Here is a 144,179-nt window from a genome sequence, read left to right as displayed (position 1 = left end):
TCACGGGCTGCTCAGTTTTCAAGCTTTGTGCGAAGGAGGTCAGACATCCACGCATAGCTCCACTGTTTTTAGTCAGCAGCAGCTGCTGACTATGTCGGTTGGAAGAAAAGTGGGCCCATATGGGGCCCCCAGCATGCTCCCTTCTCACCCCACTTTTGTCGGGTGTTTGTTAAGGTTGAGGTACCCATTGCGGGTACGGAGGCTGGAGCCCACATGCTGTTTTCCTTCCCCATCCCCCTGAGGGCTCTGAGGGAAGTGGGATCTTACCGGTCTCCAGGCACTGAGACCGGGCTCCATCCACAGACCCAGAGAACCTGCTGGATATGGAGCTGAGTATCGTCAGGGACAGGGCCCTGCTACATTAAGGTACTCTGTGTCCCCGGGCGAGCGCGCACACACACCAACATTGCTGGGAGTGTTTGTGCGCCGGGGGCAACAGCGCGGAGCGCTCGTGCTATTATTCACTGCAGCTTTGCTGAGTGAATTTATGTGTTGGGAACTGCCGCGCCGGCCGCTGCTGAGTGTTTTTTACACTGTGGCGCGGCTGGGACTTGTGGTGCGCCGGGGACTTCCGCGCTGGCCGTGCACAAGTACGGCCGCGCTTATTACTCGAGTCCCCGGCTTTGCGGCCTAGTTTTCGTTTCGTTCCCGCCCCCAGCCCTGCCAGTCAGGGGAGAGGCGGGACGCTGTACAGACAGTCAGCGCCGAGGGCTGGAGTCTGCTTTGCATTCTCCAGCCCCCTCACTGGACACAGTGGGAAGCCAGTTTCCCGCTCTTGTCTGGGGCACGCCCACGGCCCGCCCCTCTTCACAGGACGCCGGCAGCCATTCCTGCACGCAGTCCGAGCTGGGGAACGGAGACAAGCTCTGGGCAACCAGTCACAGGGCTCTGGCGACCACACACCCGCGTTATAGGCGGGCGGTAAGCAGCACCTGAAGTGCTGACCCCACTAAATACCGAAGTGTCCATTTGTATTTTATGCCTGTATGCTATACACTGCACTGTAGGTCGCTATTTTTGGCTAGATGCCCCTCCTAGATGGCGAGATAACAGCAGCAAAAAAGCAAGGGTGCTAAGGCACAGGCTTTCTAGGCTGCTTGTACTGCATGTGCTGAAGTGTTCATTTGTACTTATGCTTGTATGCTATACATTGCACTGTACGGTCGCTATTCTTGGCTATATACTATCCTAGATGGCTGGACAACAGCAGCAAAAAAGCAAGGGTGCCAAGGCACAGGCTTTCTATGCTGCTTGTATTGCATGTGCTGAAGTGTTCATTTGTACTTATGCTTGTATGCTATACATTGCACTATACGGTCGCTACTCTTGGCTATATTCTCCTGGATGGCTGGACAACAGCAGCAAAAAAGCAAGGGTGCCAAGGCGCAGGCTTTCTATGCTGCTTGTATTGCATGTGCTGAAGTGTTCATTTGTACTTATGCTTGTATGCTATACATTGCACTGTACGGTCGCTATTCTTGGCTATAGTCTCCTAGATGGCTAGAATACAGCAGCAAAAATGCAACACAGGCGTTCTATGCTGTTTTTACTGCACGTGATACTGTTCCACCGGCAGGTTACACTGACCCCCATTGTGGGCAATGCTACCCTGTAGCACTGGGTCAGCCGGGGTCTCTACTAGAGGTGGCCAAAGGAACCACCTGTGAACCCTGTCCAGGGACAGGGACGGAGTTGCAGTTTCGGCTGATAGGTTGTCCTGGGATAGAGACTTTGCAGTCCAGACAGGCCATGGGCAATCTTGATTAATGCTCCCGGGCCACCCTCATTTGGAACATAATCAGTGCTCCGGGGGGGGTCTCAGGCATTCCAGGGTGAAGGCTCTGACACGGACACAGTCCCAGACAGCCTAAGCTGGCTCGCTGGGTGCGGCACTTGGCTTCATCACTGGAGGGCTCTCTGTATGATGAGGCAGACGTAGCTGATCAGGGTTTTGATCCTGACACCGCTCTCAATCCGGATACACCGGATGGTGACGCCATAGTGAATGATCTTATAGCGTCCATCAATGGAATGTTGGATATTTCTCCCTCAGCTCCCCCAGTGGAGGAGTCAGCTTCACAGCAGGAGAAATCCCTTTTCAGTATCTCATGCGTATATTGAGTACTTTTCTGGCCACGCTGACTTCAGAGAAGCAGTTCAGAAACACCACGCTTACCAGATAAGCGTTTCTCCAAACGTATTAAGGATACACGTTATCCCTTTCCCCCTGACGGGGTCAAGCGCTAGACCCAGGGTCCAAAGGTGGATCCCCCAACCTCCAGGCTTGCGGCTAGATCCATAGTTGCAGTGGAGATGGGACTTCACTTAAAGATGCCATTGACAGACAGATGGACCTCTGGTTGAAATCTGTCTGTGAAGCTATCAGCGGGTCGGTTGCTCCGGCATTCGCAGCCGTATGGGCACTCTAAGCTTTTCAGCTGGTCTTGCGCAGCTGGTCTTGAGCACATGTACATCTGTGCCGCAGGTGGTGTCCTTAACCTCGCAATGTCTGCATTGCGACTTACCCTATTAATGCTGTCCTGGAGGGACAGTCGAGGTTTCGGTCCTTCCCAGGCTCGGGCAGGTCCCAATTGTCCTCGTCCAAAAGGGCTCAAAAGGCTCAGAGGGGCTCAGATTCCGGTCGGGCTCAATCACGCCCAAGGAAGGCAGCCGGAGGAACCGCTACCGAGGCGGTCTCCTCATGACTTTCAACTCTCTCTCTCCGCATCCGCGGTTGGTGGCAGACTCTCCCGCTTGGCGACATTTAGCTGCCACAGGTCACAGACCGGTGGGTGAGAGACATTGTGTCTCCAGTGTACAGGATGGAGTTCTGTTCTCGTCCTCCGGCTCGATTCTTCAGAACTTTCCCACCCCCCCCCCCCCCCCCGAGAAGGAGTGGTAATCCCTGTTCCTCTTCAGGAACAAGACACGGTTTTTCCTCCAATCTGATTGGGGTGCCAAAAAAGGATGGCTCTTTCCGTTCCGTTCTGGACCTAAAACTGCTCACCAAGCACGTGAAGGCCAGACGGTTCCGGGTGAAACCCTCCGCTCCGTCATTGCCTCAATATCTCAAGGAGATTTCCTAGCATCAATAGACATCTGGATGCTTATCCCCACGTGCCGATTGCTCCAGAGCACCAGCGTTTGCCACGTTTCGTTATTGAAGACGAGTATCTTCAGTTCGTAGCCCTGCCCTTTGGTCTGGCGACAGCCCTACGGGTTTTCACCAAGTTCAAGGCAGCAGTGGGAGCAGTCCGGCACTCTCAGGGTCACTCTGTGATCCTTACTGGGACGATCCACTTGTCAAGGCACCCTCTCAAGAGGCATGCCAACACAGCCTGAACGTGGCGCTGGAGACTCTCCAGAGTTTCGGGTGGATCATCAACTTTTCAAGGTTAAATCGGGCACCGACCCAATCGCGGACATATCGGGGCAGGGAGTTTCACACTCCCTCAGCGAAGTGAAGCTTCCGCTGGACAAGCAGCGTTCACTACAGACGGGGGTGCAGTCTCTCCTTCAAGGCCAGTCACACCCCTTAGGACGCCTCATGCAGAGGCAGTCACTTTCGCGCAGTTTTCATCTGCGTCCACTTCAATAGGACATGCTTTGCCAATGGGTTGGGGAGTCGACGTCCCTAGACAGGAACGTCTCCCTTCTCAGACGGTCAAGGACTCTCTTCAGAGGAGTCCATCCTTCAGATCAATGTTCTGGAAATCTGGGCAGTGTATCTTGCCCTGCAAGCCGTCCAGCAGTGGCTGGAAGGAAAACAGATCCGAATTCAGTCGGACAATTCCACAGCGGTGGCATACATCACCCACCAAGGCGGAACACGCATCGCCAAGCCTACCAGGCGATCCGGCGGATTCTGATGGGGGTGGAAGACAGAGCATCCACCATATCCGCAGTTCACATCCCGGGCGTAGAAAATTGGGAAGCAGACTTCCTCAGTCGCCATGGCATTGACGCAGGGGAATGGCCTCTGCACCCAGAAGGGTGTCAGGAAAGCTGTAGCCGCTGGGGGATGCCGGGCGTCGACCTAATGGCGTCTCGGCACAACAACAAGGTCCCGATTTTCATGGCGCGGTCTCACGAGCAAAGAGCTCTGGCGGCAGGCGCCTTAGATCAGGATTGGTCGCAGTTACAGCTACCCTATGTGTTTCCACCTCTGGCACTGTTGCCCAGAGTGCTACGCAAGCTCCGCTCCGATTGCCGCCGCGCCATCCTCGTCGTCCCAGACTGGCCGAGGAGGTCGTGGTTCCCGGATCTGTGGCGTCTCACGGTCGGCCGACCGTGGGCACTACCAGACCGACCAGACTTACTGTCCCAAGGGCCGTTTTTCCATCGGAATTCTGCGGCCCTGAACCTGACTGTGTGGCCATGGAGTCCTGGATCCTAGCGTCTTCAGGATTATCCCAAGGGGTCGTGGCCACCATGAGACAGGCTAGGAAGTCCACTTCTGCTAAGATCTACCACAGAACGTGGAAGATTTCTTTTTTATCCTGGTGCTCTGCACAAGGAGTATCACCCTGGCCATTCGCGTTCCCTGTCTTTCTTTCCTTCCTGCAATCTGGGTTGGAAAAGGGCTTGTCGCTCGGCTCCCTTAAAGGGCACGTCTCGGCACTATCCGTGTTTTTTTCAGAAGCGTCTAGCACGACTTTCTCAGGTGCGCACGTTCCTGCAGGGGGTTTGTCATATCGTCCCTCCGTAAAAGCGGCCGTTAGATCCGGGGGATCTAAACAAGGTCCTTGTTGCTCTCCAGAAGCCGCCCTTCGAGCCTCTGAGGGATGTTTCACTTTCTCGACTCTCACAGAAAGTGGCCTTTCTGGTAGCGGTCACGTCTCTTCGGAGAGTGTCTGAACTAGCAGCGCTGTCATCCAAGGCTCCCTTCCTGGTGTTCCACCAGGACAAGGTAGTGCTCCGCCCCATTCAGGAGTTTCTCACTAAGGTGGTATCCTCTTTTCATCTTAATCAGGATATCTCCTTGCCTTCCTTTTATCCGCATCCAGTTCATCGGTATGAAAAGGATTTACATTTGTTAGATCTGGTGAGAGCACTCAGAATCTACATTTCCCGCACGGCGCCCCTACGCCGCTCGGATGCACTCTTTGTCCTTGTCGCTGGTAAGCGCAAAGGGTCGCAGGCTTCCAAAGCCACCCTGGCTCGATGGATCAAAGAACCAATTCTTGAAGCCTACCGTGTTGCTGGGCTTCCGGTTCTATCAGGGCTGAAGGCCCACTCAACCAGAGCCGTGGGTGCGTCCTGGGCATTACGACACCAGGCTACGGCTCAACAGGTGTGCCAGGCAGCTACCTGGTCGAGTCTGCACACTTTCACCAAACATTTTCAGGTGCATACCTATGCTTCGGCGGACGCCAGCCTAGGTAGAAGAGTCCTGCAGGCGGCAGTTGCCTCCCCGTAGGGGAGGGCTGTCTTTGCAGCTCTAACATGAGGTATTTCTTTACCCACCCAGGGACAGCTTTTGGACGTCCCAATCGTCTGGGTCTCCCAATGGAGCGACGAAGAAGAAGGGAATTTTGTTACTTACCGTAAATTCCTTTTCTTCTAGCTCCTATTGGGAGACCCAGCACCCGCCCTGTTGTCCTTCGGGATTTTTGGTTGTTTTCGGGTACACATGTTGTTCATGTTGAATGGTTTTCAGTTCTCCGATGTTACTTCGGAGTGAATTTGTTTAAACCAGTTATTGGCTTTCCTCCTTCTTGCTTTAGCACTAAAACTGAGCAGCCCGTGATCCCACGGGGGGTGTATACCCAGAAGGGGAGGGGCCTTACACTTTTTAGTGTAATGCTTTGTGTGGCCTCCGGAGGCAGTGCTATACACCCAATCGTCTGGGTCTCCCAATAGGAGCTAGAAGAAAAGGAATTTACGGTAAGTAACAAAATTCCCTTCTTTTTTTTTTTGCAGTCAGGTTGCAAAAGGGGTTGGCCCTCAGCTCCCTTAAGGGGCAGGTTTTATCTCTCTCAATATTCTATCAATACCGCCTAGCTTGCAATCAAGTCAAGACTTTCCTCAAGGGTGTTTCCCATCTAGTTTCCCTGTATAAACGGTCGCTGGACCCATGGGACCTCAATCTCGTTTTGGACGGTATCCAGAGGTCCCCTTTTGAACCTCTTAAGGAATCTACTCTTGCTCTTCTCTCCTGGAAGGTAACATTCTTAGTGGCGATTACGTCCATCAGACAAGTTTCGGAACTGGCAGCACTCTCTTGACGCGAACCCTTTCTGATCTTTCATCAGGGCAAGGTGGTTCTACGCCCCCTTCCGGATTTTCTTCTGAAGGTTACTTCCCCGTTTCATATGAACGAGGACATTTGTTCTGCCTTCCTTTTGTCCACACCCAGTCCATAGGGTGGAAAGGGCTCTATATTCGCTAGACCTTGCGAGCTCTCTCAGATATTACGTACCCAGGACAGCCCCTTTAGGAACATAGACTCCTTGTTCGTCATTCTTGAAAGGCCTAAGAAAGGAGAGGAAGCTTCATAGGCAACACTGGCTCGCTGGATTCGCTCTGCGATCCAGGAGGTCTACCGCTTGCAACTCAAGCCCATTCCTAGTGGGCTGCGGACTCATTCCACCCGAGCAGTTGGCGCCTCTTGGGCCATTAGGCATCAGGCTTCAGTGGAACAGAGGTGTATATCTGCGACCTGGTCTTGCCTACATGCTGTTTCAAAGCATTACTGAGTCCATACCCAGGCTTCGGCTGAGGCGAACCTAGGTAGGAAAATTCTGCAAACGATAGTGGAGTACCTAGCCAGGAGCGCCTACTGAGATATCTGGGACTGGTTCCTAGTCCTTGGGTTGCTTTGTTTGTTTACCCACCCATGGACTGCTTTAGGACGTCCCATGGTCCTGTGTCCCCCAATGAGGCGTCAGAGAAAAACGGATTTTTGTGTACTCATCGTAAAATGGTTTTCTCTTAGCCATCATTGGGGGACACAGCACCCTCCCTTTTGCCCTGTTGGGCCTTAGCTTTTTTTCTGTCTCAGTACTTTTTTGTTATGAGTATTCACTCATGTTTTTTTGTTACTTCTCCTACTGCTTGTGTACTAAAACTGAAGTAGCCTGGCTGGGCCAGGGGGTGTATACTGCAGGGGAGGAGCTAACATCTTTGCATCTACTTAGTGTCCTCCTATGGATAAGCAGCATAACACCCATGGTCCTGTGTCCCCCATGGTCCTGTGTCCCCTAATGATGGCTAAGAGAAAACTATTTTACGGTACACAAATCTGGTTTTTTTTTAATTTTTTTTTTTTGTGTGCCACAGGATGCGGCCATATAGCAGGATGGGGGTATATAGCAGGATGGAGGTATATAGCAGGATGAGGTCATGTACCAGGATGGGGGTATATACCAGGATGGGGGTATATAGCAGGATGGCAGTATATAGCAGGATGAGGGCATATACCAGGATGGCAGTATATGGCAGGATGGGGGTATATAGCAGGATGAGGGCATACACTAGGATGGCACTATGTAGCAGGATGAGGGCATACACTAGGATGGCACTATGTAGCAGGATGAGGGCTATACCAGGATGACACTATGTAGCAGGATGGGGGCTATACCAGGATGGCACTATGTAGCAGGATGGGGGCTATACCAGGATGAGGGCTATATCAGGATGGCACTGTGTAGCATGATGAGGGCTATACCAGGATGGCACTATGTAGCAGGATGGGGGCTATACCAGGATGAGGGCTATACCAGGCTGGCACTATGTAGCAGGATGAGGGCTATACCAGGATGAGAGATATATACTATATATATATTGTATATATTATATACAAGGCAGGAGGATCATTACCAAGATGGGGTACCTTAGTAGAGCATTTGGGGAGATTACCCCCATAACAGTGTCAGCAGCAAATCCTCGCCCCACAACCATAACCAAGTCATGACCACATTTTTTGCTTAAAATTTTATTTTCCTCCTCTATAAAACCAGGGTGCGTCTTATAGTCCGAAAAATACGGTAGTTATTATTACCAATATTAGTTTTTCCATGTTGTGCAAACCGTGGGTAGCATGAATCGTAAACTGGACACATGAGTGCAGTCAGGTGTATTCTCTAAACCACCCCGGTGTTTCAGAGAAAATGTTTTTAAAGATTTGGCTGGGGCCATAGCTGGAAACCAGACTAGACCAGCGCAGCCCTCAGCCGATTTCTCAGAGCACCGCTGTAGTGGATGGGTCTCTCCCTATATACTTGCTGGGAGGCACCGAATAGCCGATTAGGGACAGAGCATTAGTAATCTTGTCTCCTGCTGGATCCTCAAACTTTGGCTGCAATGTAGGGTAGCATGAATCGCCTGACAAATTACCATTACCTGCAGGTTTTTGCCCTATAAACTAAAGGCAGTGTCATAATGGCCCCAGGAAGCTGATTAAAATGATCCCTCTGGTTGACAAATCTGAGGCTTGATTGCAGAATAATCCTTGTTCAAACCTTCAGAAATTATGTAATTTGTGCACAGTTTTGAGCATCGGGGCAGGACTTTGTGGGTTGGGTCCTGTGTTGATTCCTATTCCTGCCTTGCCTCCTTTTCTTCATTTACATTTCGTGCTACAGCCGCCATTACCACTGTTGGCGGCATGTGTGCATTGCTATTGTGACGTTGTGTTCCATAAAATGGTGCCAGAATCTGCAAGCGCCGCCGCTCATATTCATCTCCACAGTGCCTTCAATAAAATGACGCCGGAGATCACGGTACACATGTGCGCTGAAATTGGTGCCATTTTATTGAAGACCACGTCACAATAGCAGTGTGTGTGCGCTGCCAACAGCGGTAATGGCGGCGGTGCAAATTTTAAATGAAAAGAAGATAAGGCAGAAGGAGGAATCCTCAAAGAGGACCCAACCTACAAAGTTCTGCGCTGATGCTCAAGCCCGTGCACAAATTACGTCATTTCTGAAGGCTTGAACAAGGATTATTCTGCATTAAAGTCGAAGATTTCTCAACTAAAGGTATCATTTTAATCAGCACTCTAGCGCCATTATGGATCTGTCTCTAGGTTATAGGGCAAAAACCTGCTGGGTCTTTCCCTTTAAACCCTTCCTGACTAGGTGATATTCACTCCTCTGCCATCTTTCAGGAGCCATAACGTTTTGGGTTTTTTTTCTTCAGTTTTCCAGTGATGGCCGTAGGAGGGGTGTTTTTTTTTTTTTTTTTTTGTTTTTTGTTTTTTTTTGGCGGGTCAAGTGACCCAATATATTTGATCATGTAAGAAAAAAAAAAGTGTGGTGAAACTGGAAAAAAAAAGCACAATTTTGCAATAGTTTTTATTTTTGCCTTTCCAACGTTCATCAAATGGTAAAAATGACCTGTCAATATGGTAGTTCAGGTCTGTACAATTATTATTTTTTGTGTGCCATGAGACAGTTTTTTTTTGGGGGTAGATATTATTATTATTTATTTTTATTATTATTATGAAATATTATTTTTATTTTTTTGAGCTGTGAAACAATTTATGGGGTAGAAGTTATTTTATTGCTTGTGTGTGTGGCGTGAAATCATTTTTGGGGGTAGATAATAATAATAGTTACCGTATTTTTCGGACCATAAGACGCACTTTTTTTCCCCCAAATGTTGGGGGTGCGTCTTATGGTCTGACTATAGGGCTGCGGCTGGGAATGAGGGTGCTGCGAGTCATCGGGGGCACGAGCAGGCAGCAGCAGCGCCTGCCGTGACCACGTGGGCCCGCTCATTACATATGCACGCTCATCCTCCCGCCCATCTCTCAGCGCTGAAGCCGGCACTGACAGGTGGGCAGGAGGACGAGCGGGGACGCGCGCATAGCAAAGAGCCAGTCCACATGATCACCCCTGGCAATTACAGCCTGGAGTGATCATGTGCGGCTGTATTCACTGCCCCCCGCGCGTCATTACCAGCGCGGGGTGCAGTGAATCAGTACACTCACCCATCCCCGTGAGTGGAGCAGTGGGCAGCACGCGATGTCTTCCTGTCTGTGCCGGTCAGCTGATCTGTGCTGAGCTGGTCAGCTGATCGGCACAGACAGGAAGACATCGCGATGCAGCAGGGGAACGGCTCCACACACGCAGGTCAGTGGTGCAGAGAGGAAGATATGATCGGTGCTGCAGGGAGTGAGGAACAGGTGAGTATAAACGTTTATTTTTTTCTCTGTGCTATAGGATACAGGCCATATACCAGGATGGTATATGAGCACGATGGGGGCATATAGCAGGATGGGAGTATTATGAGCAGGCAGGATGGGGGTATGTGAACAGGATGGGGGGTATATGAACAGGATGGGGGGTATATGAACAGGATGGGGGGTATATGAACAGGATGGGGGGTTATATGAACAGGATGGGGGGTTATATGAACAGGATGGGGGTTATATGAACAGGATGGGGGTTATATGAACAGGATGGGGGTTATACGAACAGGATGGGGGGTATACGAACAGGATGGGGGGTATATGAACAGGATGGGGGGTATATGAACAGGATGGGGGGTATATGAACAGGATGGGGGGTATATGAACAGGATGGGGGGTATATGAACAGGATGGGGGGTATATGAACAGGATGGGGGTATATGAACAGGCAGGATGGGGGTATATGAACAGGATGGGAGTATATGAACAGGATGGGAGTATATGAGCAGGCAGGATGGGGTATATGAACAGGATGGGAGTATATGAACAGGATGGATGGGGGAATATGAGCAGGATGGATGGGGGGGTATATCAATAGGATCGGGGTATATGAACAGGATTGGGGTATATGAACAGGATGGGAGTATATGAGCAGGATGGGGGGAATATGAGCAGGATGCTGGTATAGGAGCAGGATGGGTGTTTATAGCAGGATCATATACAAGGCAGGAGGATCATTACCAGGATGGGGTACCTCAGTAGAGAATTTGGGGACATTACCCCCATAACAGTGTCAGCAGCAGATCCTCGCCCCATAACAGTGTGTCATGACCACATTTTTTGCTTAAAGTTTTATTTTCCCATTTTCCTCCTCTAAAACCAGGGTGCGTCTTATAGTCCGGTGCGTCTTATAGTCCGAAAAATACGGTATATTATTTTTTTTGTGCGCCGTGAGACAATGCTTGGGGGTAATTTTATTTATATATATATATATATATATATATATATATATATATATATATATATATATATATATATATGTATATATATATATATTGCTGTTTTGAATTGTGCAGTTGCCTGTGTTTTGTAGCATTTCTTAACTACTAAAAAAACAATGAAGAAACATGAGGACAAGAAGCAGTTGGGGGATTTCTTTGGCATGTGGAACAGTTATGCTGAATGTTACCCTGCAACGTAAGTGCTACCTGGTTCTATTTGCTTTTTGGAGCCTGCACTCCTCAGTATTGAAATTGCAACACCAAGAGGGAAATGTGAAGAAATTACAGAAGTCACAGGATGGACAGACATGGTAATGATACGAAAAGGAAGATTTTGGGTGTTCACCATAAACTCAGAGCCTTCCTTTGGGGAGATAAATAACTATGGGTGTCTGCTGCTCAGCTCCTCCTCAGCAGGTTATACCCACCAACTGGAATAAAGCTAATTATCTAGTGAGAAAGCAGCAGGAGAATTGGAACAGTTAGAAAACAAGAATCGCAACGATTTCAACCATGTCTTATCTTTTCACTTTCTAATACTGTTCAGGTTAGCTATAAATAGTATGTAATAACTATTTGTTCTGTCTCTGCAGTATGGATGACATGGCCGTTGACAGTGATGAAGAAGTGGATTACAGTAAAATGGACCAGGTAAGTGTCAGTCCACTTCTTAATTAGGATCTTTATTACAGACTAGCTGTACTACCCGGGTTAATAACTGTTGTTAATAAAATAGAATGTATTAACAAAAATGTATTCTGCACACAAAAAACACAAAACAAATAGATAGAAATTGTAATTATTAAAAGGCAAAAACTAAGCTAATAGAAGCATTTCACAACATATATTTCAACACCACAGATATTCCACACAGATTTAACTAAATTGGCCAAGTAATGTGCTCCGTCTGTCTCTTTCCCCGTCTGTCTCTTTCCCCGTCTGTCTCTTTCCCCGTCTGTCTCTTTCCCCGTCTGTCTCTTTCCCCGTCTGTCTCTTTCCCCGTCTGTCTCTTTCCCCGTCTGTCTCTTTCCCCGTCTGTCTCTTTCCCCGTCTGTCTCTTTCCCCGTCTGTCTCTTTCCCCGTCTGTCTCTTTCCCCGTCTGTCTCTTTCCCCGTCTGTCTCTTTCCCCGTCTGTCTCTTTCCCCGTCTGTCTCTTTCCCCGTCTGTCTCTTTCCCCGTCTGTCTCTTTCCCCGTCTGTCTCTTTCCCCGTCTGTCTCTTTCCCCGTCTGTCTCTTTCCCCGTCTGTCTCTTTCCCCGTCTGTCTCTTTCCCCGTCTGTCTCTTTCCCCGTCTGTCTCTTTCCCCGTCTGTCTCTTTCCCCGTCTGTCTCTTTCCCCGTCTGTCTCTTTCCCCGTCTGTCTCTTTCCCCGTCTGTCTCTTTCCCCGTCTGTCTCTTTCCCCGTCTGTCTCTCTCTATCCGTCTCCCCACCGACATCTTATTACCTCACATATAAGCTTCTTATACTATGAATGTCTTTTGTTCCTATAGCAACCAATCACAGCTCCTACTAATAACCTGTAGTTCCAGGCTCCATTTACTTTAATGGAGGCATGTTTTTTGGAGCGTAACTGTAAAGCACGGGGTTAAATTTTCCTGTCAAAACAGTCTACGACGTTCCCTGGGTCACATGAGGTGTCTGCAAAATTTCGTGTTTGTAAATGCGATGGTGCGGATACACTTTTCGTTTCACTTTTTCCCCATTATGTAGATAGGGGCAAAATTGATTGGTAAATTGGAACGCGCGGGGTTAAATTTTCTCCTCACAACATAGCCTATGACACACTCTGGGTCCAGACGTGTGAGTGTGCAAAATTTTGTGGCTGTAGCTGCGACGGTGCAGATGCCCATTCCAGACAGACAGACAGACATTCAGCTTTATATATTAGATTCATGTACAATTATCTTCTAAGTGACTTACAAGGATGCTGCCTGGTTTTATATAAAAATATATACATTGTAGCTTTCTATTATACTTTGTTTCTATTTTTTACCAGTTTACGAATGTGCTGTCAGGGAATAAAAATTTGTGTTAAGTTTTGGATAAATGGAGGATAAGTGAATAAGTCCTTATATACATCGACAGGTGCTAAACTCTGCAGATTGCTTCAGAGTATCAGTCTGGAGTTCAGGCTGTTCGCTTACAAGTAATTTTTGAGAGTGGATATAATTGCATCCACATCTCGAAGCAGAAGTCGGTATGCACAGGGTCGCTATTTATCATTTACTGACAAGAAAACTATTTTTCTATTTCTTAAAAATTTAGACTGGAAGCAAGTTATGTTGGAAAATTGCATAACTTTTTGTGATTAAAGGGACCATCCGAAATTGCAGAATTGATGGCCCATTCTTAAGACCTTTATACATGTTACTCTAACGTTGGTGAGCACAGTCGTACGTCAATTCTCACCCGAAAACTGATGCATGTTAAGATGAGGATCTGGCATGTCTGATTTTGAATTGCCGGTCATTTTGTTCTTGTGAGATAAGACATTGCCAGTGGAGTATGACAGCAGTGCTCTTAGAGAACGCAGGAGCACTTGGCAGAGCGAGCACTTCTTTGTACAAAGGAATTGCGAGAGAGATGATTGGCCTAACCATGGTGCGAGTGACAGTCATCCATTGTGTATGGCAACCTTTTGACCCCTATACATATTAGGTGGCTGTTGGCCAAACTATTTATCGACAGACTCCTGCAAATGAACTTCTGTTCTGCTGAGCACTACTGGGTTCTCTAGGTATGAGAGAGTTGCTGCCATACATCTCTGGCAGTGGCTTATTTTTCAGGAACAAACTGATCAACAGTCCAAAATCAGACATGCTCGATCATTACCTCTGCAGAAAACCATTTGTCCAGGGCACCCATACACGTTAGACTATCAGGTGAACCCGTTGAAATCTGCAGGTTTCGCCGATGTTGGACTATGCATGGAGGCTTTAGGCAATCCATATTGAATTGCTGCAGTACTAGGCACAGTCAATACCAAAACTACAGAGTTGTGCCTGGTAAATAAAGGGCCACAGTGCTAGCACTGTGGCCCTTTATTTACCAGGCACAACTCTGTAGTTTTGGTATTGACTGTGCCTAGTACTGCAGCAATTCATGTTCCCTCAATCCACTTATTCGAAGTGTTGGTGGAACGCCCACACCTGTTTGATTATTATGACCCCTGCCTTCCAGACTTTTTTATGACTACAGTATTTTCCGGCGTATAAGACTTTTTAACCCCTGAAAATCTTCTCAAAAGTCGGGGGTCGTCTTATACGGCGGCGTACGGTGCTGCTGTCTGCCGTCATGGCTTTGCTGCAGTTGAATGCTTTACGGCAGCGGCGGTGGCGCAAAGCATTCAACTGCAGGAAAGCCATGATGGCAGCCTGCAGCAGCGTCTCCGTGCACCGGACAAGATCACCGAGGGAGTCTATGTGCCTGCGGACTGCAAAAAGCAGCTGAGGACACCGCGGGAACTGAGGAGAGGTGAGACTATTTTTTATTGTGTGTAAACAATGGCATATTAGGGGACAAGAAGGGGACCAGTAGGAGGACATTACTAAAGGATGAGCACATTACTGCAGGGGACATTTCTAAGCAATGGGCTCGTTACTAGAGGACACTTTACTAAACAATGGGGACATTGCTGCAGGTGACATTACTAAACAATGGGCACATTACTCGGGTTGGGTTATACTTGAGTATATATGGTATATCCTAAACTATTTTTCTTTGTCGCTCCATTGGGAGACCCAGACAATTGGGTGTATAGCTACTGCCTCCGGAGGACACACAAAGTATTACACTTAAAAGTGTAAAGCCCCTCCCCTCTGCTATACACCCTCCCGTGCATCACGGGCTCCTCAGTTTTTATGCTTTGTGCGAAGGAGGCACACATCCACGCAAGCTCCACAATTTGGTCAGCAGCAGCTGCTGACTAGATCGGATGGAAGAAAAGAGGGCCCATAACAGGGCCCCCAGCATGCTCCCTTCTCACCCCACTGAGTCGGCGGTGTTGTTAAGGTTGAGGTACCCATTGCGGGTACACAGGCAGGAGCCACATGCTGTTTTCCTTCCCCATCCCTTATGGGCTCTGGGCGAAGTGGGATCCTATCCGGTCATCCAGGCACTGGGACCGGCCTCCATCCGCAGCCCCTGTGGGATTCTGCCGGACGGAGACGGAGTATCATCAGGGACAGGGCCCTGCATCTACAGGTACTCTGTGTCCCCTTGGGGACGGTGCATAGAGCACCTTGGCCTCAGACGCTGCAGCGCCCGAGGTGATTCGTATGACGCCGGGACTACCGCGCCTGCCTGCCGGCCGCGGTTTATAACTTTAGTCCCCGGCTTTTGCGGCCTAGTGCCTTTTCACTCCCGCCCACGGCCCTGCCAGTCAGGGGGAAGGGCGGGACGGTCGGTCTAACGCCGACAGTGAGAGCTGGAGCACACTTCGCTGTCCTCCATCACCCTCACTATGCACTCTGCGGCGCAGAGGTACTCAGTGTCCCCGTGGGGACGGTGCATGGAGCACCTTGGCAGATTGGGCAGTGACTGCTGGGTTGGTACGGTACTACCGCGCCGACCGCGCCTGCCGGCCGGCCGCGGTGTTTAACTTTAGCACCCGGCTTTCGCGGCCTAGTGCCTTAAACTCCCGCCCCCGGACCTGCCAGTCAGGGGGAAGGGCGGGACAGTCGGGCTGACGCCGACAGTGAGGGCCGGAGCACACTTCGCTGTCCTCCATCACCCTCACTAAGCACTCTGCGGCGCAGAGGTACTCAGTGTCCCCTTGGGGACGGTGCATGGTGCACCTTGGCAGATTGGGCAGTGACTGCTGGATGATACGGTACTACCGCGCCGACCGCGCCTGCCGGCCGGCCGCGGTGTTTAACTTTAGCTCCCGGCTTTTGCGGCCTAGCGCCTTAAACTCCCGCCCCTGGCCCTGCCAGTCAGGGGGAAGGGCGGGACGGTCAGTCGGAGGCTAACAGTGAGGGCTGGAGCACACTTGGCTGTCCTCCGCCCCCCTCACGTTTTCACTCAGGGCACCAGATTCCCGCACTTTTGGGGTTACGCCCACGGCTCCCCCCTCCACTGTATACGCCGACAGCCATGTTTTAAGCAGCACATACTGCTTCAGGGTCGGTACGCCAGGGGGCTTCTTCTTGATGCTGGGCCCCCTAGAGTGATGAAATGTATATATGGATATATATGTTTGTATGCAGTTTCACAGTTCGGCTGTACATATGTATCCTCAGTGATCGCTGTGAACATTGCTCGGGCCATGTGGCACTCGCTCAGCCGGAGCCGGGGGCACTGGTTGAACTCCGCCGGCGTTACCTGTCCAGGCGGCAGGGACAGAGTTGCAGCTTTTGCTGAGAAACTCTGAGTCATTTTCACTATCCATGTCTCAGGCTATGGACAAATGGTCGGCTAAGAGACTGGGAGTTTGCAGTCCAGACCGGTCCCTTACACAGGCCCCGGGCACTGCGGGATCGCCCCAGGCCTCTATCGGCCTGCGACGAAGCGTGTTCCTGGGGTGGCCTCTAGTTATGACGTGGGGTACTCCAGCACGAACCGCAGTCCCAGTCCGGCTAAGCAGCCTTGCTTGGAATCTTCCCCGACTTCTTCAAGGGTCTCAGCTTGAGGACCCTCTAGAGGATAGGGCGGAGGTCGCAACCCAGGACTCTGTCCGGACGTGGCTCTAAAGGCTTCACAGATACTGTACAGAAGCACACCTTCCCGGACAAGCGTTTTACTGAACGCCTTATAACACACGTTGTCCCTTCCCCTCTGACGTTGTTAAGGTTTGGGCTCAGGGTCATAAGGTGCCCTCCAGTCTCTTGACTGGCGGCTAGAGCCACGGACAGACAGATAGAACTCCTAATGAGATCCATCTATGAACCCATAGGCGCGTCCGTTGCCCCAGCCTGTGCAGGGGCGGGCACTCCAGGCTATCTCAGCTGCTCTGTCTCAGATTAATGCGGTCTGCTCCGCATTTAGCGTCTTTGACGTCTCAGGCGGTGGTGTTTTCATCCTCCGCCGTGCACAGAGAACCTTTCCTGTATGGAGGTCCAGGTCAGGGGAGTGGTCCCCACGTGTCCAAGACCGATGTAGGAGACATTCTGTCTTACGGTCACAGGATAGAGCTCAGTTCTCGTCCTCCGACTCGTTGCTTCAGAGCATCTCCGTCCCCCGAGCGAGCCGATGCATTTCCAGGCGGTGAACACCAGATAGGACGGATCACTCCACCCCGTTCTGGACTTCACACTGCTCAACGGACAGAGAACCTGACGGTTCCGGATGGAATCTCTCCGCTTTGCCATCGCCTTTGATGACCCAAGGAGGCTTCCTAGCATCAATCGACATCAGGGATGCTTATCTCCACGTGCCGATTGTACCAGGATTTCAGCGCTTCCTGCGCTTCGCCATAGGGGACGAACACCTTCAGTTCGTGGCACTAACTCTCGGCCTGTCGACAGCCCCACGGGCCTTCACCAAAGTCATGACAACGGTGGTAGCGGTCCTACACTCTCAGGGACACTCGGTGATCCTTTACTTAGACTATCTGCTGGTCAAGGCTCCCTCTCGGGGGGGCATGCCAACACAGCCCGAACATTGCTCTAGAGACTCTCCAGAGATTCGGGTGGATCATCAATTTCCCAAAGTCAAGATTGACACCGGCCCAATCACTGACATATCTCAGCATGGAGTTTCATACTCTCTCAGCGATAGTGAAGCTTCCGCTGGACATACAGCGTTCACTACAGACAGGGGTGCAATCGCTCCTTCGAGCCCAGTCACACCCTTTGAGGCGCCTCATACACTTCCTAGAGAAGTTGGTGGCAGCAATGGAGGCAGCTCAGTTTGCGCAGATTCATCTGCGCCCACTTCAATGGGACTTTCTCCGCAAATGGGACAGCAAATTGACGTCCCTCGACAGGAACGTTGCTCCTTCTCGGGCAGCCAAGGCATCCCTTCACTGGTGGCTTTTTCTCACTTCTTATCGAAGGAAAAATCCTTCCTGCCCCCATCCTGGGCTGTGGTCACGGCTGACGCGAGTCTGTCAGGGAGTCTTCCCCCGCCACAGGGCTCAGGGTACATGGACTCAACAGAGTCCTCCCTCCAGATCAATGTTCCGGAGGTGAGGGCAGTGTATCTAGCCCTAAAAGCGTTCCAGCCATGGCTGGAATGCAGGCAGATCCGATTTCAGTTGGACATCGCCACGGCGGTGGCATACATCAACCACCAAGGCGGCACAAGCAGTCGGCAAGCCTTCCAGGAAGTCCGGCGGATTCTGCTGTGGGTGGAAGCCACAGCCTCCACCATCTCCGCAGTTCACATCCCGGGCGTAGAAAACTGGGAATCAGTCTTTCTCAGTCGCCGGGCATGGACGCAGGGGAATGGTCTCTTCACCCGGACGTGTTTCAAGAGATTTGTTGCCGCTGGGTGAAGCCGAAGGTCGACCTATTGGCGTCCTGGCACAACAACAAGGTCCCGGCATTCATGGCACGTTCTCAAGACCAGATTGGTCGCAGTTTCCACTGCCTTACGTATTCCTCCTCTGGCGATGCTGCCCAGAGTGTTACGCAAGATCAGATCCGACTGCCGCCGCGCCATCCTCGTCGCTCCAGACTGGCCGAGGAGGTCGTGGTACCCGGATCTGTGGCATCTCACGGTAGGCCAACCGTGGACACTACCAGGCCGGCCAGACTTGCTATCTCAAGGGCCGTTTTTCCATCTGAATTCTGCGGCCCTCAACCTGACTGCGTAGCCTTTGAGTCCTGGATCCTAGCGTCTTCAGGGTTATCTCAAGAGGTCATTACCACTATGAGACAGGCCAGGAAACCAACGTCCGCCAAGATCTACCACAGGACGTGGAAGATCTTCTTATCCTGGTGCTCTGATCAGGGTTTTACTCTGGCCATTCGCCTTGCCCACTTTTCTGTCCTTCCTTCAATCCGGAATGGAAAAGGGGTGGTCTCTCGATTCCCTTAAGGGACAAATTTCAGCGCTTTCTGTGTTTTTTCAAAAGCGTCTAGCCAGGCTTCCTCAGGCACGCACGTTCCTGCAGGGAGTTTGCCACGTAGTCCCTCCTTCCAAGCGTCGGCTAGAACCCTGGGATCGGAACAGGGTGATACCGGCTCTTCAGGAACCACCCTTCGAGCCAATGAGGGATATTTCTCTTTCACGCTTTTCACAGAAGGTGGTCTTCCTAGTGGCAGTCACGTCACTCCGCAGAGTGTCTGACATAACAGCACTGTCATGCAAAGCCCCCCTTCCTGGTGTTTCACCAGGACAAGGTGGTTCTGCGTCCGGTTCCGGAATTTCTCCCGAAGGTGGTATCCTCTTTTCATCTCAATCAGGATATCTTCTTACCTTCTTTTTTGTCCTCATCCAGTTCACCGATGTGAAAAGGATTTGCACTTGTTAGGTCTGGTGAGAGCACTCAGACTCTACATTTCTCGTACGGCGCCCCCGCGCCGCTCGGATGCGCTCTTTGTCCTTGTCGCTGGCCAGCGTAAAGGGTCGCAGGCTTCCAAGTCAACTTGGCTCAGTGGATCAAGGAACCAATTCTTGAAGCCTACCGTTCTGCTGGGCTTCCGGTCCCTTCAGGGCTGGAGGCCCATTCTGCCAGAGCCGTGGGTGCGTCCTGGGCATTGCTGCACCAGGCTACGGCTCAGCAGGTGTGTCAGGCGACTACCTGGTTGAGTCTGCACACTGTCACGAAGCACTATCCAGTGCATACCTACGCTTCGGCAGATGCCAGCTTAGGTAGGCGAGTCCTTCAGGCGGCGGTTGTCCACCTGCAGGAAGGAGCCGTTTTACGGCTCTTTTACCGAGGTATTCTTTTACCCACCCAGTGACTGCTTTTGGACGTCCCAATTGTCTGGGTCTCCCAATGGAGCGACAAAGAAGAAGGGAATTTTGTTTACTTACCGTAAATTCCTTTTCTTCTAGCTCCAATTGGGAGACCCAGCACCCGCCCCTGTTCCCTTCGGGCTGTTGTTCTTGGTTATGGTTTCAGTTCTCCGAACATCCTTCGGATTGAATTTACCTTAGACCAATTTATAAGTTTCCTCCTTCCTGCTTTTGCACCAAAACTGAGGAGCCCGTGATGCACGGGAGGGTGTATAGCAGAGGGGAGGGGCTTTACACTTTTAAGTGTAATACTTTGTGTGTCCTCCGGAGGCAGTAGCTATACACCCAATTGTCTGGGTCTCCCAATTGGAGCTAGAAGAAAAGGAATTTACGGTAAGTAAACAAAATTCCCTTCTTTAACTGGAAAAGTTGGGGGTCTTCTTATATGCCCAGTCGTCTTATACAGCGGAAAGTATGGTACCCTTTCAAGCATTATTTATAGAACGGATTTGGTATTACAGTTATACATAACATTTTGGCATTTACCATCTTTTAGATGTGATATCAGTAGTTATTTATCAACATATTTAACGTCTCTTCTCCTTTTCAGGGCAATAAGAAGGGACCTTTAGGACGATGGGACTTTGATACTCAAGAAGAATACAGTGAATATATGAACAATAAAGAGGCTCTGCCTAAGTGAGTGTGTGTGTCCTTGTCACTTGGTAGACTCGTCACCACCATTCCGAGAACGGATTCTCCACACTGGTTGCCCTTCATATCGTTTTCAATGATGCTATAATATTTATCGTCTGTTGCTTCTTTTCATGTCCTGGCCTCTTTAGTGGCCCATTTATGATACAAATTTTGTTATATTTTAAGTATCCTGCATACATTTTTGTATTTTGTTCCCTAGGGCTGCATTTCAGTATGGTATTAAAATGTCAGAGGGACGTAAAACTAGACGCTTCAAGGAGACAAATGAAAAAGCAGAACTGGACAGGCAGTGGAAAAAGATCAGTGCGGTGAGGTTCTGTTTTTATTTGTTGTGGCCTCCTCAACTTTCACCATAGCTTACAAAGATTAAAGGGTATTTTTCTGTACATTTGAGAGGAAATAATCTTGTGCAAAGGAAATCTGGCTCAACCCATGAAGTTACAACTTTCATATATCCAGGGCAAAATTGCAAATAAAAGTAGAAAAACAATAATGTTTTGGAAACCACCTCAGTTTTCCCTTACAAAGTTTCTGTTCAATTTTGTTGTATACTATGGTGGAAAATGAGAATTTTTGTACTTTCCTTTAAAAATCCTCTCGTAGCCTATATTTGGAGACACAGGACACCATGGGTATACGCTGCTGCCGCCAGAAGGCTGAAACTAAGAAAACAGTTGTCTCCTCCTCAGCCGGCAGAGCAGGTCCCAGTTGGAATTTTTGCTTATAGGATATGCAAGCGAAGTAAGCAAACAGCAAAGGCTGGGAACTCTAGCGTGTACGTCTTTCTATGGGGCCACACATCATTAAAAGGAAAGAAAAATGATAATCATAGACAGTAGGTGGTTGATGGTTGGCAGGAAAGTTAGAGAAACTAGCTTGGGGGCCATTGTGTGGGGTCGCAGAGTAGGCAGCCTACCAGTGCTGGAGACTTGTCTTGTAGGGCAGAGAGGCACTGGATGAGATGTTCTAGTTGCAAGAAGTGAGAGGACTCGCATGAAACACTGCTGGAGGTATATAAAAACACTGCAGGAGGGAAAATGGAGTTGCCCTGGAAGGAGTAGGAAGTGGAGACACTGCTGGGCTGGAGAATCACCTGTACAAGCTTGTGGCCAAGGATCAAGACATGGCCTCCCTGCTCAACCAGGTTACATCTGAAGCCAGGAACTAAATTTGAGGCCCAAATCCCAGGAAAAGCGCCAAGTGCACGCACCTGCACTGGAGAGTGAGGCAGGCAGGAGAATAAAAGCAAAGGACCATCCAGATCATAGACATCCCTACATAACACCCGACTGCTTTAGTAGAAAAAAATTGGTCCCGCCATTTCGGACGAGAGCGGATACAGACTGACCGATTTGCAGACTGTGCTCTCTGTTCGGGGAATTTGAGTGGACCATTCTGCTCTGCTGCCCTTTCTGTAGGAATAAGAGAAGAATGTTAATCAGATTTAAAACCAAAGAATAAAAATGTATACATTTTAGTCACAAACTGGTATTGAATTCCAGATTTGGGTTTTCCTCCTAGTGACACTAAGCTGAACATCCTTGTTGACAGTAGGTGGGTGTAGCCGGCTGGGAAGGAGACTACTTTACTTTCATAGTTAGTGTCAGCCTGCTGGAGTCAGCTTCAGAGTACATCCAAGGTCTACTGTGTTCCCCAAAGAAGTGACCAAGAAAATAAAACTACATACATTAGGTCTCTTAGTGTACACAACCTACTAATCTACTGGCTAACCTCGTCTGGTTTTATGTCTTTTGATTTTAATACCTGTATAATTTTCCTAGATCATTGAGAAACGTAAGAAGCTGGAGGCTGATGGGTAAGTGTTTGCATCTGAGGTATTGTTGTATACCTTTTATATAGGATTGTATAAACTGTAGTGTTACGGGGCGACTGGCAGATCAGGATAAGGTGGTAAATATCCCAATCGCCAGTCGGGGCCCACTGTGCCCCAGATGACAAAGGAGCTGCTAGAAACCCGAAGGTTAGGCGGAGAATACAGAGCTGGGTGCCTCTGAGATAACCCAGTAGACCTGGGAACCGGTCATGTGTGTAGGGACACATCAGACCGGACGACAACCTACTTAGCACTTCGGTGTGCCTGTGGCGCTACACAGACCACGTGTGCAGGGAACACATCAGGTCGGGTGGTGACCAGGTAGCGTTGACTAGTAGACCACCACGAAAGCGCCCTGTCGGCCACGTATAAATGACACGTCAGACTGAGCGCAGTGCCCCGATTAGCGTTTCTGGCCACCAAGGCTCAACTGACCACGTGTGTACAGGACATGTCAGGCCAGGTGGTCACACCGGTAGCGTTGACTGAGAAGCCGATACGAAGGGAACAGGGTCCACACACCCAGCCCAGGAACTTTAACGCCACAGGGATCCTGGGGTATGCTGTCCGTGTGCGTAGGGGGCACAACCGGACAGGTGGCGCCGCAGCCAAGTTAACTCCACTGGACTGCACTAGCAGGACTGGGACGGTAGGAGGTGGAAGCCCGGCGCCTGACCCTAACTTGCTGAGCCACGGGTGTCTTGGCGTGACAAGCACCGGACACCTAACCCTACCTACCGCTTCCAAACAAAGGCTTATGCCGCAATGGGCTCTATACATGGAGGTGTGCTCTATCTGAGCAAGTGTGAAGACTGCGCACCTCCATGTTGTCTCCAGCCCCTTTTATAACTTGGGTCCGTCCCAAACCCAGGGTGGACCACAATGGCACCTCTAGGAGCCAATAGCAGAGTGTATGTCATCAGTGACATCACCAGTGGCCTATCCGGTACCGCCACATCACGGATGACCTTATGGCAGCCATGCTTCAAACACCTCACCAGTCATCGTCTGACGACCAATGGTGAGGTGCCAGGTCATAGGGGCCGGCCTCCGCGAGCCAGTCCAGAGTGGCCACATCGGGACACCTGATGTATGCCAGCCTATCAGAGCCTGCCACCTCACGGGCATGCCCAGTGAGGTCCTTACCGGACATAGCCTCTGATGCACTAAGTGCCTGAGCATGCTCAGTAGCCTGAACAACAGTCTCAGAAATCAGACTATCTGCCTGAGCATGCTCAGTAGGCACAACACAGGACTTAGACACGGCACGATATCCAAGTACCTCTGCAAAGAGGCTTTTCGTACTAAGTGTAGGAGCATGCTCAGTAGCCTGAACCGAGGACTTAGCCTGAACTTTCATCATTCCCAGCAGACATTGCCTGTGTTATTCAGGCAGCACCTGCCTCCTAACAGCAGCTGCTAATGCTGAACTCCACCCACTGCTATTAGCCTCTGAAAAACTCAGACCACCAGTATTGTGTCTTTGTTGCCACTTTTGGACAAAACATATTTTTTTTTTTTGACTATTTTCAGTTTTTTTTCACCACTCTGAAAAAATAAAAAAAAAAATAAAATATATATATATATATATATATATACATACATACATACATATATATACATATATATATATATATATATATATATATATATATATATATATATATATATATATATATATATAAAATTAAAAACCTGGAGAATTGTTGGCAGGTAATTTTTTTTTTTTTATGTCCCTGACACAAAGCACAAAAATAATTGAAATGCACGATTTCACTGAATTTGAATGTTTTTCCTTGTTTTCCAGTTAATTGAATAGTAAATAAATTGTCATTCAAAACTACAACTCATGCCACGAAAATACCCAAGCTATTTTCTGGCCATGTGGATGTAAAAATAACTATTTCTTTATCGTTCCTTTGGGAGACCCAGACCCAGACCATGGGTGTTTTAGCTTCTGCCTCCGGAGGACACACAAAGTACTACACTTAAAAGTGTAGCTCCTCCCTCTGAGCTTATACACCCCCTGGTAGCCAGTCCTAGCCAGTTTATTGCTTTGTGTCAGGAGGCATACATCCACACATGCATTCTCATCTGATTTGTTTGACTTTTGGAAAGAGTTTGAAGAAAAGCGGGTCCATGTCTGGACTCCCGGCATGTCCCTTCTCACCCCACTGTGTCGGCGGTGTTGTTAAGGTTGATTTACAAGGCTGCAGCCTTACATGCCTTTCACCATCCCTTCTGGGCTCTGGCTTGAAGTGGGAGCCAGCACGGTCTCCATGCCTGGCAGGAGTCCGGTCTCCATCCACAGCCCCTTGAGGATTCTGCTGGACCGGAGCACTCATCCCCAGGGACATGGCCCTGCGTCTCAGCAGCTAAGTACCTGAGACGTTTATGTTGGGGGTCCCGGTTCTTTATTGTAAGGGGAGAGTATGCTATATGTGATTGTTTTAACTTTTCCGGCGGATTCTCTAGCTTTTGCCTGAGAACCGCGCCGATGGTGCCTGCTTGTCGGCCTCGCCGCTTAAATTTAGGCCCCGGCTTCGCCGGAGGCCTAGTTTCATTTTCCTGCCCTCGCATGTTACTCATGCAGAGGGACAGGTTCGGCTCGGCCGTTCTACACAGGGGAGGGACACTCCCCACTGCTGGGGCGTCCCTCCTTCCCTGCAGGTCTCTATAGCCCTCCAGTTCCCGCTCTTTTATAGGAACGCCCCCTAGTCATTTCTCAGGCAGAGTTCACTCTGCTCTGGGACATTCTGCATCTCTGCTGAGGTGCTGCGACTGGGGGACCGGGCTTCGGGATCTGGAGGGCACACAACACCGCGCTCAGCGGTCTGGTAAGCCACAGCCGGTCTCCGGTTGTGGACCTCTGTATACCAGCAGCATGTCTCACACAAGGTGCAAGGCCCAGTGGTCTCTCAGGCTGCTGCTGCACCTGTGATTGAACCCCCGGCCTGGGTAGAGTCCTTTTCTAGGTCCATATCCCAGTCATTTGCTGAGTCCATGGGACTTTTGTCCAGGACTTTGATGAATATGCATCAGCCCCCCTCACAGGGTGCCTCTAATACTCTTGACAGAGGACTCCTATCCTCTGACCTCTGTCCATCAGAGCTCACGGAGGATTCATCATCTGATCCCAGACCCCGTCCTTCTAAAAGAAGGCGCAGGGTTCCTCCTCCTCCCCATCCCATGGCTCTGTCTCAAGAGCTGACTCTCAAGATGAGGAGGATACCCTCACTGGGGGCTCGGAGGCTATGTATCCCATCGATTTCTCTGAGGGTGACTCAGATCTTAGTGATTTGATTGCTTCTATTAATTCTGTGCTGGATCTCAATCCGCCAGTGTCAGAGGAGCAACTCTCTTTGGCAGAAAAACATCAGTTTACCTTGCCTAAGAGAGTGAAGAGTGTGTTCTTTAACCACTCCAGTTTTCAGACCGCTGTGACCAAACCCAGGGCCTGCCCTGACAAATGCTTTCCAAAGCGTGGTTCTGATGACCGGTTTCCATTTCCACCTGAGGTGGTCAAGGAGTGGTCTCACTCCCCAAAGGTAGACCCTCCGGTGTCTAGGCTATCAGCCCGGACCGTTGTGTCGGTGGCTGACGGCACCTCACTTAAGGATTCCACTGACCGTCAGATTGACCTTCTGGCCAAATCTGTGTATGAAGCTGCGGGGGCCGCGTTTTCCCCGTTTTTTGCAGCAGTGTGGGCTCTCAAAGCCATCTCTGCTTCTTTAGAGGAGATGCATTCCCTCACCAAGGAATCTATGCCTGAGATGGTTACCTTAACTGCTCAGGCTTCAGCTTTTTCATCTTATGCCATGTCTGCCATGCTAGAGGCTGCTCACCGCACTGCGGTGGCTTCAGCTAATTCTCTTGTTATCCGCAGGATTTTGTGGCTTCGAGAGTGGAAGGCAGATGCTTCTTCCAAGAAGTTTCTTGCTGGGCTCCCTTTTGCTGGTTCACGGCTGTTTGGTGAACAGCTGGATGAAATCATTAAAGAAGCTACTGGCGGGAAGAGTACTTCCATGCCACAAACCAAGACCAGGAAACCCACCCAGGGTAGGAATCAATCGAGGTTTCGTTCCTTTCGTTCCTCCAACTGGTCATCCTCTAAGCTTTCCGCCTCGTCTGCTAACTCAGCCAAGGATCAGAAATCCAACTGGCGCCCAAAAGCGCGTCCGCAGAAGACCGCAGGAGGTTCTGCCACTAAGACAGCTTCCTCATGACTTTCGGCCCGCTCCAGCCACGTCCTTAGTCGGTGGCAGGCTCTCCCACTTTGGCGACGCTTGGTTAAAGCAAGTCTCCGATCAGTGGGTGAGAGACATCATATCTCACGGCTACAGGATAGAATTCTCTTCCAGCCCTCCAAACAGATTTTTTCTCTCAACTCCCCCCTGCTCCAAGGCCGCCGCCTTCTCGCAGGCCGTGGCGTCCTTGCAGGCAAACGGAGTGATTGTCCCAGTTCCCGCTCAGGAACGGTTCAGAGGTTTTTACTCAAATCTCTTCCTAGTTCCAAAAAAGGACCGGTACCTTCCGGCCCATCCTGGATCTCAAGCTTCTCAACAAGCATGTCCGGGTGCGGCATTTTCGCATGGAGTCTCTGCGATCAGTCATTGCCTGTATGACCCAAGGGGAGTTCCTGGCGTCCATCGACATCAGAGATGCCTATCTACATGTGCCAATCGCAATGTCACATCAGCATTGGTTACGTTTTGCGATAGGAGAGGATCATTTCCAATTCGTGGCTCTCCCCTTCGGGTTAGCCACGGCCCCTCGGGTATTCACCAAGGCCATGGCGGCAGTGATTGCGGTCCTGCACCTCCAGGGGTTAGCAGTGCTTCCTTATCTGGACGACCTTCTGGTCAAGGGTACATCCAGCGCAGACTGTCAGCGGAGTGTTTCGCTCACTCTCGCCACCCTAGCCCAATTCGGGTGGATTGTCAATCTGCCCAAATCCACTCTGACTCCGACCCAGAGTCTCACGTACCTAGGGATGCAGTTCGAGACTTTGCCGGCACTTGTGAAGTTGCCCTTAATCAAACAGCAGTCTCTCCGGCTAGTGGTGCGCTCTCTCCTGAGGCCCCGCCGTTATTCCCTCAGGCGCCTGATACAGGTGCTGGGTCAAATAGTGGCCTCCATGGAGGCGGTTCCCTTTGCCCAGTTCCATCTGCGTCCTCTGCAGCTGGACATTCTCCGCTGTTGGTACAAGCGGCCTTCCTCCTTACAGAGGTTAGTGGCTCTGTCGCCACGAACCAGGAGCTCTCTTCAGTGGTGGCTTCGACCCCTCTCCCTGTCCCAAGGGCGCTCCTTCCTGACTCCGTCCTGGGTGATTCTCACCACGGATGCCAGCCTTTCCGGCTGGGGAGCGGTACATCTCCACCACAGAGCACAGGGCACTTGGACTCCGTCCGAGTCAGGGACTCCAAGTCCACCATATCCGCAGTCCACATCCCTGGCGTAGAAAACTGGGAGGCAGATTATCTCAGCCGTCAATCCGTGGACAGTGGCGAGTGGTCCCTGCACCCGGCAGTGTTTCAGTCAATCTGCCGCAAGTGGGGCACTCCGGACGTGGACCTAATGGCATCCCGTCACAACAACAAGGTTCCGGTTTACGTGGCTCGCTCCCACGCTCCTCAGGCCTTCGCCGCGGACGCTCTGGTTCAAGACTGGTCCCAGTTTCGTCTGTCCTACGTGTTTCCCCCTCTAGCTCTCTTGCCCAGAGTCCTGCGCAAGATCAGAATGGAGGGCCGTCGAGTCATCCTCATTGCACCGAAATGGCCCAGGCGAGCTTGGTATCCGGACCTGCTCCAACTGTCCGTGGAGATGCCGTGGCATCTTCCGGACCGTCCAGACCTGCTCTCGCAAGGTCCGTTTTTCCGCCCGAATTCTGCAGCACTCAAATTGACGGCGTGGCTCTTGAGTCCTGGATTTTGACGGCTTCTGGTATTCCTCCTGAAGTCATCTCCACTATGACTCGGGCCCGTAAGTCTTCCTCCGCTAAGATCTATCACAGGACTTGGAAAATGTTCCTGTCCTGGTGTCGCTCTTCCGGCCATTCTCCTTGGCCATTCTCGTTGCCGACCCTTCTGTCTTTTTTACAGTTCGATCTGCAGCTAGGACTGTCCCTCAACTCTCTCAAGGGACAAGTCTCAGCTCTATCAGTGCTATTCCAGCGGCGTCTCGCCCGGCTGGCTCAGGTCCGCACCTTCATGCAAGCTGTGTCTCACATCATTCCGCCTTATCGGCGGCCCTTAGATCCCTGGGACCTTAACTTGGTCCTCACGGTATTGCAGAAACCCCCTTTCGAGCCCCTTAGGGAGGTTTCTTTGTATCGTCTTTCTCAAAAGGTGGCCTTTCTAGTTGCCATAACTTCTCTCAGGAGAGTCTCTGATTTGGCTGCGCTCTCCTCGGAGTCACCTTTTTTGGTTTTTCACCAAGACAAGGTAGTTCTCCGTCCGACCCCGGACTTTCTTCCTAAAGTGGTCTCTCCCTTCCACCTTAACCAGGATATTTCCTTGCCTTCCTTCTGTCCGGCCCCTGTTCATCGCTTTGAGAAAGCGCTGCATACTCTAGATCTGGTGCGTGCTCTCCGGATCTATGTGTCTCGCACCGCTGCGCTTAGGCGGTGCACCTCTCTTTTTGTGCTAACCACAGGGCGGCGCAAGGGTCTCTCTGCTTCTAAGCCGACCTTGGCCCGTTGGATTAGATCGACCATTTCGGACGCCTACCAGTGTACTCAGGTGCCTCCCCCGCCGGGGATCAAAGCACACTCGACCAGAGCTGTCGGTGCCTCTTGGGCTTTTAGGCACCAGGGTACGGCTCAACAAGTCTGTCAGGCTGCCACTTGGACTAGCCTGCATACCTTTTCGAAGCACTACCAAGTGCATGCTCATGCTTCGGCAGATGCGAGCTTGGGCAGACACATCCTTCATACGAATGTCGCCCACTTGTGAAGTTAGGCTCCGCCTACTTCTTAGTTTTTCTGTTTATTCCCACCCAGGGACAGCTTTGGAACGTCCCATGGTCTGGGTCTCCCAAAGGAACGATAAAGAAAAAGAGAATTTTGTTACTTACCGTAAATTCTTTTTCTTATAGTTCCGTATTGGGAGACCCAGCTCCCTCCCTGTTGCCTGTTGGCAATTTTCTTGTTCCGTGTGTTATCACCGGCTGTTGTCGTGGACAGAGTCTCCGGTTGTTCCGGTTCTTACTCGGTTCTACTTGTGGGTGGCTATTCTCCTTCAGCTTTTGCACTAAACTGGCTAGGACTGGCTACCAGGGGGTGTATAAGCTCAGAGGGAGGAGCTACACTTTTAAGTGTAGTACTTTGTGTGTCCTCCGGAGGCAGAAGCTAAACACCCATGGTCTGGGTCTGGGTCTCCCAATACGGAACTATAAGAAAAAGAATTTACGGTAAGTAACAAAATTCTCTTTTTTATTTTTATGTGAAGACTTGGATGTTAAAAACAAAAGCAGAAAAATGGAAAATCGCTATGTCGAGAAGGGGTTAATGGAAAAGCTCCTGACACAGAAGACTGTGACAGATGCTATACAGCACTTTGTTACCCATAGACTTTATGGGATCCCTGTTCGCTGGTACAACATGTAACAGGTCATGATGATCTTGTTCCTTTTAGGGCTCACTCAGATGACCGGTCCGTTTGTCCTGGTCAGTTCCTGTTTTTTTTGCGGACCTACTGACAGGACCATCTTTTCAATGTCTTTTGTGTAGGATCAGATTGGACACGGAAGCACTTCCGTGTTCATCCGATCCTACAAAAAACCCCACATTAGATGCCGTATGTCCGTTCAGTTATTATGGAACATGTCCTATTTTGTTCCGTAATAACGGACTGTGACTCAATACAAGTCAATGGGTCCGCAATATCCCCAGAAGCCACACGGAAGTACTTCCTTGTGACTTCCATCGGGTGCTTGTACAGTCTGTATCCCGCTTTCGCACCAGCACCACGGCTGCTCGCACTGCAGTGTGTCAGCATCTGCCTGCAGTGCGGAGTGTCAACAGCTGCCATGATGATGAGCGTTGTCAGGAGGTTAGTAAAGTTCATTACCTGCGGTGATGAAGTCCTGCACTCCTGACGTCAGTGCTGGTCACTGACTTCTATGCCTGCCATATTCTCATATCGCCTCTTGCAGGCGGTCCGAGACTGTGACTAGCGGTGACGTCATGGGCTGCTTGTGACACTACTAAATGCAGCGGTAATTGAACTCCGTGACGAGCGCTGACGTCAGGAGTGCAGCAGACTTCATCAGCCAGGTAATCTACCTAGCTAACCTCCTGAAGTCAGGGCTGGTCATGCCCTGCAGCGATCTTGGCTGACCTCATAATGTTAGCTCAGGTCACTGCGCTGCTATCCCAGCCAATGGGGAATGTTCTGTTCTTCATTTACTGGGACAGTGAGTATGGATTGTTGTGGGACCCCCTTATTGGATTACGCCGGACCCGGATTTTTTTTTCTTTCCAATAAATTGGTGAAAGAGGGAATGTGTTGGGGAGTGTTTTTTCAATTTTTTTTATTATTTATTACTGACTGGGTTAGTGATGTCGGGTATCTGATAGATGCTGTGACATCACAACCTCTGGGCTTGATGCCAGGTGACTTTACACAGCTGGTATCAACCCCATATATTACCCCGTTTGCCATCGCACCAATGCAACGGGATGAGCTGGGTAAAGTGCCGGGACTATCGCATCGAATGGATGCGGCAATGTCGGCTGGCTGATATTTTTAGGCTGGGGGGCTCCCATTGACGTGGGTCTCCCCAGCCTGTGAATACCAGCCCCCAGCTGTGAGGCTTTATGTTGGCTGGTATCAAAATTGGGGGGGGACTGCACGCGCTTTTTATTTTTAATTATTTATTAATGTATTGTACTGTACGATATATAACCGCCCACCGGCGGCTGTGATTGCCATCAGACAGCTGTCACTGAGCGTGTGGACGCGTCTGACTGTAACCAATCACAGACTGGGGAGGGGTGAATATGTGTGAGTGTATGAGCCTAATGAGCGGCCAGCTCGGGAAGATCAAAGAGCTGCCGCAGGAGCCGTGTGACAGCCGTGCCGGTGATCGGTGAGTATGTGGCTCTTGATCCTACCCCTTTGCCCCAGATTCTGTTCCCCATAGACTTTATATGGGGACCAGCATCTGGCCAGATAGCCTGGACTGCATGTAACTCTTCTTCTGTTTTTTTTTGCGGATGACACACGGACCGTATACGGAACGGGACGAATGCGATTGTCACACGGATGCATCCACGAAAAAACAGGACCGTTTTTTTGTGGACCGTAAAAATGGAACAGTCGTTAGAATGAGCCCTTATAGTGTCTGATGACAATGTTGGGGATCTGCTTAATCTCCAAATACATATATTGTGGCTAATAAAGGGAACTATAGTCCCAATTTATATATAGAGAATTCTGAAGACATAGGTCCAGAATACTGTGGAATACATGACCCCTGAATAAGAGTATATGGCAAAAAAATGTGTAAACAAAAAAAAATAATTGCTTTGGATGTTTTCTCTGATTTAAGGGACCTGATTGATTTGTGCATACATGGGATCCTTCTTTGTTCTGCATTATTTTACCTCTTTCAGCTAAATGACACTTTATCCTTTCTTTTCAGGGTTGAAGTGAAAAGACCTAAATACTGAACTGCTGTATGTATCGCATATTGGATATCGGATCTGGCATTTTTAATTATCGCTTATATTAAAGTTGATGTCTTGTGCACAATGGAAGCAGTCGTTTTCTGGGAAGAAGCAGATCATCTAACTACAGACTTAGATTGGTTTCTTGCACAAAATACCTTCCTCCTATGTGGAATGCTTTCCCAGAAAATGTACAATATGTCAGGTTCTACATATAGAATAAGCATTGACGAGAATTATATTTCTTTTTCCCCAGTGACATTGTATGTTTCTGGTGGCTGGGATTATCAACACCCAGTATTGTGTAAGTCTATTAACTATTTTCATGTCTTATCTGCCTTGTTGTTTGTTTTTTTTATTTTTATTTTTATTCAAGTAAAGTTTAAATAAAGAAACGCATGGTGGCTGTGTGATTAGTACAATTTTTTTTTTTTGGTAGCGCTGGCATCTTGGGTGTAATTTTTACTGCCGCAATATGAATGGATGATGTTTGCATTCCTTCCATGCTTGAACAATTGCCTTAAGCCAGCGTCACACGCGCCGATATGTCGTGCGATCGCATGAGCGATCGCACCCGCCCCCATCGTTTTGTGCGTCACGGGCAATTTGTTGCCCGTGGCGCACAGTCATTTACCCCCATCACACATACTTGCCTTCCAAACAACCTCGCTGTGAGCGGCGAACATACACTTCCTGAAGGGGGAGGGACGTTCGGCGTTACACAGCGGCCACCCAATAGAAGCAGAGGGGCGGAGATGAGCGGGACATAACATCCCGCCTACCTCCTTCCTTCCGCATTACTGGCAGCCACAGGTAAGCTGTGTTCGTCGTTCCCGGAGTGACGTGTGCTGCCTCGGGAATGATTAATAACAGTCGCGCTGAAGGAGGAACGAGTTTTTGAAAATGAGCGACGTGTCAACGAGCAACGATAAGGTGAGTATTTTTGCTAGTTAACAGTCTCTCGTAGCTGTCACACTACGATATATCTAACCGGATGTGCGTCACTACCGACGTGACCCCGACGACATATTGTTAGATATATGGTACCGTGTGACGGGGCCTTTATTCTCCAACACTATAGCCTCTTATGACTCATGTGCAGGCAATTGGTGGTTTTGATACCTGTAGTGCTATCAACACACAGTATAAGGTCCAGAGTAGGCTTTAAAGGGGGATCCTGTTATGTCAGGAAATAATATTTACTTGCATATAACATTTAAAAAAAAGAGAATTTTGTTACTTACCGTAAATTCTTTTTCTTATAGTTCCGTATTGGGAGACCCAGACCATGGGTGTTTAGCTTCTGCCTCCGGAGGACACACAAAGTACTACACTAAAAAGTGTAGCTCCTCCCTCTGAGCTTATACACCCCCTGGTAGCCAGTCCTAGCCAGTTTAGTGCAAAAGCTGAAGGAGAATAGCAACCCACAAGTAGAACCGAGTAAGAACCGGAACAACCGGAGACTCTGTCTACGACAACAGCCGGTGATAACACACGGAACAAGAAAATTGCCAACAGGCAACAGGGAGGGAGCTGGGTCTCCCAATACGGAACTATAAGAAAAAGAATTTACGGTAAGTAACAAAATTCTCTTTTTCTTTATCGTTCCTTTGGGAGACCCAGACCATGGGATGTTCCAAAGCTGTCCCTGGGTGGGAATAAACAGAAAAAACTAAGAAGTAGGCGGAGCCTAACTTCACAAGTGGGCGACAGCCGCCTGAAGGATGCGTCTGCCCAAGCTCGTATCTGCCGAAGCATGAGCATGCACTTGGTAGTGCTTCGAAAAGGTATGCAGGCTAGTCCAAGTGGCAGCCTGACAGACCTGTTGAGCCGTAGCCTGGTGCCTAAAAGCCCAAGAGGCACCGACAGCTCTGGTCGAGTGTGCTTTGATCCCCGGCGGGGGAGGCACCTGAGTACTCTGGTAGGCGTCCGAAATGGTCGATCTAATCCAACGGGCCAAGGTCGGCTTAGAAGCAGAGAGACCCTTGCGCCGCCCTGTGGTTAGCACAAAAAGAGAGGTGCACCGCCTAAGCGCAGCGGTGCGAGACACATAGATCCGGAGAGCACGCACCAGATCTAGAGTATGCAGCGCTTTCTCAAAGCGATGAACAGGGGCCGGACAGAAGGAAGGCAAGGAAATATCCTGGTTAAGGTGGAAGGGAGAGACCACCTTAGGAAGAAAGTCCGGGGTCGGACTGAGAACTACCTTGTCTTGGTGAAAAAACAAAAAAGGTGACTCCGAGGAGAGCGCAGCCAAATCAGAGACTCTCCGTTTGCCTGCAAGGACACCACGGCCTGCGAGAAGGCGGCGGCCTTGGAGCAGGGGGGAGTTGAGAGAAAAAAATCTGTTTGGAGGGCTGGAAGAGAATTCTATCCTGTAGCCGTGAGATATGTCTCTCACCCACTGATCGGAGACTTGCTTTAACCAAGCGTCGCCAAAGTGGGAGAGCCTGCCACCGACTAAGGACGTGGCTGGAGCGGGCCGAAAGTCATGAGGAAGCTGCCTTAGTGGCAGAACCTCCTGCGGTCTTCTGCGGACGCGCTTTTGGGCGCCAGTTGGATTTCTGATCCTTGGCTGAGTTAGCGGACGAGGCGGAAGGCTTAGAGGATGACCAGTTGGAGGAACGAAAGGAACGAAACCTCGATTGATTCCTACCCTGGGCGGGTTTCCTGGTCTTGGTTTGTGGCATGGAAGTACTCTTCCCGCCAGTAGCTTCTTTAATGATTTCATCCAGCTGTTCACCAAACAGCCGTGAACCAGCAAAAGGGAGCCCAGCAAGAAACTTCTTGGAAGAAGCATCTGCCTTCCACTCTCGAAGCCACAAAATCCTGCGGATAACAAGAGAATTAGCTGAAGCCACCGCAGTGCGGTGAGCAGCCTCTAGCATGGCAGACATGGCACAAGATGAAAAAGCTGAAGCCTGAGCAGTTAAGGTAACCATCTCAGGCATAGATTCCTTGGTGAGGGAATGCATCTCCTCTAAAGAAGCAGAGATGGCTTTGAGAGCCCACACTGCTGCAAAAGTCGGGGAAAACGCGGCCCCCGCAGCTTCATACACAGATTTGGCCAGAAGGTCAATCTGACGGTCAGTGGAATCCTTAAGTGAGGTGCCGTCAGCCACCGACACAACGGTCCGGGCTGATGTCCTAGACACCGGGGGGTCTACCTTTGGGGAGTGAGACCACTCCTTGACCACCTCAGGTGGAAATGGAAACCGGTCATCAGAACCACGCTTTGGAAAGCGTTTGTCAGGGCAGGCCCTGGGTTTGGTCACAGCGGTCTGAAAACTGGAGTGGTTAAAGAACACACTCTTCACTCTCTTAGGCGAGGTAAACTGATGTTTTTCTGCCAAAGAGAGTTGCTCCTCTGACACTGGCGGATTGAGGTCCAGCACAGAATTAATAGAAGCAATCAAACCACTAAGATCTGAGTCACCCTCAGAGAAATCGATGGGATACATAGCCTCCGAGCCCCCAGTGAGGGCATCCTCCTCATCTTGAGAGTCAGCTCTTGAGACAGAGCCGTGGGATGGGGAGGGGGAGGAAACCCTGCGCCTTCTCTTAGAAGGACGGGGTCTGGGATCAGATGATGAATCCTCCGTGAGCTCCGATGGACGGAGGTCAGAGGATAGGAGTCCTCTGTCAAGAGAATTAGAGGCACCCTGTGAGGGGGGCTGATGCATATTCATCAAAGTCCTGAACAAAAGTCCCATGGACTCAGCAAATGACTGGGATATGGACCTAGAAAAGGACTCTACCCAGGCCGGGGGTTCAATCACAGGTGCAGCAGCAGCCTGAGAGACCACTGGGGGTGAGACTCCAGGCTGTGGCACCGCCAAGTTAGAGCAGACATCACAATGTGGATAGGTGCTCGGCTCAGGCAGCAGGAGCTTACATGCAGTGCATGCAGAATAAAGCTTTGGAGCCTTGCTCCTTGTGTGAGACATGCTGCTGGAGTGGGGGCTTTGCAGAGAATGAACCCCAGGGAGAATATACAGAGGTCCACAACCGGAGACCGGCTGTGGCTTACCAGACCGCTGAGCGCGGTGTTGTGTGCCCTCCAGATCCCGAAGCCCGGTCCCCCAGTGCTCAGCACCTCAGCAGAGATGCAGAAAGGATGTCCCAGAGCAGAGTGAACTCTGCCTGAGAAATGGGAGGGGGCGGGACTAGGGGGCGTTCCTATAAAAGAGCGGGAACTGGAGGGCTATAGAGACCTGCAGGGAAGGAGGGACGCCCCAGCAGTGGGGAGTGTCCCTCCCCTGTGTAGAACGGCCGCCGGGAGGAGCCGAACCTGTCCCTCTGCATGAGTGACATGCGAGGGCAGGAAAATGAAACTAGGCCTCCGGCGAAGCCGGGGCCTAAATTTAAGCGGCGAGGCCGACAAGCAGGCACCATCGGCGCGGTTCTCAGGCAAAAGCTAGAGAAGCCGCCGGAAAAGTTAAAACAATCACATACAGCATACTCTCCCCTTACAATAAAGAACCGGGACCCCCAACATAAACGTCTCAGGTACTTAGCTGCTGAGATGAGGGGCCATGTCCCTGGGGATGAGTGCTCCGGTCCAACAGAATCCTCAAGGGGCTGTGGATGGAGACCGGACTCCTGCCAGGCATGGAGACCGTGCTGGCTCCCACTTCAAGCCAGAGCCCAGAAGGGATGGTGAAGGAGCGCGGCATGTAAGGCTGCAGCCTTGTAAATCAACCTTAACAACACCGCCGACACAGTGGGGTGAGAAGGGACATGCCGGGAGTCCAGACATGGACCCGCTTTTCTTCAAACTCTTTCCAAAAGTCAAACAAATCAGATGAGAATGCATGTGTGGATGTATGCCTCCTGACACAAAGCAATAAACTGGGTAGGACTGGCTACCAGGGGGTGTATAAGCTCAGAGGGAGGAGCTACACTTTTAAGTGTAGTACTTTGTGTGTCCTCCGGAGGCAGAAGCTAAACACCCATGGTCTGGGTCTCCCAAAGGAACGATAAAGAAATGGTGTATACATCATCCCTGTCTGCTGTGCTGAAACAGTGGCTACAAATAAGGATGAATAGATCGGAACTGTAAAGTTCAGGGTCCATACTAAACACCTTGTGGTCGATGCTGAACACCGAACACAAACTTTTTACAGTATGCCTGGTTCCCGATCAGTAAGCTTTTAGGCTGTGGGTACTTCCGGAGCCATTGCAACCATGTCAAGTATTAGCATGGCTGTGATTGGCCAGAGAAATCACTGTAAAAATGTTTTTTAAAAATGATGTGAACTACATAAAGAGCAGGATGGTTAACTTTAGTGTTTCCCGGAGGATCACCCTGCAGTCAGGCTCTCTTTTGGCCTACTATTTAAGGTTCATGAATATTCACAGAATCTCCCGCCCATCCTCTGGCGGAAAAATTATAATCATGCGCACATGTGCCGCAATAGGCGGTGTCTAAGGAACGGAGTGCACAGCACATGATTAATCCAGCGGACATAAAATCTCCCCGTATTAAGAGGTGCAACAGGAACGCCTTCCCCCTGATGAAGCGATTACACAACACATGTAAAACATACATCTGGATTTGTCTCCAACCTTGGTGCATACGTGCCCGGTCCCGGACTGGATGCATCTTCTAAACACGTGAGCTGCGGCTTTGCTGGAACTTATTTATATTTACCTATTCGTACAGACTCTTTTGTGCTACCGGTTCTTATGCTCATGTCATAAGTTGTCTTTTGTGTACATTATTCCAATTATATATCAGGGCACTTTATTATTATTGATTATGCCAATATACTCTGGCCTCTGAGATTCGTCAAAATCTTTCCTATCTAATATATAAAGCTGTGTGTATGTATGTATGTTCGGGATTAGCATCTGCATCGTCGCAGCTACAGCCACAAAATTTTACACACACACACACACACACACACACACACACACTTCTGGACCCCGAGAGCGTCATATACTATGTTGTGTGGCAAAATTTTAACCCCGCGCGTTCCAATTTACCAATCAATTTTGCCCCTATCTACATATTGGGGAAAAAGTGAAACGAAAAGTGTATCCACACCATCGCGTTTACAATCACGAAATTTTGCAGACACCTCATGTGACCCAGGGAACGTCGTAGACTATGTTTTGACAGGAAAATTTAACCCCGCGCTTTACAGTTACTCTCCAAAAAACATGCCTCCATGAAAGTAAATGGAGCCTGGAACTACAGGTTATTAGTAGGAGCTGTGATTGGTTGATATAGGAACAAAAGACATTCATAGTATAAGAAGCTTATATGTGAGGTAATAAGATGTCGGTGAGGAGACGGATAGAGAGACACAGACGGGGAAAGACACAGACCTTGATAGAGACAGAGGGGGAAAGAGACAGATGGGGAAAGAAATAGAGGCAGGCAGGCAGGGAAAGAGACAGACGGAGCACATTACTTGGCCAATTTAGTTAAATCTGTGTGGAATATCTGTGGTGTTCAAATATATGTTGTGAAATGCTTCTATTAGCTTAGTTTTTGCCTTTTAATAATTACATTCCTATCTATTTGCTTTGTGGTTTTGTGTGCAGAATACATTTTTGTTAATACATTCTATTTTGTTAACAACAGTTATTAACCCGGGCAAAGCCGGGTAGTACAGCTAGTCTAATATATAAAGCTGTGTGTGTGTGTCCCCGGGATTGGCATCTGCACCGTCGCAGCTACAGCCACAAAATTTTGCACACTCTCACACGTCTGGACCCCGAGAGCGTCATAGGCTATGTTGTGAGGCGAAATTTTAACCCCGCACGTTCCAATTTACCAATCAATTTTGCCCCTATCTACATAAGGGGGAGGGTAACTGTGGAAAGAGAAGGCACAAAAATAGGGTCTTACCCGGTATGACACGTGGAGGCAAGTGTGGGTTAGAACACTCACCTGATGGGGTTGTGCAAGTCACAACCCCTATGAAGACACGTAGTAAATGTGTAAGGCAGCGGTCCCGCAGTGTAGATATATTCCAAGAGGTAGAGCAGAAAGCAGGTTTAAAATCCGCGCCAAGCCACAGAGAATCCAGATGCTTGTTAGTGAATTCCTTTATTTATTTTTTTACACAGGTATATGCGTTTCGAGGACACATCCGTCCTCATCATCAGGACAATGTACAAAGAAAGACTATACAAATATATATATATATATATACTAGAAGGTGGCCCGATTCTACGCATCGGGTATTCTAGAATTTACGTATTGTGTAGTTCATGTATGATTTTTGTTATATATATATATATATATATATATATATAGATGTTGTTGTGTGTAGTTACCAAGTGTTTGTGTAGGGCGCTGTACATGTTCTGGGTGTTGTCTGGGTGTGACGGGGGGTGAGAGCGGTGTTGTATGTGTGTTGCGTGTGTTGCGTTGTTTGTGGAGCGCTGTGTGTCTGTAGCGTTGTGTGTGTGTTTCGCGGTTTGTGTGTGTGTGGTGTGTTTTGGGGGGAGGTATGTTTTGTGCAATGTGTGTGTTGTGCGGTATGTGCGTATATTTGTGTGTGCCGCGGTGTTTGTGTGTTGGGTGTTGTGTGTGTGCAGCGTTTTCTGTGTGTGTGGGTGTCTGTGTAGGGCAGTTGTTTGTGGTTCCCAGTGTGTGTGTGTGTGGTGTGTTGTGCAGTGCGCGCGCGTGTGTGTGTGTGTGTGCATCAGCCTCTCTTCTCTCAGCCTACCTCTCCCAGCCTCCCTCCTCCCAGCCTCCCTCAGCATCAGCTTCCCTCTCCCAGCCTCCCTAAGCATCAGCCTCCACCAGCATCAGCCTCTCTCCTTCCAGCCTCCCCCAGCATCAGCCTCCGCCAGCATCAGCCTCTCTCCTTCTAGCCTCCTCCAGCATCAGCCTCCCTCTCCCAGCCTTCCCCAGGATCAGCGTCTCTCCTCCCAGCCTCCATCCTCCCAGCCTTCCCCAGCATCAGCTTTCCCCTCCCAGCCTCCCTCAGCATCAGCCTTCCCCAGCATCAGCCTCTCTCCTCCCAGCCTCAGCCTCTCTCCTTCCAGCCTCCCTCAGCATCAGCCTCCTCTTCCCAGCCTTCCTCAGGATCAGCCTCTCTCCTCCCAGCCTCCTTCTTCCCAGCCTCATCCTCCCAGCCTCCCTCAGCATCAGCCTTCCGCTCCCAGTCTCCCCCAGCATCAGCCTCCCCAAGCATCAGCCTCCACCAGCATCAGCCTCTCTCCTTCCAGCCTCCCCCAGCATCAGCCTCTCTCCTTCCAGCCTCCCTCAGCATCAGCCTCCCGTTCCCAGCCTTCCCCAGGATCAGCCTCTCCTCCCAGCCTCCTTCCTCCCAGCCTCCCTCAGCATCAGCCTTCCGCTCCCAGTCTCCCCCAGCATCAGCCTCCCCAAGCATCAGCCTCCACCAGCATTAGCCTCTCTCCTTCCAGCCTCCTTCTTCCCAGCCTCATCCTCCCAGCCTCCCTCAGCATCAGCCTTCCGCTCCCAGTCTCCCCCAGCATCAGCCTCCCCAAGCATCAGCCTCTACCAGCATCAGCCTCTCTCCTTCCAGCCTCCCCCAGCATCAGCCTCTCTCCTTCCAGCCTCCCTCAGCATCAGCCTCCCGTTCCCAGCCTTCCCCAGGATCAGCCTCTCTCCTCCCAGCCTCCTTCCTCCCAGCCTCCCTCAGCATCAGCCTTCCCCTCCCAGTCTCCCCCAGCATCAGCCTCCCCAAGCATCAGCCTCCACCAGCATTAGCCTCTCTCCTTCCAGCCTCCCCCAGCATCAGCCTCCCCAAGCATCAGCCTCCACCAGCATCAGCCTCCCTCGTCCCAGCCTCCCCCTCCCAGCCTCCCCCAGCATCAGCCTCTCTCCTCCCAGCCTTCCCCATGATCAGCCTCTCTGCTCCCAGCCTCCTCCAGCACGCCGTGCTCCTCTGCCGACACTCACACACCCGATCGCATCCACTCACACACACCCGATCGCATCCACTCACACACACCCGATCGCATCCACTCACACACACCCGATCGCATCCACTCACACACACCCGATCGCATCCACTCACACACACCCGATCGCATCCACTCACACACACCCGATCGCATCCACTCACACACACAGACACTGACGATATCGCACATACGCGCTTATACTCACAACATCCGGGGATATCACATGCTTCTGGCCATGTGATCCTCCGGCAGGTCCTGGAAGATCACAACAGCACAGTATCGAGGCCGAGAAGCAAGCGATATCCCAGGATGTTGTGAGTATGTGGATGCGATGTGATGTGTGTGTGTGAGTGAGTGTGATCTGATTTGTGTGTGTGTATGTGTGTGCTGTTATGTGTGTGTGCTGTTATGTGTGTGCTGTTATGTGTGTCTGTATTTTCCGCCGCTGCAGGACCTTGATGTGTGGATGCGATGTGATGTGTGTGTGAGGTGTGTGTGAGAGTGAGTGTGAGCCGGTGTACACTGGTAACTATGATACACATCGGGTAACTAAGGGAAAGGGACCTTAGTTACCCGATGTGTATAATGGTTACCAGCTTTCACGGCCTCCGTGAAGATCCCAGCATCGCAAGGTTATGTCTGGCGCTGCTGGGATCCTGACGGAGCCGGTGTAGAAGCAAGCGATATCCCAGCATGTTGTGATGTGTGAGGTGTGTGTGAGGTGTGTGTGAGAGTGAGTGTGATCTGATGCGTGTGTGTGTACTCACCTGGGAATCGGGGCTCCGTGTCAGTTGGGCCAGAGCGAGCGTGGATTGCGTGAGGGGGGCGGGGCCTGCAGAGAGCCGGGGCGAGAGGCCAATCCGTGTGGGGGGGCGGGGCCATGGCGAGCCCAGCGGCCAATCAGCTTTGTGTCACCGTAAGGACATGTCACGGTGACACAATTTTGGAGCATGACAGACAGACAGACAGAATAAGGCAATTATATATATAGATATATATATATATATATATAAATTTTTTTATATGGTTATATTTTTTATGGTTTTTGGGTGCAGAATCATTTTTTGCTAATACATTCTATTTTGTTAACAGCAGTTAACCCGGGCGAAGCCGGGCAGTACAGCTAGTTACTTATATAAGCAGTCACGCTGCCCCATTTATGGTTTTTTATTATTGTATCATAGCTGTATACCACCAAAGTGATTGTCTAATAAATGATCTATTGTTGGCACAAATACTGCTTTTCTCTTGCATTTAAAGAAAATAACAGTATCTAACAGTCAAATATGTGGAGCATTTATGTGCCCAGTGTAAGAAAGTTGGGTTTGCATCCTAAGTTATAGGGCTTTCTGCAGGTCAATGACCCCAACATACTTCAAGAAGCCCCCCAGAAATGGATGGAAATAAAGAGTTGGAAAGTTCTGAAGTGGCAGCAATGAGTTTGGATCTAAATAACAATAAACATCTGTGGAGAGATCTTAAAATTGCTGTTGGAAGAAGTATATATCAATATATCTAAAGATACATAATGTATGAAAATACAGTATATATAGTGCTAAAGTGTGTCTCAAAATTCCAGTTGAGAGGTGTAAGAAGCTTGTTGATGGTTATAGGAAGCAATTGATCAGTTATTTATTCCAAAAGTGTGTGCAACCAAATATTAAGTTGAGGGTGCCAACAATTTTGTCTGGCTCATTTTTGGAGTTTTATGTGAAATTATGAAACAAATTCTGTTTTTCTTTTTGTTGTGTTGCTCCAATAGAAAGGAAATAAAAAGGGTATAAGAAAGGTTGTAATTGCAATAATTTTCTAGAAGAAATACTTTAATTTTCTGGAACAATTTCCCGGGTGCCAACACTTTCAGCCATGACTGGAATATAATAGAGCTGAATCGTAGTAGTCAAAATTACATTTTCCTATGAAGCCCGGCTGTAGGCTAAGCTTTGCAGGAAGATAAGGTGGCGGCTGTCACATGCCTAACCAAACCGAGTGGAATATATGTACTGGTGGACTCAGAAGATGGCCCTCTTGCAAGGACAGTATAAGGGCTCTTTGCGGCCCAAAAGCTCATCAAAATACATACTTCAATCTTTTGGAGGTAGAAATTGGCCCCTTTAATTCTTGGGCCCCTGTGCGGCCGCACAAGTTGCACCGATGATCTGTCCGTCCCTGGATATATGCATTACGGTGTCAAGATATACACCAGACATGGGTAAATTGCAGCCAGGGTGCCACATCTGCTCATTTGGCTATCCTTGCCCACAGGTTAGACGGGAACAGCTAACAAAAAAATCAAATGTGTTGCAGCAGTGTTACTTCCAACCTAGGCCGCCGCCTTCTCTCAGGCCGTGGCATCCTTGCAGGCCAACGGATTAATTGTACCGGTTCCCGCCCGGGAACGGTTCAGAGGTTTCTACTCAAATCTCTTCCTAGTTCCCAAAAAGGACGGTTCCTTCCGGCCCATCCTGGATCTCAAGCTTCTCAACAAGCATGTTCAGGTGCGGCATTTTCGCATGGAGTCTCTGCGGTCAGTCATTGCCTCAATGACCCAAGGGGATTTCCTGGCATCCATCGACATCAGAGATGCCTATCTGCATGTGCCAATTGCAGTTTCACACCAGCGTTGGCTACGTTTTGCAATCGGAGAGGAACATTTCCAATTCGTGGCTCTCCCCTTCGGGTTAGCCACGGCCCCTCGGGTATTCACCAAGGTCATGGCAGCAGTGGTTGCGGTTCTGCACCTCCAGGGGTTGGCAGTGATTCCTTAACCTGGACGACCTTCTAGTCAAGGCTTCATCCAGCGCAGACTGTCAGCGGAGTGTCTCGCTCACTCTCGCCACTCTAGCCCAATTCGGGTGGCTTGTCAATCTGCCCAAATCCACTCTGACTCCGACCCAAAGGCTCACGTACCTAGGGATGCAGTTCGAGACTCTGCCGGCACTTGTGAAGCTGCCCTTAATCAAACAGCAGTCCCTCCAACTGGCGGTGCGCTCTCTGCTGAGGCCCCACTGTTTTTCCATCAGGCACCTGATGCAGGTGCTGGGTCAGATGGTGGCATCAATGGAGGCTGTTCCCTTTGCCCAGTTCCATCTGCGTCCACTGCAGCTGGACATTTTCCGCTGTTGGGACAAGCGGCCTTCCTCCTTGCACAGGTGAGTGGCTCTGTCGCCACAGACCAGGAGCTCTCTTCAGTGGTGGCTTCGGCCCCTCTCTCTGTCTCAGGGGCGCTCCTTCCTGGCCCCGTCCTGGGTGATCCTCACCACGGATGCCAGTCTATCCGGCTGGGGAGCGGTATGTCTCCACCACCGAGCGCAGGGCACTTGGACTCCGTCCGAGTCAGCCCTCTCGATCAATGTGCTGGAAACCAGAGCCGTGCTTCTGGCTCTCCTAGCTTTTCACCACCTATTGGCGGGCAAGCACATCCGAGTCTAGTCAGACAACGCGACAGCGGTTGCCTACATCAATCACCAAGGCGGGACACGCAGCCGCCTGGCAATGTTGGAGGTACAACGCATCCTTCAATGGACGGAGGACTCCAAGTCCACCATATCCGCAGTCCACATCCCAGGCGTGGAAAACTGGGAAGCAGATTATCTCAGCCGTCAAACCGTGGACAGTGGCGAGTGGTCCCTGCATCCGGCAGTGTGTCAGTCAATCTGCCGCAAGTGGGGCACTCCGGAAGTGGACCTAATGGCATCCCGTCACAACAACAAGGTTCCGGTTTACGTGGCTCACTCCCACAATCCTCAGGCCTTCGCCGCGGACGCTCTGGTTCAAGACTGGTCCCAGTTTCGTCTGTCCTACGTGTTTCCCCCTCTAGCTCTCTTGCCCAGAGTTCTGCGCAAGATCAGAATGGAGGGCCGTCGAGTCATCCTCATTGCTCCGGACTGGCCCAGGCGAGCTTGGTACCCAGACCTGCTCCATCTGTCCGTAGAGGTGCCGTGGCATCTTCCGGACCGTCCAGACCTTCTCTCACAAGGTCCGTTTTTCCGCCAGAATTCTGCGGCTCTCCGATTGACGGCGTGGCTCTTGAGTCCTGGATCTTGACGGCTTCTGGTATCCCCCCTGAAGGTCATCTCCACTATGACTCGGGCCCGTAAGTCTTCCTCTGCCAAGATCTATCACAGGACTTGGAAAATTTTCCTGTCGCTCTTCCGGCCATTCTCCTTGGCCTTTTTCCTTGCCGACCCTTCTGTCTTTTCTACAGTCCGGTCTGCAGCTGGGACTGTCCCTCAACTCTCTCAAGGGAAAAGTCTCGGCTCTGTCAGTGCTGTTCCAGCGGCGTATCGCCCGGCTGGCTCAGGTCCTCACCTTCATGCAAGGTGCGTCTCACATCATTCCACCTTACCGGCGGCCCTTGGATCCCTGGGACTTCAATTTGGTTCTCACGGTTTTGCAGAAACCCCCCTTTGAGCCTCTTAGGGAGGTTTCTTTGTTTCGTCTTTCACAGAAAGTGGCCTTTCTGGTGGCCATAACTTCCCTCAGGAGAGTCTCTGATCTGGCTGCGCTCTCTTCGGAGTCACCTTTTTTGGTTTTTCATCAAGACAAGGTGGTTTTCCGTCCGACTCCGGACTTTCTCCCTAAGGTGGTTTCTCCTTTCCACCTTAACCAGGACATTACCCTACCTTCCTTTTGTCCGGCTCCTGTTCATCGCTTTGAAAAAGCGTTGCATACTCTGGATCTGGTGCAGGCGCTCCGGATCAATGTGTCTCGCACCGCTGCTCTTAGGCGGTGCACCTCTCTTTTTGTGCTAACCACAGGTCGGCGTAAGGGCCTCTCTGCTTCTAAGCCGACCTTAGCCCGTTGGATTAGGTCGACCATTTCGGATGCCTACCAGTGTTCTCAGGTGCCTCTCACGCCGGGGATCAAGGCACACTCGACCAGAGCTGTCGGTGACTCTTGGGCTTTCAGGCACCAGGCTACGGCTCAGCAAGTCTGTCAGGCTGCCACTTGGACTAGCCTGCATACCTTTTCAAAGCACTACCAAGTGCATGCTCATGCTTCGGCAGATGCGAGCTTGGGCAGACGCATCCTTCAGGCGGCTGTCGCCCACTTGTGAAGTTAGGCTCCGCCTACTTCAGTTTTTCTGTTTATTCCCACCCAGGGACTGCTTTGAGACATCCCAATGTCTGGGTCTCCCATAGGAACGATAAAGAAAAAGAGAATTTTGTTTACTTACCATAAATTCTTTTTCTTATAGTTCCGTAGTGGGAGACCCAGCACCCTCCCTGTTGCCTGTTGGCAGTTTCTTGTTCCGCGTGTTATCACCGGCTGTTGTCATAGACAGAGGCTCCGGTTGTTCCGGTTCTTGCTCTGTTTTTACTTGTGGGTGGCTATTCTCCTTCAGCTTTTGCACTAAACTGGCTAGATCTGGTTCTCCAGGGGGTGTATAAGCTCAGAGGGAGGAGCTACACTTTTGAGTGTAGTACTTTGTGTGTCCTCCGGAGGCAGAAGCTAAACACCCATGGTCTGGGTCTCCCAATACGGAACTATAAGAAAAAGAATTTACGGTAAGTAAACAAAATTCTCTTTTTTATTTTCTTTAGTTTAATACCAGCATCCGTGTCCACCCATATCCGGTTCACCGCCATTAACTTGAGAATGGCGACAGCTATAGGCATAGAAGTGGTGTCTAGGTATAGTAAAGTAGCCATGCGCTACGCAATGAAACCACCTATAGCGCCACCTGGTGGAAAACAAAGGAGTTAGCATTTTTATCTCGAAAATGGAACGAGAAAAAAATTTTTGTAGGGCATCATCAATTCAATACAAATCGACACCTTGCATACAGAAATGCTATGATATGAACCCCATGACCCCCGCCCAAACATTGAATGCTGGTCATGCATATGGCGCTCATTTAACTTTGATGCTCAAAGTGGCCACCATCAGCTGCAATGCACATCTGGACTCTGGACAGCATACTGTATCTTGCTGCACGTAGTGCAATATGGTAGGTGACACGTTTGCACAAGCATCTGATACGTTGTCGTAGGTCCTGCAATGTTGGTAGAGGGGTCGCATACACCTGCTGTTTGATGTGACCTCACAGAAAGAAGTCCAATGGGGTCAGGTCAGGTGAGCGCGGAGGCCATCCACGCAGCCACCATACCCAATGACTTGTAGGAAGGTCTCCATGAGGTATCGCTTCATGTCTGCAGCCTTGTGAGTTTTACACGTTCTAATCATAGCATTTCTGAATGCAAGGTGTCGATTCGTATTGAATTGATGATGCCCTACAATTTTGTAATTCACTTTTTTCTCTATCTCGTTCCGTTTTTGAGATAAAAATGCTAAATCCGTTGTTTTCCACCAGGTGGCGCTATAGGTGGTTTCATTGCGTAGCGCATGGCTACTTTACTATACCTAGACACCACTTCTATTCCTATAGCTGCCGCCGTTCTCAAGTTAATTATGGTGGACAGGATATGGGTTTACACACTGTATATCCATATGTATTACGGTAGTTCTACAAGTCTTGCTCATAAAAACACAGACAGGATGTTGGTGTAAGGGGAATTGATGAAGATGTTGGTGTTATTTAGCAGAATCCATCAGATTCACAGGTTGTCCTTTGCTGTAACTTTCATATCTGTTTTGTTAAAGAACTGAAACTTCCTCTTTTTCTTTATCGCTTCATTGGGGGACACAGAGACCATGGGTTGTATGCTGCTGACACTAGGAGGCGACACTAAGCAAAACAAGGAAAAACTCCTCCTATGCAGTATACACCCACCAACTGGCAATCGTTCCTCAGTTTAAGCTTAGTGTCCATAGGAGGTGGATACACTTGGGGCTACTCCCAGCCCCTTAGGTTTGTATTTTTAATTTTTTTTCCCCTTTTTCGTTTCAGATACAGCTCGTCGGGCGACAGGGTGTAATAGCTCACCCTGCTCTCCCCCCTAGAGACCGGTCGCACAGAAGTGGGGTCCGTCCGCCACTTCCGTTGTCCTCCGTGTCTGTCTGGCAGGACCCTACCCCCCTAACACTCTCAAGACTGTTTGGGGGGCATCCGCACAGAGGGACAGGCGGATGGTCCTTGCCCCCCTCCCCCTGCACGCTCGCCCTCCACAGCCGGCCTGATCAGGGAGGGGAGACGAAAAGTTATCAGAAGATACCTGTCTCCCTACGTATTTCCCAGGAGGCCAGGATCAAGCACAGGATCAGGAGGACTTTCAGCCATCGGGACAGGTACCCATCCCTTGTCCCGGGTCATGGGGGGCTCCGTTTAATTTATTAAAAAAAAAAAAAAAAAAAAAAGGGGGGGGGGGGGGGGAGAAGGAATTAAGATCCATAGCACAGCTTACCCCTGGTCAGCCCCCCTTCAGACAGGCTCTGCCCCCGCTTTCATCCTCGGCGCCGTTCTCCGGCTCCCCCTGCGGCCTTATTCTAAAATTTAGCCCCCGGCTTCTCTCCAGGCCTAGCTCCCGTCCGGCCACGCCCCCTCCCGGCCGACCTATCGCACGGGTCCTTCCTTCCCAGCAGGCCCGCCCGCTCTAGCAGCCATTCCCTGCAGGCCTCTGCGCGCGCGCTGTCAACTCACGGCTCTCCTTTCACTTAGCCAATCCCTGCTCCCGGCAGCGCGCCGTTTTTTCGCGCTTCTTCCCTGCTCCTATCCCAGCCCGGACTCCCTCAGCAGCGCCATTACAGCCTGAGATCCCTCTGGGCAGTGGCAGCGTTCCGGTGCAGCTTCCCACATAGTATCCTGCAGCTCTCCAGAGCGCCCACCTCTGCTCCCTCACCCTGCAGCTTCAGGACACAGCGCCAGCTTCAGACAGCAGCACCAGCACACACAGGACGCCAGAGTCTGGGTAAGCTCTGCCACTGGGAGGCAGCTCCTTCCCCAGTCCCCATCCTCCTGGCATCCTCTGCTCTGTTCCTTCTCTCTCCTTTCTCTCTCCCTGCTGTCCCATGTCCAGCACAAGAGCGACCCGCTCTCAGCCACAGGCCATAGTACTTCACTTCGCCTGCACCTCTTGTCTAAAAAAAGTTTCCCTCAGGGCAGTCCTCCCCCATCTGCCTAGCCTGTAGAACCCCTAGCATGACTACTACGGAGCCCCCCACCGCCCGTAACGAGGACTCGGGCCCCCATGCCTGGGTGGGCCTCAGCTCTCTCAGTCCGTGGACAACCTAACTAAGATGTCTCAAACCTTAGCCTCTGCAATAGAGCGTCTGCCCGCCTCCACCTCTGGAGTTCCCCCGGTGACCCAGAGCGAGTCTGAGCCCGCAGCGCCTCCAGCCCGGCAGGGCAGAACACAAAGGAGGTCTAGGAAGCGGTCCCTCTCGGGGTCTACCTCCAGCTCCCCTAGCCCCTCTATGGCCTCCAGAGCAATACGCTCTCTATCTCCTACCTCATCTGCGGCAGCCCCAGATTCGGACCAGGACTCATGTTCAGAGTCCAGATCGGAGTCAGAAACAATCTCCAAGCTGACCAGTATGGTGGACAGTCTGGTCATTGCTGTCAATCAGACCCTAGAGGTGATGGATGTAGATCCGGCTCCTACCAGTCAATCGGTCCCTTTCAAAAGGGCTGTGTATAGCACTGGTATTTAAAATTTAACTTGTATTAAATTCTCTATTAAAATTATAGGACCAATCAGGTGATACCACAAGGTAAAAAAAAACAAAGTACAGATTGGATGTATACAATATATCAACAGGAGTTATATCCAATTCCGTCATGGTGCTCCCAGTTCAGATATATACATCCAAATGATTAAAGTGACATTGTGCAAAAACCGTGATCCTCCCAAAATTGCACTCTTGCCCTTAGATTAACACTTTTTAAAGTGGCTACGTGCAAATACAAAGATTATCCACAGATCACAGAAAACACAGGGGTATAATCAGGGAGGAAAAACAATGGTTTTTGTGAAACTGGTGCTCAAGAAGTGCAAAATAGTGCAATCATTGGTGGTAGTGGGACTTATGCTCACCGTCTATCCCACTATTCACCAATGAAACCATATGTTACCTTACAATATGCGGGGGGGGCGACTCACTACCGCGCCACACAGTACCCCTAAGGTAAACTCAACGTCCTCCTTCCCGACCCTTCCATGGGTTTCTCATTTCTTAGCTCAACATGCCTCTGACAACACAGCCTCCCTATCCCCTGATGAATCGCTTTTGAGGAAACGCGTCGGGAAGGAGGACGTTGAGTTTGTTCCCTTAGGGGTACTGTGTGGCGCGGTAGTGAGTCGCCCCCCCCGCATATTGTAAGGTAACATATGGTTTCATTGGTGAATAGTGGGATAGACGGTGAGCATAAGTCCCACTACCACCAATGATTGCACTATTTTGCACTTCTTGAGCACCAGTTTCACAAAAACCATTTCTCTAGACAGTGGGAACATCCCGACAAGCGTTTCCAGAGGCGCAAGCGGGCACAGGTCCTTTATCCCTTTCCACCGGAACTTCTTCAGAAGTGGTCAGTGGCCCCTTCAGTGGATCCTCCGATCTCCCGACTCTCGTCCAGCACCACCTTGCCGCTGTCTGATGGCGCCTCCCTCAAGGATCCCTCGGACAGGACCATAGAATCCTTAGCCAGGTCGGCCTTTGAAGCCTCCGGCTCCGCCATCACTCCAGCCTTTGCATCCACCTGGGTCTCCAAGGCTGTCTCCGCCTGGGCAAAGCTCCTTCGGCGTGGTATCCTGGCTAAAGCTCCCAGACCCGAGCTGGCAGATCTCGCAGATCAGATCGCACATGCCGGAAAGTATCTAGTTGCTGCGTCCCTCGACTCTGCTGCTTCCGCAGCCCTGGCAGCCAGCAACATTACTGCAATCCGCAGAGCCTTGTGGCTTAAAGCGTGGAACGCGGACTCAGCATCCAAAAAGTCTCTCTCCAGTCTTCCCTTTTTTGGTGCCAGACTCTTCGGAGAAAAGCTGGACAAGATCATCTCTGAGGCTACGGGGGGCAAGAGTACCTTCCTTCCCCAACGTAAGATCCCCCGTGCCCCTCCAAAACACCAACACACGTTGGGAGCGGTCCCCAGCACGTCAGGAGAGACGGAAGCCCTCCTTTAAGGCAACACCCCACTGGCGTTCCTGGCGTTCCCGTGGCCAGCAGTCCAAGCCCTCCAGCTCCAGATCCAACAGATTCTCCTCTGCATGACTAGGCTCCCGTCCCCGGATCCTCATCCAGGGTCGGCGGTCGTCTCCGCATGTTCAGAAGCGCGTGGCTTTCCGTGATAGACGATGCCTGGGTCCGAGACGTTGTCTCTCATGGCTACAAGATAGTTTTCTTCTCTCCCATGCTCACGCTTCGTCAAGTCCAAACCCCCCAAGGATCCCTCGCTCACCAAGGGCTTCTTCGCAGCCATCCAGTCCATGCGAGACTCTGGGGTCATCACCCCCGTCCCCCCTCAAGACAGATTCTGGGGTTTTTATTCAAACCTCTTTGTTGTCTCGAAGAAGAATGGCACACACTGTCCCATTCTGGACCTCAAGCGCCTCAACAGGCGGGTCAGTCTCCGGCGATTCCGCATGGAGTCTCTGCGCTCAGTGATAGCATCCATGGAACCCAGGGAGTTCCTTTGTTCGGTGGACATCCAGGACGCCTATCTCCACATCCCGATTTTTCCAGCTCATCAGAGATTCTTACGCTTCGTGGTTCAGGAGCAACACTTTCAATTCACAGCTCTCCCATTCGGGCTCTCGACAGCTCCCAGAGTCTTCACCAAGGTGATGGCAACTGTCATGGCTATTCTTCGGACCCGGGGAATTCTAGCCATCCCGTACCTGGACGACATTTTGATCAAGGCTCCCTCGGCGTCGGAATGTCGCGACAGTCTCAACATCACTCTGGATACTCTAACCAGTCTCGGCTGGTTGATCAACAGACCAAAGTCACCTCTGATCCCGGCTCAACGCATCTCATTCCTCGGCATGATCTTCGATACCACGCAGGCGAGGGTTCTTCTGCCCAAGGACAAGCTCTCAGCTATCCTCAGGGGGATTTGGAAGCTCCAACGCGCACCCCGTTGCTCTCTTCGGTACTGCATGAGCATTCTCAGGAAGATGGTGGCGTCAATAGAAGCGGTGCCCTACAGTCAAATTCCATACTCGCCCTCTTCAGGGTCTCCTTCTAGCAACATGGGACAAGTCTCTTCACTCCCTGGATCGGCCAATTGCGCTCCCTCCTCGAGTCAGAGAGTCATTAGAATGGTGGAAACACTCTCCCCTCACCCTCCAAGGGAGATCATTTTTTCCCCTTCGATGGAAGGTCATCACGACAGACGCCAGCCTGCTAGGCTGGGGAGCCACGTTCCAGGACCTCACAGTTCAGGGTCGCTGGACCGAGCCAGAAGCCAAGCTTCCCATCAACATCTTGGAACTCAGGTCAGTTCGCCTAGCTCTCTTTCATTGGAAGTCCCTGCTTCGCGGACACCCAGTTCGGGTACAGTCCGACAATGCAACCACTGTGGCCTACATAAACCATCAGGGCGGAACACGCAGCCGAGCGGCGATGAGGGAGGTATCTCAAATCCTCCACTGGGCCGAACAGAACATCCCAGCGATCTCGGCGGTCCACATCCCGGGCGTGGACAATTGGGCCGCCGACTTCCTCAGCCGAGACTGACTCGACGCTTGAGAGTGGTCCCTCAATCCCAGAATCTTCCAGCAGATCTGTTCCAGGTGGGGGACCCCCGACGTGGATCTCCTGGCCTCCAGGTGGAATCACAAGGTGCCCCAGTTCGTCTCCAGAGCAAGAGACCCACTGGCGCTCGCAACGGATGCCCTAGCGATCCCCTGGTCGCAGTTCTCTCTGCCGTACCTCTTTCCTCCGCTTTCGCTTATCCCCAAGCTAGTCAAGAAGATCAAAGCGGAAGGAGTTCCGGTGATTCTCGTGGCCCCAGATTGGCCCCGTCGCCCGTGGTACGCAGAGCTCGTGCACCTTCTCGCCGACGTTCCGTGGAGGCTTCCAGACGTCCCGGACCTTCTCACTCAGGGACCTTTTCTTCACCAGAATTCACAGTCGCTCAATTTAACGGCATGGCTGTTGAAGCCGCAGTACTAGCTTCCTCGGGATTCTCAGAAAGGGTCGTCCAGACAATGATCAAAGCACGGAAGCCTTCCTCTTCCCGCATCTACCACCGTACGTGGAAGGCCTATTTCCGCTGGTGAGAAGCTAACCAGGTCACAGCCATGACCTCCTTGCCAGTTCTGTTGTCCTTCCTGCAGTCTGGTCTGGATGCTGGGTTAGCACTCAGCTCTCTCAAGGGGCAAGTGTCTGCTCTTTCCATTCTCTTTCAAAAGAGGATTGCCTCTCGCTCACAGGTTCGCACATTCATTCAGGGGGCTGCTCATTCGGTGCCCCCCGTTCAGCCTCCGGTGGAGCCCTGGGACCTCAACCTGGTTCTGTCTGTTCTCCAGCATTCCCCCTTCGAACCTATGCAAGAGGTGTCTCTAACGTTCCTCTCTTGGAAGGTCGCCTTCTTAGTTGCCATCACGTCAATCAGGCGGGTATCTGAACTAGTGGCGCTTTCCTGCCGCTCTCCATATCTTGTCTTCCACCAGGATAAGGTAGTCATCCATCCGGTACCGTCCTTTCTGCCCAAGGTGGTCTCCTCTTTCCATCTTAACGAGGACGTTGTTCTTCCCTCCTTTTGTCCGAACCCTTCGCACCCTCGTGAGGTTCTTCTCCACAAGCTGGACTTGGTCAGAGCTCTCCGCCTGTACATTTCCAGGACGTCTCAATTCAGAGGGTCGGATTCCCTCTTTGTGCTTCCGTCTGGCCTGCGCAGAGGCCTACCTGCCTCCAAGTCCTCCATTGCGCGATGGATTTGCTCTGCCGTACTGGATAAGAGGGAGAACGCGCCCACTCAGGATTACGGCCCATTCCACCAGGGCGGTGGGAGCCTCGTGGGCGGTCCGTCACTACGCTCCAGCGTCGCAGCTTTGCAAAGCGGCCACCTGGTCTTCGCTCCACACTTTCACAAAGTTCTACAGGGTCCACACTTTCGCATCCTCCGATGTGAGCCTCGGTAGACTAGTTCTGCAGGCTGCAGTGGACCGAGGTCAGCCCTGAGAGTAACATTAGACCCACCCGTGGGACTGCTTTAGGACGTCCCATGGTCTCTGTCTCCCCCAATGAAGCGATAAAGAAAAGTAGATTTTGGGTACTCACCGTAAAATCTCTTTCTTGGAGCCTTCATTGGGGGACACAGCACCCGCCCTTGTGTGGGACATATGTTACTGTTCAATGTTACTGTTGAATGTTGAGTTGGATGTTCACTTCTGTAAGATTGTTCGTTCTTTACGGTTGTCTCCTATTGCTTTCTCACTAACTGAGGAACGATTGCCAGTTGGTGGGTGTATACTGCATAGGAGTTTTTCCTTGTTTTGCTTAGTGTCGCCTCCTAGTGGCAGCAGCATACAACCCATGGTCTCTGTGTCCCCCAATGAAGGCTCCAAGAAAGAGATTTTACGGTGAGTACCCAAAATCTACTTTTTTGAGAGTACAATAAAACTCCCCGTCTGTTCCCCTGACATACAGGCTTTTTACACAGACAGACTTCTGTATATGCCTGCGCCTCCGATCCATCGCTCCCTAATTTGACAAGCATCGGCAGATCTGGAGACCTCTTGTGTCACACCCAAAATTAACTCTCTCAGGCAAGGGGGTTCTATGACAACTGCACCCCTGCCCCTTATTGATTTTGGAACATAAAAAGGCGCAATCGGTTCCAAAGTCACACTTTTGGTCAGGTGAATGGATATTTGAGACTTAAGAACATGTGAATCCATCCTTGTCGAATGAATATAAGACTTATCTAGTTTTTATTCCAGTTATATTAAAAGCTTGGCATTACGCTGATTTAGTCGTGGCACAAACATTTTTCACAATAGTCCCAAGAACTATTTTTCAACATAGTCGCATTTTGCTTGCGTTACCGTGAGCAGCCTGTTTGCAGCCCATGGTAGCATGTTTAGGCCGTGTCCCCAGACTTGTCTCACATCAGTCACATCTGGGATGTCATTGGTTGGCAATTGCAAAGTGAGCTGCCAGCAGCGGATCTTTATGATGTGTGTGCCCAAGTGCCTTCAACATGGCAGAACATTCCTCAGACAACCATTCATAGTAGCCAAGGTGCCTAATAGTGTTTCTGTGCTTGGCACTCATACTCTGTACTAAATATATCGAAGAGTTTTAAAACACTTAAGGACAGTGAACGTGATAAAGAAGGGAATTTTGTTTACTTACCGTAAATTCCTTTACTTCTAGCTCCAATTGGGAGACCCAGACAATTGGGGTGTATAGCTTCTGCCTCCGGAGGCCACACAAAGTATTACACTTAAAAGTGTAAAGCCCCTCCCCTTCTGCCTATACACCCCCCGTGCCTCACGGGCTCCTCAGTTTTGGTGCAAAAGCAAGAAGGAGGAAAAGTTATAAATTGGTTTAAAGTGAATTCAATCCGAAGAAATTTCAGAGAACTGAAACCATTGAACATGAACAACATGTGTACACAAAGAACAACAGCCCGAAGGGAACAGGGGCGGGTGCTGGGACTCCCAATTGGAGCTAGAAGAAAAGGAATTTACGGTAAGTAAACAAAATTCCCTTCTTTGTCGCTCCATTGGGAGACCCAGACAATTGGGACGTCCAAAAGCAGTCCCTGGGTGGGTAAAGTAAAACCTCGAAATAGAGCCGTAAAACGGCCCCTTCCTACAGGTGGGCAACCGCCGCCTGAAGGACTTGCCTACCTAGGCTGGCATCTGCCGAAGCATAGGTATGCACCTGATAGTGTTTCGTGAAAGTGTGCAGGCTCGACCAGGTAGCTGCCTGACACACCTGCTGAGCCGTAGCCTGGTGCCGCAATGCCCAGGACGCACCCACGGCTCTGGTAGAATGGGCCCTTAGCCCTGAGGGAACCGCAAGCCCAGAAGATCGGTAGGCTTCGAGAATAGGTTCCTTGATCCACCGAGCCAGGGTTGATTTGGAAGCCTGTGACCCTTTACGCTGGCCAGCGACAAGGACAAAGAGTGCATCAGAGTGGCGCAGGGGCGCCGTACGAGAAATGTAGAGTCTGAGTGCTCTCACCAGATCTAACAAGTGCAAATCCCTTTCACATTGGTGAACTGGATGAGGACAAAAAGAGGGTAAGGCGATATCCTGATTGAGATGAAAGGGGGATACCACCTTAGGGAGAAATTCCGGAACCGGACGCAGAACCACCTTGTCCTGGTGAAACACCAGGAAAGGGGCTTTGCATGACAGCGCTGCTAGCTCAGACACTCTCCGAAGTGATGTGACTGCTACTAGGAAGGCCACTTTCTGCGAAAGGCGTGAGAGAGGAATATCCCTCATTGGCTCAAAAGGTGGTTTCTGAAGAGCCATCAGCACCCTGTTCAGATCCCAGGGTTCTAACGGCCGCTTGTAAGGAGGGACTATGTGACAAACCCCCTGCAGGAACGTGCGGACCTGTGGAAGTCTGGCTAGGCGCTTCTGAAAGAACACAGAGAGCGCTGAGACTTGTCCCTTAAGGGAGCCGAGCGACAAACCTTTTTCCAAACCAGATTGAAGGAAGGAAAGAAAAGTGGGCAAGGCAAATGGCCAGGGAGAAAAACCCTGATCAGAGCACCAAGATAAGAATATCCTCCACGTCCTGTGGTAGATCTTGGCGGACGTTGGTTTCCTAGCCTGTCTCATAGTGGCAATGACCTCTTGAGATAACCCTGAAGACGCTAGGATCCAGGACTCAATGGCCACACAGTCAGGTTGAGGGCCGCAGAATTCAGATGGAAAAACGGTCCTTGAGACAGCAAGTCTGGTCGGTCTGGTAGTGCCCACGGTTGGCCCACCGTGAGATGCCACAGATCCGGGTACCACGACCTCCTCGGCCAGTCTGGAGCGACGAGGATGGCGCGGCGGCAGTCGGACCTGATCTTGCGTAACACTCTGGGCAACAGTGCCAGAGGAGGAAACACATAAGGGAGTTGAAACTGCGACCAATCCTGAACTAAAGCGTCTGCCGCCAGAGCTCTGTGATCTTGAGACCGTGCCATGAATGTCGGGACCTTGTGGTTGTGCCGGGACGCCATTAGGTCGACGTCCGGCATCCCCCAGCGGCAACAGATCTCCTGAAACACGTCCGGGTGAAGGGACCATTCCCCTGCGTCCATGCCCTGGCGACTGAGAAAGTCTGCTTCCCAGTTTTCTACGCCCGGGATGTGAACTGCGGATATGGTGGAGGCTGTAGCTTCCACCCATAGCAGAATCCGCCGGACTTCCTGGAAGGCTTGCCGACTGCGTGTTCCGCCTTGGTGGTTGATGTAAGCCACCGCTGTGGAGTTGTCCGACTGAATTCGGATCTGCCTGCCCTCCAGCCACGGCTGGAACGCCTTTAGGGCAAGATACACTGCCCTTATCTCCAGAACATTGATCTGAAGGGAGGACTCTGGCTGAGTCCAAGTACCCTGAGCCCTGTGGTGGAGAAAGACCGCTCCCCACCCTGACAGGCTCGCGTCCGTCGTGACCACAGCCCAGGATGGGGGCAGGAAGGATTTCCCCTTCGACAGAGAAGTGGGAAGAAGCCACCACTGAAGGGAAGCCTTGGCTGCCCGAGACAGGGAGACGTTCCTGTCGAGGGACGTCGACTTCCTGTCCCATTTGCGGAGAATGTCCCATTGAAGTGGACGCAGATGAAACTGTGCAAAAGGAACTGCCTCCATTGCTGCTACCATCTTCCCTAGGAAGTGCATGAGGCGCCGCAAGGGGTGTGACTGGCCTTGAAGGAGAGATTGCACCCCTGTCTGCAGTGAACGCTGTTTGTCCAGCGGAAGTTTCACTATCGCTGAGAGAGTATGAAACTCCATGCCAAGATATGTCAGTGATTGGGCCGGTGTCAGATTTGACTTCGGAAAATTGATGATCCATCCGAAACTCTGGAGAGTCTCTAGAGCAATGCTCAGGCTGTGTTGGCATGCCACTTGAGAGGGTGCCTTGACAAGCAGATTGTCTAAGTAAGGGATCACCGAGTGTCCCTGAGAGTGCAGAACTGCTACTACTGTTGCCATGACCTTGGTGAAGACCCGTGGGGCTGTCGCCAAGCCGAAAGGCAGTGCCACGAACTGAAGGTGTTCGTCCCCTATGGCGAAACGCAGGAAGCGCTGATGCTCTGGAGCAATCGGTACGTGGAGATAAGCATCTTTGATGTCGATTGATGCTAGAAAATCTCCTTGGGACATTGAGGCGATGACGGAGCGGAGCGATTCCATCCGGAACCGCCTGGTTTTTACATGTTTGTTGAGCAGTTTTAGGTCCAGAACAGGACGGAAGGATCCGTCCTTTTTCGGCACCACGAACAAGTTGGAGTAAAAACCTTGACCCTGTTGCTGAAAAGGAACAGGGATCACCACTCCTTCTGCCTTCAGAGTGCACACCGCCTGAAGAAGAGCATCGGCTCGCTCGGGGGGCGGCGATGTTCTGAAGAACCGAGTCGGAGGACGAGAGTTGAACTCTATCCTGTAACCGTGAGACAGAATGTCTCTCACCCAACGGTCTTTTACCTGTGGCAGCCAGGCGTCGCAAAAGCGGGAAAGCCTGCCACCGACCGAGGATGCGGTTTGGGGAGGCCGAAAGTCATGAGGAGGCCGCTTTGGGAGCGGTTCCCCAGGCGGTCTTTTTAGGACGTGACTTAGACCGCCATGAATCGGAGTTCCTCTGATCCTTCTGAGGCCTTTTGGACGAGGAGAATTGAGACCTGCCCGCGGACCGAAAGGACCGAAACCTCGATTGTACCTTCCGTGGTTGAGGTCTGTTTGGTTTGGACTGGGGTAAGGATGAATCCTTTCCCTTGGATTGTTTAATGATTTCGTCCAATCGCTCACCAAACAGACGGTCGCCAGAAAATGGCAAACCGGTTAAGAACTTTTTGGAAGCAGAGTCTGCCTTCCATTCACGTAGCCACATGGCCCTGCGGACTGCCACCGAATTGGCGGATGCTACCGCCGTACGGCTCGCAGAGTCCAGGACAGCATTAATGGCGTAGGACGCAAACGCCGACGCCTGAGAGGTTAAGGACACCACTTGCGGAGCAGACGTACGTGTGACTGCATTAATCTGCGCATGACAAGCTGAGATAGCTTGGAGTGCCCATACGGCTGCGAATGCTGGAGCAAAAGACGCGCCGATAGCTTCATAGATGGATTTCAACCAGAGCTCCATCTGTGTCAGTGGCATCTTTGAGTGAAGCCCCATCTTCCACTGCAACTATGGATCTAGCCGCCAGTCTGGAGACTGGAGGATCCACCTTGGGACACTGAGCCCAGCCCTTGACAACGTCAGGGGGGAAGGGATAACGTGTATCCTTAAGGCGCTTGGAAAAACGCTTATCTGGACAAGCTCGGTGTTTCTGGACTGCCTCTCTGAAGTCAGAGTGATCCAGAAACGTACTCAATGTACGCTTGGGAAACCTGAAACGGAATTTCTCCTGCTGAGAAGCTGACTCCTCAATTGGAGGAGCTGGTGGAGAAATATCCAACACCTGATTGATGGTCGCTATAAGGTCATTCACTATGGCGTCACCTTCAGGTGTATCTAGGTTGAGAGCGGCATCAGGATCAGAATCCTGATCTGCTACCTCCGCTTCATCATCCAGAGAGTCCTCCTGCTGAGACTCCGAACAGTGTGATGAGGTCGAGGGAATTTCCCAGCGAGCCCGTTTAGGCGGCCTGGGACTGCGGTCCGTGTCAGAGACCTCACCCTGGGACCTATGGGTCACCCCAGGAGCACTTTGCTGCTCCAACTGAGGGGGGCCTGGGGTCAATGATTGAACAGTGCCCGTGGCCTGAGTCACCGGTCTGGACTGTAAGGCTTCTAGTATCTTAGACCATTTATCCATACTCTCAGACAGTTTGTCAGCAAATACTGCAAACTCCGTCCCTGTCACCTGGACAGTGGTAGCAGGTGGTTCCACCTGGGCCACCAGTAGCAGAGGCTCCGGCTGAGTAAGTGCCACAGGGGCCGAGCATTGCACACAATGAGGATCGGTGGAACCTGCCGGTAGTATAGCCGCACATGAGGTACAGGTTGCAAAGTAAGCCTGAGCTTTGGCACCCTTGCTTTTTGCGGACGACATGCTGTTGTCTCCTCTGAGTACAATCCAGGAGGGTATATAGCCAAAAATCAACAGTGCGACCGTACAGTGTAAATGTATAGCATATAAGCATATATATATATGTACACTTCGGCACTCAGTGGGGCCAGCACCCAGGTGCTGCTTACCGACCGCTCAAAGCGGTTGTGTGATCACCAGATTCCCTTGCCTGGGCCTCCCAGAGCCGTGTTGTCTCTCCTCTCCAGCGTCAGAAGTGCTGACAGGAATGGCTGCCGGCGTTCTGTGGGGAGGAGGGGGCCGTGGGCGTGCCCCAGAAAGTGCGGGAATCTGATGCCCCACTGAGCTGAGTGAGGGGGGAGGAGGATACAAAGTATGCTCCAGCCCTCAGCGCTGACGTCCCGTGCAGCGTCCCGCCCTTCCCCTGACTGGCAGGCCTGGGGGCGGGAATATGCGATACTAGGCCGCAAAAGCCGGGGACTAAAGTTATAAGCGCGGCCGGCAAACAAGCGCGGCCAGCGCGGTAGTCCCCGGCGCACTAACACACCCAGCAGTGCTGCAGTGTGTATGGCACAAGCGCTCCATGCGCGGTCCCCCAGGGGGACACAGAGTACCTCACAGTAGCAGGGCCTTGTCCCTGACGATACCCGGCTCCTGTCCAGCAGATTCCTCAGGGGCTGCGGAGGGAGCACGGTCTCAGTGCCTGGAGACCGATTAGCATCCCACTTCACCCAGAGCCCATTAAGGGATGGGGAAGGAAACAGCATGTGGCTCCTGCCTGTGTACCCGCATTGGGTACCTCAACCTTAACAGCACCGCCGACCAGAGTGGGGTGAGAAGGGAGCATGCTGGGGGCCCTGTTATGGGCCCTCTTTTCTTCCATCCGACCTAGTCAGCAGCTGCTGCTGACCAAGATGTGGAGCTATGCGTGGATGTCAGCCTCCTTCGCACAAAGCATGAAAACTGAGGAGCCCGTGAGGCACGGGGGGTGTATAGGCAGAAGGGGAGGGGCTTTACACTTTTAAGTGTAATACTTTGTGTGGCCTCCGGAGGCAGAAGCTATACACCCCAATTGTCTGGGTCTCCCAATGGAGCGACAAAGAAATAATAAATTAACCAATTCTCACCCCTTTAAGCAGATGATGGGGGGGTGCAGTATCAACTGATGCGCTTCATACACAGAACGGTGCGGGCGCCGCCACCATGACTAAAACCCAAACACTACTAGGAGGATGAAGGGTATGTGCGCACACTGCAGTTTTGTTTCTCTGGCCGAAAAAACGCATACGTTTTGCTGTGTTTTCAGTGCTTTTTTTTTTACATCTTCAAATGACAAAACCCAGGGAAAAACGCAGAAAAGTAGTGACATGCTGCCTCATTTTACTGCAACCAAAACTGCAGGCAAAAAAGAAGCAAGGTGCACATTGCCTTTGGTATTTCTCGGACTTTGCTGGGGAAGGTCATACATGCAGTTTAGGACCACAAACTGTACTCAGAATTGTCCCAAAAAAGCAGCAAAAAAAAAAATAAAAAAGTGTGTGCACAAGGCCTAAAGCAAATTTCCTCCCCCAAGTAGGGTTCAATATGGAAGCGCCGGGCAGGTTTCAAATGCTATTACCCTGTTGATTAACCCATATCTGCAGGGTAATAGCATTTTACATGTGACAGGTGCCCTTTAGGCAAGACTTTGCAGCAAATGTCACACATGCTTAGATGTCAGGTGATCGCTGGCTGCAGCAGTCACTGTGCTTACATAGTCCGGTGTTGACTGGTGAAACCAGTGACTGGCTACATTGGAATAAGATCTGGTGCCCAGAAGTAAATGGACAGTCAGGGACCAGAACAGCAGATTAAAGGAGTTAGCGTTGATTATTTTATTGTTTTAACAAGCCCTAAAAAAGGACTGTGGATTGCTGTGTTAATGGTGGAAGTCACATGTTGCTTTTGTGATGTTAATGTACGACCGCCATTAAATACAGGAATAGAGACAGGTTCAATGGTGTTCACTTTCTGTAACAGTTTATTACATGGCCTTATGGATAAAGAAACTGAAGAAATGTAAAACTTTTGACATATGGTTTATAAATAATTGCTGAAAACATAAGGTCAGCGACCAGTGGACCCAACGTGTATTCGACTACACTTAATTGTCGTGTCTTAAAACCGACTGGTTCTTCTTTGAATTTCTTCCACCAAATTTTCCCTTGAAACATCAACCTAAAATAATAAACATAGGAAAAAAATTAAACCATAAAAATATAAATGATCAGATGATTACTAAATAATAATAATATTTATTAATTTATATAGCGCTATTAATTCCACAGAGCTTTACATACATTGCCAACACTGTCCCCATTGGGCCTCACAATCTAAATTCCCTATCAGTATGTTTTTGGAGTGTGGAAGGGAACCGGAGTACCCAGAGGAAACCCACGCAAACACGGGGAGATCATACAAACTCCTTGCAGATGTTGTCCTTAGTGGGACTAGAACCCAGGACCCCAGCGCTGCAAGGCTGCAGTGCTAACCACTGAGCCACCGTGCATGAGTAAGAGTTGTCTGTACTCTGCTCTGGGGATCAGTTAAATCTTCCCCCGTATGTTCCATTAATAATTGTGCAGAGGAAACCAAAGGGAGTAAGGCCAATATGAAATTGTGGGAAGCATTCAGACTGGTGCACCGACTACACACTTGTAATTGTATTTTCTGCAATTTTCCCCAGCTTTGGCTATAGAACTGAATGGTTAGAAAAGGTCTGTTCTCATAGCTATAATGAGGACACACTCTGATGCATCATAAGCTGGTAAAATCAATACAAATCGTCATTAAAGGGGTTCTCTACAGGCTTCTAAAAACATGGCTGCTGTGTTCAAATACAGCGACACACCTGTCCACAGGTTAAAGGGAACCAACCCACCAGGATTATGCTATATGAAGTAGAGGCAGTGCTATACTGGCACTAGGATGCTGAATCCAGGCATACCTCTTGTATAAAGTTCGGATGCTTGGTTGCTGAAATACCTTTAAATCAAACTTCCTGAAATGCACTTCAGCTTTGGTTGACATGTGAATTGGGGACAAGCCTTTATGGGTCAGGTCCTAGGTGTATATTCCTCCTGCTGTGTCTTGTATTACATGCCCAATTTCCTTTATTTAAATATCGTGGCATGCCACCATTGCTGCTGTTGGCGTGCAATACAAGACGGGGGACGAGGTATATACGCTAAGGACCTGAACGTACAAAGGTCCGCCCCCAATGCACAAGTCAATCAATGATGCAGTCTGCAACTTTGATTAAAGACATTTCAGCAACCAAGCATCGATCTATCAATAAAAAGTGTGCCTGGATTCAGCATCCTAGTTCCAGTATGGCACTGCCTTTACTTCAGATCGCAAAATCCTGGTGGATAGTTCCCTTTAAACATTGCAATATAAGCTCCTGTGTACAGGTGGGTGCCATTTTTATTCACTCAAAGACAACAGCCATGGCTTTCTAGTCCTGAAGAACCTGTTTATATAGCTTTGTATCTAATCCTGCCTACACCCAGGAACACGAAAGACAGGCATTTTAAAAGGGAATCGGTCACCAGGTCGTGTCATGCACATGGGGCTGGGCAGGAGGACGGTGATCACTCAACATGCAGGAGGCTCCGGACCGAGAGCAGTGACGCCCATCGGACCAGACTGCCCCCTAGGTGATTAATATAAAGGTGTTTTTCAAGTTCTACACAGCAGCCTGGGCTCTTATATACAGTATTCCAGAATACTGTATATAAGAGCTCACTGGTGGTAGTCGCAGCTCATAAGGGAAAAACCTGGTGACAGGATCCCTTTAAGGCGGGCTTTGCACACTACGACATCGCAGGTGCGATGTCGGTGGGGTCAAATCGAAAGTGACGCACATGCGGTGTCGCAGTCGATATCGTAGTGTGCAAATCCTTTTTGATACGATTAACGAGCGCAAAAGCGTCGTTATTGTATCATCGGTGTAGGGTCCGACATTTCCATAATGCCGGTGCAGCGACGGTACGATGTTGTTCCTCGTTCCTGCGGCAGCACACATCGCTGTGTATGAAGCCGCATGAGCGAGGAACATCTCCTTACCTGCGTCCCAGCTGCATTGCGGAAGAAGGTGGGCGGGATGTTTACATCCTGCTCATCTCCGCCCCTCCGCTGCTATTGGCCGCCTGCCGTGTGACGTCGCTGTGACGCCGCACGACCCGCCCCCTTAGGAAGGAGGCGGGTCGCCGGCCAAAGCGACGTCGCAGGGCAGGTGAGTGCATGTGAAGCTGGTGTAGCGATAATGTTCGCTACGCCAGCAATCACAAGATATCGCTGCTGCGACGGGGGCGGGGACTATCGCGCTGGACATCGCAGCATCGGCATGCGTACCCCTAAGTCTCATTCTCCTGCAGATTTAACGCAGTATTTTCCTCACCTCATAATACATTAATTGTTTAGGCTGAAATAAAAATGCATCAGGAATGGCCTTATATGAACATAATCTTCCATACCTCTTCCCTTGTAGAGACATCTCTCAGCTTCACCACTCCATCTTTGAGTTCCTGCTCCCCAATAATGGCTACTAGTGGAATGCCGCTCTCTTCACAGTACTGCAGCTGATTGAGTAACTTTGGATTTTTTTTATACAATAGTTCTGCCTGTGGGGACAAAAATAAATAAATAGCAAAGTCCTCGAAGCCTGGTTGTGACTTGTTGAGTAAGAATGACTGGCAAGATGCTACAGCCTAACAAATTCCCCCTAAAAAGGTGGTCACAACAACATCCCTCGTTTTATTATGGAGCAGACTACAGTGCTATGATTCTTCCACAAATCTTACAAGTGTGAGCAGCCATTATCACAAGCGTCATTCACTTTAATGGGGAGGAACAGGAAATGCACAGGCATTACTGCATCTCTATGCTAAGCTAAACACAGGCTACAGAGTTCTGTATCTGGTTTATAAACGATATCCAGCAAACACGTTCTGGTATAATAAAAATCCAAACTTGTATTCTATAAGGATTAAGAAAAACATCCGTATTTCAAGTTCATGATAAAATACTGTGAACGACAGTTTAACAAGGAGGCGTTTCGGACTTTGTCCTTATTCTCTCCTGATACAGTAACAATTGGATACAAAAGACATGGAACCGGATGTGAGCAAAGAAAAAAACAGGTGAGTATTATGCAAATGCAGGGCTAACAAAGGCTACTTAATATAAGTTAATCACAAAAGTCTAAGAATATCCAAGTAACACCATCAAGTTTAAAAAAAGGGTGTCGCGTTTTATTATTTTATATTCTGATAGTCTGGCTCCGACCCCAATACTTATTACAGGACAGCTCCTGCTGTGACCTGGACGCGCCCCCTGGGCTATCCAGATCACAGCAGAGGGAGGAGATCGACGCCATGTTTGTGCAGCTCACAGCATATTATGTCACCTGCTCGAGATGTGCGAGTACGGGGCGCCCCTCCCCTGCTGCTACCGTCTCCAATAACACCCTCCTGGCCTGTCACCTGTCGGCCTGTGTGATTACCGGCGCCCCTCCCCCTCTCGCTGCTACCATCCCCCCCCCGCTGTGTATCTAATCCTTTCCTGTGTGGTACTGTCTGCTGAGCTGTGTATCTAATCCTTTCCTGTGTGGTACTGTCTGCTGAGCTGTGTATCTAATCCTTTCCTGTGTGGCACTGTCTGCTGAGCTGTGTATCTAATCCTTTCCTGTGTGATACTGCCTGCTGTCCTTGGTGACACTTTAGACATTTGTGGTCACCAACAAAATGGCTCCGCACTGTGATCTTAAATTTCATTCTCTGTTCCTTTGGAAACACACAGATTGGGTGGGGGAGGTGACATCACACACACAGGAGAGCAGATTCTGCCCACTTTACTGGAGCTGTAATCCAGGCTATTTCTACAGTGGGATTTCTGTAGGATTTCAGCAGCTGCTCCCCCTAGTGTTTAACAGTGGAAAATATCAAACTTTTTATTTTTTTTTATATTTTGCTCATTTAAAATCAAATAATATTTAAACAAAACATTAAAACATGAATACTTTACATTTTTTCAGTTATTGAAATTTTTTTTTTTTTTTTTTTGGTTGACACCTTCCCTTTAAGAGTTAAAATACAAACATTAGTTCGTTTTTTAGGTTCATACCAAGAGGGGTTTTCGTTTCTAATGTTAATATCCATTTGTTTTCTTTATAGTGTAAACGGGTTTTCAAATCACAGCACCTCTTTGGGAAGTGCTCAGGCCGCTTTTTGTAATGTAAAAACAGCTTTTAATATACTCACCAAGGTGGCGGTCCGGTATGATGGGTGTCGCTGGTCTCAGTCTGGCGCCTCCTCTCTTCCTTCCATCACCATCGTCCTTCATAGCGCTGGGTAAATTTCACGACCTATGTTATCCACACAGAGGCCTAAAATGTGCTCCTGTGCATGCGCACATTGATCTGCCTTGCTGAGGGAAGAGCAAAGTACGGTAACGCGCAGGCACGAGGAAAGGTCAAAGACCGCCTGCGCATGCCCACTACAATATTTTGATCTGCCATCATCAGGGCAGAGAAGTGTGCAGAGGCGCAATGGAGGACACTGCGTGGATGACGTAGGACGCGTCATCCACATGGGGCTGGGAAGGAAAACGGGACTGCACAGGATAGAGGAGGCTCTGAATCAAGACCAGCAACGCCCATTAGACTAGACCGCCTCACAGGTGAGTATATTAAAGGTCTTTTTTATATGTTATAAAGAGCAACATGGGCACTTATATAGAACATTCAAGAATATTGTATATAAGAGCTTACTCCTGGTGGCCGCAGCTTATAGAGGAAAATACTGGTGGAAGGTTCCCTTTAAGCCAGTGGGCACAATGTATTAGCATTGGGACCTATCCCTATAATATGAAGCATTGTATGATTGTTACATTTGCTTCAAGGTTGATTTGCAGTTGAATGCATCGTATTTCTTAGTGGTCATTCAAGATGTTGTAGCATCATTCCATTTACTTCACTAAAAAGGTCCAAAATCTCGAACCGCAGCTAAGGAAACATATGGCACAAGCAGGTAATAACCAGTCTTTAAGCCAATGTATACAATGAACAGTGGGGTCCACAGTCTCTTCCATTAGCTGATCAGTGAGGTCTCACATTCTTTTTGTCTCCCTAAGGAACTTGAACCTTCAATTGTTTAATTCCATAGCAGTACTTTGAAATTGCAGTATATTCTAAAATTATAGAATTTTATTATAGGCCCATGGCTGCCTTGATAACCGACCAACACCCTGCGAGCAAGCCACAGACCGTGAATAATCTATGTGGGTAATGGTAACTGCACACTATTCCGCTAGGTTGAACCTCTTAAATGCTGTTGCAGCGGTATCTGAAGTGTACACTGCAATGAACAGAACTAGCTTTACTCACTACTACTAGAGACAGGAGCTGGCAAACTGCTACCGGCTGTGTGCGGAGTGGACAGTTCTTGAGCTTACCCCATAGCCCCGTGTGCCCATGATGGGTAAATTATAAAAGGGGTTATGAGGCAATTCCCAGTTCATCAGTTCTTGATAGATACAGGAATAACTGCACCCAAATGTTGATGTCAGTGTCATAGAAATATTCTAAACTTCATAAAGACAATCTCAGCAAGACAGATTCATTTACGCAAAAGGAGGAGAACTGCCTCCCCAGGAATAAGCTTCCTTTCATCAAAGCATCTTTGGTAGACACACTGTCTCCGCTATCCAGATACGAATATTGGGGTTTGCATTGATCCGACAGTTAGGGGATGAATTACTTTCAGCATCGTGACAGAAAGGCGACTGTATCGCACATTTTAACATAACTGAGACCGGTGCATCGACTCCAAATTAATATCCGAACAGATGGGTGACAATCCACATATCATGTTTCATCTCTATAGAAAGATAAAATTGTGATAAGAAACATTACCACAATATCTTCCGCCAAGGACATTCAGGGGTGAAAGTATCCTGTAATTTGCAGATCTCCTAAAATTCTGAAGAGCCGAACACATTCCACAAATAGCCCCCACAGGAGGTCATCAAGGGGAGGTATGTGGGAGTAACTGTTCGTTAATAAATGCAGAAGTGTGAATTGACTAATTGTTCAATGCCTGGAGGATACAATGCCATGTTGGTTTGTTCCATTAGAGTCCCTCCCTCTATTAATCTGAAGCCATTGCACCGACATCAAGTTTAGTAGTTTTCTTTTGTTTATCCCTTTTATATTAAGTAATTGTATATGCTGTATTGTTTTGTAACATCTTTTATATATTTTTAGAAACACTGTCTACTTTAAGGTTAAAATATATAAAATTGAATTGCTTCATTCCTCTTGCTCTAAAAACTGCATCCCCGAAGCCATACACTATCAGTAATAGGTGTCCAATCGGCTTGTAAAGCGATTGGTGGTGGCAGCTAGTAGTTCCTGTTGTTATTATGAAGTTTGTAGTGACTCTACCGAGGTGTGTATATATTCCATGACTTCTAAGTGTTTCTATGTATACTATACCCTCACTGTGAGCTCCCAATGATTGACCTAGTAGTTGAAACAGCCGCAGCCTCGTCCATTAAATCAGTCCATTGCTTAAGTGTACTGAGGATATCTGTGTGATCTCCCAGGATGTCTCCGACAGTTCGGCATTGGCAGAGATGAATAGTTTTCATAACTCCAAAAGAAGAGAATGAGAATTACAGATACAGTAGACCTGGCAACTACAAGGTGTCCATAATTGTTTTCTATTCTTTTCTGCTCTAAGAAAGGTCATAATATATAGAAATTATTTTGTATTCTTCACTAAAATCAGATTTCAGAACAGTCGATATAAGAGCATATGATATAGACAGGACACAGAGCATCTACCTTGACTCCTGCATTCCACAGCTCAGATATAAGCTTCATTCTTTCTTCTAAAAGCTTCTTCTGAGCTGCTGCAACTAGAACCTGGGTCTCCGTGGTGCGGATCTTCTCTTCAGATGCCTGAATGGAGGAAATCTGATAAGTAATAGGACAATGGGAGGCCACAGAGAATATAAAATATATGTAGAGGTTTTCTTCTCATGTTTCTAACACTTATTGTTTTTAGGGTCCAACCAATAAAATGTTTATACGTCAAGAAGAAGACCTATTACAGTACCCACCTCAGCTTTTTGCTCCATGATAGAAAATATCCTCTCAATTCCAATACTAACGCCCACACATGGGACTTTCCGGCCTTTTGGATCAAACATCCCCACCAAACCATCATATCGTCCTCCTCCGGCTACACTGCCGACACTGACCGATTCCTCGGTGTGGTCATTCTGTTGCTGCTGTTGTTCCCCTTGATTCTGAATCAGAATGGCTTCATAAATGACACCAGTATAATAATCCAAACCACGGGCCAAGCTGAGATCGAAAGATATCTGCAAGATGGATAAAACGAGCCATGATTCAGTGTGTATCTAGTGAATTTAACTGCTGAAAATTAGAATTATAATTGCCTTTACAACTACCTGAATTGGAAATCCGACTATGTACCAATACAAGCCTTAATTAACTAGGATTACTATTCATAAGTCAAGAAAAGCCTCACACAGCCCTAAAACATGTATGCTCCATTAGATGGTGTATATCTGCAATACTTTTATTGATTAAATAGTAGGGCTGAGCGGACCCGGACTGTTAATAGTCCGGATCTGCGCGGTTTAAAAATGCTTGGTTCCGGACCTGGACCCGGGATTCCCAGGTGTACAATCCGGATTCGGTACTGGGGAAATTAAAGGAAAAAGAAAGAAAATAAAGAAAAAAAAGAATTAGGCAAGCGCTTCATACTTACGGAGACATGTCAAAGCGGCAAACTGCTTCCGGGTCGCGCATTCACCTCCTGTACTGCACATTTGACTCATCACATACACACAGGCTACCGTACTTTCCCCGCCCACTGGCCGTCCTGTCGTCTGTGATTGGTTGCAGTCAGACGCTCCCCCAGCGTGTGACAGAGTCTGCCTGCAGTTATTGCTCATCGCGGCTCAGTCGTAGGCTACACTCACAGCCGGCGGCCGTGTTCTATGGCCGCTCGTTGTGAGATAGATGCAGCGTGGGACCTCATGTGGATTAGGCCGGACCTTCAGGGTGTTCTGGGGTTTAATAAAGTGGTGAAAGGTGGTGAGTTTTTGTATTTTATTCCAAATAAAGAATTTTTTTTGTTCTGTGTTTGTACTTATTTATTTTCATTTACAGGTTAGTGATGCAGGAATCTCAGACGCCTGTGCCATCAAAAACTTAGGCTTTAGTAGTAGCTGTGAGCTGTTATAAACCCCTGCTATTACCCCGATTGCCACCGCACCAGGGCAACGGGAAGAGCCAGTAAAGCTCCAGGATTGTCACATCTAATGGATGCGGGTATACTGGGCGGCTGCGGGCTGAGAATTCCAGCCCCCAGCTGGCTTTATCTTGGCTGGGTATCACAATTGGGGGAAGACCATACGTCAAGTTTTTTTTTTTTAAAAAAAAAAAAAAAGGGAATTTTGTTTACTTACCGTAAATTCCTTTTCTTCTAGCTCCTATTGGGAGACCCAGACAATTGGGTGTATAGCTTCTGCCTCCGGAGGCCACACAAAGTATTACACTTTTAAAAAAGTGTAACCCCTCCCCTCTGCCTATACACCCTCCCGTGGATCACGGGCTCCTCAGTTTTGGTGCAAAAGCAGGAAGGAGAAAACTTATAAATTGGTCTAGGGTAAATTCAATCCGAAGGATGTTCGGAGAACTGAAGACCATGAACCATAAGAACAATTCCACATCAAAAACATGTGTACACAAAAGAACAACCAGCCCGAAGGGCACAGGGGCGGGTGCTGGGTCTCCCAATAGGAGCTAGAAGAAAAGGAATTTACGGTAAGTAAACAAAATTCCCTTTTTCTTTGTCGCTCCATTGGGAGACCCAGACAATTGGGACGTCCAAGAGCAGTCCCTGGGTGGGTAAAAGAATACCTCAATAAAAGGAGCCGAAAAACGGCCCCCTCTTACAGGTGCATCGGCCTGTGCGTGGGGTGGAGAGGTTCTGAAAAAACGAGCCGTAGGTCGAGAGCTGAACTCTATCCTGTAAAGCCGAGGGCGGCGCTAGCCGAGAGCGGGAATCTGGAGTCCCCAAGTGGTCAATGAGGGGGGAGGGAGACATGCAGGATGCTCCAGCCCTCAAGGCCGACGTCATGTCGGCAATCCCGCCCTTACCCCTGACAGGCAGGCTCGGGGGCGGGATTTTTCGTACTAGGCCGCGGCGAAGCCGGGGGCTAAATTTAAGGCCGCGGCCGACAAGCAGGCACGGTCGGCGCGGAGGTCCGCCGAAAAGATAACGGACGGAACCACCGCGGCTTCCGGGGGGAAGGTGCGGCCCCTGTACAGTCCCCACATGAGGATACAGAGTACCTTCAAGATGCAGGGCCCGGTCCCTGGGGATGAATAAGCTCCGGTCCGGCAGGTTCCACCAGGGGCTGCGGATGGAGCACGGTCCCAGCACATGGATGACCGCATAGGATCCCACTTCTCCCAGAGCCGCATAAGGGATGGTGAAGGAGACGGCATGTGGCTCCAGCCTCCGTACCCGCAATGGGTACCTCAACCTTAACAACACCGCCGACTTAGTGGGGTGAGAAGGGAACATGCCGGGGACCCCATTGGGGACCTCTTTTCTTCCATCCGACATAACTATGTATGAGAATGCATGAGTGGATGTGTGCCTCCTTCCACACAAAGCATAAAACTGAGGAGCCCGTGATCCACGGGAGGGTGTATAGGCAGAGGGGAGGGTGTATAGGCAGAGGGGAGGGGTTACACTTTTTTAAAAGTGTAATACTTTGTGTGGCCTCCGGAGGCAGAAGCTATACACCCAATTGTCTGGGTCTCCCAATGGAGCGACAAAGAAATATTTATTTAAATAATATTAAAAAAAAAAAAAAAACCCGCATTCGGTTTCTCTTAGGCCGGAATCACAGTTGCGAGTCTTGTGTCGCATCACCCAGCACAGCTGTACACTCTCCTAACAGGAGCGGGTCGGCTGTTGTGTTTCTATGTACCTGCATGCTCATGTTTGGAAAGCAGCAGGCCGTGCCGTGTGATGTCATGCCAGACTCGCATGACTCTTGCATCGCATCAACCGGCACAGCCGCACACTCTTCTGACAGGAGCGGGGTGGCAGCATGTTTCTATGTACCTGCACGTTCCTGTAAAGCGAGTGTGCGGCTGCTGGGTAATGCCATGCCAGACTCGCACGAATCTCGCATCCCATCACCCAGCACAGCAGCACACTCTCCTGTCAGGAACGGGTCGGTATCATTGTTTCTATGGAGCTGCACGCTCCTGTCAAAAGAGTGTGCAGCTGCCAGGTGATGGGATGCGAGTCCCCCGCACGTGTGACTCCGGTCTTATTTTGATACACAACAGAAAAAGCCCAACAGCTGGGGACTTTATCTGTGCTGGCATCAGAATATGGGGGACCCTGAGGCGATTGTTTTATTTATTAATTTATTTTTATACCACCATACTGACCCGCAGACACTTGCTCTGCGTTCCCCGCCCACCGGCCGTCCTGGCGCTTGTGATTGGTTGCACTCAATTGACACGCTGCCACTCAGGGTGGGGGCGCGTCTAACTGCAACCAATTACACGTGCCAGTGGGCGGGCAAAGCAGTGAATGAAGGGAATTTTGTTACTTACCGTAAATTCCTTTTCTTCTAGCTCCAATTGGGAGACCCAGACGATTAGGGTGTATAGCTACTGCCTCCGGAGGCCACACAAAGCACTACACTCAAAAGTGTAAGGCCCCTCCCCTTCTGCCTATACACCCCCCGTGGGATCACGGGCTCCTCAGTTTTAGTGCAAAAGCAAGAAGGAGGAAAGCCAATAACTGGTTTAAAAACAAATTCAATCCGAAGAAACATCGGAGAACTGAACCGTTTAACATGAACAACATGTGTACCCGAAAAAACAAAAATCCCTAAGAAAACAGGGCGGGTGCTGGGTCTCCCAATTGGAGCTAGAAGAAAAGGAATTTACGGTAAGTAACAAAATTCCCTTCTTCTTTATCGCTCCTAATTGGGAGACCCAGACGATTGGGACGTCCAAAAGCAGTCCCTGGGTGGGTAAAATAACACCTCGTGACAGGACCGTAAAAACAGTCCTTTCCTACAGGTGGGCAACCGCCGCCTGAAGGACTTGTCTACCTAGGCTGGCGTCCGCCGAAGCGTAGGTATGCACCTGATAATGCTTGGTGAAAGTGTGCAGACTCGACCAGGTAGCCGCCTGGCACACCTGCTGAGCCGTAGCCTGGTGCCGTAATGCCCAGGACGCACCCACGGCTCTGGTAGAATGGGCCTTCAGCCCTGAGGGAACCGGAAGCCCAGCACAACGGTAGGCTTCAAGAATTGGTTCCTTGATCCACCGAGCCAAGGTGGATTTGGAAGCTTGCAACCCTTTACGCTGACCAGCGACAAGGACAAAGAGTGCATCCGCGCGGCGCAGGGGCGCCGTGCGGGAAATGTAGATTCTGAGTGCTCTCACCAGATCCAACAAATGCAAATCCCTTTCACATTGATGAACTGGATGAGGACACAAAGACGGTAAGGAGATATCCTGATTGAGATGAAAGGGGGATACCACCTTAGGGAGAAACTCCGGAATCGGGTGCAGAACCACCTTGTCCTGGTGAATCACCAGGAAGGGAGATTTGCATGAGAGCGCTGCTAGCTCGGACACTCTCCGAAGCGAGGTGACCGCTACTAGAAAAGTCACTTTCTGTGAAAGTCGAGAAAGGGAAACATCCCTCATAGGCTCGAAAGGCGGCTTCTGGAGAGCAAGTAGAACCCTGTTCAGATCCCAGGGCTCTAACGGCCGCTTGTAAGGAGGGACGATATGACAAACCCCCCTGCAGGAACGTGCGTACCTGAGGAAGCCGTGCTAGTTGCTTCTGAAAAAATACAGATAGCGCTGAGACTTGTCCTTTAAGGGAGCTGAGCGACAAACCTTTTTCCAAACCGGATTGTAGAAAGGAAAGAAAAGTAGGCAATGCAAATGGCCAGGGAGAAACTCCCTGCGCAGAACACCAAGATAAGAATATCTTCCACGTCCTGTGGTAGATCTTGGCGGAGGTTGGTTTTCTAGCTTGTCTCATGGTGGCAATGACGTCTTGAGATAATCCTGAATACGCTAGGATCCAGGACTCAATGGCCACACAGTCAGGATCAGGGCAACAGAATTCCGATGGAAAAACGGCCCTTGAGACAGCAAGTCTGGTCGGTCTGGTAGCGCCCACGGTTGGCCTACCGTGAGATGCCACAGATCCGGGTACCACGACCTCCTCGGCCAGTCTGGAGCGACGAGGATGGCGCGGCGGCAGTCGGACCTGATCTTGCGCAGCACTCTGGGCAACAGTGCCAGAGGTGGGAACACATAAGGGAGCCGGAACTGCGACCAATTTTGAACTAAGGCGTCTGCCGCCAGAGCTCGGTGATCGTGAGACCTCGCCATGAAAGCTGGGACCTTGTTGTTGTGCCGGGACGCCATTAGGTCGACGTCCGGCATCCCCCAGCGGCGACAGATCTCTTGAAACACGTCCGGGTGAAGAGACCATTCCCCTGCGTCCATACCCTGGCGACTGAGAAAATCTGCTTCCCAGTTGTCCACGCCTGGGATGTGAACTGCTGATATGGTGGATGCCGTGTCTTCCACCCACGTCAGAATCCGCCGGACTTCCTGGAAGGCTTGCCGACTGCGTGTTCCTCCTTGGTGGTTGATGTATGCCACCGCTGTGGAGTTGTCCGACTGAATTCGGATCTGCTTCCCTTCCAGCCACTGCTGGAAGGCTTGTAGGGCAAGATACACTGCTCTGATTTCCAGAACATTGATCTGAAGGGTGGACTCTTGCTGAGTCCACGTACCCTGAGCCCTGTGGTGGAGAAAAACCGCTCCCCACCCTGACAGACTCGCGTCCGTCGTGACCACCGCCCAGGATGGGGGTAGGAAGGACTTTCCCTTTGACAATGAGGTGGGAAGAAGCCACCACTGAAGAGATTCCTTTGCCGCCTGAGAAAGGGAGACGTTCCTGTCGAGGGACGTCGACTTCCCGTCCCATTGGCGTAGAATGTCCCACTGTAGTGGACGCAGATGAAACTGCGCGAAAGGGACTGCCTCCATTGCTGCTACCATCTTCCCTAGGAAGTGCATGAGGCGTCTCAAGGGGTGTGACTGGTCTTGAAGGAGGGATCGCACCCCTGTCTGTAGTGAACGCTGTTTGTCCAGCGGAAGCTTCACTATCGCTGAGAGAGTATGAAACTCCATGCCAAGATATGTTAGCGATTGGGTCGGGGTCAGATTTGACTTGGAAAAGTTGATGATCCACCCGAAACTCTGGAGAGTCTCCAGTGCAACATTCAGGCTGTGTTGGCATGCCTCTTGAGAGGGACCCTGACCAGTGTGATGAAGTCGAGGGCCGCTCATAGCGAGCTCGCTTAGGCTGTCTGGGACTGTCGTCCGTGTCCGAACCGTCACACTGGGATGCATGGGACACCCCCGGAGCCCGGGGCAGTTCCAACAGAGGGGGACCAGGGGGCAATGATTGAACAGTGCCCATGGTCTGAGTTACTGGTCTAGACTCGCACAAAGCATGAAAACTGAGGAGCCCGTGATCCCACGGGGGGTGTATAGGCAGAAGGGGAGGGGCCTTACACTTTTGAGTGTAGTGCTTTGTGTGGCCTCCGGAGGCAGTAGCTATACACCCTAATCGTCTGGGTCTCCCAATTAGGAGCGATAAAGAAATTCAATTGTCGGCTCCGGAAGGGAAAGCGTGACCCGGAAGCAGCTTGCTGCCATGACACAGCCTCGGTGAGTACACTGCGCGCACTCCTACCCCCCCATCCCTTCCATCAACGTTACTCTCCAGATTCTGGTCTCCATAGACTTATATGGGTACCGGATTCCGGAGCGGATCAGGGTTTTTTTTTTTTTTAAATTTAGCAGGGACCTGCCCATCCCGGTTTTTTGAGAGTTCGACCAGCTCTATTAAATAGCTCTAGACATATGGCTCCCAACAAGGCATTGTATGGCTCCCTGGCACCATAAGCCTATGTGGTGCACATGACGACTAAAAATTCATACATCAGTTGCATCTATAAGAATGGAACGGAACAGAAAAAAAAATTACTTGAACTCTTTCAACATGACAGAACTCAACAATTTGGTCATGAAGAATGTTATATCATGCTTGGTCTTCATTATAAACCCGCTGGAGAAATAAAGCACCAAATCTATAAAGAAAAATACTGACCGAGCAGAAATGTATACAAGCTTAACCACCAAAGAATTCCCCAATAACTTACACCAACTACAGCCTAAATTAACCCCTTCATCCCCAGCCGATTTTACGTTTTTCGTTTAGCTCCTGCTTTTCGGAGAGCCGTAACTTTTTTTTTTTCCGTCAATCTTGCCATATAAGGGCTTGTTTTTTGTGGGATGAGTTGTACTTTTAAATGAAATCATACGTTTTACCATATAGTGTACGGGACAATAGCAAAAAAAATCTAAGTGTGGAAAAATTGCAAAAAAAAAAGTGCGATTGCGTGATTGTTGAGATATTTTATTCACTGTTCACTATATGGTAAAACTGATGTGTCAGTGATGTCTCAGGTCGGTGTGAGTTCGTAGACACCAAAAACATGTATAGGTTTAATTTTTTTTAAGGGGTTAAAAAAATCAAAAGCTTGTCCAAAAAACGTGGTGCAAGTTTTGCGCCATTTTCCGCAACCCATAGCGCTCTCATTTTTCGGGATCGATGGCTCAGTGACCACTTATTTTGGGTGCTTCGAGCTGACTTTTTTTAATGGTACCATTTTTGCGCTGATGCTACGTTTTGATGCCTGTCATTGCATTTTGCGCAAACTCTGAGGCTACCAAAAAACATAACTTTGGCGTTTGGAATTTTTTTGCCGCTGATCACACTGATTTTACTTTTTGATAGATCGGGCATGTCTGAATGCGGCGATAGCAAATGTGTATTTTTTTAACCCTTTAATTTTCAATGGGGCGAATAGGAGGGTGAATTGAACTTTTAGGTTTTTTATATTTTTCTTAATTTTTTAAAACTTTTTTTTTTTTTTAATTTTACTAGTCTCTCTAGGGAGCTATAAGGATCAGCAGTCTGATCGCTCATTCTTTTCTCCCGATCAGAGTAGCACCACTCAGATCGGGAGAAACGCTCATCTCCTGTGACCTGCAGTACTCGGCTGCTTGTTACAGGACCGAACTCATGTGAACTACAGGAGTCATCACATGACCCTGTACTACCATGAGAATCATTGGATCTACATGATCACGTCACTTAACTTCCAAATGGAGGCCAGTGAGTATGCGATTACCGCAATCGCCATTAAAATGGCACTGTCATATTTTGACATTTAAGAGGTTAACAGGTACAGGTGGATAGCGATTCCACTTGTGCCTGCCAGACACATGTCAGCCGTACTAATCAGCTGACTTGTGCGCTGATCACCGCCGGCTGCAGCCGGTGGAGATTAACGCTGTAACCACAGGGACATAATATTACTGCCCGTAGTCGTTAAGGGGTTAAAGGAAGTCCATAAGCATATCCTTGTCTACATCCTCTTCAGCTATGCTTTGTTCATAATTTTGAAAAGTGGATATGCGCTAAAATCTGTGACTTTACCCCTGAAAACGGTCTTCAAGCCTTTAATGAAATCGCCTCTCACAAAGAGAATGAAAATGCTACATATTTTCTTGCAGAAACTGCTGAGAGTGAAAATCTGTCACATTCAGGCAAATGGGGACAGTAGTAGTAGAAATTTCTGCAACATCTGAATTTACGCTTTATGTGTGGATAATGAGAAACCCTCAATTAGAAATTTTCTATTCACCAATGCATTTTTGTAACCATATTTTTCTTAGCTTTAGCCTCTTCATGCTTTTTATACGTTCCCTGTGCTTCACACACACACACGATGGTCCACAGGTCCAAACAAAATCCCTGGGTTCACTTGACATTAACCCATGTGTACAGGGCCATTACAATGATCTCACCAAGGTTATAACGGCACTCACCCTATCGGTAACGCCAAAAAGTTCCAAGTACTGAAAAAGGGTTTTCATGTCATTTAATCCATCTAATGCCAGCTTGTTCTTTGAGAGTTTAGGATCTTTTAAAAGCTTCTCGATAAGATCCAATCCACCTAAAATATATTACAATATTTAGGTTACTACACATTGAAAATGCAACGGGGTAAAGTTGTGAAATTATGGAATATATATGTTATGGTTTCAAATTAAGAAAAAAGTAGATTTTGGGTACTCACAGTAAAATCTCTTTGCTGGAGCCTTCATTGCAAGACACAAGATACCATGGTTGTATGCTGCTGCCACTAGGAGGCTGCCACTATGCAAAAAAAAGGTTAGCTCCTCCCCTGGAAGTAGAAAAATCTACTTTTCTTTATCGCTTCACTAGGGGACACAGGATACCATGGGACGTCCTAAAGCAGTCCCACGGGTGGGTAGAAAATAACACTCAGGGCTAACCTCGGGCTACTGAAGTCTGCAGAACCCGTTTACTGAGGCCCGCATCAATAGAGGCATAGGTGTGAACCCTGTAGAACTTTGTGAAAGTGTAAAAAGAAGACCAGGTCGCTGCCTTGCAGAGCTGCAACGCTGGGGCCTGGTGGAGGACCGCCCAGGAGACCCCCCACCGCCCTGATGGAATGGGCCGTAACTCAGTGGGCGTGCTCTGCCCCTTACCCAGTAGGCTTCCAAGACGGCAGAGAGGATCCATCGAGCAACAGAGGATTTGGAAGCAGGAAGACCTCTGCGCGGACAAGATGGAAGCATGAACAAAGAATCTGAGCGTCTTAAGGGAGAAGTCTTGGAAATATACAGGCGGAGGGCTCTGACCAAGTCCAGCTTGTGGAGAAGAATCTCACAAGGGTGAGAAGAGTGTGGGGAGTGAAGGACAATGTCTTCATTAAGGTGAAAGGAGCAGACCACCACAGGAAGAAAGGAAGGGACTGGCCGAAGAACTACCTTATCCTGGTGGAAGACGAAATAAGGAGAACGACAGTAGAGTGCCGCAAGTGCAGATACTCACTTGATCGACGTGATGGCTACTAAGAAGGCAACCTTCCAGGAGAGAAGGTGAGAGACACCTCTAGGAGGGTTTCAAAGGGGGAATGCTGGAGAGAGGACAGGACCAGATTAAGGTCCCAAGGCTCCACCGAAGGCTGGTAGGGGGGGGGAACGGAATGAGCAGCCCCCTGTAAGAAAGTGTGAACCTATGAGCGAGAGGCAAGCTTCTTCTGGAAGAGGATGGAAAGTGACAACACCTTGAGGGAGCTGAGAGCCAAGCCCGCATCAAGGCCGGACTGCAGAAAGGACAACAGAACAGGTAAGGAGAAAGTCATGGGCGCAATCGGATTAGATTCGTACCAGCGGAAATAGGCCTTCCACGTACGATGGTAGATGCAGGAGGAAGAAGGTTTCCGTGCTCTCATCATTGTTTGTACGACTCTGTCGGAGAGTCCCAAGGATGTTAGCACTGCGGCTTCAACGGCCATGCTGTTAAATTGAGCAACTGAGAATTCTGATGGAAGAACAGTCCTTGAGAGAGAAGCTCAGGGATGTCTAGGAGTCTACACAGGACGTCGGCGAGAAGGTGGACGCATACCAAGGACGGCGGGGCCAATCCGTGGCTATGAGAATTACTGGAACTCCTTCCGACTTGATCTGTCTGGGAATGAGCGGAAGCAGGGGAAAGAGATACGGAAGGGAGAATTGGGACTAGGGGACCACTAGGGCATCTGTTGTGATCGCCAGCGGGTCTCTTGCCCTGGCCACGAACAGGGGCACCTTGTAGTTCCACCTGGAGGCCATGAGGTCCACTTCAGGGGTCCCCTTCCTAAGACAAATCTGTTCGAAGATGACAGGATTGAAGGACCACTCTTCCGCGGCGAGACCCTCGGCTGAGAAAGTGGCCCAATTGTCCACTCCTGGAATATGAACGGCTGAGATCGCTAGGACACGTTGTTCGGCCCAGCTGAGAATCTGGGACACCTCCTCCATCACTGCTCGGCTTCGGGTTCCTTCCTGGTGGTTGATGTAGGCCACAGCCATCATGTTGTCAGACTGAACCCAAATTGGATGGCCGAAGTGCAGGGTTTCCCAGTGTGAGAGGGCCAGTCGAACCGCCGAGTTCCAGAATGTTTTATAGGAAGGGTTGATGCCGGCGCAGTCCAGCGACCCTGAACTGAAATCCTGGAATGTGGCTACCCACTGGCGTCCGTCTTAACACTAGAACTACTGGACTCTTGACACCTATATAGAAATACATGGTGCAAAGTAGTCAAAATGACTACCTCAGTAGTTCTAGTGTTAATGACCTTAATGAAGGGGGGGGGAATGATCTCCCCTGAGAAATGAGGGGGGAACGTTTCCACCATTCCAGAGACTCCTTGACTCGGGGGGGCGGGGTGAGCCCAACTGGGCGATCCAGCAATTGAAGTGACCTGTCCCATGCTAACAGGAGGAAACCCTGGAGAGGATGAGAATGGAATTGGGCGAAGGCAACCGCTTCCATCTTCCCTAGGATACTCATACAATACCGGAGAGAGCAAGGAGAGGGGCGTTGGAGGTTCCAAATTCCCTTGAGGAGAGCACCTTTGCATGTGCGGTGTCGAACATCATCCCAAGGAAGCAGATGCGTCGTGCGGGGATCAGAGATGATTTTGCCTGGTTGACTAGCCAGCTAAGGAGGGCGAGGGTATCCAGGGTGATCTTGAGGCTTTCACAGCACTCCGCGGCAGAGGGAGCCTTGATCAAGAGGTCGTCCAGATAAGGGATGGCAAGGATGCCCCAGGTCCGAAGAATAGCCATGACAGTTGCCATTACCATGGTGAGGACACTGGTGCTGTTGAAAGCCTGAAGAATCTCTGATGAGCTGGGAAAATAGGAATGTGAAGGTAGGAATCTTGGATGTCCACAGAACAGAGGAACTCTCTGGGTTCCATGGAGGCTATCACAGAGCATAATGACTCCTTGCGGAAGTGCCGGAGACGGACACGCCTGTTGAGCCGCTTCAGATCCAGAATGGGACGGGCGGAGCTGCCCTTCTTCGGCATCACAAAAAGGTTTAAATAGAAACCCTGAAAACGCTCCTGTATGTGAACGGAGTGATGACCCCAGAATCTCGCATAGACTGGATGGCCGCAAGGAATCCCCTGGTGAGGGAGGGATCCTTGGGGAGATGAGACTAAGCGAGGACGTGGGAGTGAAGAAAAGTCTATCTTTGTAGCCGTAAGATACGACGTCTTGGACCCAAGCGCCGTCTAATACGGAAAGCCAGACGCTTCTGAGCAGGCGGAGGCGACCGCCGACCCCTGGGAGAGGTTCCGGGTGTGTGGGAGCCCAGTCATGCGGAGGAGAATCTATTGGATGTGGAGCGGGGAGACTTGGTCTGCTGACTGCAGGAACACCAAGAACGCCAAGAGGGGGTTGGCTTAAAGGAGGGCTTCCGTCTTTCCTGACATGTTGGAGCGACCAATCCCGACGGATGCCGTTGCTGGCAGAGAATTGGCGAAAGGGGCGAAAAGGAAGGAACCGCCTCTTAGGAGGGTCGCAAGGGACTTTTCGCTGAGGAAGGAAGGTACTCTTACCCCACGTCGCATCTGAAGATGATTTTATCTAGTTTGGTCTCTAAAGAATCTGGAACCCCTGGAAGGGGGAGATTGGTGAGGAACTTCTTGGAGGGTGAATCCGCGTTTCTAGGCTTTAAGCCACAAAGCCCTACGAATCGTGGCAATGTTACCTGCTGTCAGGGCCATGGAGGCGGCGGTGTCAAGGGAAGCCGTAATAAGGTACTTTCTGGCATGAGCGATCTGATCTGCCAGATCCGCTAACTCTGGCTCAGGAGCGTCTGAAGGTACCCTGCCAAATTTATTTTGCCTAGGCAGAGATAGCCTAAAGCCTGCTTTACACGTTGCAGTTTCGCATATCATATGCGATTTGCAACGCCCCCATCGTATGTGTGGCACGTTCAATTTGTACTTACTTACCATATGACCTCGATGTGGGGCGGCGAACGTCCACTTCCTGGAGTGGGAGGGACGTTCGGCGTCACATCGACGTCACACGGCAGCCGGCCAATAGAAGCGAGATGGGGCGGAACTGAGCGGGATGTAAACATCCCGCCCACCTCCTTTCCTTCCGCATTGTGGGCCGGGAGCCGCAGGACGTAGGTAAGATCTGTTCATTGTTCCCGGGGTGTCACACACTGCAATATGTGCTACCCCGGGTACGATGAACAATCTGACGTGCAATTCTAGAGAAAGGTACGATGTGTATGCGATGAATGTTTTAACGTTTAATCGCAATCGCACGTACTTGTCACACACTGCAATGTAACTTACGATGCCGGATGTGCGTCACTTACGACGTGACCCGCCGACACATTGTAAGATATATTGCAGCGTGTAAAGCAGGCTTTAGAGACCCAGGTGGATGCAAAGGCTGGGCAGATCGCCGATCCAGAGGCTTCAAAAGACAACTTGGCTAGGGATTTTATGGTTGTGTCAGACGGGTCCTTAAGGGAGGCACCGTCAGAGAGGCAGGGTGGTACGGGAGACAGGAGGGTCCCACCAAAGGAGACACTGATCACTTACTGTGAACTTCAGGTGCAAAGGGGTAGAAAACTTGTACGCGCTTACGCTTTTGAAAAGGTTTGTCAGGATGTTCCCACTGTAGAGAACATATCAAAATTCTTTGTGATTTTCAAAGACCTTTGGAGGTTTCTTGGTCCTCTTAAAGGTAACCGACTGACTGGTGGGGGTCGGTTCATCGTCCTTTACCTCTAGGGTCTGATTGATAGCTATAATCAGACTGTCCTTCATGCTGCTAAGCTTGGACATGGGCTCAGAGTCCAGATCGAAGTCAGAATCGGGATCCTGGTATGAGTCCGGAGCTGCTGTAGGAACATCTGAAGGAGAGGGAGAGTGCGCAACTCTGGAGGCCGTGGAGGGGTTAGGAGATCTGGAGGACGAACTGGAAAATGACCGCTTCCTGGACCTCCTGTGTGATCTGCCCTGCCGAGGTGGGTGCGCTGGCGGGGTCAGACTTGCTCTTGGCAGTAAGAGGGCTACAGAGGTGGAGATGGGTAGACCTTCTATAACTGAAACCAGGGTTTGTGATAACTTGGTTAAGTTTTCCGCAGACTGGGAAAGAACAGCGACCCACTCAGGTGTGGGGGCTGTGTCCTGGTTACGGGCGGTGGGGGGGCTCCGTAGTAGTCATACTGGGGGCGCTGCTGGCTTGGCAGAGGGGCGAGGACTGACCTGAGGAAACGTTTTTAGGCATGATGTGCAGGCAAAGTGTAAGACTATAGCCTGGGACTTCGAGCGAGAAGCCCTTGTGTTGGACATTAGAGAGGGAGAGAAAGAGAGAGACAAGGAGGATGCCAGGTGGATGAGGTGTTAGGGAAGGAGCTGCCTCCAAATGGTACTGCTTACCCAGGCTCTGGCGTCCTGAAGTGCTGCGGCTGCTGTGCAGAGGCTCGGGCTGCTACTGGGGGTTGAGCCGGATGATGGTTTCGGGGGTGCAGTGCTGCCGTACTGTGAGTCCGGGAGTGAGTTCCAGTGGTTCTGCAAAGCAGGGGACCAGAAGATGGTGCTGACTGTGCAGTGATGGTGCCAAGAGGTGGGGGGGAGTGAAAAAGGGTGCGCGGAATTGCTGCATTGCAGGAGAGAGACCTGCAGGGATTGGCTCCTTTAGTGGGCGGGCTTCCCAGGAGCGAGATCACGCGTGATAGGCCTGCTGGAAGGGTGCGTGTTTCGGCCGAGTAGGCCTGGGAAAAGCCGGGGACTAAATTAGTAGGAGAAGGCTGCAGGGGACTGGTGGGCAGCGCGGAGGGCCGGAAACGGAGGGTGCCAAGCTGCAAAGACGGTGGAATGGAGGCGATTGGGCAATAGAAGGATTTTTTTTTTTTATTTACGATAAGGATAAGAGTCCCCCATGGCCCAGGGCAGGGTAGAGGACCTGTCCTGAAGGCTCGAACTGCAGCTTTTCCGGAGGAAAACTGTCCTGGTGGAGGTATAAGGCTATGTGCGCACGTCTGCGTTCTGGTTGTCAAATATTGCACAGCGTTTTGTCACTGCAAGTGCGTTTTAAAACGCAGCCAAAAAGCTGCGTTTTGAATGCATTGTGAATGCAGAATTCATGCAGAATTGATGCGTTCTGGATGCTTGCTCTGCCACAGAGTGGGAAAAGCATCCAAAACGCACAAAAAAAGAGAATTTTGTTACTTACCGTAAATTCTTTTTCTTATAGTTCCGTATTGGGAGACCCAGACCATGGGTGTTTAGCTTCTGCCTCCGGAGGACACACAAAGTACTACACTAAAAAGTGTAGCTCCTCCCTCTGAGCTTATACACCCCCTGGTAGCCAGTCCTAGCCAGTTTAGTGCAAAAGCTGAAGGAGAATAGCCACCCACAAGTAGAACCGAGTAAGAACCGGAACAACCGGAGACTCTGTCCACGACAACAGCCGGTGATAAACACACGGAACAAGAAAATTGCCAACAGGCAACAGGGAGGGAGCTGGGTCTCCCAATACAGAACTATAAGAAAAAGAATTTACGGTAAGTAACAAAATTCTCTTTTTCTTTATCGTTCCTTTGGGAGACCCAGACCATGGGACGTTCCAAAGCTGTCCCTGGGTGGGAATAAACAGAAAAAAACTAAGAAGTAGGCGGAGCCTAACTTCACAAGTGGGCGACAGCCGCCTGAAGGATGCGTCTGCCCAAGCTCGCATCTGCCGAAGCATGAGCATGCACTTGGTAGTCCTTCGAAAAGGTATGCAGGCTAGTCCAATTGGCAGCCTGACAGACTTGTTGAGCCGTAGCCTGGTGCCTAAAAGCCCAAGAGGCACCGACAGCTCTGGTCGAGTGTGCTTTGATCCCCGGCGGGGGAGGCACCTGAGTACTCTGGTAGGCGTCCGAAATGGTCGATCTAATCCAACGGGCCAAGGTCGGCTTAGAAGCAGAGAGACCCTTGCGCCGCCCTGTGGTTAGCACAAAAAGAGAGGTGCACCGCCTAAGCGCAGCGGTGCGAGACACATAGATCCGGAGAGCACGTACCAGATCTAGAGTATGCAGCGCTTTCTCAAAGCGCTGAACAGGGGCTGGACAGAAGGAAGGCAAGGAAATATCCTGGTTAAGGTGGAAGGGAGAGACCACCTTAGGAAGAAAGTCCGGGGTCGGACGGAGAACTACCTTGTCTTGGTGAAAAACCAAAAAAGGTGACTCCGAGGAGAGCGCAGCCAAATCAGAGACTCTCCTGAGAGAAGTTATGGCAACTAGAAAGGCCACCTTTTGAGAAAGACGATACAAAGAAACCTCCCTAAGGGGCTCGAAAGGGGGTTTCTGCAATACCGTGAGGACCAAGTTAAGGTCCCAGGGATCCAAGGGCCGCCGATAAGGCGGAATGATGTGAGACGCACCTTGCATGAAGGTGCGGACCTGAGCCAGCCGGGCGAGACGCCGCTGGAACAGCACTGATAGAGCTGAGACTTGTCCCTTGAGAGAGTTGAGGGGACAGTCCTAGCTGCAGACCGGACTGTAAAAAAGACAGAAGGGGTCGGCAACGAGAATAGCCAAGGAGAATGGCCGGAAGAGCGACACCAGGACAGGAAAATTTTCCAAGTCCTGTGATAGATCTTGACGGAGGAAGACTTACGGGCCCGAGTCATAGTGGAGATGACTTCAGGAGGAATACCAGAAGCCGTCAAAATCCAGGACTCAAGAGCCACGCCGTCAATTTGAGTGCCGCAGAATTCGGGCGGAAAAACGGACCTTGCGAGAGCAGGTCTGGACGGTCCGGAAGATGCCACGGCATCTCCACGGACAGTTGGAGCAGGTCCGGATACCAAGCTCGCCTGGGCCAGTCCGGTGCAATGAGGATGACTCGACGGCTCTCCATTCTGATCTTGCGCAGGACTCTGGGCAAGAGAGCTAGAGGGGGAAACACGTAGGACAGACAAAACTGGGACCAGTCTTGAACCAGAGCGTCCGCGGCGAAGGCCTTAGGATCGTGGGAGCGAGCCACGTAAACCGGAACCTTGTTGTTGTGACGGGATGCCATTAGGTCCACGTCCGGAGTGCCCCACTTGTGGCAGATTGACTGAAACACTGCCGGGTGCAGAGACCACTCGCCACCGTCCACGGATTGACGGCTGAGATAATCTGCCTCCCAGTTTTCTACGCCAGGGATGTGGACTGCGTATATGGTGGACTTGGAGTCCTCCGCCCATTGAAGAATGCGTTGGACCTCCAACATTGCCAGGCGGCTGCGTGTCCCGCCTTGGTGCTTGATGTAGGCAACCGCTGTCGCGTTGTCTGACTGGACTCGAATGTGCCTGCCCGCCAACAGGTGGTGAAAGGCTAGGAGAGCTAGAAGCACAGCTCTGGTTTCCAGCACATTGATTGAAAGGGCTGACTCGGACGGAGTCCAAGTGCCCTGTGCTCTGTGGTGGAGATGTACCGCTCCCCAGCCGGATAGGCTGGCATCCGTGGTGAGAATCACCGAGGACGGAGTCAGGAAGGAGCGCCCTTGGGACAGGGAGAGGGGTCAAAGCCACCACTGAAGAGAGCTCCTGGTCCGTGGCGACAGAGCCACTAACCTCTGTAAGGAGGAAGGCCGCTTGTCCCAACAGCGGAGAATGTCCAGCTGCAGAGGACGCAGATGGAACTGGGCAAAGGGAACCGCCTCCATGGAGGCCACCATTTGACCCAGCACCTGCATCAGACGCCTGAGGGTATAACGGCGGGGCCTCAAGAGAGAGCGCACCGCCAACCGGAGTGACAGCTGTTTGTCTAAGGGCAACTTCACAAGTGCCGGCAAAGTCTCGAACTGCATCCCTAGGTACGTGAGACTCTGGGTCGGAGTCAGAGTGGATTTGGGAAGATTGACAATCCACCCGAATTGGGCTAGGGTGGCGAGAGTGAGCGAAACACTCTGCTGACAGTCTGCGCTGGATGTACCCTTGACCAGAAGGTCGTCCAGATAAGGAAGCACTGCTAACCCCTGGAGGTGCAGGACCGCAATCACTGCCGCCATGACCTTGGTGAATACCCGAGGGGCCGTGGCTAACCCGAAGGGGAGAGCCACGAATTGGAAATGATCCTCTCCTATCGCAAAACGTAACCAACGCTGATGTGACACTGCGATTGGCACATGTAGATAGGCATCTCTGATGTCGATGGACGCCAGGAACTCCCCTTGGGTCATAGAGGCAATGACTGATCGCAGAGACTCCATGCGAAAATGCCGCACCCGGACATGCTTGTTGAGAAGCTTGAGATCCAGGATGGGCCGGAAGGTACCGTCCTTTTTTTTGGAACTAGGAAGAGATTTGAGTAAAAACCTCTGAACCGTTCCTGAGCGGGAACTGAGACAATCACTCCGTTTGCCTGCAAGGACGCCACGGCCTGCGAGAAGGCGGCGGCCTTGGAGCAGGGGGGAGTTGAGAGAAAAAAAATCTGTTTGGAGGGCTGGAAGAGAATTCTATCCCGTAGCCGTGAGATATGATGTCTCTCACCCACTGATCGGAGACTTGCTTTAACCAAGCGTCGCCAAAGTGGGAGAGCCTGCCACCGACTAAGGACGTGGCTGGAGCGGGCCGAGAGTCATGAGGAAGCTGCCTTAGTGGCAGAACCTCCTGCGGTCTTCTGCGGACGCGCTTTTGGGCGCCAGTTGGATTTCTGATCCTTGGCTGAGTTAGCGGACGAGGCGGAAGGCTTAGAGGATGACCAGTTGGAGGAACGAAAGGAACGAAACCTCGATTGATTGCTACCCTGGGCGGGTTTCCTGGTCTTGGTTTGTGGCATGGAAGTACTCTTCCCGCCAGTAGCTTCTTTAATGATTTCATCCAGCTGTTCACCAAACAGCCGTGAACCAGCAAAAGGGAGCCCAGCAAGAAACTTCTTGGAAGAAGCATCTGCCTTCCACTCTCGAAGCCACAAAATCCTGCGGATAACAAGAGAATTAGCTGAAGCCACCGCAGTGCGGTGAGCAGCCTCTAGCATGGCAGACATGGCATAGGATGAAAAAGCTGAAGCCTGAGCAGTTAAGGTAACCATCTCAGGCATAGATTCCTTGGTGAGGGAATGCATCTCCTCTAGAGAATCAGAGATGGCTTTGAGAGCCCACACTGCTGCAAAAGTCGGGGGAAACGCGGCCCCCGCAGCTTCATACACAGATTTGGCCAGAAGGTCAATCTGACGGTCAGTGGATTCCTTAAGTGAGGTGCCATCAGCCACCGACACAATGGTCCGGGCTGATGTCCTAGACACCGGGGGGGTCTACCTTTGGGGAGTGAGACCACTCCTTGACCACCTCAGGTGGAAATGGAAACCGGTCATCAGAACCACGCTTTGGAAAGCGTTTGTCAGGGCAGGCCCTGGGTTTGGTCACAGCGGTCTGAAAACTGGAGTGGTTCAAGAACACACTCTTCACTCTCTTAGGCGAGGTAAACTGATGTTTTTCTGCCAAAGAGAGTTGCTCCTCTGACACTGGCGGATTGAGATCCAGCACAGAATTAATAGAAGCAATCAAATCACTAAGATCTGAGTCACCCTCAGAGAAATCGATGAGATACATAGCCTCCGAGCCCCCAGTGAGAGCATCCTCCTCATCTTGAGAGTCAGCTCTTGAGGCAGAGCCGTGGGATGGGGAGGGGGAGGAAACCCTGCGCCTTCTCTTAGAAGGACGGGGTCTGGGATCAGATGATGAATCCTCCGTGAGCTCCGATGGACAGAGGTCAGAGGCTAGGAGTCCTCTGTCAAGAGTATTAGAGGCACCCTGTGAGGGGGGCTGATGCATATTCATCAAAGTCCTGGACAAAAGCCCCATGGACTCAGCAAATGACTGGGATATGGACCTAGAAAAGGACTCTACCCAGGCCGGGGTTTCAATCACAGGTGCAGCAGCAGCCTGAGAGACCACTGGGGGTGAGACTCCAGACTGTGGCACCGCCAAGTTAGAGCAGACATCACAATCTGGATAGGTGCTCGGCTCAGGCAGCAGGAGCTTACATGCAGTGCATGCAGAATCAAGCTTTGGAGCCTTGCTCCTTGTGTGAGACATGCTGCTGGAGTGGGGGCTTTGCAGAGAATGAACCCCAGGGAGAATATAGAGAGGTCCACAACCGGAGACCGGCTGTGGCTTACCAGACCGCTGAGCGCGGTGTTGTGTGCCCTCCAGATCCCGAAGCCCGGTCCCCCAGTCGCAGCACCTCAGCAGAGATGCAGAATTCAGGATGTCCCAGAGCAGAGTGAACTCTGCCTGAGAAGAGGGCGTTCCTATAAAAGAGCGGGAACTGGAGGGCTATAGAGACCTGCAGGGAAGGAGGGACGCCCCAGCAGTGTGGAGTGTCCCTCCCCTGTGTAGAACGGCCGCCGGGAGGAGCCGAACCTGTCCCTCTGCATGAGTGACATGCGAGGGCAGGAAAATGAAACTAGGCCTCCGGCGAAGCCAGGGCCTAAATTTAAGCGGCGAGGTCGACAAGCAGGCACCATCGGCGCGGTTCTCAGGCAAAAGCTAGAGAACCCGCCGGAAAAGTTAAAACAATCACATACAGCATACTCTCCCCCTTACAATAAAGAACCGGGACCCCCAACATAAACGTCTCAGGTACTTAGCTGCTGAGACGCAGGGCCATGTCCCTGGGGATGAGTGCTCCGGTCCAACAGAATCCTCAAGGGGCTGTGGATGGAGACCGGACTCCTGCCAGGCATGGAGACCGTGCTGGCTCCCACTTCAAGCCAGAGCCCAGAAGGGATGGTGAAGGAGCGCGGCATGTAAGGCTGCAGCCTTTTAAATCAACCTTAACAACACCACCGACACAGTGGGGTGAGAAGGGACATGCCGGGAGTCCAGACATGGACCCGCTTTTCTTCAAACTCTTTCCAAAAGTCAAACAATCAGATGAGAATGCATGTGTGGATGTATGCCTCCTGACACAAAGCAATAAACTGGCTAGGACTGGCTACCAGGGGGTGTATAAGCTCAGAGGGAGGAGCTACACTTTTAAGTGTAGTACTTTGTGTGTCCTCCGGAGGCAGAAGCTAAACACCCATGGTCTGGGTCTCCCAAAGGAACGATAAAGAAAGAAGTGACATGTTTAGAACGCAGCGTTTCAGCAAAAAAATGTCAGCATGCAAATCGCTGCGTTCTAAAACGCAACGTGCGGCTGGAATTTGCACAATCTTCATAGATTGTGCTGGGGACGCAGGACGCATGCATTTACGCTGCAGTGCAATACGCAGCGTAAAGTCATGCAAAACGCACACAGCCTAAGGCCCCTTTCACACATCAGTTTTTTGCCATCAGGCACAATCCGGTTTGTGCCTGATGCGACGGATCCTTGGAATAGTGTGTTAAAATTGATGCGACGGATCCAGTAAAAAAAAAAAAACAAAAAAAAAACAAACACGTCGTACTATTTTTTTTTTTTTATATGGCAAAGTTCTTTTGCCATTGAAAACCATATGAACCCAACCCGGAAAAAAAAAAAAGAAGAGAAAAATCTCTCCCCCTCCCTCTCTCGTGACCAGAGGTGAACAGGTGCGCGATACCACGGAAAGCATGCAAACGCCCATGGGGCTAGAAACCTGCTCATTTACATAGGGAATATGTAAGTAATAAAACGTATTTTATTACTTTGATATTACATAATATTACAACACAGGGATGGGTTGGAAGGGGTTACTAGCTCACACAGGCTCCTGCTTGTAGGTTATAACGCTTTTTTGACCTGACAGGTTCCCTTTAAACTGAGGTTTAATTGCCAGTTGGTGGGTGTATACTGCAGGGGAGGAGCTAACTTTTTTTTTTTTTTTTTTGCATAGTTTCAGCCTTTTAGTGGCAGCAGCATACAACCATGGTATCCTGTGTCCCCCAATGAAGCGATACAGAAAAGGGAAACTAAATCTTCTAACCATCTGGATTTATTCAGCATCAAGTATAAGCGCCACATGCAGAAATACCACACAAATGCTTAGGATGATATTCATGAGGGTATCAATGTTTGTCCAAAGAATGTTCTGCCACCCTAAATGCACTTGGGCACACATCATCAAGATCCGCTGCTGGCAGCTCATTTTGTAATAGCTGGCCAATAACATCCCAGGTGTGCTCAATGGAGAAAAGTCTGGAGATGCTGCAGGTCACACTGATAGAAGGCTCCTGGTACTTTTTGAGCAATGGCCATACTACTGGTTCTACAATCAAATCAATGCAACACGGAGTTGCTAGTATGCCTGAAATGAAGATTAGAGGTGTCTGCCCACTATACAATATGCCACTGCAGACCATAATCCCAGGCGTAGGACAGGTATCCCTTGTATGTCTCTTCATGGTGTTGTTGACCATCTCTTCATGGTATTTAGTGATCCACTGGATGTCACAAAGCAAGTCTAATGCATCAAATAGTGTCTACACAAACCATCAAAAGGAGTTTGCAGGGCACCGGGATATGAACCGATGTCCTGTTATAGGCTTCACTGATCTGACACCACAGCTTTTTCAAAGGCATCAAGGGCTGACCGGTCGCGTCACAGAGCCATCAAGGGCTGACCGGTCGCGTCACAGAGCCATCAAGGGCTGACCGGTCGCGTCACAGAGCCATCAAGGGCTGACCGGTCGCGTCACAGAGCCATCAAGGGCTGACCGGTCGCGTCACAGAGCCATCAAGGGCTGACCGGTCGCGTCACAGAGCCATCAAGGGCTGACCGGTCGCGTCACAGAGCCATCAAGGGCTGACCGGTCGCGTCACAGAGCCATCAAGGGCTGACCGGTCGCGTCACAGAGCCATCAAGGGCTGACCGGTCGCGTCACAGAGCCATCAAGGGCTGACCGGTCGCGTCACAGAGCCATCAAGGGCTGACCGGTCGCGTCACAGAGCCATCAAGGGCTGACCGGTCGCGTCACAGAGCCATCAAGGGCTGACCGGTCGCGTCACAGAGCCATCAAGGGCTGACCGGTCGCGTCACAGAGCCATCAAGGGCTGACCGGTCGCGTCACAGAGCCATCAAGGGCTGACCGGTCACAGAGCCATCAAGGGCTGACTTACCATTATTTTGGACATATTCCCCAATCAGGTCAGCAGCCTCGGATGCCAATCCCTTCTCTCCCACCATTTCATTTTTCACCTCTTCCCATGGGGTCTGAAAAGGAGAAATGAATACTAATTACACTTCTAAAATGTGAAGAACAGCTGACACATGTCAATGTTCCTACAAATGTACAGTGGAATCGACTAAAAATAATTTGTGAAGGTATATTCAATTAGTAGTGGCTAGTAATTAGTGATGTGTCTAATAGTTTGGTCATTGGTGTGAAGATATGCTGGAAATACTATTTTAAATTAGCAGACCATAGGAGGAGCCCCATGGAGCTGACACTTTCTGTGCGGAATATAAACATTTTAGGATTATTTTTACCTTGTCTAATTTATCCACCGAAGAGCAAATTGTTCTAAACTGTATGTCCGGTACTCCACACACCGCAAACATCCCATCCAAAATCCTCCTGTCATTTACCTGCATGACACAAAACATAATCATTTCAATAAAGACAACAAATCATATACGACATGTACTACTATACTGAAGTGTAACAGCACATGTAGATAAGGAAATGATCGCAAACAAGGGATCCTGAGTATCTTCCCCACTAACCAGAAATGCAATCACACGTCAAATGACCAAATGCTTGTTCAGTGAGTGGGGATACAATTCATTGGTTATCAGCAGTACAGAGTATATAAATGGGATATGTGCTGCAGGTAATGTGAAATTCTATGCAACAATCATATTGGCAATTGCTCTGTGAGAGTAGAATATACATGGGACGGAGCTTTGCCTGTAGCTCCACCCTCTTCCTCTAGCTCCTCCCTCCTACCTACATAGAATCTCATCAGCACCAACCGTCATCTCCTCTCTCAGTAATGGGAAAGTCTTCACTGAATACAGATTTCTCAGAATTGGGAATTTTGATGACTGATCAATTCTGGCAGAGAAAGAAGCAGAGTTCTCTGATAAGATACCGTATTTTTCGGACCATAAGACGCACTTTTTTTCCCCCAAATGTTGGGGGAAAGTGGGGGGTGCGTCTTATGGTCTGAATGTGGCTGCGGGGATTGTGGGTGCTGCGGTGGAGCAGGTCATCGGGGGCACGAGCAGGCTGTAGCAGCCTGCCGTGACCCGCTCATTTAATATGCACGCCCATCCCCCACCCACCATCCCTCAGAGCTGAAGCCGGCGCTGACAGGTGGGCGGGATGATGGGCGGGGGATAAACAGCCGGCTCGCATGATCACCCCTGGCAACTACGGCCTGGAATGATCATGTGCGGCTGTATTCACTGCACCCCGTGCATCATCATCAGCGCGGGGAGCAGTGAATCAGTGTACAGTACTCACCGCAGCATCGCTCGTCCTCCCGTCTGTGTCAGCGGCAGCACCGCTGATTGGTGCCGTCCCCATTACCCTGCTGGATTGCGATCATCTCCTGTGTTTGTGCCGGCGGCTGAGTGGAGACTAGCGGCGCGCACAGCGATGACGTCATCGCTGTGCGCACGTGTCCACACGCAGCCGCCGGGACACTGGCACAGACACAGGAGATGATCGCGATGCAGCAGGGTAATGGGGACGGCTCCAATCAGCGGTGCTGCCGCTGACACAGACGGGAGGACGAGCGATGCTGCAGGGAGTGAGGTAAAGTGAGGTGAGTATGAACGTTTATTTTTTTTATGTGCCACAGGATGCGGCCATACACCAGGATGGGGGCATATTATGAGCCGGATGGGGGCATATTATGAGCCGGATGGGGGCATATTATGAGCCAGATGGGGGCATATTATGAGCCAGATGGGGGCATATTATGAGCCAGATGGGGGCATATTATGAGCCAGATGGGGGCATATTATGAGCCAGATGGGGGCATATTATGAGCCAGATGGGGGCATATTATGAGCCAGATGGGGGCATATTATGAGCCAGATGGGGGCATATTATGAGCCAGATGGGGGCATATTATGAGCCAGATGGGGGCATATTATGAGCCAGATGGGGGCATATTATGAGCCAGATGGGGGCATATTATGAGCCAGATGGGGGCATATTATGAGCCAGATGGGGGCATATTATGAGCCAGATGGGGGCATATTATGAGCCAGATGGGGGCATATTATGAGCCAGATGGGGGCATATTATGAGCCAGATGGGGGCATATTATGAGCCAGATGGGGGCATATTATGAGCCAGATGGGGGCACATTATGAGCCAGATGGGGGCACATTATGAGCCAGATGGGGGCACATTATGAGCCAGATGGGGGCACATTATGAGCCAGATGGGGGCACATTATGAGCCAGATGGGGGCACATTATGAGCCAGATGGGGGCACATTATGAGCCAGATGGGGGCACATTATGAGCCAGATGGGGGCACATTATGAGCCAGATGGGGGCACATTATGAGCCAGAATGGGGGCACATTATGAGCCAGATGGGGGCATATTATGAGCCAGATGGGGGCATATTATGAGCCAGATGGGGGCATATTATGAGCCAGATGGGGGCATATTATGAGCCAGATGGGGGCATATTATGAGCCAGATGGGGGCATATTATGAGCCAGATGGGGGCATATTATGAGCCAGATGGGGGCATATTATGAGCCAGATGGGGGCATATTATGAGCCAGATGGGGGCATATTATGAGCCAGATGGGGCCATATGCCATGATGGGTTATATAGCAGGATGCGGCCACATGCCAGTATATAGCAGGATGCGGCCATATGGCAGGATTACGGTATATAGCAGGATGAGGGACATATACTGTATATACCAGGCAGGGAGGATCATTACCAGGATGCGGCACCTTAGTAGAGAATTTGGGGACATTACCCCCATAACAGTGTAAGCAGCAGATCCTCGCCCCATGACAGTGTGTCATGACCACATTTTTTGCTTAAAATTTTATTTTCCTATTTTCCTCCTCTAAAACCAGGGTGCGTCTTATAGTCCGGTGCGTCTTATAGTCCTAAAAATATATTACAAAGCTGCTTATTTTCATGTGTACTACTGATTAAATAAAAATGAAAATGGTTATGGTAAGTTATGTTAAGAATTGAAGACAGACCATGGACACAAGACGACGCCAGGCCACATGTTGCTGGTGGTACGGTGGAGCAGACCGAGTGGTCTAATCATGCTACAATGGCCTATGGCATCTCCAGACTTGACTTCTATCGAGCACCTCCAAGACGCCAATGGTCGACAACTACAAGGAGCTGTCAGCGCTGGATCTTTGTGTGTGAAAGTACATTTCTCACACAACCATTAATAACCTCACTGATAGCAGCCAACGCTGTAAGTGCGGGAGTTTCTGTGTGTGGGCCCATACTTTATCACAAGTACTTTAAAGTGGTTTTAAAATTTTGAATCCATTTTTCATCATTTGCACATCATTAAAGGATTCGTCCACTACTAGGAGAACCTCTTCTCGTCCCCTATAGTTAGCCCCATTACAAGAAAAATAGCTTATATGTGCCTCCAGTGTTGTTCCAGTGGGGACGATGCTAGCATTCTTGGGGCCCGCATGAGGTTGTGACGTCATGCGATCCCTGGGACCAATCAATGCCAACTCCTCTCCCACCTTCGGGTGTGTGAGCAATCAATAGGAATTAAGCGGCCAGCTGCAGCTTTCACTCCTTGAATACTCACACGTCCAAAAGGTGGGGAGGGGTTGGTGGTGATTGGTTTGCGGGGCTCACGTAACTTGCCAATTGTTGCACAGCACAGGTTCTAGCTTCCCAGTTGCAGAAGAAAGTTTACAGAGCAGATTACATGGGATAACAAACTCTTTACTTCTGAGAGGACATGAGGTAAAAATATGCAGTCATACAGCTTTGCATCAGAAAGAGAAAGTGAAACTAACAAGAAAGAAACAAGACACTTTTTTACAATACAGTAAGGAAACTGCACAACATCGCCATCTACTGTTAGATCAGCATAAAGTCCTCCAAACAAATAAAGAAGTCCTTCAACTGTTGTATATACCAACCCCAATCTCATGTGGGCCTCAAGAAGGTGAGCGCTGACACCACTAAAACGATGCCGGCAAGGGAACGTGAGTAAGATTTTTTATTTTACTGGAGCCCAAGACAGGGAATAAAAGGGGTTGTCCTTGTAGTTGACAACCCCTTTAACATTTGTATCCATCCTGGGATTTACAACTGTACTGGGTTACATTAAAGGCCCCAGTACACATTACAGTTAAAAACAGAAGTTTACATACACTCTAAAAAGACACATCTGCATGTTTTTCTCACTGTCTGACATGAAATCAGAATAAACCTTTCCCATTTTAGGGCAATTAGGAACGAAAATTATTTATATTTGCCAAATTCCAGAATAATGAGAGCAAGAGAGAATGTTTAAAGGCATTTTTATTACTTTCTGCAAAGTCAAATGTTTACATACACTAAGAGTACTATGCCTTTAAACAATATGGGACAGCCCATATGATGTCTTCTGATAGGTTTATTGACAACATCTGAGTTAATTAGAGACACACCTGTGGATGTATTTTAATGCACACCTGAAACACGCTGCTTCTTTGTGTAGCATCATAGAAAAGTGAAAAGACATCAGCCAAGATCTCAGGAAGTGAATTGTGGACTTACACAAATTGGATTCATCCTTGGGTGTATTTCCAGATACCTGAAGGTGCCTCGATCATCTGTGCAAACAATTATACGCACGTACACACAAGATGGAAATGTCCAGCCATCATACCGCTCAGGAAGGAGACGGGTTCTGTGTACCAGAGATGAACGAGCTTTGGTTAGACATGTGCATATCAACCCAAGAACAAAAGCCAAAGACCTTCAGGAAGAATCCATTATTGCAAAAGAAACATAAAAAGCCAGTTTAATGTTTGCAAATGCACACAGAGCTTAATTTTTGGAGACATGTCCTGTGATCTGACAAAACTAAAATTGAACTATTTGGGTATAATGATTATTGTTACGTTTGAAGGAAAAGAAGGGAATTTTGTTTACTTACCGTAAATTCCTTTTCTTCTAGCTCTAATTGGGAGACCCAGACAATTGGGTGTATAGGCTATGCCTCCGGAGGCCGCACAAAGTACTACACTTAAAAGTGTTAGGCCCCTCCCCTTCTGCCTATACACCCCCCGTGCTCCCACGGGCTCCTCAGTTTTGGTGCAAAAGCAAGAAGGAGGAAAAATAATTATAAACTGGTTTAAAGTAACTTCAATCCGAAGGAAACTCGGAGAACTGAAACCATTCAACATGAACAACATGTGTACACAAAAAAACAGGGGCGGGTGCTGGGTCTCCCAATTAGAGCTAGAAGAAAAGGAATTTACGGTAAGTAAACAAAATTCCCTTCTTCTTTTTCGCTCTATTGGGAGACCCAGACAATTAGGACGTCCAAAAGCAGTCCCTGGGTGGGTAAAATAATACCTCGTAAGAGAGCCGTAAAACGGCCCTTTCCTACAGGTGGGCAACCGCCGCCTGAAGGACTCGTCTACCTAGGCTGGCATCCGCCGCAGCATAGGTATGCACCTGATAGTGCTTCGTGAAAGTGTGCAGGCTCGACCAGGTAGCCGCCTGACACACCTGTTGAGCCGTAGCCTGGTGCCTCAAAGCCCAGGACGCTCCCACGGCTCTGGTAGAATGGGCCTTCAGCCCTGAGGGAACCGGAAGCCCAGCCGAACGGTAAGCTTCGATAATTGGCTCCCTGATCCACCGAGCCAGGGTCGATTTGGAAGCCTGTGACCCTTTACGCTGGCCAGCGACAAGGACAAAGAGTGCATCCGAGCGGCGCAGGGGCGCCGTACGAGAAATGTAGAGTCTGAGTGCTCTCACCAGATCTAACAAGTGCAAATCCTTTTCACATTGGTGAACTGGATGAGGATAAAAAGAGGGTAAGGAAATATCCTGATTGAGATGAAAGGGGGATACCACCTTAGGGAGAAATTCCGGAACCGGACGTAGAACCACCTTGTCCTGGTGAAAAACCAGAAAAGGGGCTTTGCACGACAACGCTGCTAGCTCAGACACTCTCCGAAGAGAAGTGACTGCTACTAGAAAAACCACTTTCTTCCAAAGTCGTGAGAGGGAGATATCTCTCATTGGCTCGAATGGTGGTTTCTGAAGAACCATCAGCACCCTGTTTAGATCCCAGGGTTCTAACGGCCGCTTGTAAGGTGGAACGATGTGACAAACTCCCTGCAGGAACGTGCGTACCTGTGGAAGTCTAGCTAGGCGCTTCTGGAAAAACACAGAGAGCGCTGAAACTTGTCCCTTAAGGGAACCGAGCGACAAACCCTTTTCCAGTCCAGATTGAAGGAAGGACAGAAAAGTAGGTAATGCAAATGGCCAGGGAGAAAAACCCTGAGCAGAGCACCACGACAGGAAAATTTTCCACGTCCTGTGATAAATCTTGGCGGACGTTGGTTTCCTAGCCTGTCTCATAGTGGCAATGACTTCTTGAGATAACCCTGAAGACGCTAGGATCCAGGACTCAATGGCCACACAGTCAGGTTGAGGGCCGCAGAATTCAGATGGAAAAACGGCCCTTGAGACAGCAAGTCTGGTCGGTCTGGTAGTGCCCACGGTTGGCCGACCGTGAGATGCCACAGATCCGGGTACCACGACCTCCTCGGCCAGTCTGGAGCGACGAGGATGGCGCGGCGGCAGTCGGCCCTGATCTTGCGTAACACTCTGGGCAACAGTGCCAGCGGAGGAAACACATAAGGGAGCTGAAACTGCGACCAATCCTGAACTAAGGCGTCTGCCGCCAGAGCTCTGGGGTCTTGAGACCGTGCCATGAACGTTGGTACCTTGTTGTTGTGCCGGGACGCCATGAGGTCGACGTCCGGCACCCCCCAGCGGCAACAGATCTCCTGAAACACGTCCGGGTGAAGGGACCATTCCCCTGCGTCCATGCCCTGGCGACTGAGATAATCTGCTTCCCAGTTTTCCACGCCTGGGATGTGAACTGCGGATATGGTGGAGGCCGTGGCTTCCACCCACATCAAAATCCGCCGGACTTCCTGGAAGGCTTGTCGACTGCGTGTGCCGCCTTGGTGGTTGATGTATGCCACCGCTGTGGAATTGTCCGACTGAATTCGGATCTGCTTGCCTTCCAGCCACTGCTGGAACGCTTTCAGGGCAAGATACACTGCCCGAATTTCCAGAACATTGATCTGAAGCGAGGACTCTTGCCGGGACCACGTACCCTGAGTCCTGTGGTGGAGAAAAACCGCTCCCCACCCTGACAGACTTGCATCCGTCGTGACTACTTCCCAGGATGGGGGTAGGAAGGATTTCCCCTTCGATAATGAAGTGGGAAGAAGCCACCACCGAAGGGAAGCTTTGGTCGCCTGAGAGAGGGAGACGGTCCTGTCGAGGGACGTCGGCTTCCTGTCCCATTTGCGTAGGATGTCCCATTGAAGAGGACGCAGGTGAAACTGCGCGAAAGGGACTGCTTCCATTGCTGCCACCATCTTCCCCAGAAAGTGCATGAGGCGCCTCAAGGGGTGTGACTGGCCTTGAAGGAGAGATTGTACCCCTGTCTGTAGTGACCGCTGCTTGATCAGCGGAAGCTTCACTATCGCTGAGAGGGTATGAAACTCCATGCCAAGGTATGTGAGCGATTGGGCCGGTGTCAGATTTGACTTTGGAAAATTGATGATCCACCCGAAACTCTGGAGAGTCTCCAGGGTAGCGTCGAGGAAGGTTGGCATGCCTCTTGAGAGGGTGCCTTGATCAACAGATCGTCCAAGTACGGGATCACCGAGTGACCCTGATAATGGAGGACCGCTACTACAGTAGCCATAACCTTGGTGAAAACCCGTGGGGCTGTTGCCAGGCCGAATGGCAGTGCCACGAACTGCAGGTGTTCGTTTCCTATGGCGAAGCGCAAGAAGCGCTGGTGCTCTGGGGCAATCGGACCGTGGAGATAAGCATCTTTGATATCGATCGATGCAAGGAAATCTCCTTGGGACATTGAGGCGATGACGGAGCGAAGGGATTCCATCCGGAACCGCCTGGTCTTTACGTGTTTGTTGAGAAGTTTCAGGTCTAGGAAAGGACGGAAAGACCCGTCCTTCTTTGGGACCACAAACAAGTTGGAGTAAAAACCGTGGCCCTGTTGATGAAGAGGAACAGGGACCACCACTCCTTCTGCCTTCAGAGTGCCCAGCGCCTGCAGAAGAGCCTCGGCTCTCTCGGGAGGCGGAGAAGACCTGAAGAATCGAGTCGGGGGACGAGAGATGAACTCTATCTTGTAACCGTGAGACAGAATGTCTCTCACCCAGCGGTCTTTTATTTGTGGCAGCCAGGCGTCGCAAAAAAGTGGGAGAGCCTGCCACCGACCGAGGATGCTACTAGAGGAGGTCAAAAGTCATGAGGAAGCCGCCTTGTTAGCGGTGCCTCCAATGTTCTTTTTAGGACGTGACTTAGACCGCCATGCATCAGAGTTCCTTTGTTCTTTCTGAGATCTTTTGGACGAGGAGAATTGGGACCTGCCCGCGCCCCGAAAGGACCGAAACCTCGCCTGCCCTCTCCTCTGTTGGGGAATGTTCTGTTTGGGCTGGGGTAAGGATGTATCCTTTCCCTTGGATTGTTTGATGATTTCATCCAGACGCTCGCCAAACAGCCTGTCGCCAGAAATTGGCAAACTGGTTAAGCGCTTTTTGGAAGCAGAATCTGCCTTCCATTCCCGTAGCCACAAGGCCCTGCGGAGTACCACCGAATTGGCGGTCGCCACCGCCGTACGGCTCACAGAGTCCAGGACAGCATTAATAGCGTAAGACGCAATTGCCGAGGTCTGGGTGGTAATGGATGCCACTTGTGGCGCGGCCGTGCAAGTGGCTGCTTCAATTTGCGCTTGACCTGCTGAGATAGCTTGCAGCGCCCATACGGCTGCGAATGCTGGGGCAAAAGAAGCTCCGATAGCTTCATAGATGGATTTCAACCAGAGCTCCATCTGCCTGTCAGTGGCATCTTTGAGCGAGGCCCCATCTTCCACTGCAAGTATGGATCTAGCCGCCAGTCTGGAGATTGGAGGATCCACTTTGGGACATTGAGTCCAACCTTTAACCACGTCCGGGGGGAAAGGATAACGTGTATCCTTAAGGCGCTTAGAAAAACGCTTATCTGGACAAGCATGGTGATTCTGGATTGCCTCTCTGAAATCAGAGTGGTCTAGAAACATACTCTGTGTCCGCTTGGGAAACCTGAAACGAAATTTCTCCTGCTGAGAAGCTGACTCCTCCGCCGGAGGGGCTGAGGGAGAAATATCCAGCAACTGATGGATGGACGCAATAAGATCGTTCACTATGGCGTCCCCGTCTGGAGTATTAAGATTGAGAGCGCTCTCAGGATCAGAATCCTGATCAGCTGTCTCCGCATCATCAACCAAAGATTCCCCCCGCTGAGACCCTAAACAATATGATGTCGAGGGAAATTCTAAGCGAGCCCGCTTAGTCAATCTGGGGCTGGGGTCTAAGTCAGAACCCTCAGACTGGGATGTAGGAGATACCCCGGGAGGACATTGTTGGTCCAACTGAGGGGGGCCCGGGAACAACGATTCAACAGGGTCCCGTTGCTGAGATACCGGCCTGGACTGCAAGGCTTCTAGTATCTTAGCCATAGTCTCAGAGAGTTTAGCAAACTCAGTCCCCGTCACCTGGACAGTGTCAACAGGTGTCTCCCCCTGGGCCCCTCTTAGCATAGGCTCCGGCTGAAGAAGTGGCACAGGGGTCGAACACTGCACACAATGAGGGTCAGTGGAACCTGCCGGTAGTGGGGTCTTACAAGCGGCGCAGGCAGCATAATAAGCCTGTGTTTTGGCACCCCTGCCTTTTGTGGGCGCCATGCTATAGTTTTCCTTGAGTTACACAAAAGGGTATATAGCCAGAATGCACTGTGCTCATACAGTGTAAAGTATATATGATACACAAATAATGTACCAATACACTACAGCACCATGGGGCTAGCACCAACAGGTGCTGCTTACCAGCCGCCTAAAGCGGTTGTGAGGCCACCAGAGACCGTGTCTGGGTCTCCCAGGACTTGTCCCTCTTCTGCAGCGTCGGTGGAGCTGACAGGAATGGCTGCGGCGTCCTGACGAGATGAGGGAGCTGTGGGCGTGGCCGAGAAAGAGCGCGAACTGGTGCTCACACCGTGCACAGTGAGGGGGGTGGAGTATGTAAATCATACTCCAGCCCTCAGAGCTGCTCGCTCCGTGCAGCGTCCCGCCCTTCCCCCTGCCTGTCAGGGCTGAGGGTGGGAGAAAAGTAAACTAGGCCGCAAGGAAGCCGGGGACTCTAGTAATAAATGCGGCCGCCGTAAAAGCGCGGCCGGCGTGAAAGGCCCCGGCGAACTACAAGTCCCAGCCGCGCCGCAGTGTCCCATGGCAGCGGCGGTTAGTGCGGTAGCCCTTACATATAAACACACTCAGCGACGCTGAGTGTGTAATGGCACATATAGACCCGGTCAGCGCCGCGGTCCCCGGTGCACTAGCACACCCAGCAAAGCTGAGGTGATGCCGTGCGCGGTCCCCACAGGGATACAGAGTACCTCCAAGATGCAGGGCCATGTCCCTGAACGATACTCGGCTCCTATCCATCAGGCTCCACAGGAGTTGTGGATGGAGCACGGTCTCAGTGCCTGGAGACCGGTAAGATCCCACTTCACCCAGAGCCCAGAGGGGGATGGGGAAGGAAAGCAGCATGTGGGCTCCAGCCTCCGTACCCGCAATGGATACCTCAACCTTAACAACACCGCCGACAAGAGTGGGGTGAGAAGGGAGCATGCTGGGGGCCCTATATGGGCCCACTTTTCTTCCATCCGACATAGTCAGCAGCTGCTGCTGACTAATCTGTGGAGCTGTGCTGTGCGTGTCTGACCTCCTTCGCACAAAGCAAAAAACTGAGGAGCCCGTGGGAGCACGGGGGGTGTATAGGCAGAAGGGGAGGGGCCTAACACTTTTAAGTGTAGTACTTTGTGCGGCCTCCGGAGGCATAGCCTATACACCCAATTGTCTGGGTCTCCCAATAGAGCGAAAAAGAAAGAAGGTTTGAATTCTAAAAACACCATCCTAACTGTGAAACACGTGGGTGGCAGCATGATATTGTGGGGTTGTTTTGCTGCAGGAGGGACTGGTGGACTCCACAAAATAGATGGCATCATGAGGAAAGAAGATTATGTGGCAATACTGAAGCAACATCTCAAGACATCAGCCAGGAACTTAAAGCTTGGGCGAAAATGGGTCTACCAAACAGACAATGACCCGAAGCATACTGCCAAACTGGTTACAAAGTGGCTTCAAAGTGAATGTTTTGGAGTGGCCATCATAAACCCCTGATCTCAATCCTATTGAAAATTTATGGGCAAAGGTGCGAGCAAGATGACCTACAAATATGGCTCAGTTACACCAGTTCTGTCAGGAGGAATAAACCCAAATTCTTACCAACTATTGTTTGAAGATTGTGGAAGGAGATCCAAAATGGTTCACCCAAGTCATACAGTTAAGGACAATGGCACCAAATACTAATGAAATGTATGTAAACTTTTGACTTTGCAGAAAGTAATAAAATGCCTTAAAACATTCTCTCTCTAATTCTGGCATTTGGCAAATATAAATAATTTTGGTTCCTAATTGACCTAAAACAGGAAAGGTTTATTCTGATTTCATGTCAGATAGTGAGACAAACATGTAGAGGTCTCTTTTTAGATAGTGGATGGAAACTAATGGTTTCAACTGTAGCTGTCAGCTGTTTTGGCTCTTACATAGGTCAAACGCCACCATGTTCTCTCTGTGAAAGAGTGTGCCAGACTCCTCTGCCAACAGGTCATCTCCCGAAGAACAAAAGGATCGGCTAGCAACTTCAGCAGGCCATATCCTTATTTCCCTTCACAGATGATGAGTCAGGAGGTCCCCAAGTATATTATATTGTTCAGTGAGATCGCTGAGTTTAGTTGACTTAAGCCAAAATGTGTATGAGGACTTAATTATTACCTATCCCCATGAAAGGTGATAAATGTCTGATCTCTGTGAGGACCTTCACTGTACCCTCACCGATCATGAGAAGAGAAACCCGAGTAATCCAGTTTGATTGGAGGGGTGGTCACACGTGGACTCAGGTGGTCACGCTTATGGAGTAACTCTGTCGTAAAAGACTATGGGAATGCTGCAGATGGCCAACTACAACTCTTGACTATATTGGTCAGTATCCCACTGTTCCACGCAAAAAGGGGGAAAAAGAGCCGCCAATCTCGCGATCAGTCACCTTACCTTAATTAGAAAGTCTCCCAGCTCCAGCTCACTCAGTATTTCATGAACAATTTTCAGACATTCAGCATCAGGGATCATCGGATCATATTGTCCTGCAATGTCAAAGTCCTGGAGGGAAATGCAACAAACTATTTAGTACCCATTACCACCTCATTGGCCAAATAACAGCTCTAAAAGGTACCGTCAAATATAACGAGATCGCTAGCGAGATCGCTGCTGAGTCACGGTTTTGGTGACGCAGTAGCGATCTCGTTATGTGTGACATCTACCAGCGATCAGGCCCCTGCTGTGAGGTCGCCGGTCGTTGCAGAATGGTCCAGGCCATTTTCTTCAAAGGAGATGTCCTGCTGGGCAGGACACATCGCTGTGTTTGACACTGTGTGACAGGGTCACAGTGACTGCTGAGATCGTTATACAGGTCGCTACTGTGACCTGTATTGTTCCTGCATCGCTGGTAAGATCTGACTGTGTGACATCTCACCAGCGACTTACCAGCGATCCCTATCAGGTCGCATTATTTTCGTGATCGCTGGTAAGTCGTTGTGTGTGACTGGGCTTTAAGATTGAGCACCGAGCCTTGCCCTGGTTTTGCTGTTGCATAATTATACTCGATGTGTAGCTCCAGCCTACGTTCTCAGAATGGGCAGTGGGACCTCTAAGTCCAGTCCCCACATTCATCATCTTATGGCATTTCCTAGTAATATGCTATAACATTATATGATGGATACACCTCATTGGGCAGGGGGATAAAAAGGTACTTAGGGAATGTTAAAGAGCCCCAGCAATCCTTTGTTCTCCTCTGACATGGAAACCTAGATGGGACACTGGTAATCCTGTGCACAAGCTCACAGCTCTGTCTGAATACACCAGACTTCATACACAATACAAGCAGTTCATATATTCTTCTCTGGAAAAACACTGCATTCTTATACAGAATAAAAAACAAATTATACCTAGAAGGGCGGAATAAATCCTGTATACAGAGGTACTCCGTGGTTAGAACTGCCGTCTTGCAGAGCTAGGGTCCTGGGTGTCTCAGTGGTTAGCACTGCAGTCTTGCAGAGCTAAAACCTGTGGTGGCTCATTGGTTAGCTCTGCAGTCTTGCAGAGGTAGGGTCCTGGATGGCTCAGTGGTTAGCACTGTAGTCTTGCAGAGGTAGGGTCCTGGGTGGCTCAGTGGTTAGCACTGCAGTCTTGCAGAGCTAAAACCTGTGGTGGCTCATTGGCTCAGTGGTTAGCACTGCATTCTTGCAGTGCTGGGGTCCTGGGGTCAAATCAAAGACATACTGATAGGGAATTTAGATTGTGCGCTCTAATGGGAACAGTGTTGCCGATGTATGTAAAGCGCTGTGGAATTAATGGCGCTATATAAATAAATATCTACTACATAGATATTAAAAGAATAGACTGCTTTTATATACCATCATTTTTTTCATATCAGTCAAAGACCAAATAAGACCAATACTCTGCCCAATACCAGAAACATGACAAAGTGGAGGATAAGTGAAGTCAAATGACCAATGTAGCATTGGGTGCACATTATCTTTCTATGCATGTATTTTTGGCAAAGAAGGGAATTTTGTTTACTTACCGTAAATTCCTTTTCTTCTAGCTCCAATTGGGAGACCCAGACAATTGGGTGTATAGCTACTGCCTCCGGAGGCCACACAAAGTATTACACTTAAAAGTGTAAACCCCTCCCCTCTGCTATACACCCTCCCGTGCAACACGGGCTCCTCAGTTTTGGTGCAAAAGCAGGAAGGAGGAAACTTATAAATTGGTCTAAGGTAAATTCAATCCGAAGGATGTTCGGAGAACTGAAACCATGACCAAGAACAATTCAATCTGCACAACATGTGTACACAAGAAATAATAGCCCGAAGGGAACAGGGGCGGGTGCTGGGTCTCCCAATTGGCGCTAGAAGAAAAGGAATTTACGGTAAGTAAACAAAATTCCCTTCTTCTTTGTCGCTCCATTGGGAGACCCAGACAATTGGGACGTCCAAAAGCAGTCCCTGGGTGGGTAAAAGAATACCTCGGTAAAAGAGCCGTAAAACGGCTCCTTCCTACAGGTGGACAACCGCCGCCTGAAGGACTCGCCTACCTAAGTTGGCATCTGCCGAGCGTAGGTATGCACTAGATAGTGCTCCGTGAAGGCGTGCAGACTCAACCAGGTAGTCGCCTGACACCCCTGCTGAGCCGTAGTCTGGTGCAGTAACGCCCAGGACGCACCCACGGCTCTGGCAGAATGGGCCTTCAGATTTGAAGGAACCGGAAGCCCAGCAGAACGGTAGGCTTCAAGAATTGGTTCCTTGATCCACCGAGCCAAGTTGACTTGGGAGCTTGCGACCCTTTACGATGGCCAGCGACAAGGACAAAGAGCGCATCCGAGCGGCGCAGAGGCGCCGTACGAGAAATGTAGCGTCTGAGTGCTCTCACCAGACGTAACAAGTGCAAATCCTTTTCACATTGGTGAACCGGATGAGAACAAAAAGAAGGTAAGAAGATATCCTGATTGAGATGAACAGAGGATAACACCTTCGGGAGAAATTCCGGAACCGGACGCAGAACCACCTTGTCCTGGTGAAACACCAGGAAGGAGGGCTTTGCATGACAGCGCTGCTATGTCAGACACTCTGCGGAGTGACGTGACTGCCACCAGGAAGACCACCTTCTGCGAAAGTCGTGGAAAGAATATCAATCATTGGCTCGAAGGGTGGTTTCTGAAGAGCCGGTATCACCCTGTTCCGATCCCAGGGTTCTAGCCGACGCTTGTAAGGAGGGACTATGTGGCAAACCCCCTGCAGGAACGTGTGTACCTGAGGGAGTTCGGCTAGACGCTTTTGAAAACAACACAGAAAGCGCCGAAACTTGTCCCTTGAGGGAACCGAGAGACAACCCCTTTTCCATTCCGGATTGAAGGAAGGACAGAAAGTGGGCAAGGCGAATGGCCAGAGAGTAAAACTCTGACCAGAGCACCAGGATAAGAAGATCTTCCACGTCCTGTGGTAGATCTTGGCGGACGTTGGTTTCCTGTCTTGTCTCATAGTGGCAATGACCTCTTGAGATAACCCTGAAGACCTAGGATCCAGGACTCAATGGCTACGCAGTCAGGTTGAGAGCCGCAGCATTCAGATGGAAAAACGGCCCTTGAGACAGCACGGCAGGCCGGTCTGGTAGTGTCCACGGTTGGCCTACCGTGAGATGCCACAGATCCGTGTACCACGACCTCCTCGGCCAGTCTGGAGCGACGAGGATGGCGCGGCGGCAGTCGGATCTGATCCTGCGTAACGCTCTGTGCAGCAGTGCCAGAGGAGAAATACGTGAGGCAGTGGAAACTGCGACCAATCCTGAACTAATGCGTCTGCCGCCAGAGCTCTGTGATCTTGAGAACGTGCCATGAATGCCGGGACCTTGTTGTTGTGCCGGGACGTCAAAAGGTCGACGTCCGGCTTCCCCCAGCGGCAACAATCTCTTGAACCACGTCCGGTCGAAGAGACCATTCCCCTGCGTCCATGCCCTGGCGACTGAGAAAGTTTGCTTCCCAGTTTTCTACGCCCGGGATGTGAACTGCGGAGATGGTGGAGGCTGTGGCTTCCACCCACAGCAGAATCCGCCGGACTTGCTGGAAGGCTTGCCGACTGCTTGTGCCGCCTTGGTGGTTGATGTATGCCACCGCCGTGGCGTTGTCCGACTGAATTCGGATCTGCCTGCCTTCCAGCCACGGCTGGAACGCCTTTAGGGCTAGAACACTGCCCTCACCTCCAGAACATTGATCTGGAGGGAGGACTCTGCTGAGTCTATGTACCCTGAGCCCTGTGGCGGAGGAAGACTCCCTGACAGACTCGCGTCCGCCGTGACCACAGCCCAGGATGTGGGCAGGAAGGATTTTTCCTTCGCCAAGAGTGGAAAGAAGCCACCACTGAAGGGAGGCCATGGCTGCCCGAGAAGGAGCAACGTTCTTGTCGAGGGACGTCGATTTGCTGTCCCATTTGCGGAGAAAGTCCCAATAAAGTGTGCGCAGATGAATCTGCGCAAACGGGGCTGCCTCCATTGCTGCCACCAACTTCTCTAGGAAGTGCATGAGGCGCCTCAAAGGGTGTGACTGGGCTCGAAGGAACGATTGCACCCCTGTCAGTAGTGAACTCTGTTTGTCCAGCGGAAGGTTCACTATCGCTGAGAGAGAGTATGAAACTCTATGCCGAGATATGTCAGTGATTGGGCCGGTGTCAATTTTGACTTTAGGACAAATTGATGAACCACCCGAATCTCTGGAGAGTCTCTAGGGCAATGTTCAGGCTGTGTTGGCATGCCACCCGAGAGGGGGCCTTGACCAGCCGAATTGCCTGAGAGAGTAGGACCGCTACCACCGTTGTCATGACCTTGGTGAAGGCCCGTAGGGCTGTCACCAGGCCGGCAGTTAGTGCCACGAACAGAAAGTGTTCGTTCCCTATGGTGAAGCGCAGGAAGCGCTGATATTCTGGTACAATCGGCACGCGGAGATAAACATCCCTGATGTCGATTGATGCTAGGAAGCCTCCTTGGGCCATCAAAGGCGATGGCAAGCGGAGAGATTCCATCCGGAACCGTCAGGTTCTCTGTCCGTTGAGCAGTGTGAAGTCCAGAACAGGGCGGAGTGATCCGTCCTATCTGGTACCACGAGCAAGCTGGAGTAAAAAGCCGCGACTACGTTCTTGAATGGGAACGAGGATCGCAACTCCTCCTGCCTTCGGAGTGTTCACCGCCTGGAAACGTGCATCGGCTCGTTCGGGGGACGGAGATGCTCTGCAGCAACGAATCGGAGGACGAGAACTGAGCTCTATCCTGTGACCGTAAGACAGAATGTCTCCTACGTCGTTCTTGGACATGTGGGGACCACTCTCCTGACCTGGACCGCCATGCAGAAACGGTTCTCTGTGCATGGCGGAGGATGAAAATACCTCCGCCTGAGACGTCAAAGACGCTAAATGCGAAGTCCCGGGTGACCGCCCGGTCAAGAGACTGGAGGGCACTTTATGACACTGAGCCCAAACCTGAACAACGTCAGAGGGGAAGGGACAACGTGTGTTATAAGGCGTTCTGTGCTTCTGGACAGTATCTGTGAAGCCTTGAGAGCCACGTCCGGACAGAGTCCTGGGTTGCGACCTCCGCCCCATCCTCTAGAGGGTCCTCAAGCTGAGACCCTTGAAGAAGTCGGGAAAGATTCCAAGCAAGGCTGCTTAGCCGGACTGGGACTGCGGTTCGTGCTGGAGTTCACCGCGTAATAACTAGAGGCCACCCCAGGAACACGCTTCGTCGCAGACCGATAGAGGCCTGGGGCGATCCCGCAGTGCCCGGGGCCTGTGTAAGGGGCCGGGCTGGACTGCAAACACCTAGTCTCTTAGCCGACCATTTGTCCATAGCCTGAGACCTGGATAGTGCAAATGACCCAGAGAGCTTCTCAGCAAGCTGTAACTCTGTCCCTGCCGCCTGGACAGGGAACGCCGGCGAAGCTCAACAGTGCCCCCGACACCGGCTGAGCGAGAGCCACTGGCCCGAGCAATGTTCACAGTGATCACTGAGGATACATATGTACCGCCGAACTGTGAAACTGCATACAAACATTATATATTCATATATACAGTGCATCACATATACAGTTCATCACTCTAGGGGGCCCAGCATCAAGAAGAAGCCCCCTGGTGTACCGACCCTGAAGCAGTATTTGCTGCTGAAAATATGGCTGTCGGCGCACAGTGGATGGGGGAGCTGTGGGCGTAACCCCAAAAGTGCTGGAATCTGGTGCCCTGAGTGAAACGTGAGGGAGGCGGAGAACAGTCAAGTGTGCTCCAGCCGTCACTGCTAGCCTCCGACTGACCGTCCCGCCCTTCCCCCTGACTGGCAGGGCCAGGGGCGGGAGCTTAAGGCGGTAGGCCGCAAAGCCGGGAGCTAAAGTTACAGACCGCGGCCGGCCAGCAGGCGCGGTCGGCGCGGTAGTCGCGAAGTCTGAGGCGCAGGTGCTCTCTGCACCGTCCCCAAGGGGATACTGAGTACCTTGCGGGGATCAGTGCCGTAGCGTGAATAGTGAGGGGGGCGGAGGACAGCGAAGTGTGCTCCGGCCCTCACTGTCGGCGTCAGCCCGACTGTCCCGCCCTTCCCCCTGACTGGCAGGTCCGGGGGCGGTAATGAGTGAACAGTGCCCGGGAGGACTGTAAGGCTTCTCCTGGAGTAGCCAAAATTCAACAGTGCGACCATACTATATATAGATATGTGTGATCACCAGAATCCCTGCCTGGGCTCCCTGGTGTCTCTCCTCTCCAGCGTCAGAAGAGCTGACAGTAATGGCTGCCGGCACTCTGTGGGGAGGAGGGGGCCGTGGGCGTGCCCTAGAAAGTGCGGGAATCTAGTGCCCCATTGTGCTGAGTGAGGGGGGAGGAAGATACAGAGTATGCTCCAGCCCTCAGCGCTGACGTCCTGTGCAGCATCCCGCCCTTCCCCTGACTGGCAGGCCTGTGGGCGGGAATATGCGATACTAGGCCGCAAAAGCCGGGGACTAAATTTATAAGCGCGGCCCGCAAATAAGCGCGGCCGGCGCGGTAGTCCCCGGCGCACTAACACACCCAGCAGTGCTACAGTGTGTATGGCACAAGCGCTCCATGCGCGGTCCCCACGGGGACACAGAGTACCTCACAGGGCGGTCGGCGCGGTGGTCCCCCGGCGCACTAACACACCCAGCAGTGCTGCAGTGTATATGGCACCAGCGCTCCATGCGCGGTCCCCACGGGGACACAGAGTACCTCACAGTAGCAGGGCCTTGTCCCTGACGATACCCGGCTCCTGTATAGCAGATTCCCCAGGGGCTGCGGAGGGAGCACGGTCTCCTGTGCCTGGAGACCGATTAGGATCCCACTTCACCCAGAGCGCTAAAGGGATGGGGAAGGAAAACAGCATGTGGCTCCTGCCTATGTACCCGCAATGGGTACCTCAACCTTACCAACACCGCCGACCAGAGTGGGGTGAGAAGGGAGCATGCTGGGGGCCCTAATATGGGCCCTCTTTTCTTCCATCCGACATAGTCAGCAGCTGCTGCTGACTAAGATGTGGAGCTATGCGTGCATGTGTGCCTCCTTCGCACAAAGCATAAAAACTGAGGAGCCCGTGTTGCACGGGAGGGTGTATAGCAGAGGGGAGGGGTTTACACTTTTAAGTGTAATACTTTGTGTGGCCTCCGGAGGCAGTAGCTATACACCCAATTGTCTGGGTCTCCCAATGGAGCGACAAAGAAAAATAATTTTTGCAAATAGGCTTCATTAAAACTTTGCCTCTTTGCTGCAGTCTATTGCTGGCTGCAGAATGAGTTACCTGTAAATCCATCAGTGAGCTCGCTCTGATTACAAACTATAAAACTCCTTACTTTTCTTTTTCTGAGCTCCTCTGTGTTAAATTATGACCCCATCAAAGCAGAGGTGAACTTTGTGGTAGTAAATCAGCAGAGAGGCGCCCAGAAAAAGACAGATGAAAGGATTACAGCAATGTGCAAAGAGACAAATGAGTCTGCAGAAGGCTATAAAATGATCTTCAGAATAAAAAATAAACAAAAATCTTCCCCAAATGCTCCATTACGATCATTCCTCTAAATATCTCTAATGTAAAATTAACAAAATAGCAAACACAGACTGTAGTGTGTTTTAAGTAATATAATATACATGTATAGGCTTGGTCTGTATGTCATTTATATAACAGATAGTGTCTCCTAACACTTACACATTGGTAGAACTCTCTGTAGCGGCCTCTGGTCATAGCCGGGTTGTCCCTTCTGTAAACCTTAGCAATATGGTAACGCTTAATGTTGGTAATCTTGTTCATTGCCAAATAACGAGCAAATGGAACCTGGCGGCGGAGTGAAGGATTGCAATGCAGTAACACAAACATGGCAAGTGACGGACACAGGAAAGAAGGGAATTTTGTTACTTACCGTAAATTCCTTTTCTTCTAGCTCCTATTGGGAGACCCAGACGATTGGGTGTATAGCACTGCCTCCGGAGGCCACACAAAGCAATTACACTCAAAAGTGTAAGGCCCCTCCCCTTCTGGCTATACACCCCCAGTGGGATCACTGGCTCACCAGTTTTAGTGCAAAAGCAAGAAGGAGGAAAGCCAATAACTGGTTTAAACAAATTCACTCCGAAGTAACGTCGGAGAACTGAAAACCGTTCAACATGAACAACATGTGTACCCGAAAAACAACCAAAAATCCCGAAGGACAACAGGGCGGGTGCTGGGTCTCCCAATAGGAGCTAGAAGAAAAGGAATTTACGGTAAGTAACAAAATTCCCTTCTTCTTCGGCGCTCCATTGGGAGACCCAGACGATTGGGACGTCCAAAAGCTGTCCCTGGGTGGGTAAAGAATACCTCATGTTAGAGCTGCAAGACAGCCCTCCCCTATAGGGAGGCAACTGCCGCCTGCAGGACTCTTCTACCTAGGCTGGCGTCCGCCGAAGCATAGGTATGCACCTGATAATGTTTGGTGAAAGTGTGCAGACTCGACCAGGTAGCTGCCTGGCACACCTGTTGAGCCGTAGCCTGGTGTCGCAGTGCCCAGGACGCACCCACGGCTCTGGTAGAATGGGCCTTCAGCCCTGATGGAACCGGAAGCCCAGCAGAACGGTAGGCTTCAAGAATTGGTTCTTTGATCCATCGAGCTAGGGTGGCCTTAGAAGCCTGCGACCCTTTGCGCTTCCCAGCGACAAGGACAAAGAGTGCATCCGAACGGCGCAAGGGCGCCGTGCGGGAAATGTAGATTCTGAGTGCTCTCACCAGATCCAACAAATGTAAATCCTTCTCATACCGATGAACTGCATGAGGACAAAACGAAGGCAAAGAGATATCCTGATTAAGATGAAAAGAGGATACCACCTTCGGGAGAAACTCCTGAATGGGGCGCAGCACTACCTTGTCCTGATGGAAGACCAGGAAGGGAGCCTTGGATGATAGCGCTGCCAGCTCAGACACTCTCCGAAGAGATGTGATCGCTACTAGAAAAGCCACTTTCTGTGATAGTCTAGAAAGTGAAACCTCCCTCAGAGGCTCGAAGGGCGGCTTCTGGAGGGCAACTAGTACCCTGTTCAGATCCCATGGATCTAACGGCCGCTTGTACGGGGGTACGATATGGCAAACCCCCTGTAGGAACGTGCGCACCTTAGGAAGGCGTGCCAAACGCCTCTGAAAAAAGACGGATAGCGCCGAGACCTGACCTTTAAGGGAGCCGAGCGACAAACCTTTTTCTAACCCAGATTGCAGGAAAGAAAGAAAGGTAGGCAATGCAAATGGCCAGGGGGACACTCCCTGAGCAGAGCACCAGGATAAGAATATCCTCCACGTTCTGTGGTAGATCTTAGCGGACGTGGGCTTCCTAGCCTGTCTCATGGTGGCAACGACCCCTTGGGATAATCCTGAAGACGCTAGGATCCAGGACTCAATGGCCACACAGTCAGGTTCAGGGCCGCAGAATTCCGATGGAAAAACGGCCCTTGGGACAGTAAGTCTGGTCGGTCTGGTAGTGCCCACAGTTGGCCGACCGTGAGCTGCCACAGATCCGGATACCACGCCCTCCTCGGCCAGTCTGGGGCGACGAGTATGACGCGGCTGCAATCGGATCTGATCTTGCGTAGCACTCTGGGCAAGAGTGCCAGAGGTGGAAACACATAAGGGAGCCGGAACTGCGACCAATCTTGCACTAGGGCGTCTGCCGCCAGCGCTCTTTGATCGCGAGACCGTGCCATGAAGTTTGGGACATTGTTGTTGTGCCGGGACGCCATGAGGTCGACGTCCGGCCTTCCCCATCGGCGACAGATTTCCTGAAACACGTCTGGGTGAAGGGACCATTCCCCTGCGTCCATGCCCTGGCGACTGAGGAAGTCTGCTTCCCAGTTTTCTACGCCGGGGATGTGAACTGCGGATATGGTGGAGGCCGTGGCTTCCACCCACATCAGAATCCGCCGGACTTCCTGGAAGGCTTGCCGACTGCGTGTCCCCCCTTGGTGGTTGATGTATGCCACCGCTGTGGAGTTGTCCGACTGAATTCGGATCTGCCTTCCTTCCAGCCACTGCTGGAAGGCTAGTAGGGCAAGATACACTGCTCTGATTTCCAGAACATTGATCTGAAGGGTGGACTCCTGCTGAGTCCACGTACCCCGAGCCCTGTGGTGGAGAAAAACTGCTCCCCACCCTGACAGACTCGCGTCTGTCGTGACCACCGCCCAAGACGGTGGTAGGAAGGATCTTCCCTGTGATAATGAGGTGGGAAGAAGCCACCACTGCAGAGCTGCAGAGAGTCCTTGGCCGTCTGGGAAAGGGAGACTTTCCTGTCCAGGGATTTTGACTTCCCGTCCCATTGGCGGAGAATGTCCCATTGAAGTGGGCGCAGATGAAACTGCGCAAACGGAACCGCCTCCATTGCCGCCACCATCTTCCCGAGGAAGTGCATGAGGCGTCTTAAGGAGTGCGACTGACTTTGAAGGAGAGCCTGCACCCCAGTCTGTAGAGACCGCTGCTTGTCCAGCGGAAGCTTCACTATCGCTGAGAGAGTATGAAACTCCATGCCAAGATACGTTAGTGATTGGGTCGGTGACAGATTTGACTTTGAGAAGTTGATGATCCACCCGAACGTCTGGAGAGTCTCCAGTGCAACAGTCAAGCTGAGTTGGCATGCCTCTTGAGAGGGTGCCTTGACCAGTAGATCGTCCAAGTAAGGGATCACAGAGTGTCCCTGAGAGTGCAAGACTGCTACCACTGCCGCCATGATCTTGGTGAACACCCGTGGGGCTGTCGCCAGACCAAATGGCAGAGCTACGAACTGAAGATGGTCGTCTCCTATCACGAAGCGTAGAAAGCGTTGGTGCTCTGTAGCAATCGGCACGTGGAGATAAGCATCCTTGATGTCTATTGATTCTAGGAAATCTCCTTGAGACATTGAGGCAATGACTGAGCGGAGGGATTCCATCCGGAACCGCCTGGCGTTCACATGCTTGTTGAGCAGTTTTAGGTCCAGAACAGGACGGAATGAGCCGTCCTTTTTTGGCACCACAAAGAGATTGGAGTAAAAACCTTGACCTCGTTCCTGAAGAGGAACAGGGACCACCACTCCTTCTGCTCTTAGAGAATTCACCGCCTGCAGAAGGGCATCTGCTCGGTCGGGATGTGGGGAAGTTCTGAAGAACCGAGGCGGAGGACGAGAACTGAACTCTATCCTGTACCCGTGAGACAAAATGTCTGTTACCCACCGGTCTTTGACCTGTGGCAGCCAAATGTCGCAAAAGCGGGAGAGCCTGCCACCGACCGAGGATGCGGAGGGAGGCGGCCGAAAGTCATGAGGCAGCCGCCTTGGAAGCGGTACCTCCGGTTGCTTTCTTGGGGCGTGAGTGAGCCCGCCAGGAATCAGAGCTCCTTTGCTCTTTCTGAGTCCCTTTGGACGAGGAGAATTGGGGCTTGCCCGAGCCTCGAAAGGACCGAAACTTCGACTGCCACTTCCTCTGTGGAGGTTTGCTTGATCTGGGCTGGGGTAAGGAGGAGTCCTTACCTTTGGACTGTTTAATGATTTCCGCCAATTGCTCACCAAACAGTCTGTCTCCAGATAATGGCAAGCTGGTTAAACATTTTTTAGAAGCAGAATCTGCTTTCCATTCCTTTAACCACAAGGCTCTGCGCAAAACTACAGAGTTGGCGGATGCCATTGAGGTACGGCTCGTAGAGTCCAGTACCGCATTGATAGCGTAGGTCGCAAACGCAGACATTTGCGTAGTTAGGGACGCCACTGGCGGTACTGCTGGACGTATGAGAGAGTCCACCTGTGCCAGACCAGCTGAAATAGCTTGGAGCGCCCACACGGCCGCGAATGCTGGAGCAAACGACGCGCCAATAGCTTCATAGACAGATTTCAACCAAAGGTCCATCTGTCTGTCATTGGCATCTTTAAGTGAAGCCCCATCCTCCACTGCAACTATGGATCTAGCTGCAAGTCTGGATATTGGAGGGTCCACTTTTGGACACTGGGTCCAGCGTTTGACCACGTCAGGGGGAAAAGGATAACGTGTATCCTTAAGGCGTTTAGAAAAACGCTTGTCCGGATAAGTATTGTGTTTCTGGATGGATTCTCTGAAGTCAGAGTGGTCCAGAAAAGTACTCAATTTACGCTTGGGATACAGGAAATGGAATTTCTCCTGCTGTGCAGCTGCCTCCTCTGCAGAAGGGGCTGGGGGAGAAATATCCAACAGCCTATTGATGGCCGCTATAAGGTCATTTACCATGGCGTCACCATCTGGCGTATCCAAATTGAGTGCGGCGTCAGGACAAGACTCCTGATCACCCACCTCTGAGCCATCATATAGAGACCCTTCTCGCTGAGACCCTGATCCGCGTGATGACGTGGAGGGTCTCTCCCAGCGAGCTCGCTTAGGCGGACTGGGACTGTCATCGGAGTCAGAGCCCTCAGCCTGTGATGCCTGGGACCCCCTTGAATTACGGATTAATTCCAGCTGAGGGGGGCCGGGGAACATAGACACAGCGGTGTCCATGGTCTGAGCAACTGGCCTGGACTGCAAGGTCTCCAGGATTTTTGTCATAGTCACAGACATTTTATCAGCAAAGACTGCAAATTCTGTCCCCGTCACCGGGGTAGGGTTCACAGGCGTCTCTGCCTGGGCTACCACCACAATAGGCTCTGGCTGACGAAGTGCCACTGGGACTGAACATTGCACACAATGAGAGTCGTTGGAGCCTGCTGGTAGATTAGCCCCACATGCTGTACAAGCAGTGTATACAGCCCGTGCCTTGGCACCCTTGCGTTTTGCGGATGACATGCTGTTGTCTCCTCAAAGCAATATAAGGTGTACAGCCAAGAAGCGACCTTACAGTGCAGTACACAAATATAACACTGTGGCACTAGTGGGGCCGCACGTATGTACTGCTTACCGCCCGCTTAGCGCGGGTGTGTGGTCGCCAGAAAACCCTTAGCCTGGGTCCCTCAGAGCCTGCGTCCGTTCTCCAGCCAGACTGCATGTGTATAATGGCTGCCGGCGTCCTGGGGAGCTGCAAGCCTGGGGGCGGGCCTAGGGCGTGCACAGAGAAAAAGCGCGAAGCCTGTGTCCTACTGTGCTCAGTGAGAGGGCTGGAGCATGTAAATCGTGCTCCAGCCCTCGGCGCTGCCGATTGAACAACGTCTCTCCCCTACCCTGATTGACAGGGTGGGGGGCGTTAACGAAGCGGAGCTAGGCCGCAGTAAACCGGGGACTAAAGTTAGAAGCGCCGCCGCCGTAAAAGCGCGGTCGGCGCGTCCCCGGCGCACTACAAGTCGCAGCTGCGCCGCCGCTCCAGGGGCGGTCGGCGCGGCGATCCACACACATAAAGTCCCCCAGTAATCTGCGGGGACTATAAGCCCAGCGCACAGCGCTACAGTCCCCGGCGCACTAGCACACCCAGCAAGCCTGGGGTGTGCGTGGCCTGCCATACGGGGACACAGAGTACCTGAAAGTTGCAGGGCCTTGTCCCTGAACGGCACTCCCGCTCCACATCCAGCAGGTTCTATGGGTCTGTGGATGGAGCCCGGCCTCAGGGCTTGGTGGCCGGTAAGATCCCACTTCCTCAGAGCCCCTCAGGGGGATGGGGAAGGAAAACAGCATGTGGGCTCCAGCCTCCGTACCCGCAATGGGTACCTCAACCTTACAAACCACAAGTGGGGTAAGAAGGGAGCATGCTGGGGGCCCCATATGGGCCCTCTTTTCTTCCATCCGATATAGTCAGCAGCTACTGCTGACTAAACAGTGGAGCTATGCGTGGATGTCTGACCTCCTTCGCACAAAGCAGAAAACTGGTGAGCCAGTGATCCCACTGGGGGTGTATAGCCAGAAGGGGAGGGGCCTTACACTTTTTAGTGTAATTGCTTTGTGTGGCCTCCGGAGGCAGTGCTATACACCCAATCGTCTGGGTCTCCCAATGGAGCGCCGAAGAAAATGTAATAAGTACATTACAATTAAATATATTTAATATTGTGAGTATATATATATATATATATATATATATATATATATATATATATTATATATATATACATACATACATATACACACACACACGTACAGTGTATCAGAAAAGTGAGTGCACGCCTAACATTTCTGTACATATTTATAGGAAGCTTGCCAACACCCTGAAATTGAGCTGCAGCATGATGGCCAACACCATACATCTGTTTAACTAGAGAGGTTCCAGTCAGAGCAGGCCTCGCCATGGTCGACCAAAGAAGTTGAGTGCACATGCTTAGTGTTTGGGTCGGTCAGCCTATCTGTGCTCAGACCATATGCTGCAGGTCTGTTGTCCCAGAAGGAAGCCTCTTCTAAAGATGATCCACAAGAAAGCCCACAAACAGTTTGCTGAAGACAAACAGACTAAGGACATTGATTACTGGAATCATGTCCTGTGGTCTGATGAGACCAAGATACATTTATTTGGTTCAAATGGTGTCAAGTGTGTGTGGTGGCAAAAAGGTGAGGAGTACAAAGACAAGTGCATCATGCCTACTGTCAAGCATGGTGGTGGAAGAGTCATGGTTTTGGGCTACATGGGTGCAGCCCCAGAAAACTAGACCCCAGGGCAGTATTCCAACATGATAACCATAAACACCCCTCCAAGACGAGCACTGTTGCTAAAGAGACCAATGGTAAAGGTGCTGGACTGGCCAAGCATGTCTCCAGACTTAAACCCTATTGAGCATCTGTGGGGCTTTCTCAAATAGAAGGTGGAGGAGCGCAAGGTTTCTAACATCCACCAGCATCATGATGTCATCATGGAGGATGGAAGAGGATCCCAATGGCTCCTGTGAAGCTCTAGTGAACTCCATGCCCAAGAGCGTTAAGCCAGTGCTGGAAAATAATGGTGGCCACACAAAAAAAAAAAACGTTTTGGGCACAATTTGTCCATTTTCACTTAGGGATGTACTCACTTATGTTGCCAGTGGTTTAGACATTAATCACTATGTGTTTAGTTCAGGGGTGGGCAATTAATTTTCCCATGGGGCCGCATGAGAAATTGGGATGGTTTTTAGAGGGCCGGACTAATATAATTAACTCAGTTTTACCCAATACTGTATATAGCATATATACTATCCCTTCATATACAAACAGTAAGTTACGGACTGTGTGACCCCTCGTGGCCCTGCACGCACACATGTCCTTTTTTTCTCTGGCAGCACAGGTGTCACACGGACCGCACACTGATGTGATCTGTGTGACATCAGTGTGACAAATACCAGAGAAAACACGGGTCTTTTTAATAAAAAGATTTTCTATATTTACCTCTCTCCAGCGCTGCTGTCTCTGGCTCTGCTGCCTCCCGCTCCTTATCGCTGGTAATTATACTCACTGAATATTCACTGCAGTGAGCAGCTGGAAGCAGGGACAGCGCTGGGGACCGCATCGCTAGGTGAGTATACAGGTGTGTGTGTATGTTGAGAACCTGGAAGCCGGAGCATCTCGGGGACTCGTCACAGTTCCCAATGAACTCTGATGAACCCATGAAGCTGTAGCGTGGGTGTCGCAGGATGGTCATCAAAGTTCATTGGAAACTCTGATGACCTCCTGGAGGTCACTGTGCTTGCAGAATACTCACCTGTCCCTGCGGTGACGTCCTCAACGGTGCTGTGCCCGGTGCGGTCATCGCGATGCTCCGGCTTCCAGGTCCTGAGTGCGGTGAATAATCAATGAATGAGCAGTGGTCAGGAGCGGGAGGCAGCAGAGCTGAAGAAAGCAGGTAAATATGGAAAATCTTTTTATTTCACAGACTCGTGTTTTCTCCGGTACCTGTCACATGTATGCAAACAGGTACCGGAGAAACGCAATCAGGCCCTGTAATGGCGGTATGGCGCTGCAGGGGGCGGGGAGAGAGCACGTGGTACCCGATGTAACTCCAGTACCACTCGCAGTTACGGGCTTTTCTCTCTGCACGCACGCACACATACATACACACACGCACACGCTATATACATATATACACAAACAATCCCCATATAATACATCACTACACCCCCATATACACCTGTAATATACATCACTGCACCCCCATATACACCTGTAATATACATCACTACACCCCCATATACACCTGTAATATACATCACTACACCCCTATATACACCTGTAATATACATCACTGCACCCCCATATACACCTGTAATATACATCACTACACCCCCATATACACCTGTAATATACATCACTACACCCCCATATACACCTGTAATATACATCACTGCACCCCTATATACACCTGTAATATACATCACTACACCCCTATATACACCTGTAATATACATCACTTCACCCCCATATACACCTGTAATATACATCACTGCACCCCCATATACACCTGTAATATACATCACTACACCCCCATATACACCTGTAATATACATCACTGCACCCCTATATACACCTGTAATATACATCACTACACCCATATACACACGTAATATACATCACTTCACCCCATATACACTTGTAATATACATCACTACACCCCCATATACACCTGTAATATACATCACTGCACCCCCATATACACCTGTAATATACATCACTGCACCCCAATATACACCTGTAATATACATCACTACACCCCCAATATACACCTGTAATATACATCACTACACCCCCATATACACCTGTAATATACATCACTGCACCCCTATATACACCTGTATTATACATCACTACACCCCCATATACACCTGTAATATACATCACTACACCCTTATATACACTTGTAATATACATCACTACACCCCCATATACACCTGTAATATACATCACTACACCCCTATATACACTTGTAATATACATCACTACACCCCTATATACACCTGTAATATACATCACTACACCCCCATATACATCTGTATTATACATCACTACACCCCCATATACATCTGTAATATACATCACTGCACCCCCATATATATACATGTAATATACATCACATCACTACACCCCTATATACACCTGTAATATACATCACTACACCCCCATATACACCTGTATTATACATCACTACACCCCCATATACACCTGTAATATACATCACTACACCCCCATATACATCTGTAATATACATCATTACACCCCCATATATACATGTAATATACATCACTACACCCCTATATACACCTGTAATATACATCACTGCACCCCTATATACACCTATAATATACATCACTACACCCCTATATACACTTGTAATATACATCACTACATCCACATATACATCACTAGACCCCTATATACTACACCTGTAAAACTACATTGCCATATACTACATCACTACACCCAAATATTAGTCACCAGTTACTCCCTCCCTCCCTCCCCCCACTGTCTCCTCAGGTTTCTAGTCACCACTCATCTTTCCCTCCTCAGGCACCTCCGTACGGGCTCCCGCTGACATCCTCTTCTCTTGTACGGCCCCCCGCTGAGCTGCTTCCTCTCTCCATAGAGGCCCCGGCTGCTGCATCTTCTTCTCCTGCCGGGCGGGAACTTTTCAAATGACACACACGCGCGCCGTACTGACGACATCAGGGCGCGCGCGTGTGTGTCACAGAGAAAGTGCCGGCAGGAAACAGAGGACAGATTCCTGCGTTCCGCTGCTGCAGTATCTGTCCTCTGTTCCTTGCCGGCACGCAGCGGGTGATGAGGGCAATCTGACCACGGGCCGCCCGGAGCCTGGAGCTCCGGACAACAGGTCAGATTGCCCTCATCAGTGACCGGCCAGCAAGGACGCCCGGAGCCAGGCGGGCCGGTCACAGAGAGTAGGCGGGCCGGATGTGGCCCGCGGGCCGCCCCTTGCCCAGGTCTGGTTTAGTTATTTAGAGGACACCAAATTTACACTGTTATGCAAGCTGCACACTGACTACATTATATTGTATCGAAGTATCATCTCTTCAGTGTTGTCCCGTGAAAAAAATAAAATTTTTCAAAAAAATGTGTGGGGTGTACTCACTTGTGTGATATACAATAGTATATATTACATACACACACATGCTTTGAAAGCTATAGTTTCAACTGAATAAAAAACCTAAAAAGGAAAACTATTTGTCAGTGTCCGATAGAAGGGCGGTGCACATCCTTGATCGCTCTCCAGTCCAACTTCTAATATCAGCACCAATGAGAAAACCAAGGCCGATACCTTCTTTTTAAAAGGATACAGTGAGATCATAACGTAAAGACAGCAATTCACCGCCCTGATCTTTCAGGTCATATATTAGCTTAGAATCTTCTCCATACTTTCCCGTTAGTGTTTCCTGAAAAATAGAGATCAGATGTCTTACAAAATAAAAATTGAAAATGAACTGTCCATGATACATGAGCAAGACATGAATACACAAATGAGCTCTGCTATAAATGCTAAAATATGTCTGACTATACTTGTTACTTGAGTTGAGCACTTTCAGAACTGCTGGACTCGAGGATTGAGCACCTGAGCATTTTAGTCCTCACCCATCTCTAATCACCACCCAAAAAAGTGGTGACATATCCTAGCGATTTACCAGTACACTGGTTGTTTGTGTATTTTTAGCTTTGTATGCAGCTTCAGATAAATAATTGCAAAGTTACTTATATGGGAGTCAAGACAATGTATAAGGGCTTGCTTTTCCTACACTATGGACTGGAAAATATACTGCCATGCCTATACTTCACGTGACTAGAAAGTCTTGTAGCCCACCCAGCTTGACATGGGTGCTCAAGAGCACCTGATGGCTCCCAATACTTTTTATGGCTTTTTACATCCCATTCTGCAGGCCGTCACATCACTTCTCATTACACTGTCTACTTATTCAGAGGTATCTTGAGAATCCCGGGGAGGTTACCCATCTCACGTCTAATGTCCTTTCATAAATCAGTTGCGTTTTTCATGTATTAATAAAAACTGACTATAAAGGTGGCGCTCTACTGTAATGTAATATTAATGCAGTATAATTAATATTACATCAAGTAAACTGATGGGAACTAGCTGTTCTCTCTATAGACACTGGGGAGACCGGTCTCTTATCTGTTTTAACCTTTTACTTTTATGGACTTTTTAGCAGCTCTGGTGAAATTGCAACTATAACTGTGGACAACTCAAGTCTTCCAGGCTTATTTTTCCCCACAGGATCATGGAGTATAACTCCCATCATACAACGGCATGCTAAAGTCGGTTCTTCAATCCCAGAAGTGGGTGTGTGGGTTTACCAAGATAAAATAAGATTTCATCTCCTGAGATATACAGTGCTCTGCAAAAATTAGTACACCCCATTTGAAAAGTATGATTTTAATCAACACGAGAAATTTCCAAAACTACGACAAGACATTTTTTTTTAATCTATAGCATTGAAAGTAAGGTGCCCAGACAGGTAGATTTTTAACTCAGATAGAGGCATTTAAGTTAGGGTGCCGGTATATTGAGATCACCTTGACGCTGGCTATCGGGCTCTCATGCATTGGTTCATATAAAAGCTAAGTATCTCTTTTTCAAATATTCCTATAGCAGTAATGTAATACCAGAGTTCACTTATTCATTGTTACCATTCTAGTGTCCACCTGTATGTGTTTTGTAGTTATATTGTGTTTTCAGCTAGCACTTGTTCATACCTGTTGTATGCGGGGTCAGTCTCTTTGATATATTTTGGCCACATGGCCAGACTCGGAAGAGAAGGAGCACTATTAGACTTCTGGAGTGTAGAGTTTCATAGAATAGTTTGTAGACTCTATATACAGAGCCAGTAAGTGCCAGAATAACAGAAACCTCACTCAAATGAGCCAAATTTGGAAATCACACCCCTTAGGCCAGGGCCACACGGGGGACTAGTGAAATCCTCGCATGATACTCGGCGCCCGCTGGCAGCACAGTGGGAGGCAAGTGTTATGCGAGTGTCACTGCCACTGAGGTTCGATCATACCACAGCTGCAGGGGGCAGGCCAGCGCTGAGGAGCGTCGGGAGGGATTTATCTCCCCCTCTCCTCCATAGCCGGCTACGCACTGCACTCGCGATACACCGGTGTACTGCGAGTGCAGTGCGATTTTTCTCTCGCCCCATAGACTTGAATGGGTGCGAGAGAAACGAGGATCGCACTACAGTCGCAGCATGCTGCGATTCTTTTCTTGGTCCGATTAGGGCTGAGAAAATAAATCCATTAGGACTGAGAAAATAAATCGCTCATGGGTGCTGGGACACAGGCTAATATTGGTCCGAGTGGAATGCGATGTTTTATTGCATTCCACTTGCACCGGTTTTCATGCCATTTGTCTTGGGCCTAAGGGAATTCATCTATTGGTGTAGTGATTATTTTGAATCCATGAGTGTTTTCCAGAAACAAGCAGCAATGGATGTTGCAGAGTGAAAGTGGAAATCTGCCATTTTAGTGCTGGGACATTGTGTACAACCTGAGATTCTAGAAACCTGCCTCCTGTAAATTCAGCAGGCCCTTCTCATTACTGTAATGCCAAACGTGTGGACGTTAACTGCGGTACAGGCACATTGTGCTCACAAAGTAGGGGGGCATTGAGAGATTCAGAGCAGAGATTTTAATGGATTTCTATTGCGGGGGGAGGGGGGGGGGGGAGGGTTGCTAAAGTTCTTTTCCAGAGCCTTTATACTACAAGTAACATGGAAGCCCCTTATATTTTTGTCAACAGAAGATGGACCCAAGTGAGAACTTGTTTTTTGTGGGTTGCGTAGAAGCTTTTATTGGTGGCATTTTGGGGTACAGAACATTTTGGACCAGGTCATATTTACCCTGTGCTCTACGTTAAACGCTTACATTGGGGTTTCTATCTAAATCTACAAAATTCAGATGAAACCCGAGGAATTCATTAACTAATGAGGCAGCAGAGATACTCTGTGTCCAATGTTTATCTTCCATCTGGGTTTCCGTCTGAACGTGTATTTCAGATATTTACACGGAAACGCCGATGTAAGCGTTCAGCGTAGACCGCAGGATAAATGTGAACCGAGCCTTACTGTGATTTTTGGAAGGCAGAATAAACATTTGTTACGCCGTTCACCGTGCAGTATAAGTGATTTAGATGGCTTTATTCTTCGGATCGTTGCAAATATAGCAATACTAGATTTATTATGTTTGGCTTTTATAATGTTTGAAAGCCTTATTATATTTCTGACGAAAAAGTCACACGAGTGCTTATTTTGTGCGGGACGAGTCGACTTTTATTGGTACCATTCTCAGGCACATGTTTTTTTATCGCTTTCTATTCTGATTTTTGGGATTCATAATGAACAAAAAAAAAAAAAAAAAAGAGAATTTTGTTTACTTACCGTAAATTCTTTTTCTTATAGTTCCGTAATGGGAGACCCAGACCATGGGTGTATAGCTTCTGCCTCCGGAGGACACACAAAAGTACTACACTAAAAAGTGTAGCTCCTCCCTCCTAGCATATACACCCCCTGGATAACCAAATATAGCCAGTTTAGTGCAAAAGCTGAAGGAGGACAGCCACCCACAAGTAGAGATAGAGCAAAAAACCGGAACCACCGGAGCCTCTGTCTACAACAACAGCCGGTGAAAACACACGGAACAAAAAAACTGCCAACAGGCAACAGGGAGGGTGCTGGGTCTCCCATTACGGAACTATAAGAAAAAGAATTTACGGTAAGTAAACAAAATTCTCTTTTTCTTCATCGTTCCTTATGGGAGACCCAGACCATGGGACGTCTCAAAGCAGTCCATGGGTGGGAATAAACAGAAAACTGAGAAGTAGGCGAAACCTAACTTCACAAATGGGCGACAGCCGCCTGACGGATGCGTCTGCCCAAGCTCGCATCTGCCGAAGCATGAGCATGCACTTGGTCTAGTCTGCATACCTTTTCGAAGCACTACCAAGTGGAAGCCTGACAGACCTGATGAGCCGTAGCCTGGTGCCGGAAAGCCCAAGAGGCACCGACAGCTCTGGTCGAGTGTGCCTTGATCCCCGGCGGGGGAGGCACCTGAGAACACTGATAGGCATCGGAAATGGCCGACCTAATCCAACGAGCTAGGGTCGGCTTAGAAGCCGAGAGGCCCTTGCGCCGACCTGAGGTCAGCACAAAAAGAGAGGTGCACCGCCTAAGAGCAGCGGTGCGACACACATAGATCCGGAGAGCCCGCACCAGATCCAGAGTATGCAACGCTTTTTCAAAGCGATGAACAGGAGCCGGACAAAAGGAAGGCAGGGAAATATCCTGGTTAAGGTGGAAAGGAGATACCACTTTAGGAAGAAAGTCCGTAGTCGGACGGAGAACCACCTTGTCCTGATGAAAAACCAAAAAAGGTGACTCCGAAGAGAGAGCAGCCAAATCAGAGACTCTCCTGAGGGAGGTTATGGCCACTAGAAAGACCACTTTCTGTGAAAGACGAGACAAAGAAACCTCCCTAAGTGGCTCAAAAGGGGGTTTCTGCAAGGCCGTGAGGACCAGAATAAAAGGTACCAGGGATCCAAAGGCCGCCGGTAAGGCGGAATGATGCGAGATGCGCCCTGCATGAAGGTGCGCACCTGAGCCAGTCGGGCGATACGCCGCTGGAACAATACTGACAGAGCCGAGACCTGACCCTTGAGGGAAGGGAGGGATAGTCCTAGCTGCAGACCGGACTGTAAAAAGGACAGAAGGGTCGGCAGGGAAAAAGGCCAAGGAGCATGGCCGGAAGAGCGACACCAGGACAGGAAGATTCTCCAGGTCCTGTGATATATTTTGGCCGAGGAAGACTTCCGAGCCCGAGTCATAGTGGAGATGACTTCAGGAGGGATACCAGAAGTCGTCAAGATCCAGGACTCGAGCCACGCCGTCAATGTGAGAGCCGCAGAATTCTGGCGGAAAAACGGACCTTGTGAGAGAAGGTCTGGACGGTCCGGAAGATGCCACGGCACCTCTACGGACAGGTGGAGCAGGTCTGGATACCAAGCTCGCCTGGGCCAGTCTGGAGCAATGAGGATGACCCGACGGCCCTCCATTCTGATCTTGCGCAGGACTCTGGGCAAGAGAGCTAGAGGGGGAAACACATAAGACAGACGAAACTGGGACCAATCCTGAACCAGCGCGTCCACTGCAAAGGCCTGAGGATCGTGGGAGCGAGCCACGTAAACCGGAACCTTGTTGTTGTGCCGGGATGCCATTAGATCCACTTCCGGAGTGCCCCACTTGCGGCAGATTGTCCGAAACACTGCTGGATGCAGAGCCCACTCGCCGCTGTCCACGGTCTGACGGCTGAGATAATCTGCCTCCCAGTTTTCCACGCCTGGGATGTGGACTGCGGATATGGTGGACTTGGAGTCCTCCGTCCACTGAAGGATGCGTTGAACCTCCAACATTGCCAGACGGCTGCGTGTCCCGCCCTGGTGATTGATGTAGGCAACCGCTGTCGCGTTGTCTGACTGGACTCGAATGTGCTTGCCCGCCAACAGATGGTGAAAGGCCAAGAGAGCTAGAAGCACAGCTCTGATTTCCAGCACATTGATCGAGAGGGCTGATTCGGACTGAGTCCAAGTGCCCTGCGCTCTGTGGTGGAGATATACTGCTCCCCAGCCGATTAGACTGGCATCCGTGGTGAGGATCATCCAGGACGGGGCCAGGAAGGAACGTCCCTGAGACAGAGAGAGGGGCCGAAGCCACCACTGAAGGGAGCCCCTGGTCTGTGGCGACAGAGCCACCAACCTGTGCAAGGAGTAAATCCGCTTGTCCCAACAGCGGAGAATGTCCAGCTGCAGGGGACGCAGATGGAACTGGGCAAAGGGAACCGCTTCCATTGACGCCACCATCTGACCCAGCACCTGCATTTGGTGCCTGATGGAGTGACGGCGAGACCTCAGTAAAGAGCGCACCGCAAGATGGAGGGACTGCTGTTTGACTAAGGGCAGCTTTACAAGTGCCGGCAAAGTCTCGAACTGCATCCCTAGGTACGTGAGACTCTGGGTCGGAGTCAGAGTGGACTTGGGTAGATTGACAAGCCACCCGAACTGGACTAGAGTGGCGAGAGTGAGCGAGACACTCCGCTGACAGTCTGCACTGGATGAAGCCTTGACTAGAAGGTCGTCCAGGTAAGGAATCACTGCCAACCCCTGGAGGTGCAGAACCGCAACCACTGCTGCCATGATCTTTGTGAATACTCGAGGGGCCGTGGCTAACCCGAAGGGGAGAACCACGAATTGGAAATGTTCCTCTCTGATTGCAAAACGTAGCCAACGCTGGTGTGAAACCGCAATTGGCACATGCAGATAGGCATCTCTGATGTCGATGGATGCCAGGAAATCTCCTTGGGTCATTGAGGCAATGACTGATCGCAGAGACTCCATGCGAAAATGCCGCACCTGAACATGCTTGTTGAGAAGCTTGAGATCCAGGATGGGCCGGAAGGAACCGTCCTTTTTGGGGACTAGGAAGAGGTTTGAGTAGAAACCTCTGAACCGTTCCCGGGCGGGAACCGGTACAATTACTCCGTTGGCCTGCAAGGATGCCACGGCCTGCGAGAAGGCGGCGGCCTTGACAGAAAAAATCTGTTTGGCGGGCTGGAAGAGAATTCTATCCTGTAGCCATGGGAGATGATATCCCGCACCCACTGATCGGAGACGTGTTGAAACCACACGTCGCCAAAGTGGGAGAGCCTGCCACCGACCAAGGACGTTGCTGGCGCGGCCAGATAGTCAAGAGGAGGCTGCCTTAGTGGCAGCGGCTCCTGCGGACTTCTGAGGACGCGGCTTCGTGCGCCAGCTGGGTTTTTGGTCCTTGGCTGAGTTAGTGGACGAGGCTGAGGGCTTAGAGGATGACCAGTTAGAGGAACGAAAGGAACGAAACCTCGACTGGTTCCTGCCCTGGACAGGTTTCCTGGTTTTAGTTTGTGGCAAGGAAGTACTCTTCCCGCCAGTAGCTTCCTTAATGATTTCATCCAGTTGTTCGCCGAACAGCCGGGACCCAGCAAATGGGAGCCCAGCAAGGTACTTCTTGGAAGAAGCGTCTGCTTTCCACTCTCGCAGCCACAAGATCCTGCGTATAGCGAGGGAATTAGCCGAAGCCACCGCCGTGTGGTGAGAAGCCTCCAGAATGGCAGACATGGCATAGGATGAAAAGGCTTAAGCCTGGGAAGTTAAGGCAACCATTTCGGGCATAGAGTCCCTGGTGAGGGAATGCATCTCCTCCAGAGAGGCAGAGACGGCTTTAAGAGCCCATACTGCTGCAAAAGACGGGGAGAACGAGGCCCCTGCCGCTTCATATACAGATTTGGCCAGAAGGTCAACCTGGCGGTCAGTGGAATCCTTAAGTGAGGTGCCATCAGCCACAGATACAACTGTCCAGGCTGAGATTCTAGACACCGGAGGGTCTACCTTCGGTGAATGAGCCCACTCCTTGACCACCTCTGGTGGAAAGGGAAAACGGTCATCAGAACTACGCTTTGGGAAGCGTTTGTCAGGACAGGCCCTGGGCTTGGTCACAGTGTCCTGAAAACTGGAGTGGTTAAAGAACACACTCCTTGCTCTCTTAGGTGATGTAAACTGGTGCTTTTCTACCAGAGAGGGTTGTTCATCCGATACTGGTGGATTGAGGTCCAGTACAGAATTAATGGACGCAATCAAATCACTAACATCTGCATCACCTTCGGTCAGATCAATGGGGCACATGGAGGTAGCGTCCGAGCCCACAGTAAAGGCATCCTCCTCGTCCTGTGATTCAGCTCGTGAATCAGAGCCGCGGGACGAGGAAGGAGAGGAGCCCCTGCTTCTCCGTTTAGGAGGACGGGGTCTGAGCTCTGTGAGCTCTGCTGAGCGAGCCGTAGCAGCAGGGGTGCCCTGAGAAGGGGGCTGATGCATGCTCAGCAGAGTCCGGGACAGCTGTCCCATTGAGTCGGCAAAGGACTGGGAGATAGACTTGGAGAAGGATTCTACCCAAGCCGGGGGTTCAGCCACCGGAGACGAAGCAGCCGGAGGGACCACTGGGAGTGAGACTCCAGGCTGAGGCACCACCATGTTAGAGCAGGCATCACAATGTGGATATGTGCTCGGTTCAGGTAGTACGAGCTTACATGCAGTGCATATTGAGTACAGCCTTGCAGCCTTGCTCCTTGTGTGAGACATGCTGCTGAAGTGGGGGTTCTGAGTAGAATGGCCCCCAGAGAGTATATAACTAGGTCCACAACCGGAGGTTGTGGCTTACCCGACCGTTTGTGTGCCCTCCAGATCCCACAGACCGGACCCCCAGAGAGATGCTGCAGGCAGCTCCAATCAGTGTGAGAACGCTGATAAAATGGCGCCGGAGCGAGGAGAGGGGGCGGGGCCTATCTCAAAGAGCGGGATCCGGAGGGCAAAGGATCCCTCTTTCCTCAGAGAGGAGTGTCCCTTCCCTGTGCTGAACAGCCGCTGGGCGGAGCCGCACTGTCCCTCTGCATGATTGGCATGCAGGGGCAGTGAAAACGAAAGTAGGCCTCAGGCGAAGCCAAGGCCTAAATTTAACACTGCGGCCGGCGCGCAGGCACCATCGGCGCGGTTCTCCGGTAAAAAACAGAACCGGCCGGAAAGTCAGCATAGTTACACAGCACACTCTCCCCAACAATAAAGTACAAGGGACCCCCTGATAACCACGTCTCAGATACTTCGCTTTTGAGACGCAGGGCCAGGTCCCTGAGGGATGAGTGCTCCGTCCGGCAGGATCCTGAAAGGGCTGCGGATGGAGACCGGTCTCCTGCAAGGCAGTGAGAACCGTGCTGGCTCCCACTTCAAGCCAGAGCCCGAGGGGATGGTGAAGGAGCGCGGCATGAAGGGCTCCAGCCCTGAAATCAACCTTAATAGCACCGCCGACACAGTGGGGTGAGAAGGGACATGCCGGGAGTCCAGGCTTGGACCCGCTTTTCTTCAAACTCTTTTCAAAAATCAAAAACAGATGAGGATGCATGTGTGGATGTGTGCCTCCTGAACACAAAGCATTGAACTGGCTATATTTGGTCATCCAGGGGGTGTATATGCTAGGAGGGAGGAGCTACACTTTTTAGTGTTGTACTTTGTGTGTCCTCCGGAGGCAGAAGCTATACACCCATGGTCTGGGTCTCCCATAAGGAACGATGAAGAAACAGCAATTTAGAAATGTCTTTTCTGGGGGGGGGTGTAATGCCATTCACTGTGTGGTCAAAGTGAAAACACAGCTTCATTCCTCAGGTCAGTATGATTAGGGTGATACCACATTTTTTATGTTTTGCCACTGTTGACAAAAAAAAAAACAAAAAACTATTTTACAGAAAAAGTATCGTTTTGGCATCTCTGTATTCAGAAAGCTATAGTTTATTAATTAATTTTCTACTGATGGACCTGTGTAGTGGCTTGTTTTTTTGCAGGACAGGATGACATTTTCAGCAATACAATTTTTATTTACATTTGTCTTTAGACCATGTTATTCCACTTTTATTTTGGAAGTATGATGAAAAAGTATTTTGCCACGTTTTTACATTTTTTTATGGTGTTCACTGTAGGAGTTAAATAGTGTGACAGTTTTATAGATCGTGGCATTCTGGAGCTGGCGATACCAAATACATGTACTTTATTATTTTATTCTTGCATACACAATATTTATTGGTATAATATTTTTGTTCTTTATTTTTTATTGTGCGTGTGTGTGGTGTGTGTGCGTGCCGCGTTCCATAGTGTCCAGACCCGGTGAGTATGATTGCAGGGTCTGTCTTCTTTCTTTAATACAGGGTCCTGCTGTATAACATTTTTAGCTGCATGGACATTTAATTATTAAACCATAACCAGGGTTAATTTTCGGGGAAACATGATAGATATATAATCGGAGGTGGTGTGAATGAGCCTTTATAGTCAACTACCTGCTGGACCCCATTTATTTAATTAGACTTACCTGTGGTTTCAATCTTTCTCATTAGGATTTTGTAGTCTAAAATTTAGCTTTGCTTTTAAGACTTTCATTGGGATGTACCGGTATTTTTCGGTTTATAAGACGCACCCCAAATTTAGAGGGGAAAAAAAAAACAAAAAAAAGGGATCCATCTTATAATTCGGTGGTTTCTTACTGGGGTTGGGGGGGATGGCAGTGGAGCAGGGTCACAGGAGACAGGGGCGGTGCTGGAGCAGGTTGACGCTGCAGGCGGTGCGAGCAGTGGGTGTTGCTGATTCTGTGAGGTAGGCAACTTCCAGAAACTGCCTGGAGTCGGCACGTACACAGATTGAGCTTTTGGCTCAATGATAAGCCGAGTTCTCTTCTGCGCACGCGCCACCACCGGGCGCCATTATTTGATCCCTGCACTGTTGACATTTTCAGAATGCCCCTGCTGCACAGCCTGCCGCCGCTCAGGTCCCAGCACAGAGCCTGCCTCCTGCGACCCCTCTCCTCCCGGTAAGGTGCATTCGGATTTTAAGACGAACCCCTCATTTTCCTCCCGATATTTTGGCAGGAACAGTGCATCTTATAATACGAAAAATATGGTACTCATCTTTTAAAGATTTTCTTGAATTACTTTTTGAGGTGTGCAAAATAATACATTCTGTTTGCAATCAAGGCCCACATTTGTGGGAGTATTTTGTAGTATGGTATCCCATAGAAAACGTTGCTTCTGAAAGAAAACTAGTTTTTCGGGCAACTTTATTGGCTTATACTCTTTCATATTAAGCATAGTAATTGCAGAACACGTGAATGACTGAAATCACTGACAGCCTTACCTTCAGCTCAAATACAGGAGTGTCAATGGTCTCAGCGCCATGGCGTTTAAAACAGTTAATAATGGTGTTGAAAACCTTCTCTCGAATGGCCATCTGCTTGGGATTATAATCCCTTGTACCCTGTGAGGAAGATAAATAACACACATTTATGAGTAATTGATAAGGAAAGAAGAGAGATAGAGATATAGAGATTATAATATATATATATATATATATATTATATATATATATATATATATATATATTATAAAAAATGGAGATTGGAATTAAGGAAGGATTGACACAACCTTTCCAAGACACGTTGACTAGTTCAGACGTGAGTATGAGCACCAGGCTCAGAAATCCCTGCACTTACAACCCTCGACAGCAATCAATGAGGTTATTAACCATCATCTGAAGAATGCTCTGCCGCGCTGGTTGCACTTGTACATGGAAATAATCAAGGTCTAGACAAGTCCGGAGAAGCTGCAGGCCATGGTAGAACGTTTAAGAGAGACAGTCTGCTCATAGTATCACGAGCCTGGCATTGTGTTGAAATACAGCTCTTCGGACATAGCCAAATAAATATAAAATGACAAGCTGTTAGTGAACCTCGAATGAAGAATACAGGGACTTGGCTACCACACATTATGTCACTCCCACACCATAGTTCCAGGAACAGGACTAGTGTGAGATTCCCTCTTAAAGGCCTCTTCATGGAGATGACCACAACATGCCATCATGGCCTGCAATGTCTCCAGAATGGTCCCCCATCGAGGATATCTGGGACGTCATTGGTCAGCAATTTTAAAAAGGAAGCTGCCAGCAGTGAATTTTGATGATTTGCCCAAGTGTAATCAGCATGGCAGAACATTCCGCAGCGCAGACAATTAGTTATCTCATTGATAACATGCCAATACTATAAGTGCAGGGCATTCTGTACATGGTGCTCGAACTCTATACTGAATAAATTGAGATGTTTTGGAAATTTTGCTTCCTTTTTTCCCCCATCATTTGCAAACCATTAACATGTCAATCCATCCTTTATCTTTAGGAGATTGTAAACTCTTGAGCACTCTTGTCTACCAGAGTTTGGCGGAGGAAACTTGCTCATCTGGTCAGCTCGGGCATGCACTTTGGGATAACTCTTGCATATTTGTGGGTGGTGGGTGTAGAGTGGCGCAGGATTGATTCCGGACACCATGGCATGCTTCATGAAATACCTGGTCCTGGCTGGGTGTGTGGACTTTCGCGGTGTGGGCTGGGAACCTATGTAGGTTGCATAATGCCACTGGTGTTGGCTGATCAGGACCACATAACGACTCACACTCACAAGGAGAGCAAAAAAACCCCTTCAAACCACAACTCTTTACTGTATGATTCCCTCTCCTTCACAATGTCACTTTCCAGATAGCGGGCATTTATCTTCTAGCATGTTACAGGTTCAATTCAGTTCAACTTCTCTCTGGGTTGCGTCAGATCTAAGTGGACTAGTGAGTCCCAGTGCAACCCAGTCCAGCTTTCTAGTACACACCATGAAGGGCAACTTCCTTTACCTCAGTCCCACGTCCAGTCTCCTCAGGGATCCCGCAATGACCAGAGGAAAGCTTTACACACCCAGATGTTTAGCGGGACACCGCTAGGTTGACTAACTACGTTCACACGCACCAGTAGAGATTACTCCGGTATCTCGACGGTTAAGGGGTCTGGCTATTAGGGTTCCATCCTCTGGCTCCTATTGTCAGCTGCCAGTCCGTTCAAGGATTGTTCTCTAGTTACGACATGTTCACACCCAGCGTCTGTGGCCACACTCGAGATTCACGCTATCTTGCCTTCTGTGTCCTGCTCTTCATTGCCACAAACCACTCACTGTATGTGCCCTTCACGACCATCTGACTATATGTATATCACGTTTGCTCACTAGGCCTTCACTTACTCTTTCTAGAATGAACAGTCACTTTCCCTCAATTGACCCCTCCCAGAGTGGGCTAGTCCCAACACTCAAAAGTGTTCAGAAGTGAAGGGGAAAAATTAGAAATAGCACTCACTGTCCTAAACAAATTCTAGAAACTTTATTAATTCATCCTTAAAACATGTAAGAGAGTAGCTAGGAACATACAGAAGACAGCCGTTTCATGTAGCAAACACACCAACAGGGACCTACCAGTGACCGGCAGTGACCTATGCAGCCTCGTTCTGAGAAAACAGCTCCATAGGAATAGATGGGCGTCATGGGGCATTACTCCATTTGATTATGTCGGAACTTCAAGGATTTCTTTTGAATTAATAGATTTGTTAAATGAGGGACTGTGGGGGAGTTTTTATTCCAAAACGTTATTCCATGCTTGTGTGGGGTTTTTTTAAACTGTACACAATGGGTTAGTAATGGTGGTGTCTAATAGACTCCTATCCATTACTAACACCTGGGCTGGATGCCAGCTGTCCATTTACAGTGTAGCAAACGAGATGTCAAGTGTCAGTACCCGACCAATCTCATATTCATGACCCAGCCTCTGGTGATCAATACGCAGTGAACAGATAACCCTTTCATTTTACTTATATCGCGCTATTGACGCCAAAGCACTTTACATACATGACATACTGTCCCTTTTGGAGCTCACAATCTAAATTCCCTATCAGTAGATCTTTGGAGAGTGGTAGGAAACTGACGCAAACTCGGAGAGATCATACTAAAGGTCCAGTCACACTAAGCAACTTACCAGCGATCCCAACAACGATAGGGATCGCTGGTAAGTTGCTAGGAGGTTGCTGGTGAGCTGTCACACTGCGACGCTCCAGCGATCCCACCAGCAACCTGACCTGGCAGGGATCGCTGGAGCGTGGCTACACGAGTTGCTGGTGAGCTCACCAGCAACCAGTGACCAGCCCCCAGTCTCCTAGTTACAGCACACATCAGGTTAATTAACCCGATGTGTGCTGCAGCTAAATGTGCACAGAGCAGGGAGCAGCGCACACTGCTTAGCGCTGGCTCCTTGCTCTCCTAGTTACAGCACACATCGGGTTAATTACCTGATGTGTGCTGCAGCTACATGTGCACAGAGCAGGAGCCGGCACTGACAGTGAGAGCGGAGGAGGCTGGTATCAAAGGTAAATATCGGGTAACCAAGGACAGGGCTTCTTGGTTACCCGATGTTTACATTAGTTACCAGCCTCCGCAGAAGCCGGCTCCTGCTGCCTGCACATTAGTTGTTGCTGTCTCGCTGTCACACACAGCGATCTGTGCTTCACAGCAGGACAGCAACAACTAAAAAATGGCCCAGGACATTCAGCAACAACCAACGACCTCACAGCAGGGGCCAGGTTGTTGCTGGATGTCACACACAGCAACATCGCTAGCAACGTCACAAAAGTTGTTCGTTACCAGCGATGTTGCTAGCGATGTTGCTTAGTGTGACGGGGCCTTAACTCCTTGCAGATGTAGTCCTTTGTGGGATTTGAGCGCAGGACCCCAGCGCTTCAAGACTGCAGTGCTAACCACTGAGCCCATACTTTAAACTGCTTCTTAAACATTACATTTTGTAAGAAACCAGCTGTTTTAACCGCCAAACCGCATGGCTGATAACGTGTAAACCACACAACGTGAGCACAGCCAAAGACATATTAGTCAAGCAGTAATAAGATTCATTTACTCATTATGGTCACACACATTTTTCCTTTTCCGGTGGATTTTTTATTTCATTCAACCATTTCAATCACATTCTTCCAAGGAGACATTTTCAAAACATGTTTATGATTGATTTGTCGCCAAACAATACATTTTGTAAATTTTACCTTTGGGGTCTTAAGAACAAATTTGTGTTTTCCATCATCTGGTCCCAACTTTGCCTTCAGCTCCAAAAGTTTAGCGACTTCTTCTGCAATCTGAAAGGTAAATAATTTAGGTTATTTTCTGACTGCATCAGTATATCACAGGCCTGAACTCCTGCAATATCACTGAAATACATTTACATGTATATTTTTGGGCATTTCAATACATTGATTCCCTCTGCAATGCAACTTAAAATATCAACGCTTGGCATGGAGAAATCTTGAAAAAGCTGAAAGACCTCAGGGCATCTGCTGGTTCCCTCACTAACCAGAAAGTATTGGCATACAATATTAACCAGAGAAACATCCAGGTATGGAGCACACCAACTCTCACCCAAATGTCTAAGGCTAAGTTCACATTTCCGTTGATTTGTATCAGTCACATGCGTCGCTTGACGCATGTGACTGATGCGCTGTTCAACGCTGTACAACGGATGACAAAGAACAGAATTCTTTGTCGGATTCCGTTGTGTGTGGGGGGCGGAGTTCGGGGGCAGAGCCGAGCGGGGGGCGGGGCCAGGCGCTGAGGATGTCAGTGGAAGTGCTGCGGTCTGCATGGCTGGGGACAGGTGAGTGTATCTGTGAGTGAGTGTGTGTATGTGCATGTATGTATGTATGTATGTATGTATGTATGTATGTATGTATGTGTGTGCACATGCAAAGTGCGGGAGGGGGCGGAGCCGAGCGGGGGGCGGGGCCAGGCGCTGAGGATGTCAGTGGAAGTGCTGCGGTCTGCATGGCTGGGGACAGGTGAGTGTATCTGTGAGTGAGTGTGTGTATGTGCATGTATGTATGTATGTATGTATGTATGTATGTATGTATGTGTGTACACATGCAAAGTGCGGGAGGGGGCGGAGCCGAGCGGGGGGCGGGGCCAGGCGCTGAGGATGTCAGTAGAAGTGCTGCGGTCTGCATGGCTGGGGACAGGTGAGTGTATGTGTGAGTGTGTGTATGTGCATGTATGTATGTATGTATGTGTGTGTGTGTGTGCACATGCAAAGTGCGGGAGGGGGCGGAGCCGAGCGGGGGGCGGGGCCAGGCGCTGAGGATGTCAGTAGAAGTGCTGCGGTCTGCATGACTGGGGACAGGTGTGTGTGTGTGTGTGTGTGTGTGTGTGTGTGTGTGTGTGTGTGTACATACATGTGCGGAGTGCGGGAGGGGGCGGGGCCGAGCGGGGAAGTGTCGGCCTCCCTGCACACGTAACCAGCCTAAATATCGGGTAACAGCAAAGCACCCGATGTTTACCTTGGTTACCCGATATTTACCTTGGTTACGGGCCTACACCGCTTAGCGCTGGCTCCTTGCACCGTAACCAGGGTAAATATCGGGTAACCAACCAAAGCTGGTGACGTGTGCAGGGAGCCAGAGAGCATGCGCAGCGAAATCCGACGGATCTCGCTGCTCAAAAAACGTTACATGCTGCGTTCCCCCCGCCCGGCGGTCAGTCGTTCCACGACTGATCAGTCGGGCGGAGGGTGCAACGCAGCATCATCAGTCACAATCCGCTGCTCATACAAGTCTATGGGAGCAGCGGAATCCGCTAGACGGATTCCGCTGTTTACAAGAGCAGCGGATTGTGACTGATAGATTTTAGCGGAAATGTGAACTTAGCCTAATATAAAAGAAGGTGATACAGTCAAGAAAGCAGGACGGACCTGCCATCTGCTTGTATGGACAGATCAGTAGACCGGCCGCAGCGCTCCTGACGCAAACTCTCAAAAGCCTCATATGTACCCTGGAGGCAGCAGAGTTTGGGTCTGAGTATCGTGGTCCATATAGACTGCAAAACAAGAAAAGGCATTTTACAAAATGTTTTTATGTTAAAGGGAACCTGTCAAGTTTTTCGGCCTATAAGCTGCAGCCACCACCACCGGGCTCTTATATACACATTCTAACATGCTGTATATAAGAGCCCAGGCCGCTGTGTAGAACATGAAAAACACTTTATAATACTCACCTAACGGTCACGCTACCGTGGAGTTGGGTCATATGGGCGTCTTCATTCTCCGGCGCCTTTCAGCCATCTTCGTTCTCCTTCTGAAGCTTGTGTGCATGATGCGTCCTACGTCATACACACTCGCTCAGGGCAGATCAAAATGCGCCTGCGCAGGACCTCAATACCGGCCTGTGTGTATGATGTAGGACGCGTCATGCACGCCGGCTTCAGAAGGAGGAAGACCAAGATGGCCGAAAGAGGAGGCGCCGGTCCCGGAGAACGGAGCCACCCATCTGACTGTTGTGCACCGGAGCGACCTTCTAGTGTTTTTTTACGTTCTACACAGCGGCCTGGGCTCTTATATACAGCATGTTAGAATGCTGTATATAAGAGCCTGATGATGGTGGTCGCAGCTTATAGGCCGAAAAATTGGTGACAGGTTGCCTTTAATGTGAATTTCCACAGTTTTGAGATGCAGGTTTTGCCCCCAGCATGGAAATCCTGGTACTTGTGTTGACGGCACGTTTTGAACGATGATCGTACTTATATGTAACAGGGGGCTGTACACTGGATAAAATCCTACACCAAGAATACCACGATCTCTTCATTCTCAGATGTTTTTTGACTTTCTGTCGGGAGTAGTAACCCTTGGATGTGAAGTGACTCATGTGGACACTGAAGGTCCTGGGATTATACATTGCTTCCGCTTTATCTCACGCCTGCAGACAAGCTCTACTAATACATGGGCTGTACCCTTCACGGTGATGTTTACAGCCCTTCATAAAAAGGGACGCTGACTCCTCTCTGGTGGATGCAGCACTGCTGTGTGAGCCAAGAGGATGATGAAACAGGATCTGTGGATTACAGCGCTCTCCTAGACTGGGCACTACACACGGCATTCCTCATACACGAGGATGATCAGCACCAGGAGCTGGCAGGTACAGGGCACCAGGAGGTGGTTAAGTACAGTGGAACCTTGGTTAACGAGAACAATCCGTTCTGGGACTGTGCTTGTTAACCAAGTTGCTCATTCAGCAAAGCAAGATTTCCCATAGGAAATCATTGCAATGCAGACAATTCCTTCCACAACTTGTTAAATGTCCCATCCTGGTCCCCTATTGTGCCATTTCCACACACGTACAAACACACACAAACACACACGCACGCGCACATATTATGCTCACCTTACCTTCCGTTCCATCGCCGGTCTCCTGGGACTTGCTGTTCTCCGGTACGGGCTGTGTATCGGGTAACCATCACGACGAGGATGGAACTTCCGCTGTCAGAGCGCTGACGTCAAAGGCAGGAGCTGCTTTCCTCTGATTGGCCAGCGCGCTGCCTTTAAGTAGCATCTGACAGCCGAAGTTCCTGCCTCGTCGCTATGGTTGCCGATACACATCCTGGAGCGGTGAACTACAGGACCAAGGAGACCGGCGATGGAACGGAAGGTACACATATTATGCTCACCTTACCTTCCGTTCCATCGCCAGCCTCCTGGGTCTTTTAGTTCGTCGAGAGGATTCCTGCCTCGTCGCGATGTATCGGCGGACTAAAAGAACCATGAGGCCGGCGATGAAACGGAAGGTAAGGTGAGCACAATACTGTATGTGTGTGCGTGCGTGCGTGTGTGTTTGTGTGGACTGCAAGAGCGGGTCAGAGCGCGGTGGATGGACGGAACCGGAAGTGTGTGCGGTGAGGATTTCGCTCGTACAGCAAAGCTTTCTCGTAAACCAAGTTACAAATTTACAGAAAGCTTTGCTTTCACTAAGGGTGGAGAGCTGAGGCCACTTATACACACTGATGTCACTTATACACAATACGAAGGGAGGAGGTATGCAGATGAGAAAAACACAATTAGTGGGGATCCCAGATGACATCCGTGAGAAACCATCACTCCACAAAAATATGTCTACCCCTATATACAGGGGTTGTCCAGGCTTGGGTCAAAAGTCTGCAATCACTTGATACCCTGATGTTACCACTTATCACAAGCCGGCTAGACGCATTCTGCTTCTCACAATATAAGGGAATTGGTAAATACTGGATGAGACAAGTCAACACATGATGCCCACTCACACTGGCATCACCTCTCAATAGTGACTAGTCACAGAGAAACTGCACACTTTTGTCCCAAGCCCGGACAACCAGTCCTGTCATTACTTGCCCCTGTGATAGCCCTGGCTCTGTAATTTAAAGCACCACTCCAGAGTTTTTTTTTCAGCACTGGAGTGGTTCTTTAAATGTAAGCCCCGCTCATTAACCTTCATGAATATTCACTGCTTCCCCCGCCCACCCTCTGTGCCAGTGTTTTAGATTGGTTGCAGACTACTATATGCCTACCCCAGCCTCTTTGTCGGCACCTGTGATTGGTTGCAGACAAGTTTGCTGCACAGTAGGGTAGAAATTAATTTAAAAAAATTAGGGTGGGCTACAGCCATATATTTGATGATTAGCATGGGTAAAACACTACAGGCTACCAACCCAGCCATCTGCTTTACTGTGGCTGGATAACAAAAATAAAGGGAATATGGTGTTTGTTTTCCCTTAAATTATGGGATACCTTCAATTTTTGATAACCAGCCACAGTAAAGCAGAGCGCTGGGGGTTGTAGCCTGTAGCTGCTGCTTTACCAGCGCTGGTTATCAAACACAGTGGTGCGCACGCCAATCACAGCCATCACCCTCTGCACCCCGTCCTTCCGCATCCTCCGCACCCCGTCCTTCCGCATCCTCCGCACCCCGTCCTTCCGCATCCTCCGCACCCCGTCCTTCCGCATCCTCCGCACCCCGTCCTTTCGCATCCTCCGCACCCCGTCCTTTCGCATCCTCCGCACCCCGTCCTTCCGCATCCTCCGCACCCCGTCCTTCCGCATCCTCCGCACCCCGTCCTTCCGCATCCTCCGCACCCCGTCCTTTCGCATCCTCCGCACCCCGTCCTTTCGCATCCTCCGCACCCCGTCCTTTCGCATCCTCCGCACCCCGTCCTTTCGCATCCTCCGCACCCCGTCCTTTCGCATCCTCCGCACCCCGTCCTTCCGCATCCTCCGCACCCCGTCCTTTCGCATCCTCCGCACCCCGTCCTTCCGCATCCTCCGCACCCCGTCCTTTCGCATCCTCCGCACCCCGTCCTTTCGCATCCTCCGCACCCCGTCCTTTCGCATCCTCCGCACCCCGTCCTTTCGCATCCTCCGCACCCCGTCCTTTCGCATCCTCCGCACCCCGTCCTTTCGCATCCTCCGCACCCCGTCCTTTCGCATCCTCCGCACCCCGTCCTTTCGCATCCTCCGCACCCCGTCCTTTCGCATCCTCCGCACCCCGTCCTTTCGCATCCTCCGCACCCCGTCCTTTCGCATCCTCCGCACCCCGTCCTTTCGCATCCTCCGCACCCCGTCCTTTCGCATCCTCCGCGCCCCGTCCTTCCGCATCCTCCGCGCCCCGTCCTTCCGCATCCTCCGCGCCCCGTCCTTACGCATCCTCCGCGCCCCGTCCTTACGCATCCTCCGCACCCCGTCCTTCCGCATCCTCCGCACCCAGCCACAGTAAAGCAGACTGCTGGGGTTGCAGCCTGTACCTGCTGCTTTATCAGCGCTGGTTATCAAACATAGGGCTGGTTACCAAACAAACAATCACAGCCATGCCAATATTTGACATGGCTGTGATGGGCCAAAAGTACCCAGATCAGGAAAGCTTAGTGATTGGCTGCTCTGCTGCCTTTCAACAAGCTTTAATTGGATGACAAAACTGACCACGAACCGGACGTACAAAAAGTCTGTTCAGGGTTCAGCACCAGACACGAGGTATTCAGTACGAACCTTGGACTTTGGGTTCGCTCATACCTACTTGTGTGGGGTACATGTATCATCAGATCACTGCTCTCACTTCCCTCACAGTGTGTCTGCAGACACTGACATCTGTCACTCCACAGCGGCTTCTGTGGACAACTGCACCGATATTATTAAACGCTGCACACGTATTCCTACTGACCGGCGCCAGGTCATTCTTCCCATACAATGGTGGCCATGCAGTCACTGGGAAGTTGCTTTCCCCCAGCACAGTGTATGGGAAGTGAGGAGTCATCCACTACTACAGCTTGTACCGGAATAAACCAAGCCTCAGACAGCTACAGGGCGAAAACGAGTATCGAGCTAACGAGCTATAGAGGAGGAAGGGAAAGCGAAAGCACAAAAGTGAAAGCTGCCCGGAGCCGGATGGGGGCAGCCATAGCGGCCGGTGGTGACGGCCTCTCCCTGCTGACAGCACGCTGCCCTCCGCCTCACAGGCCGCACTGTGCAGCAGGACCCGCCATGCCCCGGCACTCACCTGCTCCGCCCCGGCCTTCTCCTGCTTCAGTTTCCGCACCTTCTCTCCCTGCAGCGCCGCCGCCCGCTCCAGCTCCGCTCTCTCCGCCATGCTGACAGCACACACAGGAAAGAAGCCGGCGCTGAGAGCCGCGCATGCGCAGTGCAGGGGGAGTGCGGAGCTCCCGCCCATCCCGTCATATGTAGTCAGCGGCGTGTGGTCAAAGATATCTTCTATACCCGGTCCTCCTCATCCTCTATACCTGGTTCTCACCATCCTCTATACCCGGTCCTCCTCATCCTCTATACCCGGTCCTCCTCATCCTCTATACCTGGTTCTCACCATCCTCTATACCCGGTCCTCCTCATCCTCTATACCTGGTTCTCACCATCCTCTATACCTGGTCCTCCTCATCCTCTATACCTGGTCCTCCTCATCCTCTATACCTGGTCCTCCTCATCCTCTATACCTGGTTCTCACCATCCTCTATACCCGGTCCTCCTCATCCTCTATACCTGGTTCTCCCCATCCTCTATACCTGGTCCTCCTCATCCTCTATACCTGGTTCTCACCATCCTCTATACCCGGTCCTCCTTATCCTCTATACCCGGTCCTCCTCATCCTCTATACCCGGTCCTCCTTATCCTCTATACCTGGTTCTCCCCATCCTCTATACCCGGTCCTCCTCATCCTCTATACCCGGTCCTCCTCATCCTCCATACCTGGTTCTCCCCATCCTCTATACCCGGTCCTCCTCATCCTCTGTACCTGGTTCTCACCATCCTCTATACCCGGTCCTCCTCATCCTCTATACCCGGTCCTCCTCATCCTCTATACCTGGTTCTCACCATCCTC

The 144,179-nt window shown here is 50.3% G+C and overlaps 2 protein-coding genes across 3 annotated transcripts in view; one reads left to right on the top strand and one right to left on the bottom strand.

Annotated features, from left to right (window-relative positions):
* Nucleotides 1–32,533, top strand: part of IK (IK cytokine) — a 142,617-nt gene extending 110,084 nt beyond the window's left edge. The window contains exons 15-20 of the mRNA XM_075344433.1: nt 11,253–11,332; nt 11,730–11,787; nt 20,590–20,678; nt 20,896–21,004; nt 22,478–22,512; nt 32,176–32,533. Of these exons, the coding sequence (XP_075200548.1) occupies nt 11,253–11,332; nt 11,730–11,787; nt 20,590–20,678; nt 20,896–21,004; nt 22,478–22,512; nt 32,176–32,203 (399 nt within the window). The 3' untranslated portion in view covers nt 32,204–32,533. The remainder of the gene's footprint in view (nt 1–11,252; nt 11,333–11,729; nt 11,788–20,589; nt 20,679–20,895; nt 21,005–22,477; nt 22,513–32,175) is intronic.
* A 29,618-nt stretch (nt 32,534–62,151) lies between these two features.
* Nucleotides 62,152–143,474, bottom strand: LOC142303218 (histidine--tRNA ligase, cytoplasmic-like). Of its 2 annotated transcripts, XM_075344431.1 has the most exons (13): nt 143,346–143,453; nt 137,055–137,144; nt 133,284–133,403; nt 122,806–122,901; nt 112,329–112,454; nt 104,586–104,693; nt 92,690–92,788; nt 92,320–92,413; nt 78,262–78,389; nt 69,315–69,578; nt 69,037–69,153; nt 64,667–64,813; nt 62,152–62,366 (listed from the first exon to the last, which is right to left on the bottom strand). In XM_075344431.1, the coding sequence occupies exons 1-13, from the start codon at nt 143,433–143,435 to the stop codon at nt 62,307–62,309; spliced, it is 1,539 nt and encodes a 512-aa protein (XP_075200546.1). In that variant the 5' UTR covers nt 143,436–143,453; the 3' UTR covers nt 62,152–62,306. The 2 variants fall into 2 exon arrangements, with proteins under 2 accessions (XP_075200546.1, XP_075200547.1); XM_075344432.1 differs by lacking the exon at nt 104,586–104,693 and having other exon boundaries at nt 143,346–143,474.
* Nucleotides 143,475–144,179: the final 705 nt, after the last annotated feature.

Source organism: Anomaloglossus baeobatrachus, chromosome 4 (assembly GCF_048569485.1).
Source record: "Anomaloglossus baeobatrachus isolate aAnoBae1 chromosome 4, aAnoBae1.hap1, whole genome shotgun sequence".
In the NCBI taxonomy this organism is placed as follows: Eukaryota; Metazoa; Chordata; class Amphibia; order Anura; family Aromobatidae; genus Anomaloglossus; species Anomaloglossus baeobatrachus.
This window is presented reverse-complemented; position numbering and strand designations above follow the sequence as displayed.

Coding starts and splice junctions, on each gene's coding strand:
- LOC142303218 (XM_075344431.1), bottom strand. CDS start 143,435: ATGGCGGAGAGAGCGGAGCTGGAGCGGGCGGCGGCGCTGCAGGGAGAG. Junction 122,902..133,283: donor CTCCTGTATTTGAGCTGAAG/GTAAGGCTGTCA, acceptor TCTATTTTTCAG/GAAACACTAACGGGAAAGTA. Junction 62,367..64,666: donor ATGTCTCTACAAGGGAAGAG/GTATGGAAGATT, acceptor TTATTATTTTAG/GTTGATGTTTCAAGGGAAAA.